Here is a 144,179-nt window from a genome sequence, read left to right on the forward strand (position 1 = left end):
CTCTGTGCCCTTCCATAAGTTATTAAAGATGTTTTGGACATCTATATTGATACCTCTCCACCTTATAAGTGATTATAAGAATTGCATGTGATATTGGGGCTTTGTACGTTGGGCACCAATGCTAGGTAGGAATCTTCTGCCTGCTAGTTACATCTAGTGTGCCCTGACTCTGTCAGTGAGAGCTGTAGGAAGGAGATCAATGGTTGGATTGTGGTGCTGCAAAGTCTCCATATCAGAGAGGAACAAAAATCCAGTAGGACCCAGAATACAGCATTCCCCCAAGATTACTATTAACACCCCCTCTTCTGGCAACTACAGCTACTTGTCTTTGGGAAAAAGATGTGTCTCCCAGAAGAAAGGCCAGCTATTTGCTAATATGTGTTTGATCTGACAGTTCTTTTCCACATACACTTAATTCCTTGGCAGTTTGAATTTTTGGTTCATGGATAAGAGGGGATTTTATCCCAGAAAGGTCAGGGACAATGCTGGGCAGGAGGCAGATGCGAAAAGTGTCCCCCTGGCATTGCTCTAGAGTTTGTTCTCTCTGAGTCTGCAGCTGCTGCTCTGTCCAGATGGCTTCCCTTAGCTGAAGGATTGTGCCAAGACAATACTCAAAGTGCTCTCATTTATCTTCTCAGATTGAACCCAACTTGCCCAACATCTCACAGCTCTTGAACAGCTCTTTGAACCTCAAGCCTCTTGGGTCCCAAATGGCTGCTAGATTCCAAGTTCCTTCTGTCTTCTTGCTGCCACATCCTCAATCAGCCTTTCCCAGTGGAATTTTCTTGAGAGAATTAAGCTTTAATGCTGTAAGGCCTCCATTGTGGTAATCAATTATTTTTTCTCCTATGCATCTAGAATAGTATAGCTTTGCACTATCCTTGGAATAATGGAGATAAGAGTTACTTAAATCATTTTCAGGAGGGCTTAATTGTCTTACAGGAACCCCAGCTGAGAAAGGCTGCTAAAGTATAGTTCTCACCCCATGGTTGAAATTGGACCCCACCTCCATATCCCCACATTCCAATATATGAGATGGGAGGCAGAAGAAGTGGGAGCTGGGAGATTCTTTAAACAATATGATCTAGGAGATGCATGAATTACTTCTGTTCACACCTAATTGGCCAAAACATAATTTCATAGACAAACCTTGTCACAAAGAATACAGGGAAAAGCTATTTCTAGCTTGGCAGCCACATGCACAGCTAAAACTTTCAGGTATTCTATTACCAACAGGAAGAAGAATGGAATAAACAGGAAGATAATTATCAGTCTGTCACATTTGACTATTATTCACTAGACAGTAAGTTTTATAATAGAGGAACTATGTCTCATTCTCTAAGCACAAATAAGTTGAATATATTTTTTGGCATAGTATTTATCACATTGACAACCAACGTTTAATAACTTTGAATTCCATTTACTTATATCACATTAAGGTAATCCAGAAGAGTGTCTTAAATTAGAATTTTCAAAAGACCCAGTAACTAAATACTTCAATGAGTATGTATGTAACATATTCTCTTGTTCCTCTTTCTTTCCTCTTCATCCTCCTCCTCCTTCTTCTACGGTAACCTTAATTTGTTCTGAGCTAAGCTTCTCTTAGTTAGTTTTAATTATTGATTACTTTGACTCTTCAAATCTTCAAAACCAATTTGTTGACTTTCATAAACCTGCAAAAGAAAACCCGTCTTCTCAACTGGGACACAAAGGGCACTGTTAGGGCACAAATATTATGTAGAAAAAAAGAAGTCAGTATTTGTAAAAAATAAAGTGAATGCTATACAAGTGTCATAGATGATGGAAAATGATTGGATAGATGGATAGATAGGTATAGATGCATGGATGGGATGAAGGGATGAAAGAAGGAAGGAAAGAAGGAAGGAAAAGAGAGAGAGAGGGTTGGGGGGAGGAAAGAAGGAAGGAAATGCAATGAGAGACAAGCTGACATTTCCCCCGCTTATTCATGAGTAGTTTATAACATTTTCTCCAGAGGCAGAAACAGTCGGTGGGCCTCTATGGCAGGAGCCATCTCACCAGAGACCTGAAGATTCATTTCTTTGCCTGGTTGAGCCTGGATGCACTTTGCCTGCTACATGTGCTGCAGTCACGCTAACTGCTCACTGGTCTCTTAGGGGATACTAAAATGACAAGCAAAAGTGAGTCAGAGTGGACATTGGCGGAGCAGGTAGTGATAGGGCCTGACTTAGGAGGCCAACACCATAGCAAAAAACTCCAGGACATCTTATAGAGTCCTCAGACCTAGTCTTTTAGGGTCATTCTCCTGGTGTTAGGGTTGATCTAGCACACAGAATAACTCAGGACAGGAGATGTCCTGGGCATGAAAAAATGTGTTCACTCCCTGGGTTGAGTATAGGTGTCTATATGGATGGATGGTTTTGCTCACCATAAATTTATTCTCCCTTTTTCTGATAACAGCACTTCGCTGCCTTTCTGAGGATCTTCTGCTCTCCCTTTTCTGATTCTGATACAGTTCCTCACCATCCCCCACACTCCCCAGATCCAGAATGACCACTGAGTGTATGCTATCTTCATGACCATGTGATTGGTTTCAAATGGGTATATGACCCAAACTGGGCCAGAATCTTCCTTAAAATTTAATACAGACACTAAAAGAGAGGGGGTGGATTCTTCTGGACAGGGAAAGAAAAGTGGAAGTTGTTCTGTTTGCAAACATCTTTCCCAGGCCCAGAAAAGTTGTATGTGGTGAAAAAAATGTAGCTAAACCAAGGGAGGAGGTAGAGTTAAGCAGATAGCAGATGAAAAGTGTTTATATTATCCGAACCCCAAGATCCAGCTATGCCTGAATCTAGCTAGATTTCCTCCTTTTCAGCTACCTATGCCAATAAATTCCCTTTTTTATTTAGACTTATTTGAGTTAGCATTTCTGTCATTTTCTTTCAAAAGAGTCTTGATTTGTAGAGTGCCTGAATTGGTTTGGTTGCCCTAACAACTCCCTCATCACCCATGGCTAAAACTGCTGAGGCCCTACAAACAACTCCTATAGTTCTGTCCCAGTGGGTCAAAGAATTGCTCCAGGTTCCACTTTGTATGCTCTATGCTAAAGCCTCTAACTGTGGTTCCTTTATCTCTACTTCTGTCTTGTGGCCTGGTACCTGGATATCTTTGGATTGACACTTTGAGGTGTATTGAGTCTGGCCTTCTATTTCAGTCTCATCCTGAATGTAGTCTCTCCAAAAAGCCTGGGCTGCTCCCTTTCTATTCCACTGGACAGAGTCTCTGACCTCTGCACCCAGCCCAGGACCCCTGAGTCAGACATCTCTCCATAAGCAAGAACAAGTGAATGATTTTGTCTCCTCAAGTTGGTCCTGTAGTGAACCTTCCATGTCCCCTTAATAAACATTCACTTTCTTTTAATGTCATTTCCCTTAGTTTTAATTTATGTGATTCAGGAAAACCAAAGGTCAAAACCTCCTATATGGCCTACTAAACTATTCAGTACTTTCCCCAGGTTTGGTAATAGGAACTTTTGCTAGAAATGAGTAAGAAAGAATGAGATTTTATAGGGAGGTTAGTCATTCAAACAAGGAAATACTAAAAATCTACATTGCATAAGGCACTCTCACCATACAAAGAAGAAGGTAAGACGTTTTTGTCCTCTGGGAGTATGTCCCTCTTCCAGGCTGAACTGTGTCCCCTGTACAAATTCACATGTTGCTATCCTAACCCCCGTTACCTCAGAATGTGACTGTATTCGGAGATAGTCTTTCAGGAGGTAATTAAGTTAAATTGAGGTCATTAGTGTAGGTCCTAATCCAATACGACTGCTGTCTTTATTGGAAGAGGAGATTAGGACACAGACACACGCGGAAGAAAGACCATGTGAAGACACAGGGAGAAGGTGGCCATCTGCAAGCCACGGAGAGAGGCCTCAGGAGAAACCAGCCTTGCCAACCCCTTGATCTCAGACTTCTATCCTCCAGAACTGTGAGAAATAAACTTCTACTTTTAAGCCACCCAGTCTAAAGTACTTTGTTATGGCATCCCTAGCAAACTAATAATGTCCCTCACTAATTATTAGCAAACTGGTATCTCTCCATACCAAATCTTTTGGGAAAGAATAATAGAAATCTCTTCCTGGCTCCCTCCCTTCTTCCCCTAAAACTACCCATAGAAATAAAACCCATGGTATCTGTGGAATTATCACTGAACACTGTCTTATTCAACCAGTAACTAAGGAACAGATTTGGTGTTTCAGTCATTGGCAGGAGAGGAGGCTAGAGGTAAAGTGCCAGTATCCTCTTCTTCAAGAGGCAAAAATTGCCTTCCTTACCCCTCTTTTTTCCCTTTCTCTCTTCTTCCTGAACAATTTGTGCAAAGTCATTAGATGGAGCTGAGCAAGCAAGGTCTGTGTGTGTGTGTGTGTGTGTGTGTGTGTGTGTGTGTGTTGGGGGTATAGTAGGCCATGGTGGCCCAGAGCGCAGCGTCCAAAACAGGGAGTGGCTGGGCACAAGGTAGCCTAGTCCAAAAACGGGGAATGGGGCATTTATGTTGATAGGCTGCCTCTTGTGAGGTGTTGAAGGCTGAATGGGGTGAGGCAAGTCTCTGTGTGGGAGGGTGGCCCCACGTTGGGTGTCAGAGCCAGAGCAGGGTGAGGAGGGTGTCCCTTCCCCGAGGGGTGCAGCCCAGTGTGGTACGTTGAAGCCCGAGCAGAGTGAGAAGGGTATCCGCACAGCAAGCAGAGTGGCTGAGCATGGAGTTTCAGAGGTCAAGAGGGGTGAGGAAAGCATCCACATTGGGGTGGGGTGGGGCTGGTGTTGGAGCCTGAATTGCTGGGTGAAAAGGTTGTCCCTACAGACAGGGCTATCTGGTGTGAGATAGCAGGACTTGAGCATAGTGAATAGGGTATCCACATGGTAGGTTGGCCCAGTGTGGGGTCTGAGAGCCCAGGTGATGTAAGGACGGCAGATAGGAGATTGGTTGCATACAGGTGGATTGATTAAATAAGTAAATATATTAAGGACAATGAGAGCTGGATGACTCATTGTTGGAAAGGGAGTTACAAATATGAAAAGAGGAACACTAGAATGAACCCTGTGGGGTTGGATTAGAGTTGGAGATGATGGGAATGCATAGATTTTAAGATATGGATAGATGATAAATAGATAATAGATTAAAAATAAATGTTAAAGTGTACACACAGAGACATATACACACTCCCTAGCTGGGTACACTAAGGGAGTCTGAGAACAGTGACACCCCAATAGCAATGAGCAGACTGAGTGTCTGGATTTTGGTTTCTATATACCATTCTCCACTAAAAGACATCAGAGATCCTTAGATAAATGGCTGATTCCAAAACTGGGCTAGGAAATGTACAAGATAAGCCTGAAACTTTTTGTACCAGAAAGTAAAAACGTGCTCAAAAAATTTAGAGACATATTACATCAAAAGGACACAGAAGCTAGTGTGAAGGGACTACCACTGTTTGGATATGGAATAATATAAGCATGAAAATAAATAATGATAGTAATGGATTATGACCCATTAAATAAAATAGAAATCCATGAGTCCATACTGATAAAATAAATAACAAACTTAAGGTATGATAAGAAGCAGGTTATGGACATAGGCTCAAGTGCCTTCCTACAAGATACTAACTATAAAAGGCAAAATGTCTGGCAGATGCCACCTTATAATCAATGATCAATGTTAACATCATCAGCGATGGGACAGATCTAAATCCTGTGTCACTCAATGGGATGCAATGAGAAAACAGCGTCAATTCTGTGATATTTCTGCCAAAGAGCCATAGCCTGAATCTAGTCATGAAGATACATCAGACAAATATAAATTGAGGGGCATTCTAAAAAATGACTAGCCTTTTATCTCCAAAAGTGTCAGGATCATCAAGGTCAAGGAAAGATTGAAGAATGTTCCATGTTGAAGGAGAAAAAGAGACAAGATAATGATACTCAACACCTTTTTTGAGACTGGATTCTTCCCCTAAAGGACATTATTGGGGCAACTAGAGAAACTTGCATGGAGTCTAAGCATTAGATGATAGTGATGGATCAATGTCAATTTCCTGATTTGATGCTTGTATTGTGGTTATATTGGAGAATGTCCTTCTTTATAGGAAATACACACTTAAATATCTGGGAATAATGGGCATCATGTCAGCAAGTTACAGCCTTCAGAAAAGAAAAAAAATATTATTACTGCAACTTTTCTGTAAATTTGGGATTGTTTCCAAATTAAAAAAAAAACGAAAGTCAAAGATGAAGGAAAAGTGGCCCAGTCTCTCCAACAAATCTGTCATGTAAAAAGGAATAGATTAAAAGAGGCTTATGGGATATAATAAGCAGATGCAAACGTGGTCCTGGATGGGATTCAAATTTGCATAAACTGGTGATAAAGCACATTTTGGAGACAACTGGGAAATATATATATGGTTTATTATTAGATGAGATAAAATGTATTGAAATGGAAAAGCAGAGCTCATTGACTCCAAAAAAGCAGGTAATAGAACAGTAGTATGCATTATCAAGTGCTCTCATTTTATGGAAAATAGAAACACAAATAATGCTCTGGGAGGATAAATAGTAACCTTAGCACTGGTACTCACTGGGTGGTGGGAATACTTTTTTATTCTCTTATTTTTGCTTGTTTTCATTTTCTAATATATAATAAAATATAAAACCTATTTCTGGTTTAGTAAAAAATAATTTTTAAAGTAAACTTTAAATCACAGAATTAGGGAAAAAGTTAATAGGGCCAGTATTCACAACCTTCAATAATTTACATTTTTATCAAGTGGGACACATAGATGTATAATAACTGAAGACATTCAGGCAAAGTCTGAAGCATCTCCTTGCCTCTTGCATAGGGTTACTGACTCTGCTACACGTACCTGTTTGAGAGGTGCCTTAGGGGTTTGTATGGCTGTATCAATAAATTTTAATACTGTGTAGAAATGCCTCAGTTATCTCACCTGTAAAAATGAGGATTAATTTCCTGCCTCAGAAGGTAATTGGGAGGATTAAATAAGTTAATATATCTATAAAGTATTGAATAAATGATTAATAGATACCAATAGCACATCACTTACACAAATACAAAATTTGTGATCATCTTTGTTTTTGTTTCATGAAGAAGATGAAGAATACAGAAAGAGCCTCCCGGTTCAGAGTAGAGCCTGGTAGTTCTTTTAATCCACAAATTCTTATGTTGCACCTTTTGTATGCCAGACACTATTCTAAGTTTTTTACAAACAATATATTTTTAGTCATCATAATAATCCTATGAGGAGGGTAATCCTATTAACTTCCCTATTTTATAAATGATAGAAGTAAGCTACAGAGAGGTTAGTTAACTTGCCTAAAATCACACAGCCAGTTAAGAGGCAGGGCTAGGATTAGAACCAAACAGTCTATGCTCTCATCATCAACTTCTGCTGCCATTCTCACCATCACATAACCAAGTACAAGTGAACCACAATTTATGTACCAGTTGCTTTTCAAAAGCTCCCTTGTTCCAAATGCATTTCCACCTCCCAAAAAGTATTGCAGATCAGGTTTGGGTCCTTAGGCCAACCTATTTAAATAGGCCAAACCTATTTAACTCACAACATGGCTGATTCAGAACGACTATGACCTCAAGACCAGCATCCCTCTAGGCAGAGGATGGTGGATAGATTTAATTTCCCACCCCAATTCCAACTGATTTCTTATGGTTGCATGGAGCCCTGTCTGGAGAAGAATTGTGAGGTTGGCCTTAGCAGGAGAACGTACTAGGATCAGTTAATGATGTCTTCCACGGATAGAGAAGTTGGAAAAGAGGCCTGAAAAACAGGTATTTGCCATCTCTGCTCCAGATGCTTTTAAACTCTACTACTAAGCTGTGATGTAAGGCTGGAGACCTAGACTCAGAGTACTTCTCAATCTTGAGCCCTGAGGAGTCCAGGGAGTCGGGGAAGGGGACAGGGCAGGAAATCAGAGAGCAGAGAGGGAGGGAGCCACTGAGTGAGTCCTCAGTGGCAGTGTGGGAGGGCCTGATGAACTCAATGTCTGGGGCAGCTCTGATGCAGGAATAACAGCTGTTCAGAAGTGTGGGTAATTTATAAGTCAAGCATTCCCATGTCAGCAATGCCTGCCAAACCCTTCTTCTCACATCACGAACATCACCCCAATGATCTATGCACTCACTAGCAAGCATAAGGGAGGTAAGGCATCCACATCTTCTATTCCATTGGCATTTCAAGAAGTTGGCCTCAGAATGGTTAAATGACTCATTCCAGCTCACCTAGTGAGGCCCAGAACATCAGTCATGAGTTATATATAAAAGCAATGTCAGAGTAAAATGAAAATGAGCACACATAACCCAGCAAGATTGTCCCACAAACCACCAGCTTACGTGTAGGATTGTTAAACGGAGGTTTGGGATGGGTGGATCCTCACTCGTACTGCTGAGGTTTTCCGAAGGGACATTAGGATGCAAAATAGACTTTGCATGTGGTTTGCTAAGGACTCATTTCTTGACATAAACCAGAAAAAAAATTATTTGAAGCTAAAAGTGAGTCCCAAGCTAGGTTGCATTTAAGAGAGTACTGTAGCCCAGCAGGCCGCCAAAATGTCATGTCAGCTTTCGAAGGCATTTCACAGTTGCTGCAACAGCACTGTTGGAACAAAGCCAAGCAGCTTTAGAAGAAGCCCAGTCCCTTAGACATAGATGACACTGCCAAGAGCGAAATAAAAAAGAGCCGTTGCCTAGCTTGGCATCTGGGTCCTGCAGCTGCCAAATCATATCCATTAACCATGCCAAAGTAATCCGTGGAGAAATTCCCAATGAGAGGCCCAGTGGCCCAGCAAGTTAGAAAATTGCCTCTGATCTAGGCAAGCAGTGGGTTCTAGTTCGCCAGTGTCTGCTGAGATTGCCAGACAACTTTAAGCAAATCAGCAGAAAGATTTCAATTCCTGTCTCTTGTTCATAAAATGGGTATTGTGTGTGTGTGTGTGTGTGTGTGTGTGTGGTGTGTGTGTGAGAGAGAGAGACAGACAGACAGACAGAGCAGGGAGAGAGAGAAGGAACTAGGAAGGGGGAAGAGAAAAAAGCCATTTCCTAATCTCTCTCCTAGTGTGATGAGAACCTGAGATACGGGGATGGAAATCTCATCCTGAAGGAAGTAAAGTCAAACCTATTGTGCTAGGGAGCTGGAACAAAGCAAAGTAAAAACTCACAAAAGTTGGCCAAACCAGGCAGAAGCTCCTCTCTCCCACCTGCACATCTGCCTTGGGCTTTTCTTCTTTTCAGATTGTTGCAAGAAAACAGATGGCTGCAGAAGCCTGAATTTTAAATTTATGAATGGAAATTTAAACAGATGTTAGCAATCAAGATGGCATACGAGAATTTTTTTCATACCGTGTTTACAGCCCAGCCTCCTTCACATAAATGGGAGAGGGGGTCATAAAAAGGGTAGTTTTTGATCTCAGGGACAGCCTGGATCCAGCATGGTGATTATGTGGCACAATGACGGAAATATTGAAAGAACAAAGGAAGAAAACACTAATCAGCTCCCTGTATAAATGCTAAATATTTATCTGCAAAATGCTAAAATGTATTTGCAAGAAAACCATCAATGTATCAGAGTACTTTCTGTGCTTTATGTGGGTGAAGTGCCCGAGGTTTTAACTAGTATCTGTGGACACCTAGTTACTTGGATTCTGTTTAGACTTTTGACACAACATAGATTGTTTCTTTTGTTTTGCTTGGCTGAAGGTCTCAGACATATGGGGTCCTATCAGGTTTCACAGAGGAACCGAGCAGAAGGCTAGTAACAGAGATCTGATGATGCATGCATTGCTAGGAACTGGGCTAAGGTACTAAGGAAGGGATGGCAAAATGAATCAAACCTGATCTAGGTCCTCAATACTCTTAGAACTAAAGGCAAAAGCAAGTACATATATCACAAGGCCAGAACAAAGTGTACGTTCAAGGTTATAGGAATGAAGAGAAAGGAATGAGGTTGATTGGGAGACCGGATAATGACAGTGGTTCCTATTATCCTGAGAAGAGGGGAGGATTCCAGAGCTTGTAGCCATCTGGAAGAAGCAGAGAGTATCACCCAGGATTTGTTAGCAAATCCTTTTGGTTATACCTTCAAAAAATAGGGTGGCCATAAAGTCTGGAAATATGGATCATATGCTATCAGGTATTGTAATGTAATGTCAACAAACCATTTATATTCTGTATTCACCTCGGTTTCCAGGTTTTGAGGCCACCCTGGCTCTCCAGAATCTGATCACTTTCACCCACCATGATTGTCTCTCTCCTTGAGTACTGCAATAGCTTCATTAGTTTCCCTGTTTGTGTTTTTGCCACCCTCTGCCACCCCCAACCAGCCTATTCTCAAGAAAGAGACAGAGAGGGAGAGAGAGAACCATCAAAAAAAACCCAGTTCATATTTTGTTACTAATGACCAGGTATTGTTAAAAGTAGATACTTTATTTTTATTTTATTTTTTTTTGAGCCAGAGTCTCACTCTGTTGCCCGGGCTAGAGTGCCGTGGCGTCAGCCTAGCTCACAGCAACCTCAAACTCCTGGGCCCAAGCAATCCTCCTGCCTCAGCCTCCCAAGTAGCTGGGACTACAGGCACGCGCCACCATGCCCAGCTAATTTTTTCTATATATTTTTAGCTGTCCAATTAATTTCTTTCTATTTTTGGTAGAGACGGGGTCTCGCTCTTGCTCAGGCTGGTCTCGAACTTCTGAGCTCAAACGATTCGCCCGCCTCGGCCTCCCAGAGTGCTAGGATTACAGGCGTGAGCCACCACGCCCGGCCAAAAGTCGATACTTTAAACTACTTAATAATTTGCTCAAAAATGTGATCTCTGTGATGCTTTATGAGGATTTTCCTCCCTTGTAATGAAAGATCGTGTTCTCTGCTAAGTATCTACCAACATGGCAAACCAGTGCTAAAGAGTGGATCTGGTAATGATTCATCTAAAAGGATAGTCAGACTTTGCTGGAAGGCAGACCCAGGGCCATCCTCTGTCTCTATCTAGTTTCCTCTTACCCACAGTTTCACTTTCCACAATTCAGTTACCCTCAGCCAACTACCATCCAAAAATATCAAATGAGAAATTCTAGAAATAAACAATTTGTACATCTTAAATTGTGCACCATTCTGAGTAGAGTGATGAAATTTCACACTGTCCTGTTCCATCCCAAGTGGGATGTGAATCCTTCCTTTGTCTGGCGTCTTCAGGCTGTAGATACCACCTGTCCTTAGTCACTTAGTAGCCACATCGGTTATCAGATTGACCCTGCGGTATCGCAGTGCCTGTGTTCAGATAACCCTTATTTTACTTTATATTGGCCCCAAAGTGCAAGAGTAATGATGCTGGTAATTCACATATGCCAAAGAGAAGCCATAAAGTGGTTCCTTTAAGTGAAAAAGGGAAAATTCTCGATTTAATAAAGAAAAAAAAATCATATGCTGTGATTGCCAAGATCTATAGTAAGAATGAATCTTCATCTGTGAAATTGAAATTGTGAACAGTATATTGTTATAATTTTTTTTAAATTATTGTTAATTTTAACAGTGCCCAATTTATAAATTAAACTTTATCATACGTATGTATGTGTAGGAGAAAAACATAGTATATACAGTTGTCAAAGTCAAATAAAACGTAGAGATGAATCTCTAAACTTAAAACATTTGAGAAGCAAGAACTGCAACTCAGGGCATATACACAGACTGAGTGGTCATTGATATGCCCAAAGAACAAAGAGAAGGTTGGAAGTTTTATAAAAAGGGAGAATGTTACGTATTGTTTCAAATTAAAGTTCATTGGCCTAGGAAAGTTTTGGGTGAGCTGGTAAGCTCTAATTGGTGAGTGACAGTGGTGAGTAAAACTAGTCTTACAATCACAGCAAGCTGTTTCCGTAGCTATTAGATAAAACTAGTTTCAAGTTACAGCAGGCAGTTTCAGGAGAAAGTCTTGCAGTAAATTACATTCTTGTAGCAATTTTATGTGCTCTGAGTGCTTTTTCTCCCTGGCCCCTCAACTCTGACTTAGTTGTATATGCCAAGAATGCCCCAACTTGTATGATCAACTGTATGGGTTCAATATTCTCTTCAGTTTCAGGCACCCATTGGGGGTCCTGGAATATATGTCCCACAGATAAGGGGGGCTACTATACTTACCTCTGCAAATAACCTCATCTAGTCCCATGGCTTTTAATACCATCTACATGCTGTTCACTCCCCTGTCATCAGCTGGGGTCCAGGAAGGAAAATAGAACACATGTCAGGTAGTGCAATAGAGAGAATTTAATACTGGGGCCAGTCGCCAAGATGTTGGAAAGCTGTAAGAGCAAACTGGGAATGGTGAGATAACCCAGAGAATAGCAACATCTGGGAGTTGCCACCCTCCCTAGGGCTAGAGAGACAAAGCGGGACAGCGGTATTATGAGAGTTTAGGAACAGTGGGAGCTGAGACCATGGAGGAGGGCCTTAGTGGGAATGCAAACACAGAAGAGGTGCATTAATGCAAGAGATGTTTCCCACAGCAAAGAGAGGGGAAGGTACTCCGGCTTTTCCCCTCCTCCTGACTGCAGTCTTTTGTCAGTGCTTTCCATTGACCAAATTCTCCCAGAGGCCAGTTGGCAAGGAAGCTTGGGAAATGTAGTTTGCACAGGTCAACCTTGCACACCCCACTCTCCCTGGTTCCACCCACCCCCAAGCCATACGGAGCAGAGCAGGGAAGAGCAGGAAATGAATAAGAGTGTCAACAGGCAAAGGATGGACACAAACACTACTCCTAAATTAATATCTCCAACTCAGACCTCTTCTCTGAGCTCCTGATTCTTATATTCAACTGTTTACCTGACACCTTCACTTGGGTGTCTAATGGTCCTAACTTAAAATGGCCCAAAAGGGACTCTTGATTTATCAGCCACCTCCCCTTGGTATTCCCCTTCTCAGAACATGATTCAGCCACTGCTTAGCCAAAAATGTGGACGCCATCTTTGATTCCTTTCTTTCCTTACTCCCTACTCCTCCCAACCTTTCAGCAAGACCTGTTGATTCTCCCACCCAAACAGTTCCTCTCCATCTCCACTATGACCACCTTAAGCAAAGCCACCACTATTTCTCCCCTACGTGACTATAATGACCTCCTAACTGGCCATGCAACTTCTTACTGTGTCCCTGTATAATGCATTGTTCAGGGGGCAGTTCTTGTAGACATTGAGGGCAAGGAAGGGTAAGAAGCAGGGGCTATTCTAAGTGCTATGGGAGCCGGTGAAGGGAAGGACATAAACTTTTTTTTTTTTTTTTTAAGACAGAGTCTTGCTCTTGTTTCCTGGGCTACAGTGCAGTGGCATCATCATAGCTCACTGCAACCTCAAACTCCTGAGCTCAAGCCATCCTCCTGCCTCAGCCTCCCAAGTAGCTGGGACTGCAGGTGCGCACCACCACACTCGGCCAATTTTTCAATTTTTTGTAGAGATGGGGTCTCACTCTTGCTCAGGCTGGTCTCCAGCTCCTGACCTCAAGTGATCCTTCCACCTCAGTCTCTCAAAGTGCTAGGATTACAGGCGTGAGCTATCGCACCTGGCCTAATTTATATCTTGATTAAATCAGTGTAGCTTCCTTGTGGGATGTAAAATATAAGGGCAATAAAGTGGAAGACCAGTTAGGAGGGGATTACATGTCTTAGCCCTCTTCTTCCACCTCTTCTACCCAAGTCCCCTCAATTACCAGCTATTGGTCTTCTCCCTGTTTCTCCAATATGCCAGGCTTATTCCCTCTTTAGGGTCTTCCCACAGGAACGCTTGTCCTGATTTTAGCACAACTGGCTCCACATCATTCAGGCCTTACCCTCTGAGATGTTTCCTGACCAGGCCGTAGAAGTCATCACTGTTCACAAATATCCCATCTCTTTCCATCTGGGCACAAAGTAAAGTGCACTTCTCTGTGCTGTGGATGTATGACCGTATGACTTGCTTTGGCCAGTGAAACGTGGGTGGACGCTCTAGGAGCCCCTCATCCTTCCACCACAGTGACTGGCAGTGTTCCAGATAATGGCTACTCCATCAGCCTGAGCCCTGGAGTGAGGATGACAATTATCCAGAGCACAATTCTTCACACCAACCCATGGTACGTAGCAGGAACATGAAAGAAATCTTTGGTGTTTTAAGGCTGCTGAGACTTTGAGATCGTAACTACAGCATATCTAGCCTATCTGAACTGCTACAGCCCTCAGTCCCTCACATCAGGCTGTATTGTGTCCACTGTGGAAATTACCACCAACTGATAATTTCCACGTGTTAGTTTCATTTATTTTGTTTCCACTGTGCATCCCCCAAGGTCACGAAAGCACCATGTGAACATGGTCTTGGTCCTATGTAATTCACTACTATACCTCCAGCTTCTTGAAGTTCATGTCTAGTGGGTAGTCAGTAGGCAAATATTTGTTAATTGAACTTCTGATGGCTTGCACATATAAGCATTTCTTTCTTGAATGCCATTTTGCCAAAACTGGAATAAATGCATCTTACACTCAGCATATCTGAACCACCAAAGCCTAAAGCTTCACTGTCATTTGTGGGTTGGATCCACAGCTTGGGTTACACCCTTCCAGCTAATTCACAGGAAACGCAGTTGCTTCCAAAGCTGCCACGATTCCATGGTCAGAAAAGGCCCTGCTAAAGACCATACAGAGCAGATAAACAAAAAGAAATGAAACCTTACAACCATAAATCATGAGTGAAGTCACCCAGAGTTAGGAGACAGTGGGATAGAATTCATTTTTATACCACTTTTACCACTAAAAGTCGTTTTACCCTTTTTAAAGTTTCCTATGCTGGCTAAATCTAATTCCCTGAAATGGCCGAGTCTCAAATTTTGTCATAAAATATTAGAACTGGAAAGAACCTTTGGGATCACTCAAGTCAGACTACTCCATTTATTGTATGGTTTGATTAATTTTAATTAGAAACCTCTTAGGGTCTCACTGTCATCTGCCAGAGGCTTACAACTTAGAAACTCACATTAGAGATTGTGTTGCTAAAGTCATTATCTTTTTTGGTACCACCAAATATTTTTAAAAGTATATGTATTTTCAACCACCCCATTGTATAACTGTAATAAACCTATAGAGAAGATCCCACTTATAAATTAATCCCAGAATATTTTTCGGTTTTATATTTTTGTCCCTTAAAAATTTTCCTAGAGATTTCAAAATGTCTCAAATATTGAAGAAATAAGCCCTATAAAACTATGAAGTTATTACTGTGCCCATTCTTGTAGGAACAAGAACCCTTTGTGGGACATATTAATTAGTTCCTTTAGGGCCACCCAAGTAAGGTAATTATGTTATTTAGCTTATGCTTCCAGACTCTAAACAGACTACATTCCCGACAAGCAAGGGCACTTTGTCTAATTTACAGAAACTGCATTAACAATATCAACTCACTAAACATTTCATGTGAAACTATCAACTTTTAACATTAAGAGATGGCAATTTCTACAATCTCGTTCAACCTAAATTTAATTTATTAACCAAGTCCTAATCCTGAAATTCAGGTACTATGCACCTGCAGCTGAAACTCAAAAAAACAAAAAACCGAGCTCATCCCATTTCCCCCTATATGCTGAAAATGGGACAGTTTGAACATTGCCAAGTCTCTCAAACACAAAGCCACATTCACACACGGGAAATCATTTACATGTGGTTAAGAAAACAGCAAATTTTCACGTTGGCTTTAATATTTATATTTTACCAAAATTTCCCTGAACTCAGTACTCATTACTAACACTTTTTATAGTATTTACTGCATCTGAAAAATAAAATAAGCAGAAAATATACAGTTGAAGAAAACTGGATGCCAATCTATACAATGATTTACTTTCGGCATGACAGACTTTATTTTGGCACTTTAACAAATATTTTGCTTTACAGCAGTGACAAAATATTTGCCAGAAATTTTCTTTTCCTGGCACGGATATTCCAAGCAGTTGTTATTCTATGAATTGAATTTCACTCTGCTCTGCACAGTTAGAGGTATACCCACTACATCTTTAACCTCTGTAATTGAGGGACATTGTGTGGCTTTAAAAGGTGCTATCACTTCTTTGTAATCACTGTAAAGTGGATTGATTCTGTAAGTGATGGGGTAGGAATTTGAGAATTAAGGCCATTAAGGATTTAAGTAAACACTGTTCAGTGTTGCTTAAAAAAATATTTTTTAAAATGAATTCTGTGGCAATTCCAGGGAATGTTCTCTAAATGAAGTATTCACACTTTATTAAAAGTAAATTATATGTTGGAAAAGTTGCTGTTCTTGCTGTCTTCTTCCTACTTTGGCGGCTCACCGTTTAAAACAAAACTAATGGATAAAACAGAAAACGGAAACGTTCAGTACAGTAAGTACCAGCCAGGTACCCTCATGCCTCCACCTCCTCCTCCTCAGGTTATCACTCTTTCCAATCATTTCAGGCGCAAGCAGTGAGGCCCTCATTTTAACACACAGAGCCTCCCTGCCTCTTCCTCCTTCCCCTAATGTGAGCTATGGTAGTCCATCTATTAGTTCTTCGGTTAAGCTTGAGGAGAGATTTGGAGCACAATTTCAAAAGTAAATCAATCTATAGGCCTAAGCCTTGGATACTGACTATAGGAAAGCCCCCTTCAGATCTTCGGAATTTATAGTCTTAAAAGTTATTTGTAAAAGCAGGCATCTGTCTCAATATTACCATCAGCTATATTACCATCAGCTATTCTATAAAGGTTGCAAACTTCGAAATTCCCTGGCAGCCTTCCAATATGTGTACCCAGACACACACAGGACGATACATTCAGATTTCCTCTGGCCTAGTCAGAAGTGAGTCTGTAATAAACAGCCTCATCAACTTGCTCTTTGGTCTTGATTTACAGACACTGTGGAACACTTAGAAATCAAACCCATGTCATCCTTGAGAGCAGACGGTCGTTAGCAAAGGGGAGATGTACATTTGATCGAAAATGTACAAAATTTATAACAGTGACATTTTCAATATTAGGCCACATGATTTATTCAGTAGTTTTTATGTTCCCAAATTACAATTTATGTCTATTCGTAAGACTACAAAAGTTACCATTAGAATTGTCTGTGCTTATAAAATACCAACTTTTTTTAAACTGTTATATATACTCATTAACACCAGTCTGCGACGAGATACATAGAATCATAGGCACTTCAAAGGCTTAAAAAGACGTTTACAACTTAAATGCATTTTTTAAGAACAAAAACTGATTTTTCTTTAAACCCCTATTCGTACCTTCAAATTGCAAGAAATTAACAAATACAGTGGCCAAAGGAATCTGCAGCAACTTCTTAAAATACTGTTAGCATCTTTGGGTTTGCTGAGGCTTGTCAATAACTCACATCAAATCTTCCCAAAAGAAGATCTGATTAGATAGATATGACTAAACAGTTTTGTAGTAATAATCCAATTTTACACATTAATTTGCTGTTGCAAATCTTCCCAAAGCTACAGGAAATGAAAAATAAAGCAAGTGTAAAATGGATAGCCTGACACTTAAAAATTTATACAAAGTGGAGGTTAAAGTTTACATATTTGAAAATCACATATACACTAAATTACCATTATCTGAATTATTCCAAAGACAAATTGCACCATGACAGCTACAAAAGGCAGAGGATTTGGTTTTGTTTTTAAGGGCACGAGAGGGGAGGGCAGAGGCGAAGAGGGAGACAACAGATAAATTAACAAAGTAAGACCAACTTGGTAAGGTCAATCTGAGACATGCTGACACAAATGAAACAGCTTTCATCTTCGAACCATAGGAGAAAAACAATCATTTCGTATTTGCGCATAAAAGTTTAAACCAATTCCATGAACATCGAAGGTTTTCATAACATAATATTTTGCCACTGCTATTCACAGAACACTGCAGATGTTAAATTTTAATTTTATGTTGTTCTAAAGAAATACATGAAGTTTTAAATACAATGGTATTTTTATCATTAAAGTGCCAGAATGGCTCTTTAATGAAAAAAAAACACAAAAAACAAAGATCTTCATTATTCTACGCAAAAGCTTTATTTTGAAAAGTTCAGTGATCTCATAAATAGAGACACTAAGTCGGAGTTTTACGCATAAAACTCCTTAGTAGGTGCCTTCTGATAAGCAGCACTGGATGGTTTGCGTTCTCCAAGGTCATAGCTTCCTTCATCCTTCTTCCTCATACGATACACCAACAGCAGGATAAGGAAAATTGCAAAGAGAAAGCCGATAACTCCACCAGCAATGACAGCTGAAACACACCGAAAGGAAGATTACTAGAGATTCAAGGGTTGCAGAAATTAGCTTTGTCAAGCCCAACCTATTTACACTTTTATAAAAGGCTTAATTTGAAAATGTCAATTTAAAAAAACTGGATTCAATGAAATAACCAGGTAATTATGCAAATCTGACATTCCTCAGGAAGGTACGAAACTTTCTTTGATTATATTAATAATATCACCCAAAAAACTCAGTAAGAAAAATCTGGCTGCAACCTCAACTAATTCCATACTTTAAAACCACTTTGTCTTTGCAGTACTCAAATCTCATATTCTAATCTTCTAATTGCTTTTTCAATAAAAACATAAAACATAATATAATTGACTTAAACTTTTTAAGAGTAAATATAAAAAAAGCACATAAATTTCTTTCCAATCTTGGATTTGAGATTATCTTTCAAAGATTAGGTGTTCAAAGATCTTGCAAATCTTCCCATTTAAAATCAAATGTTAGCACTTCAGATAAGTTAAAATAAAGACAACATTCTTAAAGCCTTGGGCAATACTCCAAAGAACTTTTCCTTCCCTTAAGTTTAATTTGAAATCAGGGATTACTTGGAGCAAGACTGATTGATCTTCACACCCCACCATCTCCCTATGCCCAGTTGTTCTGGACCAATTCAGATCTCAACTTTCCTCTTCTAAGCTACCAATGGCTGGCCAAGGGGTAAACTGAAAGAACTGGCAGAAAATAAAGACAACATCTGCCTAATCTCTTGCTTTTCATTGTGGAATGAAGGATCCTGAAGACTGTTTCAGTAGAAAGGTGACAGCAAGCTTTGCTATACCTCTGACTATCACTTGGACAAACAGAGGCCTATATAAACATCCTCCCACCTGACCCCTACCTGGCTACTCACCTGCTAGGACTTCTGTTCGTTTAAACAGATTGTCTGAGTGTTTCTCAGTATACACATTTGTATCCTCTTCAGCTGGGTCTATTTTCCTATCCGAGTCAGAGAGGTGAACTTTGTCTTTATCAAATTCTTCAGGTGACTGTTACGGGGAAAAGGGAAAGATTATATTGATTTTTTAAAAATGTGCTGGAAGAAGAAATAATACATTAGTATATTTGAAAGTTCCTTTATTTCAAAGAATGAGTTTAGGAAGTAATTGGAATAATCACTTTGTGTGAAATTTATACCAACAGGTGAGTTCCATGACGGACCCACGTAGTTCGTGGTTTTGTGTAACACGCATCACATGAGCAGGCAAGATGGATAGTTAGTGAGTTTATAATAACACTAATGACATGCTGGGTTGTTTCATTGACATTTCATAAGATCTCTACTTCCTCACCACTCTTCTGACTTCAGGTCACTGTCTCCATATGGATGCTCCAACCCAATAGCATTGCCCCAATTCTTCCCATTCCTTCATCTCTTACGCTGCACAGGGCACTGTGATGACAGCTCCCTTTCAGGCATTCTCTCATGTCCAGCTGGGCTCTTCCTGCTCCCACTCTGTGGGGAGCAGCCCCCCAGCTTACTCTGTAATGCTTCTCTCCACTTAATCTTGCATCTGCAGTGAACCCTGGACTAGGACGTTAGGTTCCTCCCTTGGGTTTTCATATCCACAGCTTTGCTCAGGTTGTTAGCATATCACACCCAAGTTGCTGCATCAATCTCAGAAATGCACGCCTTGGGCAGTTTCCAGTCCACCACTTACTCTCCAGTGACAACCCTGTGAGGCCACCTCCATGGCCTCTTCATCACCAAAACTGATTCTTAACATCTGTGCCTTGGTTCATGCAGTTCTTGTATCCCCAGTCCAAATTTTTCACTTCTTCCACTGTCTATTTCTCCTTAATGAGCCCTCTCTGATCTTTCACCTCACTGTAACCCCAGAACTCTTTACAGTCTACCACACCAACACAGAAATTATCCGTTGCCTAACACTCGGCATCATCACTGGCCATTTTGTGTCAATCACATAAGGTTACACTGAAACCTGAAAATCTGCATCACCTGAAAGACATTAAAAAAAAGCTCTATGCTCACTTTGGCAGCACATACACTGAAACTGGAATGATAAAGATCAGCATGGCCCCTGCACAAGGATGACACGCAAATTTGTGAAGCGTTCCATATTCTTTAGCAGCACAATTCACAAATGCAAAGATGTGGAAACAACCCAAGTGCCCATCAATACATGAGTGGATTAATAAAATGTGGTACTATGTACATTACAGAGTATTACGCAGCCATAAAAAATGGTGAACAAATACCTTTTGTAACAACCTGGATGAAACTGGAGACCATCCTTCTAAGTGAAGTATAGCAAGAATGGAAAAACACACACCACATGTACTATTAAATTGGAACTAAATCATCAACACTCATGTGCACATACGGCAGTAAAATTCAACATAGATCAATCGGGTGGGAAGGGGGAGGAGGGAATGGGTATTCACACCTGACAGGTACAATGCACAATACCTGGGTGATGGACACACTTACAACTATGACTCAAACTGTACAAAAGTAATTCATAACCAAAACGTTTGTACCCCCATAATATTCCGGAAAAAAGAAAAAGGCCCTATGCCTAGAGATTCTATTTAAACTGATCTGGGCGAGGAAACTGACACTGACATTTACTGCTGTTTATTTAGAGTTTTCCTGACAATTAATGGCTTAAGGATCAATGGGCTAGAGAAGTTCAGTTCAAATGAGTGGTCCTTTATCAGGCTGACATTCTTATTGGCCAACACTATTGATGAAAAACACTATCGACTCCACTGGGCTATAAAGACTGTAGACAACAATCCCTACTTTCTACAGCTCTTCCTAAGAGCATCCAACCATTTTCATTAGGACTCCATAAGAGTCTAATGTGCCATGGCCCAGGAAAGCAACTGACTGTTTTCTGAAGGCTGGGGTTCATCCACAATGGCAGCCTGCTACTTAAGTTTAGAGGGTTAAAGGACAAACGAGGACCTCACCTCCTTGGGTTGCCTTAAAGTCACCCTCATTTCTAGGAAGGACCACAAGCTAGACCAGGTGGATCCATCTGAATTCCAGGGTATGTGAAATTAATAGGTCCTTCTCTCTGACTGGGCATCCACTGAAGATGGCATTTAATAAATTACAATAAAGTGTGACTATCTTTCCCACCCCACAAGAAAGCCTGTACGGCCTAAACCTCAACTGTCATGATTTACAAAAAGCAGAAGCCATAGAGAAATGATCCTTTCCCTGTTGCAACAGATGCACCCAAAATTTCACTTTTCTCTATATTACTGTGATAGAAGAAAATATGAAGTCTTCCCAGGCCTTCATGCTCCAAAGTAAAGCAGAAGAGAGAAGCTCACTGGCAGCATTCTGCCTGAGTTTTCTCCATGCTTCTCATGGAATGCCCATCCTTAATTGGCTGCCTGTAGAAGGACAGACAACTCAACAGTTAGAGAATGGATTATCTGGGTTATAATCTAGGAACCTTTCCACTGCTCATTAGCACTGCTTTGCTATGAGGTTAGGAAGCGGAAGAAAAATCTCAAATAGGTGAATACTCAGGTTTGTAATTAGGAAGAGAAGTAAACAAGTTCTGGTGGGACATGAGCTGGACATAAGTAGCTACTGTAATATTAGAGACCGAGTTGAACTTAGATCATCTTTGCTCCACTATTATTACTAATCACACCGTTTCACCTGGGAGTTCCTGAGTCCCTAAAGTCTTTTAAGAAAGTTGACCTCTTCAGTTCCATCTGACTCAGCTTCTTGTCCAGCAGGCAGACATAAGTGTGCATTCCAGGATCTGAGAGCGTGGGGACAGAAGGTCTCCATAGACCTGGAGCCACCCTGCACTAAGAGGTGCACAGGCCTTAAGCTGCTCTGGAGGGAACATTCATTTTTTTAAATCAAAAAGTTTTATTATTTGGAAGCAGAGGCTTAACTAAGAAGAAACCAATCTACATTACAGAACTAATCTGAAATACCTTAACTGTTGTATATACGTGCAAAATGAATTTACAAAAAGGTAGCATGAATGATTAAATGAGGCCCATTTAAGATCTGTCACGTCAAGGTCTGTCTGGCTGTTTGGATGCCATGGAAATGGAATGGAAGATTATGAGTGATGCTCTGCTTAAACAAATAACTCTGTCTTTTATTTATTTTTTAGTCATAAATTTACAACAAACTAGATAGAATATCTATAACAGTGACATTAATGCCACTGTGAGATCCATTTAAAAGCAAAATCTACACTAATGCCATCCTAAAGGCAATGTTTAATTCAGCTGTACCATGTAACTACAAAATGGAAAATTTAATTGCTATTATTATAAATATTATCATTATCAGTGCCTATGACAATGTTCGACACATAATGAATACACTCAATAAATCTCCCATGAATGGATGAACTTTTTACTATTACAACATTGGACACAAATGATAGTAGGAATATGTTTTGGGGATCCTTAATTTCTAAACTTATCTGCCAAACATTTATTTTTTTAAAGTCTTGATCTGATGCAATTACTTCCTCCTTAAAGCCAATTTAAAAAAACTTAAATCAATTTTCAATCCATTGTTGTCAACAAACCAGAACTCTACATCAAATTAGGTTTTTACTTAGGCTACAACTCTTTATCACTAAAAGCCAAAACTCACCCAGAAGAGTTTCTTGCTTCAAGCTAGTGAATCCTAATGGTTGCTGACTACAGGAGATACAGTCATGAGAAGTGGTCAAATAAAAATGTGGTAAAAGTAAAATGCATCTTTCCACGACCATGCTAGATAATTGTGCTGCACACACTGAGGTGTTCAGCCATCCTACCGTCAATTGCACCTGGTACTTTTCATGTCTCCCCTTCTCCCTCCTTCTGTTCATTCAACTTATCCATGGATGGATGGAGCTGCTTCCACACATGGAGCCAGCACATTCTAGGCATGTCTGCCTCAGTCCTCATGGTACTTCTCCTGGCCTTCCTACGACCTGGCTTGTGAAGCTAATTTGCCACCAACAGTTGGGGACCCTTCTTAGTTTTACAGACAGCACTCCAATCTGGAAAGGGCTTGAACTGGCTGCTCCACACCTGCAGAAACCCACCCAACTGTGTCACTCACCATTCTGGCCATGTGCACTGGGAGGATGGAGGAAAAGGAGGAAGAACAAAGGCACTCTGATAAGGGTAGGAAAAGCCCACCTGCATGCCCACCTGCAGAAGGGGTGCTTCCTACTCCAGAGAAGGCCTGTCACTACCTCATGAAACAGTCTTCCATATCGTGTCTGCTGCGAAAGCCCGGCAGCATTATATTTCCAAACAGAAGAGTGAGCTTAAGCAGCATGCTACCCCTGAACTGTCTGCCAAGTCTACCACTGCAGTTATGACTCGTCCTCATTGGTGAATTGACTTGGTCTCTTCTGCTCCACCACATTCAATTAATGTTTATAGACTGCTTACTAGGTCTCAGGTGCCGTGCTACAGGCACTTACATTTAATCATAAGGACCCACAAGAAATGGGCTCAGAAGCTAAGAAACTTGATTGAATTCAAGATTTGAAACTTAGGCCTTCTCCAGCCTTTAACATGCATTTTCCAACTTAAAGGTTTACCTATTAGTGGACTGTCAGCTAATTGCAATATTAACAAGGCCAAAATCATGAGCTCATAGTTTTAATTAGCTAGGAGCTTTGCTCTGTACTAAGGCCAAAGACCTTATTCTTAATAAGTCGGCTCTCAAAACGAAGACATACAGATATACTCAGGTTCATCATTACCACTGAAAGAGGTCAAAGTTCATGTATTACTGACAGTGGGTCTAAGGAGACTTTGAGAAATGACTCATTGAGACTACTACCATCAAGATATGACCCGGAGTCTCCTTATGCCATAACGTTTCAGAATATGTAAAGTTCACAATGGTTTAAACTCAGAACATTTTCTATAAAGTGAAAAAAATGTTCTTGGTTTAAGCCAAATAAACAAGACTTTGTTTCTTAAGAAATTCCTTAAGAAGGGAGCCATATAAAAAATATTCATACATAAGGTAGGCCTGGGGGATAAGTAGGTAAATCCCAAAATGATCACAAAGAGTAAGGAAGAGACACTCAACAACATAATGAAAAGACCATTTATCTTTACACAGTTTTAACTGGGGCATCTTAAAAAGACTGTTGTATACAATCAGAAGAGAAAAGCATTTATGTAACGCAAAACACACCTTTGTCTGAGCAGGTATCTTGTTCTGTATATTCAGTGTTACGGTTTCCACTTTTGGAGCAGCACTAGTGAACGGTATCTTTGGAATTGGTCGAGATGTTGTCAGCTCTGGACTCTCTACGTCCTCATCAGCTCCTGGAAAAATAAGCAAAGATGAGCTGGTTTTTGTGAATCACGACACGGATTTCTCCATTAGCAGGCAATATTGTCTAATGTTGACACTGACAGAGCCACCTTTGGTGCAAACCTTCCTGTGGTCTTCACTGCAATGAAGAAGTGATTTCAAAGGGGATCTCTGGGTAGCCTGGCAATTTTTTCTATAGTATTATCTAAATACTCTCTAGTAGGCTGCTTTTCACTTACATGTTCAATCTCTTCTGCTTGACAAGACTTCTTCCTGCTTACACAGAAACATGCTCCATTTCCATTTTGGGGACGTAACAAACAAAATACAAAAAAGGAAAACTCTCCCATAGCCAAGTCCTCATCTCATGCGAGCACCACCTCTCTCCCCTTTATAGGCACATTTTTCCAGTGCGGGTGGATGCTCACTAGCTCCTGTCCTCACCATCTTCTCCACTCTGTGCTCGACTTCCTTCCAGGTGCGTTTTCTCTGTCATCACACTATTGACACTGTTCTGTTAAGGTCACCAATGTCCTCCACGTCACCATACCCAATGGCATTTTTCAGAGTCATCTTCCTTTAACGGAACTTCCTAGCACCACTGGATGCTATCAACTGCCATCTCCTTCCTGGTATATCCTCTTTCTCTGGGCTTCAATTAACCACCTACATACAGAAGATACCTAAAACTTAAATGTTAGCTTTCACCAGCCCACTCTAAGTAAGGCCCGCATACCCAACGGCCTGACATTTTCAGTAGCATGACTCAGAGGTACGACACACCTCTAACTTGTCCAACAGAGCTCACAAGCCCTCCCTGTCCCTCCACAAACCTGGTCTTCTCCCATGTTACCTCACAGGGACCAGACACTTTTGTTTCTGTATGGCAGAACTCTCACTCCCTCTTCCTTACCTCCACGTTGAGTCCATCACCCAGTCCTGTCAATTTTACCCTCTAAAGCTCTCTCCACTCTAACACCTTCCTACAGCTCCAGGGCTACCACCATAATGCAAGCCACCGTGACCATTCCATGAACCACTGTACCTGCCTTCTTCCTAACAGACCCCTTTCCATCCAGTCCACTGCCCACAAATCGTCTATGACCTCGTCATCCCTGTTTAAAACTCTAACAATGGCCCCCACTGCTCTTGGGATAAATATAAATACCTCAACCCAGTCTGTGTGGTCGGCCTGGCCCAACTTCACAGCTCCCTCGAGCATATCATTGTCGTCTGCTGTGCTCCAGCCATGGTCACGATCCTCCCGCAGAAGTCCTCACCTAGCTAATTCCTAATCCCCATTTCCCCTATCTTGGGGAATTCCTCCCCTCCGTATTACATCAGAGTCCTCTGTTACATGATTTTTATGGTTTCCATCTAATTTTATTTTTTAAAGAGACAGAGTCTCACTCTGTTGCCCAGGCTGGAGTGCAGTGGCTATTCACATATGCGATGTTAGCATACCACAGCCTCGAACTCTTGGACTCAAGCAATCCTCCTGCTTCAGCCTCCTAACTAGCTGTTAAATGGTTTTTAGTACCACCCTTCTTATACTAATTGCATGTATCATAAATTTGTATTGTGAATTTGTGCAAACTGGAAACTCCATAAGGCTAAGAGATTGCATCTGTTTTCCTCTCAGAGTGACTGATATAGTATCTAAGACATAACAGGCTCTGGTCTGGTATCTGTTCAATAAGTAACTTTCTACCTGGGCAATTTTTTTTTTTTTGGCCTTTTCACCAGAATAGCATTTGAGAATTTCTGACATTCAAATACAACATTCTTTTTAAGTTGATCATTTGTCAAATTTGTAACAACTCAAACAAACTCAAACTCTGTAACTCAAACTAACCTGCTTCCTCAGATAAGAATGAATACCCATAAATTCCTCAAACAAAAGAAAATAGATAAGTTCAGGAAGTAAGAGGTAACATGCTGGAAACAAGGCAATGGCTATGGCTCATTTAATATGTCAACTGCCTCCTTTAACTCTAGAACATATATACTCACTATTATGGAGAAGAAATGGCAGGGCATATCGGAATAAATACAGGTTTGGCAACCAACCAACCTACTACTGGTTCTGGCATTTATTAGCTTTGTAATCTTGGGAAAGTGACATTTGAGTCTTTGTATATTCATCTTTAAAATGGGGACAATAATAACCAACCCACAGAGGCGCATGTATGTCACATATATATGTGTGTGTATATTTCTCACAGAGAAGATATATATTTGAAAGCATTCTAAATACATAAAATGTTAATATAAATATGGGTCATTACTAATGATTATTCCAGAAGCATAGTGTTCTTTTCTATCAGGCTACCTTGATTATGCATCAATTTTTACACATAACATGCTTTATTTTATTTGTTCCTACAGTGAATCATTTTCTTACAAAGAATAAAACTTCAATGAGAAATGAAAAATTTCAATTAAGGGCTTTCAAGACCCCCTTGTTTCACAGGAGTTACAAATATGAGTGAGTCATCAAACTAGGCATGGGGAGAATCAGAGAGGAGGTGGTTTATAAGGTAGAAAAGCCCCTCCAGCTAGCATTTTTTAAGTTAGAGACAGATGAGTAATCTGCCTCAGGTGGCTGTGCTGTTTTCATTATCTTTATTAAAAAGATTAACCCTCTTGCCCAGACCAGAAGCCTGATTACCTCTCCCCTCATCCCTGACTTTCAGCTCCCACTGTTCTGTCTGTCTGAAATACACCACCCAAAGCCTGTTTCCACCCGGGGTACTCCTACTTGTACTACCACCTCCAGCGTCAGTGCCTGAAGCCTTCCTTGATCTATCCCGGAACTGTTTCTATTTCTCTGTTATCACTGCTCATTGTATCTTCTTTTTTTTAAAAAAATAACATTTTCTTCTACTTATGATATGGTGTGAATGTTGGCATCCAGCAAAAAACCGTATGTCAAAACCTAATCCGTAATGCAATAGTATTAAGAAGGGCCTTTAGGAGGTGATTAAGTCATGAGGGCGGAACACTCGTGAATGGACTTAGTGTCCTTGTAAAAGAGGCTTGAGAGAGCCTGTCTGCCCCTTCCCACTATCTGAGGACGCGGCAAGAAAGCACCATGTATGAGGCAGAGGGCAAGCCCTCACCAGACCCCGAATCTGCTGGTGCCTTGATCTTTGACTTCCCAGGCTCCAAAACTGAAACCAATAAATTTATGCTGTTTATAAATTACCCAGTCTAAAGTATTTTGTTATAGTAGGCTGAATGGATTAAAACAACTTATTAAAAAAAACATGTTTTATAAAAAAAAAAAAAAAAGAATACATTTTTATGAATGACATTTGGAAACACAGAAAATACATAAAGGAATAAATAGAATTATCCCACCACCAGAGAAAATACTGTTAGATTTTATTTACTGAAGTGTTCCTAGAAAGGTGCCTGTTCCCCCATGTAGTGAGTGGTTAATAAATACTTGTTCAATGAACAAATAAATATCCTCTGTATCTTCTCATCTTCTAATGAGTTTTTCACTTTTGTCAGGATAATTCTACTCTTCAAGAACTCTTTTGTGCTCTCAGAATGTTCCTGTTTTATAGTATCCTGTTCTTGTTCCACTGTTAAAGCATCTTCTTTTCTCTCCAAATTTAGTAAGTTTTTCTATAAATTCTCTTCTTTCTGTTTCTGTCCTCTCCCAATTTTTGATTTGGGGAAGGTCTCTCTCTTTGATTTACAAGTTTTTCCTCAATGTCTGGGGGGGTCTTGGTTGTCTTTTCACATTTAAGATGGAAACACTGAAAAGCTGACTAGAAGCTCTGAGCACACAGGAGAGGTTTGCCAGAGGTGGGCATCATCGGTTAAGATAGAGCTGTGTGTTTTACTGCAGAGCTCCCAATGCCACTATCTTTGCATTGTTTATATTGAGTTGGTCCAATGCCGCAGCAGAGAGCCTCCCAGCCCCCTACAGAGGGGAAAGGACAGATGGCCTATGTTCTAGGAGCTGACTGAGAGAAACTGGGGATAGCTCAGCATCAAATAACGCTTAATCTAAGAACTTATCCCTCCCATCCGTTGCCGAAATACCCCAGTCCAAAGGCCCTGTGTTTTGTCCTCTCCAGATAATAAACCTCCAGTTTTCCACTGAGGTCAGGGAACATGAGTCTCTTTGCTGTGTGATGGAGGAAAGGAATCAGAAGAAGATCTATGTGCTTCTTAAATGGACTTCCAACCAATTATCCTGAGTCTAGAACCACTTCCACCCTCTCCTTGGTGCCACCAATTCCTGGGCCCCCACAGATTCTGCTGTGTTAACTGAACTGCTTGCTAACTGTCCCCACTGCTGGCTAACTCGGCCTTCTCAAGTTGGTCAAGCCTGTTACTATTAATGCTAGTTCATCTGCTTCCCAGCTTTCAAAATGCTGTGGCTTTTGTCTCCTTTACTGCTTTGTTTGCCCTTGTGAGTTTATGCCCCAATCCTTTTATTGTCAGTTTAGTCAGGTATTGGAAGGTAGTTGTGCTCAATCTGCCATCTTTACCAAAGGCGTATATTTAACTCTTAAATTTTTGTTGTACAGCACTTTCCCATGTTATGATACATGGTGTTATAATCATTATTGCTCATTTCTACATTTTTCTCATTAGACTCTTGGCCACCTAAGGATAGGGACCAAAGTCTTTCCCATCTCTGTGTCCCAAGAGCACAGCATAGTGTGTGTAAATGCCTATGGAGGTTTTCATGCGCTAAGGCCCATACTCGAGCCCACATGTGTAACATGGCCTCACTCCTCGAAGACCCATCTAGGCCTTTAGCCATTCTCCTCCAGTCCATTTGCTTTTCTACTGGATGGCTTGATAGGATTTGGGACAGATGGTACATTGGCCAAAAACCTGAGGTGTCTCTAGCTGGGACTGGGCATCAGCTAGGCAAGGCCTCGATTCTAGAATGGGGTTTTATGACACAAGGAGGCAGCACAGCAAAGGCCTGAAGAGAACCAACTCCCTGGTCCCTATCCCAGCTCCAGTACTTTCTAACAGTGTGACCTGAAGCAAGTTACTTAATCTCTCTGTGCCTCAGGTTTTCTCATGTGAAAAATGGAAATAATAATATCTATCCTTACAAGGCTGTTATAAGGATTGGCACAGTGCCTGACACATAGTAAGTGCTTCGCAAAGTTTACTCACAAGTACTGCTACCCTTAAGTGGAAAAACAACATCCTCATCTCAGCACAAGGTGGTTTCCAAAGTTAAGAATGATGCTATTCTACTTTTTCACAGAAGTGATCTGCCTATGGCTAGAACCACAGCAGAAGCAACAGGGCCGAGTTTAAGCCTCAGTGTTATCTATTTGATTAGTGGGTTCAGGATTTGAGATGACTCACTCCAATTCTCTTTCACCTGGATGGAAAGAAAAACGCAGGGGAGGACCGTGTACCTGTTTTAAATTAAACTGAGGGGCGATCTTGGCAGAAGTCAACAAAATGACTTGGACAACTTCTACAGATCCCTAACAACTTTTGGATGCTAAGATCTGTGAAATGGGGACAAAAAAAGCACCCATATTTATTACTTCCTGGGACATTTTGAAGATGATGGTTACAAAGCAGTTTTGAGGTGCTAAAAAGAAAAAAGAGGTGCCATGAGTGAAAGATATTTATAGAGTTGTGGGCTACGGAGAACAACTCTTTTCACACTCATTCTGCGTGTGTGATATATATCACTCTCCCAAGAATAACTAGAGTTATTTTTACAGAAGGATTGCATTGTAAGCTCATCGTTACTAGGTCAGCCAGCACCTCTTGTCTTTGTCAGACTTACTGTTTTCCAACTTAAAACATTCACTTTTATATGACTAGATCTAGCTGATTTTAATTTGTTTTGGGTCATTCTGAAGCCCAGGCAAATCTGATTGTCAGAAAATCTACATTCAGCGTAACTTTTACCATCTGTTGAATCTACAAAAACCCTAAGTAAGAAAGGTCTGAATAAGACTTCCCTAGCATGCTGTTAGCCACAAATTCCTGACTTGCCCATATATGTGGACAAGCTCTTCCTTTTTCTCAGCTTCTTCAGGGCTGTTTCTAGCACAGGTAGATTGCAAATGTGGCTAGAATCCTTTATTCCTCCTTGTGTCCACATTCGCCGCCATGTGACTTTATAGCGCCTTCCATTAAGAGGTGGAGTCCATTCTGGCCCTCTGACTTGCTTTGACCAGTGAAATCTGGTAGAAGTGATGCTGCGCCAAGTTCTAAACCTTGGCCGCAAGAGCCTTTGCACACTTTTGCTGGCTATTTTGGGATCTGTGCCTCCTACCTGTGAACAAACGGCTGGCCTACTGGACCATGAGAGACCATGCAGACCAGAGCCAAGCCTGCTCAGCTGTCCCAGAGATATGAGAGCCCAAAAGCTGCCTACCCAACTTGAAGCTGACCGCTGACATGTGAGGGAGCCCAGAGAGCCCAGCCTAAACTGCCAACCTACAGAATAATGAGTTAAATGAATGACTGTTGCTTTACGCCACTAAGTTTTGGGGTGGTATGTTATACAGCATTACAGAGGTAATAGATAACTAATATACCAGGGCCACTGAGGATGTCACTATGCAATCGTTTTAGTTGGCTGGCTGCTACATTTTCCATCCTACTTTTGAGCAACACACTAGGAATCAAAAAGTATAACTTCTTGTTCTCATCTATAATCTTTAACATAGGGTAGGTGGTTTTATGAAACCACTATTTGAGGGATTTCTTTAAGGGTGGTGTCCATGACATCTCTCTGAAAGTCTTAATAATAAAACTGACACATCACTCTAAGAGCTTTAGATGTGACAACTCCTTTGAATCCTCACAACAAATCTGTGTGGTAAGGACGAGTATTACTTTCCATCTTATAAACTAGGAAACTGAGGCTCAACAAAGTCAAATTCCCAAGATCTCACAGGTTAAGTGGTAGAGAGCCAGAATTTGCACCCAGGCACTCTGACTCCAAAGATCACACTCTCAGCCACTGTGCATCCTGCCTGTTTCCTTGAAGTAAGCACAGCAAAACACGTGTGTATACACACGCGTGGAGAATGAAGTCCAGTGTTTAGAAGCAGCTGGCCTCACCTGAGCCAGACGCAGAAGCATAGTCGTCATCGTCAATAGGATACACTCCCGAAGCGTCTTCAATGGAGCTGTTGTCAAGGTACATGTCTTTATCAGACGTCAGCTCTGCTCTCTGAGAGAGGAAAAAACAAGGGATTCAGGATGGTAAGAGATTAACAAGCATGCTTATTTATCTTACTGTTCAGGTTTATACCGCGGTGACTAGAATTGACCACAGTTATCCTCAGGACACCTTGATGACCTGCATTAAATCAAGGGCTGACCACAGAATAATGCCACCGAGGGAAGCCTATGCAGCTTAAACCAGCAGAATGAAGACAGCTTGGAGATCTAAGAACCCATCTTGGGCTTATTTCGTTACATTCCACTAAACTCGTTTCAGCTGTCCCAATGCTGTTATAAGCCATCGCAGGTATTCTCTTTGTCACAAGGTCACTCTCTTACTGGAAAGGCCACAAAACACTTAAGACTTTCTTGGGGATACATACAAAGATATTACTGCGCTTAGGTTAAAAAATCACCCAGGGATCCATCCAGGCCCACTGAATGCTTGCAGGCCTGGCTGGGCTCAGAGCTTTATTGCTACAGACAGTGCTGCCTGGTGCCCCAGCCATGCAGAGCTCTGTGCTACAGCCCAGGTTCGTGCTGATGCCAGACCCGGCGCCCCATGGAGAGTAGCGCCCACGAGGCTCACCCGACGTGGGTGAAAGCCATGGCGTGCCTGCTTCCAGGGCTCATCGGCTTACAGAGCCTTAATGACAAATACAGATAAACCCACATGAGCACATTCTTTTTATATTACTGGCACTTGGTAACAGCAAATCACACGCTTAATATGTAGAGGGATCAGTCACTAAGTAGACCAGTTCCACAGCTTCTTAGCTCTTCAATAAGAATTTAGTATTAAAATTCAACCTAATCCTGCCAAAAGAGGAACTTGCATGAACTGGAGACAGAGTATAGGTATAAGTTTTGAAAAAATGCTTTGAAGTAAATTGATATTTTACCACCACTATCTCCCAAAAGCCCAGAAACAAATAAAGCAGACGGGCAGCTTCTAAACGATGCTTGTGTTTGGAAACAGGCAACACTCATTATTGTCCTATTTTAAAAATCAAATTGAATGTTTGTTCCTAACAGAAATTATAAAACACGTTTCCCTTACTTTGTTGGCTTTCATTAAATTTCCTTCTAAAATAAAACTTTCTGTTCCAGCAGTCACTGTGATTGGAACCTTCCTCAGAGGACAGACAGGTCCCACCTCCATAACAGTACCACTTTATTTTCTCAAGTTTCAGCCCACATTCTCCACCAGGCCCCCGTGCCAACTGACAGAAAAGTATGGGAATCTATTTCGTTTGAGCTATCACACCAGCAGATTCTGAGGACTGAAACCTTAGGGACTCGTGTTCCAGTGGCCTGGCTTACCGGCATCAGGTGACCACCCTAAGCCCAGAGTGTGCTGGAACTTTTCTGCTAGAATGGTCAGAGCTTAACTCTGCAATCTGAGGCCATCCTGCATTACACTGGTTTTACCATTCCAGACTGTAATTGACACGGTCAAGCTTGCAGACCGTGTCAGGAGCCCCTCGCTCCACAGCTCTGTCATCATCTGACCCCTATTAGACTCTCAGATCCTCGGAGAGTGAAGCCTCTCTCTCCTAATCACAATGCCTGGCACATAGTAGGTGCTCAGTAAACACCACTTGGATTGAACCACTGCTTGTGCTCCTACGTAAAAGCCATTCTTAGTCCTGCTTGTATTAAAGTTTATCCTGTTAACTTCATCTGGAGGACCCTCTGGTTTCCTCTCTCAAATCCTGTCTACTATGCAACAGGCTCTGACTTCTCCAGCTCATGTGTCCCCTAGATATAAACTGTACTATTTTAGGATTCTGTAGGATAGGAACAGTTGAAAACAAACTCTCATGGAAAATTGTTCCATGTATTAATATATTTGTCTTGCCCCTCTGCAGAGTACAACTCATTGAAGGCAGGTCTCAAATGACCCATGTGTGCTCTCTGCCCTCTCAAAGTTCACGGGTACTCAATAAATATTTGTTGACTAAGATTACTTAAACCAAATTGGCCTTGGACTCCGGTTTCACAGTTAACACATGTGACAAGGCCTCCAGGATTCCTATAGTTAAAATCTCACAATTGTAAGCCTGAGAGATCATCTGCCCCAAACCTCTCATCCCTTGAGCTATATCTACTTAAGCAACCTAGAGTCTTGAGAGTAAGCAATAGATTCCCTTTACATATTAGAAACTTGTCTCCCTTTTCTTAAGATTGAATGACATTCATTTTCCTCTTGGCTCTGTCAAAGAAGTTTTTTTTTTTTTTTTGAGACAGAGTCTCGCTTTGTTGCCTGGGCTAGAGTGAGCGCCATGGCGTCAGCCTAGCTCACAGCAACCTCAAACTCCTGGGCTCAAGCAGTCCTTCTGCTTCAGCCTCCCGAGTAGCTGGGACCACAGGCATGAGCCACCATGCCCGGCTAATTTTTTTTTTTCTATATATATATATTTTTAGTTGTCCAGATCATTTCTTTCTATTTTTTTTTAGTAGAGACGGGGTCTCGCTCTTGCTCAGGCTGGTCTCGAACTCCTGACCTTGAGCGATCCACCCGCCTCAGCCTCCCAGAGTGCTAGGATTACAGGCGTGAGCCACCGCGCCGGCCCCTGTCAAAGAAGTTTGATGTGGCAAGGGTAATACTGAGATATTTAATCCCCATGTGTAAACTGAACTTCTAACTCATTAGATAATACAGTTGTCTGAACTGACACATCTGTCACACAAACAGGCAGAGGGGCCAAAAATGTCTCCCAGAGAACTGTAGCCACCTCACTGTTCAGCCACACTGGGCAGCCTGAGAAGCCAACGGACTTCCCTGGGACAACCGGCTCCTCAGGACAATCGTCAGGCATATTACTACAAGACCTGGGGCGGAGGTCGGGGCGTGTCTAGAGAAGCCAGCTTACCCTCGGCCACTCGTGGTTTGAGGGCTCCAGGATGGTCCTGGGGCAGACTGGATGTTCCGTGTGTTTGAAGGCAGCTAAAAGTCTTTGTTTCTCTGTCAGCCAGTGTGCTGAAAATAATTTTGACATCATACTAAAAGTTTTCTCCCACTCTGATTTCAGGGGTACCAAGAACATAAGAGAAACCACCAAAATCCTTTCTTCCAATTTAATAATAAGCCAGGCCCTTTTCACTCTGTAGCACAGAATGCTCAAAAAATATCTCCATTGTCTTTCCCTGGAAAAAAAAACACCTTTTCAAACATGACAAATTCCTTTTATGAAGATTCCACACTCTGTGCTGAAAGTACTTTTGCAGTTAACGTGTGTGGAGAGGAAAATGGATTATGCACCAACGTTCCCTCGGAAACAAGAAGATGTGGTTCTCTTCACGGCCATCAAAAGGGGTGACTCAAAACTATTGATTTTATACCTGGCCAAATGTGACTCACTTAGCAGAAAACCCTGGGACACACTCTGCACACTCACTTGCTCAATGGGCCAGAGCCACTGGACGAAAGTAAACTGGAAGGAAACGCAGAAGCACACAGCAGAGGTCCAAAGCCGCAGCCTGAGTGCAGGGTTTCATAACGAGGGTGTTTGGTTTGGGAATGACCACCGCTATGAGGCAGTGCCAATACTGTTAGCTAACATGGTCCATAGTACGAGCTGGAAGAAAAACAAAGCTGGTCTTTCAGACCTTTCCCTCTGGCTGATGCAAGACGTGAATGCAGGAGAGCAAAGGGAAGCTGTGGAAAGCAACAAGGTACAATGAAGAGGAAAATCTGCCACAGACAGAGATAGAAGGTTCCACTCAAGGCCATGTTCAGCCAGGGAAACTGAAGCACTACTTTGCCTCCACAGACTAAATTTTCAGAGGAGAATGCACTTCTGGCTCAGTCTTCTATACCCACGATACCTAGAAGGCAGGCAAGATACATACTTGTCTCTAACTCTGTCCCTCCTTCTCTAGGCCCCCTATGTCAACAACCTCATCGTATTGGGCCTGGACCATTACTAAGGCCTCTGGACTTGGTCCCTGCCCAAGTCTTTGTCTTTGAAGCCATTCTCTGCAAAGGGATCATTGTGAAACACAATCATATCACTACCCTGCTAAAAACCTTTTACTGGCGCCTTGTCACCTATAGGATGACATAAAAATTCCTCTGCTTGGAAGGAAGTTCTTTTACCATATGGCCTCACCTGCAGCTCCAGTGTCAGCTGCTGCTACTTGCTCCACCCAAGCCCTAGGCTCCAAGACAAAAAGCATCGCAAAGAGCCATGATGACACCAATTTCCGTCATATAAAACTCCTAAGGGGAAATAAACTCCTTTAAGGATGGAAAACTGAGGAAAGCACTGGTGATCAGGGTCTTCCGTACTTGATGATAGAAACTAGATTTTGATAAAAGGATTCAGCCCGAACTTATGATATTTATAATAAAAATGACAAGAGAAAATGTTGATTTGATGCATAAAGGATCAAGTGTACCAGTCTTGGTTTTAGGGAGAAACATCGCCAATCTGTCCATTTTCTTGGCAAAGACAATTTGTGTGACAGCAACTGGACAAATCGACTTTGTTGATTTTTCTTGGGGAGGTAAAGCCTACATTGAACAAATACCATGTTTCAAACCGCCAGTGCAGAAATCTGTTATTTAGAAATCCAAGGTCTTCCTGGAAACATACAGCCTTACCTACTGAGTGAATGTCCTCCAAATGCTGTAAACTAGTGCAACTGACACAGTGATCATCGAAGTAATTAAAGCTCAAAGCAATAGGTGTTTAAACTTTATGGTTTAAACTTGGGTAAACAAAATCGGAAAGGACAAAACCTAACCATTTATGGATACCCCAACTCCCAGACCCAACTTTCAGAACATTAGCCTTTGAACACAAAAATAAAGTATCCATGTGGCCTAATAATACATCTCTGTATCACATCAGAAACAAGTACCTAGATGATAGCTCATAGTTTTAGGATAAAGGCACATCCAGCCCTAATTTAGACTCAAATGCATATTAACTTTTATGGTGATTACAAAGCGCCAAACAGGCTGTAACTTTAGCTTATCTTTCCATAGGTGACTTAGTAAACTATTTTATTACTAGCTAACACACACTGTAAGGGAAATAATAATTAGCTAAAAATCTCTCTCACCCACACAATCATTCAGGGATGACATACCTGTGGGTAAGCTGAACTTGCCAATTCTGGCTTAGGTATGGCCCAAAGGAATATATAATTTTAGAGCTTGACTGGACACTATAGGCACCAAGATCATCTATTTATTTCAAAAATGAAGAAACAGACCACTATCGCAGCAAAGTAGCTCAAAATCATCTGGTTCAGCTGGTGGCCAAACTGGAACCCATACCTCTTGACACCCAATTCTGGGCTCTTTCTGATGCACCGTAATGCCCCACAACATGACTGACATCAGACCATTCAGCCTCGGGTTCAAAAGGATTAGCTGTAGCTAACTGTTAAGTGTTTATTATGTACCAGGCATTTTGTGCTAAGCATTTTATAAGCATTGGCTCATCTAATCATCTTGACAATCTCCAGTACAGACCAAAGAACTGACGCTTGCTTGGAGTCAGACAGCTCAGAAGTGTTGAGTCTGGACTTCGAAGTGTGTACCACTGAGAATGTTCAACATGCTGTGTCTGTCTCCTCCCCTCTCTGTTCCTGTGATTCACACATAATCATAACAAAGGCCCTGAGAAGAACTGCAATAAAGAACCATGTTGAACTGTGCTTAATCCAGTGGTTTCAAACTTTGACCATGGAAATTCTTCCCCCAGAATATCTACTTAACATCATTCAGACCTAACATTCTTGGCATCACAGATGGGGAAAAAAAAAATCGCATCAACAGTTCAGAGTTCTGGTTTAACCGTTTCTTCTCTGTATAATGTCCTACAAATTTCCTACATGGAGGATACCTGGAACCATGTACACTAATTGCGATTCATTAATTTTTAGTAACACCTTCATCTCCAGCAAGCAGGTGCCCCATCCAAACTAAAAATGTAACAGAAAGAAAGAAGCCTATGTTTATTGTTAGAAAAAGATACGGCTGTCCTTAAACACATTAGACATGGCTGAGTTATAAGCATATACTGTTGTCTTTACAAACATGTTTTTTTTTTTTTTATTCTTTCTATAGAGTTTGACAACATATACAAGCACTTGTCTTAAGGGTACGTTTATAGAGAACTATCTGGTACCTAATAACTTCCCAGGCTTGTCTTACTATCCTGTATATACTACATACAAATCATCCATGGAAAAAAGCTAAGGTCAAAAGTGAGGTCACACATGAAAGAAAATTCTTAAATATCCCTCCTTAAGAAATTCTTAAGCAAGGTCTTTAGTTCAGAACTGCCGCAAACATCTATTATAGTCCTTAATTAGTTATATAGAAAGTTAATGTCTTTTAAGAAATACTTCAACATATATTCCACAAAGTGGGGAATAAATTTAAATGATTTACCCATGATATTAGGAAAATAAACCCACTTCTGAAAAATAAAAATCGGGTTATACAGGTAGAATCACATTAGGATATGAAGTGTGAACCACAAGGATGACTAGGCTGGTCATAAGAATGTCAAATTATAAGGCAACTTTGGAGAAATTTCACAAGCTCCATGAAGCTTTTGAAATGACCCAGGGCCTGGGAGATGACAGAATTCCTACTGTATTTATTTACAGTCCTTCGGGTCTGAACTGCTCATTTGGAACTGACCACTGATGCTGCGTTTTCCTGCTGGATGCCTCCTACAGTGAGGCGTCTTATCTCACCATTTAGAAGGTGTGTTCCTTGAAGAGGTTCAAGAACCAGGACCAGGCCTAGTACTGTCTGCATCCTCTCCTTTGCCTACCATTGTTCTCTTGGAACCAGTAAATGGCAAAGGCTCAACAAAGAGTGGAAGAAGTCAAATTTTTCTGATGGGCTGAATCCCAGCTTTAAGCCATCTGGTGAAAGGAAATAACCATGCCTTTTAAAGAAGTTACCTGGTTACCCCAATGTCTGGGAGAAATAGATCAACAATCTCTTACCTGATTTTTTTTAAAAAGGACACGCTAGAATTTGGCCTTATTCTGTGAGGAGGACTGCCAGGAAAGGTGTGACCTTGGAAGAAACTTCTGGCTCATTAAGAATGCTCCAAGGAGCCAGGCACAGCACTAGTCTTTGCAGAACATTTAAATGGCACAAAAGTGTTTTAAAAAGTGACACTGAGTTAGTATATTTAACTGTAGAAATTCTCCTCTTTGTTTTAAAACAAAAAAACTAAATCAGGTTCAAAGCAGTTAGATTTCCCAAGGCAACAGAGCTCAAAAAAAAAATCTTTGTTTAATAAAATGCTCAGCGCAATAATTAGCATTGACTCTCCTCACCCCAAAAAATCTTTCCATAGGATTGTTTGGATCATCTAAACTTGTATTTATGATTTAATATAATCAATATTTTCAGAAAAAATGCCTCACTGTATGTAGGTTGGTGCATGTGGTACTACAAAATGATTTTTCTTCCGAAGGTGTTTATTGATTCTACAGAAGAATACCTGGCTAAGTGGTTTGTTGGGTAAATTTAAAACAGCATCTTGGATATGATCCAGAAAGATGTTGGTTGCTTATTTAACTGAATGATGTACCCTTCCTCTGCTCCCAAGCATTACTACACACAAAACAGGATGCAAGTCCCCCAATCTCATTTCTCTTTAATCTAGAACTTGGTACCAGTGAGCAGCCTGATCACACGCACTCATTGAGATAATGCTCATCTACCAATCATCCCATCACAAGCATATCATTCTACAAACCCCCGTGATCCAAATCCCTTGGTGGTTACTGCCACCATCTCATGATGAAGAGCTCTTAACCCAATAAAATCAGCTGAAAGAAATCTAAACCCCTGCACCCAAATTCTTGACACATTTCGTACTTTGTAACCTAGAACAATTACAGAGATAACTAATTAAAAGCAAAATATCCCACCTGGAGAGAATTTTCACTCTATGCCCTTTTGTAACGTTTGAATTTCGAAACATTTGCATTACAAAATTCAATCAATATGTTTTTTAAAAAAATACCCTTGCTGAAACTGGTTTATTGCTCACATTAAACAAAAAAGTCTTCCTCCTCAGCAACAAGGAAAAAGGCAACCAGGAGGAAAAAAAACAAAAACCAAGAGCAGAACACACTGACAGTTCTTACTTCTGTTTGTAGTAATGGGTTCAGATTCCTGATCCATAGAGAGAAAGGAAACAACCTTTGCCTTGAATTAAATTTTTTGGCAACAAAAACAAGGATTTACAAAGCAATGTATACTAAAACAACGCCTGGGACTTTGAGTGGGATTATGTTGAATATGCATGACACACAAAAGGAAAATGTTCATTACTTACAGATGTGCTCCACATCGTGCTTTCTTCCTTTTTTGTAGTATCAAACAGAGGGAAGCAAGAGGTTTGCAGCCATGTTATTATAAGCACGGCTGCCTCTCCCCCTCCCACACTACAATATTCCAATATTTATTTTGTTATCCATATGACCACAGTTTAGACTAGAGTAAAAATAGAAGCCGTGTGAGCCTAACCTGAAAAGTTCCAAGTGCTGGAGAGGGTCAGTATTAATAAATTCTAACTGAAGTAATGAGATTCTGTTTCCTGGTGGAGTTTGGCAGGAGAAGTGGGGAAAAAGATATTTGGAATTTATTTCTTATTCAGAAATGTTTTGTAAAAACTACCATAATGGAACAGACTCCAAGTCAAGCACAGGAAGCCAACCGGCTCTTGTTTAGATTTAATAATTCGCTTTAAGAGTTTTTCAACTGCTACAATTCTAGGCCTCAAGGCATAACCACATATATTCTCCACCCTACACAGGGGCTGACGGAATGCTACAGGAAGCTTATGGGACAGGAAAATGGGAAAGACCTTGGATCCAAAGGGCAGACCACACCTTCCAGGCTCCGGCTGATGTCGGAGAAAGAACCTGAGTGCTGACGCTTGCCATAGTCAGTGGCTGGACTTTCCAACTAAACCTGCAGTTCAGAGGGCTAAGCTAGTTCTGAGTTTCAATGTTGATACGGGACGCTACTTCTGGTCTGTAAAGAGAAGCTTTGACCATTTAAAAGATGCCAACTAAAAGAAATCGGCATAGAACCTTTGGAAACCGCATTGCCTATGTGCTTTAAGAAGTTATGAAATCTTTTATGTGATTTGACAAGTTATTTATTCTTCTAGGAATTATGCTAAGGAAAGATTCTAAAAACAAGTCAAGTTGGGATGTTTACTAGTGCATTAAAGCAAAATCACTGAGACAACCTAAATACCAACTATGGTTTGGTGTCTATGTCTGATACATTATTACACCCAATACACTGTTTTCTCAACAAAGCATTAAAAATCATATACCAACAGCAATAAGGAAAGATGTTTATGACAGCACATTAAATTTAAAAAAGAATATACTTTTAAAATGTTTTCTAATATTATAACCATTTATTAACATTTCATATACATTTGGCCATGCACTGAAAGGGGAATGGAAAATGAACAAAGGTAACTGGTTAGTGTGGTGAGTTTGTGGGTGATTTCTTTCGTAACTGGTATATTACTATTACATTTTTACAATGTATATGTGTTGCCAAAAGCATTGAAGGCACAAGACCAAAGAGTCATGGGCACAAATGACCAGGGACCAGCTTTTATACATCAACAGTGCAAATGAACTTCTGAAAACAAACTTATTAACAGTTAATACATGTAAACATAGACATGTGCATATATGTATAAAGACTCTAAAGGAAGCATCATGGAAATAAATAGGTGTATAAGTGATAAGTAGAAAAAGAAGAAAAAAATCATACTTCAGGAAAGTGTCACTGAATCACAGAACAGTGCTTGGGCCACTCCTGACCCATTTCATCTGAGGTCACAAAGGCAAAAGGGTCTAATAAAATCGGTATTTAATTGCAAGACCCCAGGTTCTAAAAAGTCCTGGGTCTAGTTACCCATCTCATTAGCTACCCCTTGCTCCTGGGTTATTTCAAGCAGAAGAAGCCACTCCAAGTTGAGGGAAGGCTACTCAGTTTCCGGTGTGTAAACTCCCTTCCAGTTTAGCTCCAGCCAGTGGGGGTCAGGCCTGCTCAAGCCCTGTGCCCCGACACCCCTGCAGGGCTGACCTGACAGTGAGCTGGGCAGATGTTCCACATTGCTCTGGTTTCAGCATCTCTTCTGCTACACTTACCTCCTCTGTTTGTAATGGGAGCCTCTGCTTCTGCTAATTACAGGAAAGAATTTGACTTGACACAGTGACTACCTGATCTAGAAGGATTATTTTAAATTTAATTTTATGTTTTTTGAGACAGAGTCTTACTCTGGTGCCCAGGTTAGAATGCAGTGGTATCGTCACAGATCACTGCAACTTCTAACTCCTGGGCTCCAGCGATCCTCCTGCCCCAGCTTCCCAGGTAGCTGGGACTACAGGCACGTGCCACCACACTCAGCTGGATTTTTCTACTTTTTATGGAGACTGGGTCTTGCTATGTTGCTCAGTCTGGTCTAAACTCCTGGCCTCAAGCGATCCTCTTACCTCAGCCTCCCAAAGTGCTAGGATTACAGGTGTGAGCCACCGTGCCCAGCCTTGGAGAGCTTTTTAAATGAAGACGATGACATCTGCAGCTGGTTCCTTATAATAGAGACTGAAAAGGTGTCAGCACTTTTTAAAAAAAATCTTAAAAAAACGTAAAAATCTAAACAAAAGCAACAAAGCTAGAAAAGAGGGGATAAATCAAAGGTGATAACACCACTGATTTCAAAGCCAGAGTTAAAAAAAAATCTGTTCCAAACGGCGGGCTTTCAATACCTTAGTGTCAAGTGACCGTGGCAGGCTGCGCTGTGTGCCCAAATGATTATTCACATTCCTGGTATCTAGTGGAAAAGCATCTGATTCTGCCCAAGAATCACAGCCCCAGGCCCTGTATTTCTTTTTGTTATATAAAGGAAATATTCTTGACCGAACTTTTTAACCAAGTAAAATAAACAACGATAGCCAACCAGCTTTTAAAGAAACGGTTTCCTTAAAAGAACCGGGAAAAGAGTTAAAAGGTATTAGAGTCTATTGTGAAATTCATCAAAGACACTGCATGAAATTTCCCAGGGAACGAACCCCATCCCCTCCGCCCACTCACCACAGCACCGGGGCAGGAGCATGAGCTCCAGGCAAATGCACGTCCTTCACAGAGCGCACTGATGGCCACAGGACCTGTGCCATCAAAGCAAACGCATTTGAGAAAGCACTTCCACTGTTGTGCTAAAGTGTCCTATACAAGCACTTTATCTGAAGGTAACATTTAGGGTCTTGCTAAATGAGGGAGAAAAGAAAGCTGTGGACAGTAATAATTTCTTCACCAATTTTATATAATCCCTTCATTAGCTGTACAAACTGCCATATGGCCAAAGCCCTCAAAAATCCAAAAGGTCACCTAATACATCCCAGTGCTACCTTTCTGTCTTTCTGATCCACCTCATCAGAATCTATATATGAAGACAATCTGACCTTCTGCTGACGGAACCGTTTAGTAGACTCTTAACCTTACGAGGGTCATGGAGGATGAGAGGAAAGAGAGAACTTGCAAGATGGTAAAATTATATGCTCAATTAAAAAATAATATTTAAAAAGCATTTTTGAGAATATGTAAAAAAAAAAAAAAAAAGCATATATCATTTTTTTTGCCCTCAGAGGAAGCTGATTTATAGTAATTCACTAGTGGTAATTAAAAGGCTCAGCTGGAACACTAGAGTAAGCACCATTTCTAAGAGATGTAACATTTAGTTTTCTAAAAATATGGGAGATAAAGAAAAGCAAATAGTTTTGAGTCAAAAATATATCAGATCATCTCAGGAATTGTCTTTTTCCCAACTCAGTCCAGTAATAAAAGAGGCTCATCAGCTGATTCCACCAGCGCTGTGGCAAGCCATACTGCAGGCCTCCGTGGTGATTCAGCGCCCAAGCGTGCTAAATAAAAAGTGATGATGCGAAACTCTAAACTATTTCTAAAAATCCCCGCACTCTCCGGGATCTTCAATCCTCACATTAACAGGCCACCCCATTCCTGCAAATGCCCTCTGTAAAGCAGCCAATGGCAAGGTCAATATGAATCCCCACCCCCTGTCCCCCACCTTTTTTAGAATGAAAGCCACCTGGACCACCTGTCACGTCTCAATTTTCTAGAGCGTGCAAAATCTTACTAAAATTAAACTCTGGAGCCAAGTCAACATTAATGGTCTCTTGCTTGGGCTCTGTCACGTGCCTTGTGGGGATGGGACCAGTTTCTAATGGATTTAACCGCTTCCAAACAGTGCCTCTACCACAGAGCAGAGTTTATTTAACTGGTATGAGACCAGCATGCTGCCTAAGAAGAACATGGTCACGGTGCTCACATGTAAGGTGCCAAATGAAGACATGTCCACTCCTCACTGGTCTCAAGACAACAGCTGAAGACATGGAAGCTTGGGAGCTATCACCTTCTATTATCCCTAACTGTGACAGGACACACCTGGCCTTGGCCAATGCTCTGGAACAAAGACATCCTTCTGACATTCCCTTCCTGCTGCTTAACCTTACACACTGCCTGTAGAAAAATGACATGTGTCTCGCCCCTCCTGCCTGGGAGGCTGAAGAATGTGCTGAATGATTGCAGCTGCCAAGGTAACCTCTTTGGCATGCATGCCAGCAACTCCTCACCTAAGAGCCTTCCCCTGCCGAGCTGCCCGGGCCCACCGGCGATGGCCACAATCCCTTCAAGTGGTCGCATTGCAGGGCAGCCCCCATGGAAACCCATTTGGAACTGTTCAAGCTCATACCAAAGAATGATGTTTTTAATACAGATTGTTCTTTTTAAAATCCTTTACAAAAGCAGCTGTAATCAATCGTGCTGGGGTGCTCTGTAAAAAGCTGCCATTCAGAAAGCCCTAATATTGATTCTTCCCCCTTTCACGGCTTTTAAGAAAACAATCCCACGCTAAGAAACCATAATCAATTTTTCTAGACTTTGCTAACATGAAACAGTAACTAAATTAAAATGTATATATTTTTTGAATTACACAAAAACCATAGCAGATATAAGAAACCCATCTATTATCCGGCTGTTCACTTAAGGGACAACATGTTTGTTTTTTTTAAAAAAGCAAATGTCAGTTGAACAAATTCAGTAATTATTAAATGTTGATTAAAACTCAGTAACTCTTGTAAGGTAAAATCTGACAAGACTGGGGGGAATCTCTTCATCTGAGATCTGGCATTTCCAATTTTTAATGTATAAAATATACTATTTTCTCTATGCCTATTCTTAGAGAAAACTATCAATTCTAAGCCTGTGTTTTAGGACAGTCGTGAGTCCAAGTGGTCACATCCTGACTGAACTTCCAAATACCAGAATATTTTAAGTCTTTCCACAGGAATTATGGTAGATAAATTATTCTGTCAAATTCACCTTTTCACACTAGGCCTCTTAGAAATTCGAGCATTTCAAAAGGCAAAAAGTCAGTATTTAAAGCTATACCGTGCAGACAGAGCAATTTGCCACTTTCACTTAAAAAGTATATTAAAAACCCTCACCAGCAACAACAGCCAATTTCCAGATTAGACATTAAGGAAAAGTACAATTTAATGTAATGTCTGTTATCTGTACTTCTGTTTAGAAGAATTAAGACTTTATTAAAATGCCATACATAAAATTTCACAATACAGAACTGAAATTTAAATAGATTGACAGCCTGTAATACTTTGTGTTAGCATGGCACCTACCACGTGATTCAAATTAGATCTGATCAAATCCAAAGAGCTGGCAAAAAAACCAAAACACTGTGATTTTCTTTGCTCCCAAATAAAAGTAATCTCAATTCCAAGGGAGTGAGCTACACTTTCTGTAGCAAATATCTGATACTCATTCAGGTTTCACATTCCTGGCATCCAACAACCACAGGAGTTTACTGAGGGGATGGGTATACAACTTGCAAATTTATTAGTTGAGAAGTTTAGCTCCCTTTCCATAGCCACCCATCCTCTCAAATTAGAGAAGGCCTTTGCTTTTTTTTTTTTTTTAAATCAAACTATTAATAAATAAGCAAGAGCCGAGAGCTCCTGTAAAACTCCTTAACACTAACTAATCGAGGGCCTAAAATGTGGTCAAGCCACACTGCCTGGGGCTGTCCCACGGGTGCCTGTCACAGTTTCAGCTTCACTGGCCTGAGCCGCCTTTCTATCCCTAGTAAGTCACCTTAAAGCAACTGTTCTCCAGTAAACAGATCTTTGGGCTTCATCTCTTCCACTGTAAAATTGTTGTGGCACAAAAGAGCTAAGCATTAAAGAGAAACCAGAATCAGCCTGGTCAACTGATTTCAATCCCGTCCTTCCATTTGAATGCTTCTATTTGAATCAGGGCTAGCCAATAAAATTTTCTGTGATGACAGAAATATTCCACGTCTGCATTCTCCAAAATAATAGCCACTAGCCACATACAGCTAACCAGTGGTTGAAATGTGGTTAGTACAACTGAGGCACTGAATTTTTTATTTTATTGACTTTCAGTCAAGTTCGAATAGCTACCTGTGGCTGGCTAGTGGCTACAGCACCACACAATGCAGTTTTAAAGAGAATTCTTAAACTGTTGTTGGAAGCCTGGATACATCAAAATCATCTACTTCTGCTGGGCTAAGCCGTTCTCTAAGGGTTAAATGCTCTCTCCATAAACAATAACTGCACATTAGCAGAAGTCCGTGCCTAACAACATAATTGCCTTTTCCATCACAGCTCTCCCTTGACACTATATACCTGGCAGAAAAATTAAGGAGTCTATCTAACTGGGTCATTTAATGACTATTTATCAGACAACTGCTACGTGCTGAAATGTTCTATCATTTGTTTAAAAGTAAAACAGCAAGCCTTGTGAATAGACCAACTGCGGTACAGCCGTATGATGGAATATTATTCGGCAATAAAAAGATACGAGCTATCAAGCCTCCAAAAGACATGGAGGAACTTTAAATGCATATTGCTAAGTGAAAGAAGCCAATCTAAAAAGGCTCCATTCTGGATGATTCCAATTATGTGACATTTTGGAAAAGGCAAAACCAGACAGTAAAAAGATTTTATTCTCAGGGGTTTAGGGGAAAAGAGGGAAGGATAAATAGGTAGAGCAAAGGGGATTTTAGGGCAGCGAAAAAATTCTGTATGTTACTATAATAGTGGATACGTGCCATTATGCATTGTTGAAACCCACAGAACTGTACAAAGTGTGAACCCTACTGTAAACCATGAACTACAGTTAATAATGATATATCAGTATTGGTTCATTAATTGCAACAAATGTACTACACTAATACAAGATGTGTTAGTACTTGATAATGCGGGAAGTGGTGGGTTGGAGTGGGTATATGGAACATTATGTGCTATCTCCTCAATTATTTTGTAAAGCTAAGACTATACCAAAAAAAGTATTAATTTTCACCAAGTCCAAATTCCTGGCGAACTCCCGAGGTCTGCCCATATATTCTGCCCTGAGCGATGGTCCCTTCTACAAGTGACAACAGGTTTTTGACAAACCAGCACACAAGAGATGATTCCTGATCGCTAACAATGTGTGCACCCAACCACCTCACCTCCGTGGCATCACGCTCAATTAGCTTCACCAAATAAATGACACATTCTGAACCTGTATAAGTTATAAGATGCCCATTTACAGTTGTGATGGGTGTTATTCATTCATTCTTGCCTACACTGCTACATCAAGTAAGAAAGGAAACCGCCAACAACAGATAGGGAAGGGCAGTTTTCTCTTAAAAATGGCTCATTTGCCAACAACTTTTAAATGAGAGGTTGCACCACTGTTCTATCCATGCAGCCGGTGCAACTGCTGGGATATTCCCCAATGCATTAATAAACTATAGGGGATAAAAACTCTAGTACATCTTAAGACATTCTTGAGACAACTGACAAATCTAAATATGGACTGAATATTAGAAAATACTAAGGAATCATCATTAACTTTCTTAGGTGAGACTGTATTTTGTCATTACCCATAGGGATGAAGGCTGAGGTCTTTAGTGGTGAAGTATCTTGATTACCAAAATTTACTATCAATGGCACAAATATATATATGAGAGAATAAAGCAAATAACTGGTAAAACATTACCAATTATCAAATTTGGGTGTAGGATATTGTCCTCTTTCAGCTTTTCTGTATATTTGAAAATCCATAATTTAAAAGTTGGAGGGGGTAGGGAGAACTCTAGTTGAAAAAATTTCAGGTGACAACAAAGCTGATTATAAGGCAAAGAGTTCATCACTAATGGGACCACAAGGTGCTGTCTTCATACCAGGTGGAAGAGTGAACTGAACTTCACTAAAAATTATACTGGCCCGTGGTTAGTTGGCTTAAACAAACTGGGCCCACAAAAGACTGCATGATGGTGATGGTGGATGATCAGATAGTCTTCCAGGAGAAAAGGTAGCTATGGACTTGACAGATAAGCTAGGGCCGAAAGGGGAAGGAGGAAGACACAAAGGGGAGGAAGACACAATCTTCATAAGGGGAGAAAACAAATCCAGTCAAGGACTCGTTTCCTTATCAGAACTACACATGGAGCAAACTCTTTGGTGCCCTTTCACCGTAACAAGTATCCGACACAGAAGAACAATAATTTATATGTGAACAATTTAATGAAATTCATGTATGAATTCAAAAGGCTAAAGAAATAGAATTGGAGGTAAAAATTACAGGATGTGAGTGGCTCAGATATTACCACCAGGAAAACAAAACATTGCCTCCTTGACCAAGGAAGGGGGAAATTATTAAACAGCTGTGCCAAGAGAATGACATTCAGAACTTCACTATCTCTATCCTCTTAATTTAATTAAACAAGAAATTGGTGGTAGCATCAATATCTAAATTATTCACGTATTATATATTAACATATTAAAAGGACAACTTGAAAATTCAAGCTGTACGCTTATAATTTGTGTACTTTTCTGACTGTGTTATATTTCAGTGAAAAGTGGACTAAAACAAACAAAAAACATAAAGAGAGTCTTAGAAAGTCCAAGGCTTGGAAAACAAACACTTGTTCCCTTGTCATGGCATGTTCTTTGACACACTGACTGCCACACAAAAAATCCAGAAACTTTTCCTTGGGGCCAGTGTTTTATTATGAAAATAGAATAAAAACTTCAAGTGTAATCTGAAGGTAAACATAAATAGAAAGATGAAATTTGTAGACTTCTATTCATTTAATTCATGTTTTTAGAATTAAATTGTCAATATGAATTATAACAATAAGAACATCAACAAGTAAGATTTTATTAATATATATGCTTCATGCAGCCCTGGGGTCAAAATTAGAGTGAGTTAAATATTAATACAACTCTCATGGCAGTAGATGTGTTAATATAGGTTTTCAATTACATACATTTCCAAGTCACACAGCAGGTGGATCTTGTGGTTCTTTTTCAGGCACACCTATGTATCTGAGCACTAAAGTCAAAGAGATGTCGATACTCATTCAGGAATATATTTAGAAGGCTTTGCATCTTTTATAAGCAAAGCAAATCCTCACGGTTTTCATGAACGACAAAGGTTTGATTTCTAGTAGTCGAGAACATACACATAATACAATAAATTTTCCATGGTTCTTGGGTTTTCCAAAGAAGTAAAGCACAAAATAAAGATGAGAGGTTCTAAAAGTCTTTCTCACAGAACAACAGTAAGACCAGACTAGAGCCTCAAAGTCTTTACTAGAAAGCTGTCAGGTAACTATGGACAGGTGTGACTCCTCTCACACAGAATAAGGTCCTACAGACTGTGGGGATAGCAGGCCTGGCTGTGTTATTTTTCAGCTGATGGAGGTTTTGTGCCTGGTAGCCACAGATAACCAGGCTTACCTGGTTGTTGCTTGGGGGAAGGATAGTTGCTTTTGCAAAGAATATTTAGGAGGAAATTATGGTTTAAATTCTGAATAGCCAAATGGCAGCTTTAGGTAAGTTCCTGATGGGACAAATGCTGCTACAGAGAGTTGAACTCACATAAACCACAGGCAGGCTTTCTTGCTGCTAGTAAGCAGAAGACTGGTGGTGACAGTGATCTCATTTCTCTTCACTTCAGGCTTCCAGGCACAGACTCCAGGTCTTCTGGTGGCTCTGCTACCAACCCCGGGTCTCCCTCTGAAGATCTGGTCTGTGTCCAGCCTTTCCAACCCTCCAGAAAGGCTAGAGACTTGAGAGACCTCCTAGGCTAAAGATGCTAGCCACTCTGTATCTATTTAAGTCAAGAGTTAACTTGTTGATTCACTGAGCACCTAATACGTGCAGGGTGCGTGCAAGGTGCTAAGATCACAAAGCCCAAGACGAGTTGATGCTAGCTATGAAGAGAGGAGGAAGTGTGGAGGGCAGAGGGAAAATAGGGGGAAACAAAGCACAGGGAATGCAGGCATTTGGGAGGCCAAGATAGGATGAAGGATTCAGAGGAGTCCTAGTTCTGCATGGTGGAGGGTAGGGTGTGTTCAGGAATGATGGTGTGAGATCAGGCTGATCATGAAGGACCTTTGGTGAAAAGCTGGGGAATTTATTTTTATCCTGTAAGCAAATGAGAGACTTCAAGGAGAAGGTCAAACTTGCGTGTTTGGAAAGATTAGGCTGAGAGGGGCTTGTCTGGAGGTGGGGTGATGTCAAATTATGGCAGGAACTGGGTAAGAAGTGCTAAATCAGAAGGACTGGAATGGCCAGGACAGAGTCAGTGGTATCGACGCAGGTAAAATCTACAGGTCCTGCCAACCAACTGAATGAGGAATGAGTAGGAAGAAATGTGTTTTGTTTTTTTGTTTTTTTAAAAACGAGATCTGTCGCTGCTGTCCTTACAGAGCATTTGTGTGTCGGGAACAGTTAGCACTTTACATGGATGAGACCCCCCCACCCCCAAATCCTCCAACAATGCAGGTCTCAGCTCCATGCTACAGCTGTGGAACCTGAGCCTTAGTGATCACATGTTTGCCCATCATTACCCACACATGAAGTCTGACCACAGCACCCAGGTTTCAATTTGGGCTCCTAGCTGAGGGACAGAGTCCTTCATAAGTTGAGTTTTAGACATAATGAGTTCGAAGTATGAGAAAGCAGGACCTACCGGTGGGAGTTACTAAAGTGAAAAACAGAAATGACACCTGATAGAGGACCATTTTCTCCACTTATGTTGAATGACTGGAGTCTTGCAGTCCTTTCGGCCACTTGCCAGAAGGTTAAAAGTTGGGAGATGGAGAGAAGAGAATCCAACCTGAAGTCAAAACACCTGGGACTGAAACTCTGAGGTTGAGTTCATCAATAAAATGAGAAAATAATAATGTCAATCTCCTGAATTCCACATGAAGATTAAAGAGATAAAATGTGTGACAGTTAATGTAAACCCTGAAAAAATACAATTATTTATGTTTGTATAGATGTATTTGCCCTATTAGGCAGGTAAGGGGAAATGTTAAAAAAAAAGTGACAGTTCCTCAAACTCAAGCCACCTCTGGGGAGGTCACACAGCTTTCTTAGTCTGTTATAACTAAGCCAGGTGGTCACAATGATCTGGCCAATCTTGACGTGAACAAAAACAAATTAAGCTAATCAGGACTGAAAAAATAAATGAAGAAAGGATCTGTAGCTAATTCCAAACCTGGCCCCATATAAATCTACTGCAATAAGGAGTTCCTTTAAGTTAGAAAGTGCTCAATTAACGTAGTTAATGACATACTAGCTGGCTATTTGACAGTAAACACAAATAACAGTGATCCTACAGAAGTAGAACACAGTATGTATAGAGCTGAGAAATCTCCTAGAAATTGTGGGATGGTTTCTGGGCACAGATTTCTGGTTTGTGGCACAGATACCAATTACATAACACGGGGCAGAACAAGCCTTTTTTGTTTTTAGCCAATTAGCTTACACAGCACCTAGGCTATGAGGAAATATCTAGTTATCCCCTGAGAGCACAAAGTATCCAGTCAACTTTTAAACTCAACACAGCCTGAGGAAACCACATGCAGTCACCTTTCCATTTTATACCCCTGAGACACCAGTAGAACCGTTTGATTGGGGAGTTCAAATGTGACACAGAACACCTTCACAAAAGACCAGCATGCAAGGCAGTAGCATTATCGCTGGCTGGACTCACTAGTCCCCAGCAGGCGTCCAGAGATGTTTCAAATCCCAGAAAATATTTCCATGAAATGAAAGGTTTTGGGTATTAACCGCCTTCCCCTTTAATATGAACAAACATTTTCCACCAGCGGCTCAAGAGTCAAAAATCATTAAGAAAAAGATTCATTCTGCAGTACCTCCTCTGGGGTTGCCTCTCATTGTCCCAGACCTCCTGCTCCAGGAAAAGCAGTAATAACACACAATGAGGCCACCAGGGTGGACTTGGGGAAGAACAAGATTGCAGCTGCTGCCACGAGACTGCCTGAGCCAGCACCGATGGCCTTCAAAAGAAGGATAAACAAACTCCAATTTACCTTCCTAACAACCCTCCCCTGCCAAGAAAGCCAACCCTTCAATTTACTTGTCCTGAGCCAAGACCTTTCCAGAAAGAAAAGTCTACCTGCGCAATAATAATAAATGCCCCCAGTGACTTTATAGAGCCAAGCTCCAAAGGTGCTAATGATACTATTATCTCTCCCTCTGGGTTCCAAAAGCCACCAAACTGACAAAGACAGAGGTTTACGAAATAGGAAATGTCTGAGGTACTGCCTTCGGGATTTTTTTATCACTTGTGACAGTTTTAGTTTGTGAACAGCTAGGTTTCCTTCCATTTCAACACAGATTTGTTTTTGGGTGTTGTGTTATGCAAGCCAGCAGGAGGGACTGCTGTCCTCTGAGGTACCCAGCAATAAACAAATAATTAGAAAGCAATGCAGTGTGTTCTGCAAGCAGACCAGGCGTATCACTGGGGAAATGATCAGATCCCCAAACTACAAACACAATTATTAGGTTGAATCGTAAGAAAATGCCATTTTATAGGTCAGAAATATCAGCAATTTCATATGGTTTAATCTATATGGGAACTGGAGTTTTTTATTGCTTTGTTTCTAGTCTCAAGTTAAATGCAGAGCAACAGTATCCAAAGTGTCTACTCTGACCCATAAAACTCTGCATGATCTGGGCCCCAGCCCCTTCCATGCGTACCTCCTCCCACCTCCCCAAACATACAAACTTGTATCCACTCCCCAAGGCCTTTGCACAGCTCTTCCTCTGCCTGAAACTCTTCCCTCAAGCCTCTTGTGTGGTTAGTTCCTTCTCATGTCATAGGACACAAATGTGACCCCCTGAAAAGAGGTCTGTCCTGACCATCTTAGCCACTACTTTCTAGCCCAGCACAGCCCAACAGGAATGCAATGTGAACCACATATGTAATTTTTTATTTTCTAGTAGTCACATTTTTTAAAAGTGAAATCTTTCTTTTTTGGCTTTTTAAAGTTGTGGTAAAATACACCTAAAATTTGTCATTTTAACTAGTTTTAAGTGTACAGTGCAGTGGCATTAAGTACATTCACATGTTGTGCAGCACCAACACCACCCACCTCCAGACCTCTTCATCATCCCAAACCAACACTCTGTACTCATGAAACAATAACTCCCTATTCTCCCTCCCCTCAGTTCCTGGTAACCACCACCCCACATCTCCGTGAATTTGACTATCCCAGGTACCTCATAAGCGAAATAATATAGTACTTGTTCTTTCGTGTCTAGCTTATTTGACTTAGCATTCATTTTAATAATATAGTCTATTTAATGGAATATATAAAAATTTATTTTAAGATGTAATCGATGAGATTATTTTATGTTTTTCATACTAAGTTCGAGTCCCCGTATATATTTTGCACTTTACATTTCTCAATTTGGACCGACTACATTTCAAGTGTTCAATGAATACGTGTGGCTTAGTGGCTATCCCAGTGGACAGCACAGGTCTGTTTCACTAGTTTGTTTTGTTTTCTTCATTTGCCTTTCTCCATCTGAAATGGCTTTTTTCTTTATAAGTCTACACACCGCTCTATCTCCCCTCAGCCAAATACAAGTTCCCCAAGGGCAGAACTTGTGGGTGTCTTTTCCCCTCCTCCAAGCCAAGCATGTATTAAATATAATAAAATCATATAAATATTTCTAGATAAATGTCTTTAAAGCCAATGCTTTTGGAAATGGCTCTCTCTCCAAAATATCCCTGTGATCCTGTACTATCCTGAACAGAAGCATCACTGGAGACTATTAGTAATCATTCCCTTTGTACGGGAAGACTAAGCAGCGGCTTGGGACAGGAGCCGAAAGCTTGGCACCAGACCTGCCTGGTTCTGCCACTTATCAGCTGTGGGATCTCTCTGAACCTCAGGTTCCTCATCTATAAATTGGGGATGATGGCAATAGTGCCTACCTCCCAGGGCTGCCAAGAGCATTAAATCAGTTAATATTTATAAAATACTTTGATCAGTAACTAGCACTTAGTAAGTGCCCTGAGTGTTCGTCAGATCAATAAATCACACTAATGTTTCCCTGTTGCCATTTCAAGGGTGACTTTGTACTGCTCTGGGCAACTCTCCTCCCTTGTGTACAAGTCCCTCTACACAACAGCGTCAGGATTCCTTTCCCAGAGAGCACACGTGCTCACCCCGAGCCCACCCTCGATAGCATTAGCAGCCCTACTGCCTCCAGGACCCAGTCTGAACTCCCCAGCAGGGCAGCCAGAGGCAGGGAGCAAAGTGAAGGACCTGTGAGAAGACACGCAACCTCCCATGCCTCAGGTTCTTCATCTACACAACAGAGTAATAACAGTACCTATTTCACGAGTTGTTGAAAAATTCAGTTAATATTTGCCAAGTACCTTCACGTTGGCTAACACACAGTGAGCACTCAATAAATCCCATCCAGTATTATCAAAGGGCCCTCCACAACTGGACTCCAACTTTTATAGCTACACCTAAATTCATCTAGCAAATATTTAAGCGCCTACTATGTACTAAGCACTGTGTCCGTGTGGTTCTTGCTCTTACAGGAGCTTACAGTCAGGTGGGCGAGATAAGAGCCAGTAATAAGCCAGGGGGGAGATGCTCTGCTAAGGGTGGTACATCGTACCCCAGGACCCCACAGCAAGGGAGCATAATCCAGTGCTGGGGTGGTGCTCAGGGAAGGTGTTTCACAGAGGAAAGCCTGTCTAGACTGAGAGTATAAGAAGAAGGAAGAAGGCAGAGTGAGCATGAAAGAACATTCTACCACTCTTATCCAAGTACCAGCCATATGAAACTTTCCTTCCCTGACACCCAGTGACTTTTCACTACTCTTCACACCTTACTTGCATTGCCCTGACTTATGTGGGCCTACCCTGAACAGACAGTTCCCCATTTGCCTATTTCCCTACCATGAAGCAGTAAGTGTTCACTGAATGAATTTACTCTTCCCCTAGTTTCTCTCAGGACTAAAGACTCACATATCCGAAACAGTGGCCTGAGCTACGGGACCAGGACTGTGCTAACCAGCTCCCAGGTTCAGCAGGCCACACTCAGTTTACAGTATCTGACCAGTTCACATTGTCCCAACTTGCAGACAGAAGAACGGATGGCACTAACTTTGTCTCTGTGGTATTTATTTCTACCTATGAATCAAGAACTCCAAGCAAGGCTGGAGTGGTGGCTCATGTCTTTAATCCCAGCCCTTTGGGAGGCCAAGGTGGGAGGATCCCTTGAGGCCAGGAGTTTGAGACCAGCCTAGGCAACACAGCAAGACCTCATCTCCACAAAAAGTTAAAAAATTAGCCAGGTGTGGTGGCACACATCCAAAGTCCCAGCTACTCAGGAGGCTGAGGTGGGAGGGTTGCTTGAGCCCAAGAGTTTGAGGTACAGGCAAGTTACCGCACCTCTCTGACTCACATACACCACCCCGCCAACTACCTTGCCTCTCTAGCTAATTCAGATGGAGCTTTGGGACTCCGTCACCAAGCCCTAATGCAATCATTTTAGCAATCAAACAGTTGTTTAGTGTCTCTCACAGGTTTTGGTTATGTTTTAAAGGAATCTTATCAAAACAAGATTCGTTCAAGCTATTCCTCCTTTTGGTTTAAACTGAACAATTTTGGGTTGGCCAACAATTTTATTCATTATAGTTAACATTTCATCTTCCACCCCCACAAGATGTATTCTTTCACCACAAGAGGTGCCTCAGGTAATTTTTTAAAAGAACTTCTGAGGAAGAGAGGAAAAATCCACAGGCTTTATTGGAGACAGAGCATTTACCTGGCTCAAATCTTGCATAACTTTGTAATACAAGACAAACAAAATTGAGGCAATTCTTTAAGTTTACTGATGCTAAAACACAACAATAAGCTTTACTGCCATGCACTAGGTGAAGAGCCAGTAACTGTTTAATATAAGGAAACACAGGGGAAAATATGGACCTTCTAGTGTGCACCAGACCTGGGTTTGAACAACAGCAACACTTTATAGGAGTTTCCTCTTCTACAAGGTGTAGATAATACCACTACCTTCCACGGTGTTATGGTAACCACCTGCGCAGTAAGCAGCCAGCAGTGCCTGGCACACAACGGGTGCTCAACAGACGGGATTTCCACTTCGCTTCTCAGATAATGGGTGGGTAATGAAGCTTTTATGGTAAAAATAAATTTAGGAAAAAAATATCTATGACAACTAAATTATTCTTGTGAATTCTTAATCAGATTAAAGGTGGCAGAACATGCCAAAACTTAAGACTCTTATAATAAGATGCCACTTTTTCTCTTCAAACTGCCATTGAGAAATGAGAATCAAATCTTTCTGCTACCAAAATTCTCGAAGTTTGGCTTTGATTACATTTTGAATAGAAAATGTTATAGCCATGAAAGCTTACTAATAAACTATCACTTGTGTAAACTTTAGAAAATGGAGATATACTTGAACATACACATAAACACAACCCTCCCTAAATATAAATGCTAACAATGGGATTGAAGTATGAAAACAGGGCTCGTCCTTCTCAAATTACAAGGTCAGAGTGATTAAAAAAAAAAAAAAAAGAACAATCTTAGGGAAACTAAGAACTATCAGCAAAAATATTTTTGGTATGTATACATGCTTGCCAGTTGTATCTCACATAAAACTGGCGAGTACAATAGTTATCATAAAGGCTCCTTTAGACATGGAAATATGCCCAAATAAAATCAGTTATTGTTAACATTTCAGTATTTGCCCAGATATGTTGTACATAGAATGCTTGAAAATTCTTGCACAATATTCCATATCATTCTAATGAATTAGCTGTAGTGTTTGCTTCCAGAGATATCACACATTAATGGTCTTATAACTCCACAGCACTGTAACAATTAAACACTCTTAAATAATTAAAAAATATTTAAAGGCCATGAGAGAGTTTAAGTGTTTAAATTCATGAATTTCCCAAGGTCAACTCCAATGTTCTTACATGACATGCATTTTCAATTTAAAATTCCACTTTTCTTTAAGAGAAGCATCTAAGAAGCCCTCGATAAAGTCAGCCAACAAGGACAATAACCATGATAAACCACCAGACCTTTCAGTTTGCTGCTTTACATCCAGGACATGCTCTTGTATCATCTTACTTGGCAGACCAGGCAGCAGTGATCATCAACATTTTACAGGAGGGAAAAGGACTTCGAGTCTAAGGTCCTGCCCAAGACCATATAGCTAGTAAGTGGTGTACAGGGCAGAAAGGAGGAGGACTCAAACCCAGGTCTTCAGAGTGGCATGTCCACTAACAGTATGAATCTTCTGTGGGGTTAACAACTCAGCTATGCCATCTGGTTGCAAAACTCTTAACACCACAACTCCCTGATCATTGATCACTCAACTGCCTATCCCTGGACCCTTCAACTCCCATCCCCAGGAGTAAGGCCACTGCATCCACATTATATCCAATTTCTTCACTGCAGTTATCTATGCAGCCTTTCCAATCAGATAAGCAAGCCTTACAAAGGGAATGCAGTCCTTCTCAATCCACGTGTAACGTAGGTATGACTAGCGGCAGGGGAAACTGAGAAACAGACACAAAGGTAACATGGTCAATACTGTAGCTACTGAAGCAATTGTGGTTGGGGTCCCAGATTTTCAATTCTCTGTTCCCCCATGCAATACTTCCCACCATGTCTCTACCCTAATACAAGATCACAGATACATATAGGGTTGATGTATGTTAAACTATTTATCCAAAACCCTATTAAGACTCAAACTAAATTCATTTCTTCGGCATAAAGAAAGAAGATTCTTTTCAGTACAATGATCCTGTAAGACCCTGAGATATCTTCTGAATCAAAGATTAAGTCATATTTAAGATGGTCTCAGCATGATTTATCAGAACCTCATTGTACTCCACCTATACAATGAGATTGGACTTAAATACCTCTAATAAAGTTTTCACCTTAGAAAAAAATTGAACTTTTAAAAATTGATTAATTCACAAACAACAATTACAGACTCACCTAACGAGGCTAATACTAAACAGATATCCCATTCCTACAACAAACTTCAGAAATAAGAGCTGAATGTATTCATGCGTATTCTCATTTGAGGGTAATAAACTGTAACTAAAATACATGTTTCATGCCTTTAAAGCACAAGCTTAACACACTGTAATTTTCCTAAATATTACTTTCCTCAATGTATAATTTTTAAAGAATAAATAAGTATGCCTGGGCCAAAAGGGATACCCCATTGCTAACTCATCAAAATTTATGAAGCAAAGTAAAGACTGTACAGAGATTGACTAAAATGCAACAGTCGACAATTAAGCTAGTTTTCTAAATGATCACGAAGTTTAACTCCCGAAACAATGAGTAAGGTGCTTTCCAACCAAGGCACTGGCAGGACAGACTTCATTACTTACCTACAGGAAGGAATAACACTTTTAAGATGAACTGCAGAAAAAATCTGGAATCTCAAGCATTTCCTTGGAAAGTTTTATTTCAAGTCAGATATAAAAAGTTCAGAGGTATGTAGGAAAACATTTTCGGTGCAGTCACCAATCAGAGAGCACTCTACACACTTTCACTTCTGAATCCTTCACAAGAGAAGTTCCATTAAATTGGAGGTCCCTTACCCCTCCTCTATGTGAGGCTAATCCACATGCAACCAACACAGCTCTATGCTCAAGGGACCACAGCCTAGACTAGCAAAATGTAATCACCACGAGAAGTGAAAAATCTATTAGGTAATCATTATCTTCTTAAAAAATTCCAAATGCCCTACTCAAATCACATTCACCCTTGGACATTCCATTCCCTTGCAAAGTTAAAAGTACTAAAGTGCCTCTAATAGGCTACAGGCCTGGGCAGAAGCCATGGCCACAATGACTTCCCACTCCTCCTTCCCTACCACCACTGATGATGGTACAGGTGGCTGACACTTTCATTTTGAATGAGATGAGGGAATGACCTCTACACTGAACAGTAAGATGAAAGTGTAAAACTTTTCACCAGTACAACTGGGGACACCCGAGTCTTTAAAAGGGTGCAATTACCAAGCCATCAAGTTACAAGACTATGTCTAGATCTGGTAAACAGCAGAACCACCAAGATGCTGGCATACCTTGGCTCAATCTGCCTTTGGAATACAGGCCTGTAGTTTGGTAATTGGCAGTTGACAGGCTGTAGGGCCTGTTGGTCTGTAATAACAGTGCAGCCATCAGAGGCTCATAGCTAAATATGGTAAGTGTCCTCATCCAACATGTGGAGAGGAAACAGAAGTTTAACCCTCAATTCAACAGTAGTTTTATAAACAAAGGGCCTGTCAGCTGAAACAAAATAGGAGCTCAAAATGTATTTGTGGGCTGGGGGCGGTGGCTCACGCCTGTAATCCTAGCACTCTGGGAGGCCAAGGCAGGAGGATGGTTTGAGCTCAGGAGTTCAAGACCAGCCTGAGCAAAAGCAAGACCTTGTCTCTACAAAATATAGAAAAATTAGCCTGGCATGGTGGTGTGTGCCTTATAGTCCCAGCTATTCAGGAGGCTGAGGCAGGAGGATGGCTTGAGCCCAGGACTTTGAGGTTTCAGTGAACTATGATGTCACCACTGTACTCTAGCCAGGGTGACAAAGCAAGACTCTTGTCTCAAAAAAACAAAAATATATTTAATGTTCAAAACAATTTTAGCACTGTTGTACATAAATCCAATGCACAGGTCTGAATAACCAACGGCCTCCTTATGAATTACATGTGTCTTTTAAGCAAGATGCATCAGAATAGGACTGCTTAGATGAATGGTTCTCAAGATGGGGTTCCGGGGGCCAGTAGCAGCAGCAGCATCACCTGCACACTTGGTAGGAATATAAATTCTCAGGCCCCACCCCAGACCAAATGAATCAGAAATGCTGAGAGTTGGGCCCAGTGACATACATGGTAACAAGCATTTCAGGTGGAGTGTGATACATATTTTTAAGTTTGAGGACCGCTAGCTTAGAAGTCTGAGAACAAAGACACACAAGTGGAGAGGTACAAGATATTTATAGGAAACGAGGAATGGAGAGCACTCAGCTTAGTTAGGTAACAAAGAGCATAAGAGGATGTACTAGAAATAAAGATGACAGGCAGGTAAGAGCCAGGAAATTCAAGACGTTAAGTGCTAGCCTAGGAAGCCCAAACTCTAAGTGAAAATTGGAAGCTCTTGAAAAGAGGCAGGAAGTGAAATTGTCCGAATGGCGAGTTAGGAAGAGCTGGGAAGATCAGGTGGAATAAAGCTGATCTGAGCAGGCTGCGTACACCCAAGGCAGGGATGCGCAGGGTTCTCGAACTGGAACCTTCACCAGGACCTGGCGACACAGACATCTCGCTGGAGTGTGTGAGGAACCAGCAACGTGTGTCAAAGGAAAAGGTCCATCAGGTGGCTGGAGTAACGGGACAGCAACTAGAGAGAGAAGAGCACAGAGCCAGAAAAACAAATTAAGGGTGAAGTGTGTGAAAATGATAGTCTAAAGCCAGGAAGTCAGGTGACACTCCCAGGAGGGAAGGAATGTAAAAGAAAAAAAGGAACAGAATTCTACTGTGAACATATCTCCTCTCTCAGTCACTACCCTGTCCCTACATTAACCGTGGCCTCCACAGGAGAATCATCCACATCCCCAAATGGGAAATCAGGAATGTAGGTTAGCCTGGAGTTATGGAAGGGAAATGGTTAATTTAAGCACAAAAGCTTTGCTTGAAACAACACTGATTTTTAGTTTTCACTAGAATTAAGAATTGAAGGTGGGGATTACCAATTATAATTGTTTCAATGGAATCGCTGGTTCTAGCAGTTACACAAAACATTGCTTTACCTTGTCAGAATGAGCGTGTTGGAAATGAGGAGGCTGCAGAAGAGGAGAAAATGAGAAAAGTGCTCACTCCCACAGCGATCGAGACCCACGGGAGAGCCCTCCGTGCCAGCCCCCTGCCAGCCAGTCTTCCCCAGGTGGACCATGGCCTCCGGAAGACCTGCCATAGGCAAGCGAGGGAGGCAGCTACAGTAAAAAAGGCCACCTCCGTGCAACCTTAAGTCACAAAAAGTTTGTGGACCAAAGAAAGACAACGGATCTTTGATAAAGGAGCAAAGGCCGTTCAAGAGAGAAAAGATAGTCTTTTCAACAAATGGTGCTGTAACAACCGGGCATCCACATACAAAAAGGAAATGAATCTAGATTCGAACTTTACACCCTTCACAAAAATTAACTCAAAATGGATCACGGACCTACGTGTAAAAGGCAGAACTATAAAACTCCTAGGAGATTAACATAGGAGAAAATATAAATGACCTGGGTATGGCAGTGACTTTTGAGATACGACCCCAAAAGCATGATCCATGGATGAAATAATTGATAAACTAGACTTCATTGAAATTAAAAGCTTCTCTTCAAAAGACAGTGCCAAGAAAATGAGAAGAGAAGTCACAGACTGCAATACCAGAAGTATTTGCAAAAAACGTATCTGACAAAGGACTGTTATCCAAAGGATAGCAAGTGGTCCGCCCTCTCACTTGATGGGGCCACCTGGCCACTCTTAACTAGTATTTATTTGGCTTTCGCTTCATCTTTCCTCCCTTTCCCAGCCCCCTGAGCTTTGTTCTTAGCAGGATCCTTTCACCACTGGCACTCAAATATTTCCCACAACAATGCATCTCAAATAAAGGAAAACAACTGGGAAAACAGATTTGGTAAGGAAGAAATTTGCTTTTTAGACACGGTTAGAACATTTTTGTTAAATCTATTAAGGGATGCTGCACTGTCGGGCCATTTAACAACCATGAAATAAACAACAGTGGTATCGAGTGGCCTGTGAACAACAGCTATCTGGAGAATAAACTCAATCAAGGCCAGCCCGCACACCCTGTACAGTGAGGCTGCTGAGAATCCCCACTCGTCCACGTCCTTGGGGAACCCAGTGCTTGTTTATACGAGGGTTCTGCAATGCGCAGGCCCCGGGGGTATCGCCACAGTAAGAAAGGTACTCTGGTTATGTGTTCCTCCTCTCACCAGCTCTACCTTGAAGGGGTACCAGTCTTCATGTCTTCTGCATGTTAGATGTACATATAATTTCATATCTAGAAGAAAATCACCTTTGCTTGGGTAAGCACATACTGGGTACACTTTTACATGGACAACATGACATACTGGAAAATTAAAGAGTAAACAAACACACCTCAGGCTGACTGGCTGTATTTTCCTGCCTATGTGTGGAACTGCTTGGCCCAGTTTTGGAGAGCTATTTTCCTATTTTCTCTTTTTAGATCAAGGGGCTCTTAACCTAGTATAGGGACTGTATGGATAGTTTTAAGGGATCCACGAACCTCCTGATTTTTTTTGTAAAATCAAGTGTATGTGTATATCTTTCCTCAGATTCTCAAAGGGGTTTATGATCCATAAACAGCAATAAGTACAACTAAAGTAAGTTCCACAGGGAAGTCCTGAAAAACTCCTTCCATCTTAAAAGTCAAACCATAAAAATCACATACATAATAAAACTATGGTCTTAAAAACATAAAATCTGCCCTTTCCTATCCAAACATTTATTATGCATTTTATTATGTTCCACTATGAGACCATTTAATAAAATAATTCAGACACACACCTTCTATGGAACAATTAAGTCATAGCACTTAACAAAACACTTTTCAATAAATATCGTTTAATCTTCACAATAAGCTGTATCATTCATGTTGTACAAACACGGAGACAGACTCTACACAGTTAAGAAATTTTCTGAAGGTCACAGTACCAGCACACTGAGGTTTGAACCATCTTCTGATGCCAAAATCCATGATAACATTCTGTAAAATACTAGTTTCGAAAGACCCCAATTGGACTACAGAGAAAAATTAGATCAGTGGTGGCCTAGGGCTGGGAGGGGTGACTGCTAACGGACACAGTTTTTCAGGGAGGTGATGAAAAAGTTCTAACATTACATTGTGGTGATGGTTTCACAACTCTGCATATACTAAAAACTACTGAAATGTACCCTTTTTAAATGGATGAATTATATGGTGTGTAAATTACATCTGAATAAAGGTATTTTAAAAAATCAGTTGAAAATTGAGGGGGAAAATAAATTCTCGATGTTTTATCATCTTTAAAAGTAGTAATATCAACTCAAATATTGGGCCTAGGTGTTTTGTTTCCCCAAGTGTTTACAATGCATTTCCCATTAGGAAGTTCGGTACTACCTGGGAGAGAAGAGCTGCCTTACCATCCCTGGAATGACTCCAACTTGGTGAGAATTCTGTTGAAGAACTCGAGTTTCATCTATCCCTTTCTGCAGAATGGGGATCACAATACGTGCTTGCACTCTATAATTCACAGAGGTATAAAAGTCAAGACAAAACTTAATACTTAAGAAGGTTTAATCACTAAATCATCACTGGCCGTCTACTAACAAGGCAGGAAGAACAAGGCCTATTGGAGGCACCATTTGGTCTATGGCTATGTAAACAGAAAATTATACCAATGTCATGAGACATACTCATGAACATAGCAAATCAAGCTTCTTCAAACTGCAGCTTCATTGTTCTCTTCAGAAATCTTCAATGGCTTCCTATTACTACTTATTCTATTAGATCCGAAGTACCGTGCCAGCCCCACAACCCCATGTCATTTCCCACCCTTTACCAACAGACTCCCTCCCCAAAGTGGGTCACCCTCTTCACACTATCTCCCACTCAGCTCCAGGTTAGTGGAGATTCTCCAGCAGCCCCTTCTTTTCTCTCTGTCCAAATTCTAAATCTTTCAAGCCCTTCCTCGAGTTTCACCAGCTCGGACACTCAGCCCTGACTATCCTCTCTCATGTCATCAAATCCCACACAGTCCCCACTGGCCCTCACATCAAATATGGCAACTTTGTTTCCATCATTAATCCTTGGGGAGATCCCACATAGCAAGCACCCAGCCCAGAAGTGAGCAGAAAGTAGACTGAGTCATTAAATTACTGTAAATTTATTCTCCAATTACACTATGCAAAAACAGTCCAAAATAAGCCAGTTCTTCCACTAGCAATCCATGAATAATCTGGAAATTATCTTCATTTGTGACTTTTAAGATAATGTTTGCATTAAGAGATTTTCACTCAGGTACTTAACTAATGTGTACCACTTAGTTTACTATTACACAGTCTGGTTCACTAAAGCTTGATTTATTGGAAAAAAAAAAAAAGTTTTTTTTCTAAGAGATAGGGTCTCACTTTGCCACCCAGGCTGGAATGCAGTGGTGTGATCATAGCTCACTGTAACCTCCTGAACTCCTAGGCCCAAGAGATCCTCCTGCTTCAGCCTCCCAAGTAGCTGGGACTAAAGGCACATACTACCATACCTGGCTAATTTTTTTTATTTTTGTAGAGATAGGGTCTCACTATGTTGTCCAGGCTGGTCTCCAACTCCTGGCCTCAAGCAATCCTCCTGCCTCGGGCTCCCAAAGTGCTGCGATTACTGTCATGAGCCGCCACACCCAGCCACCAAAGCTTTGATTTATTAAAATGCTTCAAAAATGGATCTTGATTTATAGGGACTTAATCCATTTAAAAGTCACATTCATTTATTCATTCAATAACTATTTCTTAGCACTTACTACGTATCAGGAACTTCGTCATAAAACCCTGAGCCTATCTTAGGAGGTGAAATTCAGAAGTTCTTTGTTGTAGGTTTACCTTAAGAAGATTTTCTCCATATATGCTAACTGAAAACACCCACATAGGCAGCATACATATCAATGAAGGCCTGCTTGCCTCAAAACCATCATTAGCCACCTCCTTTGTTTAAACATTGCTCCTGGTTACCCAAATCTTGAGCCAGAATCACAAATCCCCTCTTCTTTCCCAAGAACCAGGGTAAATCCAGCTCCTTTCCTTTCACCCCATCTCCACCCACCAGAAAAATAGCATGTCTGAACTCTAGCAAACGGTTTCTGAATGACACACAGCTCCACCCTACACTTATAATCTTCTCAACCGCCAAGAACGGAATGGATCCTTCTCTCAGACGGGTTTCATGCAATTAGAACTGCTCTAACTACTCATGCGTACCAATTATGGGCTTTATTTACAAAGTATCCTGAATGTAGACATGGTTTAGACACACCCTAACATCTATCCTCAGGATGAGTTTAATGTACTTGTGTTCCTGCTGTATACATCTATCTTTCTCTAAAAAAAATCCTCAGCCTGGCATTCTAGGACCTTCCGACTACACAACAGTGTGTTCTTGGTTTAGGGCAAGTCATCAAAGAGATAAAAATACTGGTCACTAAGAAATGGCACCATTCTTATACAAAGGCACCAACTGACCAGACATGTGGCAAAATGTTTAATTGATAAAATCCTAAAACTGGTTAAAGTGATTGGGGGGTTAAGGAGGAATAATTTCTATGTTTAGTTTCTTTTCTTTTAAACATAATAAAATTTCTAACTAAAGCTAATACGTAGTTAACTTCTCAAAGTATCAGCCCTGAAGAAGGGAACATAAGGGTGGGAAATAGGAAAAAACATGAAAAATAATCTGAACCATAAACTTTCCAGTAAGTTTGACTTTCAAATATGTCATTTCATCACATTTACAAGTGTGTTACATTTACATATGTGACATTTTGAGAATTTACTCCAAACAAGCCATATTTTAGCAACCAAACCTTAAGAAGAAGTTGAAAGGTATAACTTTCACTAAGTTTACCAATTTATTATTCTTCAGGCTAGAAACAGACTGTTCTTAGACTAAGAGAAAATTTACACAATCTCAAACCTTCCCTGCAGCAGGCAAAGAAGTTAAATCTGTGGATTCATATGGGTGCCTCAGTTTGCACCCATCCTGCATCCAGGGTCAATAAAGGGAGTTTGAAGATGAACAAAGCAAAGGGTGAAGAAAATGCCGTTCCATTTGAAGAGTAAGTTTTATCTGGAACAACTGAGAAGTGGCTCCATTTTCTGAAAACTTTCAAAACCGTGAAGCATTACACAAAGGGACAAACTATAAATCTAGTCTAGTTTATTAAATTCTACCGATGACATAGAGTTTGTGTTAAATACTTGTGTAGCTCCCCTTGTACTGATATTCTCTGCGCACTTTGACCTGGTGGCTTCTAGCAGCTACTTGAATCATTCTTACTGCTCTATAAACATGAAAGATAGAGAAATAAAGACAACAGAGCTACAGCACTTCACGCCTTGCCTTGTGCTCAATAAATATTGGTTAATTGATTAGAGCTGGAACTAAACAAAACAAAGGATTCCTAATTTGTTCAAATCTAGCCCAGTGCTATACCAGCTACTCTTAATGGATGCTAACTGAATTCCAAGGGATCCCCAGGATTCTAATGTCTAAGAAAGGAGACAAAACTAAGTCTGTATAACTGAAGAATCTGCATCATTCCTTCATTCACTCATCATTCACTCTTCAAATATGTGGGTACCTCTTATATGTCAGGCCTCACACTGGGGGCAGAGAATACAATGGGTGAAAAACTGGTCAAAGACCTCATTCTTCCAGAGAATGGTCTAGTGAGGGAGACCATCAAGTGCCACAAAAATAAATCGTGGAAAAAAGTGCTTCCAAGGAGAGGGAAGCAGAGTCATGGGAGTGTGCAGTGTGGGCAGCTGGAGGATGGATCATGAAGACTTTTGCTTTGACCTGAGGGTAATTAGGCTTAAGTTGGGAAGAAGGAGAGGAAGGAAGAGGGTTAAGAGGAGGGAAGAGAGTTGATGCAGAAATAGCAGCCTATGCAAAAGCCCCTGGAGGGAGGAAGCTGGGCCCATGGGCAAAGCCACAAAGCAGTCTGTGCTGCAGAAGGCAGGAGGTCAGGGAACACGGGGTGAGAGGACAGAGCAGGAGCAGATATGGGCAGCGGCCAGACTTGCAGCCTCAGTTAAAGGAGTTGTCTTTATCTTACCATAAAAAAGAAGGGGGGAAAAAAAAAACCAAAAAGCTTGCTGTGGCCTAGGACAAAGTGGACTGGATCCCCAATCAGAAAACCTGAGCCTGAGTACCAAGTGCCAGTTCAACCACTGAAGCCATCCCTGGGCCCAATCTCCATCCCAGCAGAGTGTCAACTGAAGACAGTAACACCTTGCTCAGAGCATGGCTGTGAGGAATTAACTGGATAAAAAGTATGTGAAATTGCTTTGTAAAGATAAAGTGTTCAGCAAATTAACAGCATTATAAGATTACAGATTTTTTTTTTTTAACTAAATGCTGGAACATAAACCATGACCTGCTTAAAACCTGTTTTCCTTTTAAAATTAAAGATAAATTAAAAAAACATGTGACCAAAGCAGTAACAGTTTTAAAAGAGTACCCTAATACTTGAGCTTCACTGCAGGGAATGATATTCACAAAACTTAAGACTTTATTAAAATTTAGAAGTCAACCTGCATTATTACTTTACAGATGGCAGGCTTCTCAGATGCTTATATATTTCAATATACCAGAATCTTGTATTTTAAGTAATTACCATGTAAACTTCCCGAGAAAAAAACTATCCTTGGCATTAATCTAGAATTGTATCTCATCTATTATACAGAGCTTAGAGCTATACTAAACAGATTAAGAATCTTTATATAAAATTAAACATAAGTTCAAGTACAAGTGGCTCTGACAGTCTCAAGGCAGTATTCTGAAACTGAATAATAAAGCATAAAGAAAAGAATAACACTTGTGGTTCTTTAAGATATATAAATTGTTGTATTATTTACTCGATTATTGGTGCATGTAGTTCTTATTGCCAAAAAATAGGAAGAAAAAAAAAAAAGAGCCAGAAAGGTGCTCTAAAACCTATGTTAGTGCAAGTTTAGCTTATTTCCACAACTTCCCATTACCCTTATCTCTTCCTAAAAGGAAGATATTAAAGCAATCAAACTTAGTAGACCAAAACCCACAAAATTCTTTTAATTTATTTAAAAAAGTATAAATTCTGGGTCATTTATAGTTAAAATATGCTGTAGGAATCTTCAAAAATTATTTTAAAAATAAAAATATTAAAATTTATTCTCATTAAAATAAAAATGCATTTTCATATACAACCTGCATGGATAAAATATATGTTTATACATCAGCTATCAAAATCAAATGCCTGTTATTAATATTTTCTGAAATTAGTACCAACAGAAATATTGGTTTACAGGGGTTGCGTCTATTTTAAAAGTTATGCCTCACAAACACATTTCTATTTCAAATATTTATCAGATGAAATTTTATGTCTTTCAGCAATTTCTCCCTCAATGTAAAGAGGGACTTCGTAAAATAAGTGTCAGATTTTTGCATCATTTTTAAAATTTGAAACTTGTATTACATATGATCTCATGCCTAAAACTGCTTTCTTTTCATCAGTCTCATTATAAAACAGCTATTCAGGAATTCCTGAAATACCTACAATTCTTTTTCATTCAATACCAGAAAACTCTTAGAAGCTTAATGAATTGGAGAAACATTACTCTCACAAGATGCTTCAAGACACTAGAGGAATTTCATCATTCAGTCTCCTAACTTGGAGAGGGAGTGGTGGTGGATACCACTCTATATGAAAAGATGAATACACTAAAGGATTGTAAAAAATTCCTTCTAATAATATAACTAAGAAAAAAATTGAGTCTTCGAAACAGTATAAAACTACTTTAATTATATGCTATAAATCAGTGACAAAAATCTAAAAACTCCTTTGTCCCCTTCAGTCCTGAATACAGAGGAAGATAGCCTGAAAGTGGATCTATTTAAAAATTTTGTTGAAGTAAAATTTAGGACTCTACAATGATACTGAATCAGAGTAAACTCACATTACACATCAAATGTACTGAATGGATCAATTTTTTTGAAAGGCAAAGTGTAAATTGATTTTATGTTAAAAGACTGCGGCTTGCATCCTGATATAATTCCTTTCCTTTAGAGGTTGAACAGAATTCAGCAAAATACACAGTAACAACACGGCACCATTTACTTCTCTCTCAATTTTGAAGCCCACAATTGCCAAGATCAATAATACGGGATATAATTCAAGAACTCTAATATATCAAAACAAAGGAGGGAAAGAAGTCCCTCAGGGTCTCTGGATAGAATATAGTTCCAAGATAGAGCTCAGAGCAAAAATAAGATATGGTTTTATATTGAATACTAGAATCTGTATTTCATTCCTTATTTCACCTGGAGGCTGAGATGTTAACTCAAACAAGACCTGGGTAAAGCAGGGGTTTGGGCCAAGCCTAGAGAGAGAACAGACGTGAGACAAATGCACACCAACATGTTGCTACTTCTGTTGTAGAATGATGTAATTTGTTTGCCCAAATCTGGAGATGTTCAAGTTCAAGCCATCCAGGGAGGCAGTGTGAACTGGTACCTCACCTGCCAATCAAGTCCCTGACTCTCGGGTACACGTATCCTGCCCCAGAAATAAACAGGCTGGTCTTAACACACTCACTGCCATGTAAGTTGTATTTAACTCATGCTAGTTTTGACCCCGGGGGCCTCACAAAGCAAAACCCTGCAGTTGGTTCATGAAAATCTTACTTGTTGATGTTCTTATTATTACAATTAATACTGACAGTTTAATTCTAAAAACGCAGATTGCACTGCATATAACTCATGCACAGAAAACAATAAAAAATAACAAATTAGAAAAGATCGCTTTGTTTTAATAAAACACTGTGGCCCCAGAGGAAAAAAAATTTTTTTCTAGCATGACAGTCAATGTGTTAAGGAAAAGGAAGGAGGAAGAGAAGGAAAGATTGGGAGAAAGATGTAGAGTATCTGAGAAAATCTGTTCCAAGAAAAAGGACATGGGCACAAGAGGATTTGGCACCCACTCGAGTTCACAGAGGAAGCAGAGGAAGTCTCAGAATACTGAGGCCTGCCGAACGCACTGAGCTAGTAAGGTCTCCTTCTTGGTATATGTCCTCCACAGATTTAGAAAACGACCTGCCTGCTCTCATAAATGATTAAATCCATTCACCAGAAAAGCGCATGCGAACCCAACATTAACCACTTGGAACCAGCACACATTCGGTGAGGAGAGGCGTGAGAGCTCAGGAGCAGGCTGTGGAGCAAGATGGGCTATTCATGGCTCCACAGGCCGGTGACCTGGGCAAGTCACTGAACCTCTCCGTGTCTCTGGCTGTCTGGCCTGTAAAGCAAGGCTAACGTAGTATACCTGCCTCAGGAGCCTGCCACGAGGACTCACTGGCTTATAAGACACAGAGTGCTTAGAGTAGGTGCGTGGCGCTTAGCAGAAGCAGTAGACAGTGTTAGTCACTAGTCATTATTCACTGAGGAAGTGGTCTGTTTTAAACCATCCTATTGAAGAAGAGGTGGGTTTTGATCAGGAAAATTATAACCATGGGCAGATTTTCTCTCAATCCCATTCAGTGGGTGACAAGTGAACTTCTTGGGGCTTGTAGTAGGAATGTGATGCAACCCACTGCAAGGGCATGACGGGTATCTCTGCACCTACGCCAACCTGCCCAGGCCAGGTGTGGGCCAAAGAAATCCTCCCCACGGTAACGGTGCTTGAACCAGGTGGAGCTTCCCAGGGATAGCCACCTACTAACCTGGCAGCTGTGCCTGCCAGTGGGGACTTGTGTGAACACACTAATTTCTGGCTGAGCAGGAGGCAAGCTTCAGGTCTTCCTCAACAGCAACTTGGGAGCTGGGGGCATCTGGAGACCTTGTAAGAGAGATGATCACAGAGACTGCAAGAAGGAAGCAAGAGCTGATAATACCAAACCTCGAAAAAAAGATCAGGACACCCCTCAGCAGGGTGCGATTTGACTTGTCACCCCATGGGCGAAGATCTACACAGGAGGCCCCTGGGGCTCCAGATGCTGATGACAGTCACAGAAGGGCACTGGACTGTCAGGATTTATCAGTGAATCTAAGAATCACTGCAGGAAACTTTAAATGGGCACCATTTAAAGTGATTTGTTTGCCCAAATCCGGAGACCTCAATTCCACTTTAGACAACTTCATAGAGCATCCTATGCTACGAACATTTTTTTATTTTTTAATAAAATATCCCTAGAGAACAGAAGTCAGGCATCTTATTTTGGGCTGCCCTGCTGTCATTTCCCCAGCATTTTGGGGATCTGCGTACTGGGTGGGAACAAGCTAAAGTCAATGGACTCAATGGAGAGTATCAGAACTCCTTGATTCACGAGCACCTAGGACAATAGTGTTGAGTCAGCAATGATAATACTGTCAGTCATTAAACTTTCCAGTGGAATTTGTCTACCTTTGGGAATGACTGTCAGCATTCTCTGTCAGCATTGGATTATACAGGTTGAGTATCCCTTACCCAAAATGCTTGGGACCAGAAGTGTTTTGGATTTCAGAATGTTTTTATTATTCTTACTGGTTAAGCATCCCAAATTCAAAAATCCAAGATCCAAAATGCTCCAATGAGCATTTCCTTTGAGTGTCACGCTGGCACTCAAAATTTCAAATTTTAGGGAATTTTGGATTTCAGATTTTAGGATTCGGGATGCCCAACTGTAACTGTACTCTACTCAAAATTCTAGAGAAAGACGGGAGCAACCATCCTGTTTTTCATTTTGATTTTAATTTTTACATTTTACATTATACTTACTCATTTGTAAATGAGACCTTCGAAAAACTTTTGAGTTCCCATTTTCAGAAAGAGGTCCCAGCCTACCTACATTGTCTGTATTTGGAAGTACTATATACTACCAGGGAGACCCCAAAATTCCAAGATTAAAATTCTAAACCTAGAAGAGACAGCAATCTCAAAGGTGAGCAGGATTTCAGGTTCACCACTCAAAACTGATGAATTAAAAAGGTTATTCTAACTATTCTTTCAGCTAAAAGAAGAGCATATGTCACTACATTGTAACTGTTTCTAGGGTCTGGTTCAAAATAAGGAAGGGACAGGCACTATGGCTCATGCCCGTAATCCCAATGCTTTGGGAGGCTGAGGCCAGGGGATAGCTTGAGGTAAGGAGTTTGAGACCAGCCTGTGCAACATAGAGACACCCCATCTCTACAAAAAATTTCTTTTTAAAATAAGGAAATAATTTTTGCTTTAAACATGTTCACTCAATTAAAAAACCAAATTCAATAGTAAATACTTACTGACTCCCTAAACAAAGGCATTTGAAGGTATGCAAACATATGAGTTATTACTCCTACCCTCAGAAAAGAAATTGATATAAAGTCTTTTAAAACCACATTTTCCTTGATGGGGGGTATCACGGTAACATAGCTGGATTAAGTTACTCAAAACAAAGAAACACACCAAGGCCAATTAACAAATATCACCCAAATTATTGGCTCAATTAGCGTCCTAGGTGAAGGACAACTGGTTCTATCAGCTGCATCAGTGCTTCATGGTGTTCGTTTTGCTAGGACCAAACCTTCCCCTTTCCCGGCAGCTCAGAGGCCACTCATTTCCAGTAACGCAGCTCAGTTCACAACAGTCACTGGACAGTCCTCAAAGACAAAGACTGTAGTCCCATTTGCAGGGTCATCAACATGCTAAGGTTTTTGTTATTTACCCTCTACCTATCCCATACCTTGCAGGGGAGCCTCAAAGCCACCAGGCTGCTCAGGGGGGCTGTATTCAAGAGTAGGAAACATAAGCAACAAAGGTTTTGTTTGTTTATTTTCTCCAAGTCAAGGCCTCTGGGGGGGTGTGGGATGTGAAGGAGGAAAAATGGAAAAGTTTAGAAATACCCAAAACTGTTTTTCAATAACATAATAACACGCCTTCCTAAGTCTGAGGAACTAAGTTTCTCAATTTCAGTACAAGAGTGTTCTGTTAAACATTCAGTTTTTAGATTCCTATACTTTGACTTCCCAGGAAATGTTTCTGACAGAAACAATTTGCTATATGAGAGATAGAGAGTACACGGGCACAGTGGAGTTCCAGTTACCGGAACACAGTGGTAAGAGGGAATGTCACACCACGCTATTACGCTGCATTAAATATGGCGTCTCCTCCACGTGCACACTGTTTCCTGGGATGCCCCGGGAAGTTCTGTCGCACGCAGAATTGGGGTCAAATCTTTTCCACTGCCGTGGTCCTACTTACCACCAAGTCAGTGAAGTGCACAGCCCTCAAGGCTGCCAATTCCTTGTTTCACATTCACTGCAAAACAGATTCTCGATGTCAAAATTGGGAGTTTAAACAGAAGGTTCAGACCAGGAATTTCATGGGTCCATTTTTGGTCATAGCTATTTCTAGAAGCTCGTCACCTTTCACTAACATTTGTGACACCTCAAGAAGAGAAAAAGGAAGTACTGAAGTGATGGAGTTAAAAACAAGTTAAAAGGGTGGCCTCTAGCTCTCTCCCGCCTGAAGATTGCCTGAAAATGAGAAGAATCGCTCTGTCAGTATAAATCACATCACATAACTGCAGTAAAAAGCATTTATGATTCTTAGAACTTTCTTTCCTCTTGATCCTTCATGTTTGGGGAAACACCTAGCAAATAGTAGTTATTTCAACTACCGTTATTATTTACCATTATTATTATTGTTGAAAGTAAGAAACATCTACAAAAGCTGCATTAAGGGGTTAAAAAAAGTCAAACCAGGACCCATATCAAGTCAGCCCAGATATTACGACAAAAAAAAAATCCTTTAAACCCAGACCCCCAGACTTTTGCATAAGAGCCACCCTGATATCCTATATCAACAGGCAAAAACATATACTCCCCGGGTACACCCAGACACAGTGTATTACCATCTGTAACTCTTATGCAGAGCCCAGACTAGCTTCAAGATTAAATACTGTGATGAGGCAAATGAATACGGACCCTGTCGGCCAGGCACACAGAGCCACCTACCAATTTCTGGTGACTTACTCCACAAATAGCCTGGTGGAGAGCATTGGTGGGGAGGTGGTCCCCAAGTTTACGGGTGAGCTTGCATCATAATTAGGCCTTCTAGATCCATATTTACGGACTGTGACTCACACTAAGTGGAGCTGTACAAGTCTTTTATAGTGTAAGCTAATGAACCAGATTTCTACATGTATAGCCAAGGCATAAGATGCAAGTAGACCTTTCAACAGGAGGTAAACACTACCACCAAAACATTGCCAACTCAAACCTCTAAAACACAATAATAATAAATTTACAACAGCCTGCATTTTCTCCCTCAACTCAGATATGAGACCATCGATCTGACACAAAAAGATTTTGGAAATCAATTGGCCATTTAGAAATGGCCCACCTTCATTCTAGCACTGTGGCTTTTTAAAAATTGTCATACCCAATATAGCAGCTTACAGACTACATGGAAAGTGCCAGTTCGGAAAAGCTTTGCTTATTGTGATGGTCACCATCAGCAGACTGAACTCACAGCAGGATGCTCTACTGGGGCCATTAATCAATAGATGGAAATCCAAACAAAAGGCTTGTTTAGCCCCTCTTTCCAAAAGCATTTTTAATTCCACAAAGGAATCAGAAGCCAGAGACTGCAGCACGGTTAGAGGGCTAACTATTCTGAAGAAGCTTTAATGAAACACTTGAGAAATCCATTCACACGTTGTCCTGCATCACTCATGGGCTTTTCCCCTCAGCTCCAAACTTGGTAACAATAACTAGTAATTCACCCCTTTGCCGTTAAAATAGCCCTCTCTGTGTACTTCAGCAGAGATCACTGAAATTGCTCCACAAGGAACAGAAAAATTCATCACACATTCTACAAAAAGCTTCCTGATCCCTTTTTCCCCCAGTTTATTATTACACTTGATCTTAGCCAAAAGGCCAAGAAGTGATCCCCTAGTTTATTACTGATGGCACACCCACCATGCAAAAACAAATGGAGGGTCCTCTGCAGGAAAACCCAGGGCTCTTCTACTATTCCATCTTATGGATCTTATGGGCCTTATGGGCCTTATTTGTACTTTCAACTATTTTGTTTCCCACTAAAAAGAATTTGTTCTGGATTTTTTAAAAGAGGAGAAAGCAAGCCAGCCAATCACCCAACTACTAAATCATGTCATCCTAAATAGCATTAAGAGCACCTTTGAGGATATGGTCAAGACTATGGACCTTCTCTCCAGAACACGTGTCCACAGAAACTCTACAGTTTCAGGGAGCTGGTTCACTAGCCCCCAAATCCGTCCAGGGTCATGGATCCCAAGTCAAATCCTCCAACTAGACCGATCTCTGATCTTAGGCTATTTTGGATGTCTATAAGGGACCACTGTCAGGCCTTTAGAGGGGTGGATTAAAAAGGTTACCTTTCTTAAAAATGTCAGTGGATTACAAATGGGAAATTTCTTTGCAATTTCTTAGCAGTCTACAGAAGAGTAAATAAACTCCTTTTTCAGCTGTCCATACCTTCTTCTGAGGACAAGTTCTATCCTTTATTTCCTGATAGCTGTCCCCTTGCTGCACGCATCATCTCACCAGAATTACTCAGCAGCTGTGGAACTGATCTCCCAGCTAGAGCTCTACTCTCCCATCTTAAATCCAAAAACCTCATCCAAATCTAAGGACTGCCAAGATGTAATCCCTGACGCCTTGTCATAGTATCCATAAAGCAGGGATTCCATCACTCCAAGTTCAACTGCATATGTTAGAAATGCAGATGCCCAGGCCATACCCCAAACCGATAGAACACCCCAAACTGAAAGAATTTCAGGGTGGGGTAGAATGCAGGAATGTGGATGTTTAACAAGCTCAATGGACACTTCTACTGCACCCACAGTTTGAGAACATTGCTCTAAATTAATCTTCCACTGAAACCTGGTTAGGATCCTCCTTGCCAGCCTTCCCTCCTAATGTTACATGTTCGTTCTCACCTTTGACTTTTCTATTTCTTACCTCTACAAAGAAATAGTCTCTTCTCCATCTGCCTAAATCTTGTTCATTTTAAAAGGCCAATCGCAAAATCCTACATTCCCCCACTGATCTATTCTGGTGTCTTGTGACATGAATTTTTCTGTGGTCCCCTGACATCAGAAGTATCTTGTTGGAGGTGGGGGGTGGCAGAAAGGTTAATAAAAATGCCAGCTCCTAGGCCAGTCTGAGATTCACAGAATTGAAGAAAATGCAGTGAAATGTAAACATGTAAACATTAAAAAAAAAAAAAACAACAACAAAGAAAACTCTCAAAACCACCAATGTCTTGTCTGTTGAATTTCTACTTTTCAAAAACCCTCTAAAACATTTCTGAAATCCAGGCTAGGCAGAGAAGAGTTAAAATCCTAAAACCTATTTTCTCAGCTAATGCAAGGCAGCAAGAGCTACAGGAAAGCCAGTCAGGTGGGGACAGCTGTGCTGCGGCTTAGCCTAACAGGATATAGAGACAGCACAAGGAGCCCACTCGCTGAGCTTCTGAAAAGATCTCCGCTCTGCACTTCTTCACAGCAGCCTTCTCAAGAGCACCTATGCAATTTAGTTAGACGGTAGGCCCATAAAAAATTGTACAGACTTAAAACAGGACATGATAACCCACTGCATAAAAATATACAATTGTGTTTTCTAATTATGCACAAACCAGGTGATAATTATACCAATACAAAGTTTCCAGTAACATCCACGTGCCTTAAAAATCTATAATCACCTCGTATCTTATGAGTGGGTCTAACCATTTCTAAACCCATTCATCTATTCAAAAAAATGAACTGCAAAATTTCCTAGGGATACGGCACTGTGCTAAATGCTGTGGGGACCCAAGACAGATGAGAAATGGTCATTGCCCTTAAGGAGCTCACCACAATCTTGTAGGTAGGAATATAATAAAGACAAATAGCTCTGCTATAAAGTGGAGTGTGATAAGGGCCGTAAGAGAAATTCGAGGTACTACAGGAACTCAGGGGAAAAAAGGGCAATTACTAGAATAAATAGAGAAAACATCACTGGGGCGGCAGCATTGCAGCTGGTTCTTGAGGGATGAGCCTAAGTCTTTCAAGTGGAGGTTAGAATAGAGAAGCCAGGAAGGCCAAGAGCTAAAGAACACAGAAAAATTCTTACGCTGCAAATGTAATGAGATGGCAACTGGGGTAGAGTTGTCAAAAGGATGTTTGAACTGAGACTCCCTTGTCCTCTCTTGGGTACACCTGTAAGATGGTGATAATTCAGCATCAGTAAGCAATGCTTTGCAAACGGGTAAACCATGTCCAATTAACCCAAAGGCACCCAGATTCTTTCTTTCCTAACAAGGGAATAGTGTGGCACCACCACAAATCAAGCCTAAATGGAAAGGAATTTGGGAAAAAAAATTCTGAAATATACTGACAAGAAGAAATTTGAGAGGCAACATCATGGTAAGAGCAATGAACACCAAGTCAGAAGATCTGGGCTTGCGTTCAAGTTCATCCTGCTGGTATAACACCTCAAGTCACTCACTCACACTTCTATTCCTTCACATGCAAAATACAAATGACAGTTTCTCCACCCTGTAAAACTATTTGCTGATCCAGTGAGATAAAACAGTCCTTTCTAAAACTGTAAAGCTCTTTCAAAATGTGAAGCAATAGCACTGGATAACTTTTGAAAATATTTTTTAAATATATTTTTAAGAGTACCAGTGATACACAACACACATCGTGACAACAAACTCAAATGTGACGGCTCTCCACGGCAAGGAGGGCAGCAGGCTCGGGTTGAAGCAGATACCAGGGGTGCCAGAGCAGAGAAATACAAAGAGGTAGGATGGGGTTGGGATTGTTGGGCTGCTGGATGGACCAACCCTAAAAGCATCCTACATCTAGACTTTCCGTTTATTGAAACTGACACATCCCCCCTTCACAGAAAACCAGCTCAAACCGCTTTATATGGAAACTTTGAACATACAAATTCCTAAATGATACTTGATTATAAAACACTTATTTTGTTCAGATTATATGATGTTCCCTTAAAAAATATGAAGTTAATATGGTCCTACCAAATTTCCTTCATTACAAGTGTGACTTTTCCTAATAGCTAAGGTTAATCAATATTGAATGTCCATCATACAATTATCTAAGTACATACACGTATAAAACAGAATTCTAACACACCGAATTCATTTTTGTAAACAAATGCAAGATACATACACACATTTGTACCTTACAGTGAACTCTTTTGCCATTAGCCATAAAAACATTTGAAGCTCTAAGTAAATATATTAACCTGTTAACCTGTGCTAAAAGATCCTATACTAATTAAAATAAATCTTCCTTTGATACTATGCAGCCCTCAAGACTTTCAAATCCTAACATATCAGACTGGGATGCTAATAGTTTAAAAGCCAAAAAATTTTTTTCATCCAGAGAATCTCCAACATGCCAGACTCCACAGCTATTTACGAAATTCCTTACTTCCTCAATCTCTAGTAGCCTGTTTCCCTTTCACTTTCTCTCCACTTTCCCCTTATAACTGGTTATCTCTACTTGTTCCTTCTTATAACCGGGGTAACAATAAAATTTACCATCCAAGCCAGGGCGCTTTTGAGATTAAAAAGGGAGCTATTGATAATTAATCCAGGCAAACAGGTATTAAAAACTGGGAAGCATGGTCACCCTACTTACAACTATTACTCTGGGAAGGGGGAAAAGTCTACTCACTGAGGAAGAGAAGGAAAATCTCCTGTTTAATAAGCTGAACTAGTACTTAAATAGTCTGCCTTACCCCATCCCTGAATTCCCACCTTGGAACCATGCATAGGAGGAGACCCTTGCCTTCTCAAGGGAAGCCACCCCACTGCTCCAGCTGTCGCTCTCATTCTGTCTGGGATGTCGAGTCCAGGTCAGTGTGTCCTGTGGCAATTCCCGACTCGGAATTCTTCGGGACCACTGGAAAAAGCTTGAGGGCTTGTTCGTTCTCTGATGTAAACAGAAGACTATCTTTCACTGCTACAGAGGCATTAATAACCTTCAATTAAATAGGCATTAGCATGTCAGCTTCCAACTTCAGAGCCTCATCCTCGTCCAAAACGTTCATTAAGTATGATTTATTGTGCTGGGTGCTGCAAAGGTCAAAGTGCATAGCCCACGTCCCCTCTAAATTTATAGTTCAAGATGGAAAATGACGTGGTCTATAAAATGGGAGCTGTACACAGATCAAATAAGGGATTTAAAAGGGCAGGCCAAGGAGGACGAGCAGAGCCGGATTTGGGAAGAGAGCAGAAGACACACCAGTTAAAGGAGAAGCTGGTTAAATGCTCCCAAGGCACTGGCTTTGGGATGCAGCAGTGAGGCGGCACTACAAACTGTGATGGGGAAGCTGGGCAGAAGTGAGAATTACAAAGAGAATCATTTCTGGTCCTTTTGCATGGCCAACTGTGGGTTCGCCTGCACCAAGAACCAAAGCGTCCTTCACCATGACTTGACCTTGTGTTCCCCATTCCAGCAGCATCACACTCTCACCTCTTATTGACCTGTAAGTTCCCTCCCTGGGGCCTTTTGTTTCAGTCACTGGACTCCAGCTGTAACCAAAAAACGGTGCTCAATAAACACCTTTTTAAAAGATTATGGTAAAATACATGTACCATGAATTTACCACCTTAACTGTTTTTAAGTCTACAGCTCAGCAGCATGAAGTACATTCACACTGTTGTACAACCACCACCACATCCATCTCCAGAACTCTTTTTACCTGACAAAACTGAAACCCTGTACCCATTAAACAATAACTCCCCACTACCCCATCCCCAGCCCCTGGTAGCCACTACTTTATCTATTGTCTCTGAATTTGACTATTCTAGATACTGTATACAAACAAAATCATACAGTATTTGTCTTTTTGTGCCTGGCTTCTTTCACTCAGCATAGTGTCTTCAAGGTTCACCCAGGTTGTAGCATATGTCAGAATTTTCTTTTGTAAGGCTGAATAATATTCCATGGTATGCATCCATAATAAATATCCACACATATCCATTATACCTTTTTGTTTATTCATAATAAGTACCTTATGAATCAATGAAGTAACTATACTTCAGAGACTGAAAACAGTCTCCTTAATTTGACAGAATTTCAAATCTTTCTTGGATTGGAATATCTGAAATCTTAAAGAAACACAGGGAACTGGCAATTCAAAAAAAAAAAAAAAAAATCAAGTAAGAAAATGCTTCCACACAAGGCTCTCTTCTATTTCCTACCACTCGAGGAGAATGTGTAACTCAATAACCCATTTGGCCTGTGTGAACTGAAATTTTTATGGTAAACTATTAATACTTTGCTTTTTATCAGCTTATATTTTAATACTTCTGTTTCAATGCTGTAGTAAAACCTACTTCATAAAGGCCAAGAGGATAGCCTCTTCATCTGGAAAGAGAAAAACACTACATAATAAAAAAACATTGCTAAATCTTTTTTAGTTCTGGCTTCCATAACCCCAGAAGTCTGGGGACAAAAAGTGTGCGGAAGGCGGGAGACCTGTGGGCAGCCACTGTCTCCACAAAAGTGACTTTCCAAAGTTGGACAGGTGAGCACAGGCAGGCCCCAGCTGAAAGTTACTATATAATTCTGATAGTCAAGGCTATACCTATAATAGCTTTCTTTTCCTTCCTCCCCTAATCTTGAGATTTTGAACAGACATCAGAAAGGCATAATCACATATGATTTTCATAAGGAACACTACACTTTTTCCTCCTGTTCCTTGGAATTTTCTTGGAGTCTTGATTTGTTTCTTCTATCAATATGACCCCATTTTCCAAACCAAGTTAACTAGCCAGAACTGCTTGTGTTAACTGCTATCATAAGGTGTTCTAAGGATAGGACAGGGTTAAATTATACCTTCCCCAGAAATGACCTTTAGAAAATCAGAAAACCTGGGTAGGGGATCAACAAAGATGACAAATACCAGAAATGTTATCTAACAAAGAAAACAGAATGAATGAAAAAAACGTGAGTAGACTGTATCATAGTGAAAACCAATCAAACGCACGTCATATTGCTTTTTAACCATGAGTAAGTGGTCAGGAAATAAGGCAACTTAAAGATGCAGGGATCATTTTCTACATTTCCTTCTGATCCCTGTGGTATAGTGCTAGGCAAGTATCTACTGTACTTGATAATGTGTGTTGATTTATAGATTGATGTTCACTCATTAGGAATAATGCAAGATTGCTGTTTCTCTTCCTTTCTCAACATAATAAGATTTTTAAAAACACAAATCCAACCAGAAAATGAGTTAAGAATGGACATATTACAAATCCACAAATACTTAAGTACTTTACTATGTATGCAACCCTACAAAGCACAAAATCTAGTTGGGAAGATCAGTAGGAAAAAATAAGTATCCAAAAATGTTTGAAGAAAATGCTTTCATATCATCTCATTCACACTTAGATGTGTTTCATCTTTGAAAATACGGGATATAAAAGATTTTCCTTTAATGTCATTTCTGCAGGAACTCCTACAGTTCATGTGGGCATAGAGAGACATAAAAGTCTACGGTCAGTACTGGTTATTGCAAGATAATGTCGGGTCCTGCTCTGTCCCCTTATTTAAAAAGAAAGCCAGGAAACGATTACAGAATAAATTTGGTTTTTTAGCCAAAATTTGTATTTTGCTTACTTTCTTGAGACACACCAACAAATCATTTCCAAACACATATATATTAAAGGAATATACTCTAATGATGTTCAGGCATCAGACCCAGCCCCAAAAAGCTCAACTTCTGACTGCCTCTCTCAAGATTTTCACAGGGATGACTCAAATCAGATGACTATCAGACCAACTAAGGACTATGTCCAAAGGTAATGCCTTGGTTAGTGGACTCGCAAGGCTGACTCAGTTGAGGACAGTATAGATCCAGCTAGCTGTTTGCTCCAATTGTGCTTAGGGCAAATGAATTTCTTTAGCAATTGCTCTTCACATTCTGAAGACTTGATTGAATCCTTAGTATTGCATTCACAGCTCAGCAAAGATCCTTCTGAAATATCAGAGCATGGGTTGCTGAAGCAGTTGCCATGGAAACTGCCCCTCCTTCAACTTTCAGAAATTAAGAAACTTAGCGGTATTTCTACACTTTTATACTCAATAGAATTTGAAGCAGATAACCCTATTTAACACAATTTGAAGGTCCTCGAAACACTAGAAAAAATACCTTTATATGCATTAGGAAGATTTAACAATGGACTCTTACAAGTTTCAGTTAATTCAGCCTAGCAGAAAAAAATTCCCCAAAAGTAACATTTGCAGTAAAACCTTTTTATCTTTAGTATCTTTGGTTTGAAGTATCTAATGAATATTTGCATTAAAAAGTGCATTTGGGCTAAGCGCGGTGGCTCACACCTGTAATCCTAGCACTTTGGGAGGCCAAGGTGGTAGGATCACTTGAGGCCAGGAGTTCAAGACCAGCCTGGGCAATAGTGAGACTTCACCTCTATAAAAATAAAAATAAAAATTAGCTGCGCATGGTGGCGTGCACCTGTAGTTCCAGCCACTTAAGAGGCTGAGGCAAGAGGATCACTTGGGTCCAAGAGTTTGAGGATGCAGTGAGCTATGATGAAAACGCTGCACTCTAGCCTGGGCAACAGAGTAAAATCCTGTCTCAAAAATAAAAGTGCATTTGTATTTTTCATACATTTTCATATCAACTTTGTTATTTTTATATTATAAAACATACTTCCAGGAATAGAAGCCCAATATATAACACAAGCTTTATATATAACACAACCTACAGGAAATAAGAGTTTGTGTTACAGCCATGCCTCAAGAATAAATTCTCAGGAGCCAATTAGGCTTGATGTCAGGGGATGCCTGTAAATAAAAAGATTTTAAAGACAAAGCTGACATATATTTTTAAGTGTATTTATTAGCCCTTAAAGAATAGAAGAATGAATTTTTTTCTAAGTTATCCTTAAAATTCATGGTCCTACCACAAAATAATGTCCTCATTAAAACAGTATTTGAAATCAGTAAAAAAAACAAAAATAACCAAAATATCCCAAAGCAAAAACCTTGAAGGAAACTTATTCATTTCTTTTAACTTCTCTGAACACCTAAAGCCACTGATTGTTACGCAGTCTTTTTGACATAACACCTCATTAATGTCTGAGTTGCTATTTCTCCCAAAAGAGAACACTGCTACCCCTAAAGAATACTCCACTGAATGCATTTGTTCCTTAAATATATTGTTTTAGGAATTTTCTGAGAACTTTATGACTGCTCTCAAATACCTGGACGCTATGACATCCCATAAACTTCAGGCTGGAGATCCCAAGCAACTCAAGAAGCTTTTACAACACAGGCAAGAGTTCAAATTCTAAGAGGTTTTAGAATCAGAGCGTTTTCCTTACTTAAAAAAAAAAAAAAGCAGAATTGCCAAAACCACCAGTCTTCTCTCTTTTTCTACACCGTTTATTAATACAAATTCTTTTGGAAGGGAGGAAAAACCTTACTGTCATAGTACATTCTTTTTACCTCCCTAAAACTGATCAAAATATCATTAGGATCAATCAAGTTCTACTAGTTTTCTAACAGCTCCCCCAAAGCTACAGACAGTGCACCGGTATTAGGAGACATTCTATCTGACGGGAGATGGAGCACGCCTTCATGACTTATAAAGACAGGTACATATTGAAGCTTGCATTGTCAGCTTGGACTGGCTACTGAAGATTCTGATATAAAACTCGATGGAGAACCTGAGGTCTGATAAGCTTTTCAAATAACAATGCACAGTCATCTGCCAAGTATCCAGTATTCTGGCCAACAGCAGACTGTGTCTCTAATCACACAGGGGGAAACGGCACAGGTAATCAACCCTAAGTAAGCTCCTAGAGGCCAGAATTCCCTTCCTACCTGCTTTATCTTTGTGTTTCTCAAAGTACCCACAATGACAATGCACAAGCTACACAGAGCCAGGCCCATGTCATTCACTGCTGCATCCTCAGCACCTAACACCATGCCAGGCACACACGAGGCACTCAGTTATGATGATTACCCACTCTAGACGGTGCTCAAAAACTACTACTGAATCCGCAGTGCAGCCTGCCCTGGGGTATCTGCATCGTTGCCAACCTTCACTTGACTATTCCTATCTACAGCTGTGGCACACCTATTTCTTTCACAGGGGAAAATTTTAAAAAGAAACAAAAGGAAGGAAAAGAAAAGCTGGGATAAGTCATTCTATTTTCAAATTTCTCCCTCATAAATGAATTCCTTGAGGCACAAGTCCATGTCACATCTGATTACTTCGGTATTCCCCACGGATATTTCCATAAATGTTAGTGGGTTGACAAACACAAATCATTCCTCTTTGGGTTTTCCCCTTCAACATCATGCCTTTGAGCTGCATGAAAAAGCCATTTCTACGTTCCATAAAACTGCCTGATGTTATACTTAACTGGTATGACCATCTTTTGATGTTGTGTCTCAAGTCTCCATCCCGAAAACTCATTCAAACATACTTCAGGGCAGACTTTTTTGTTCTGTTCAGTTAATGCTTGATCATTAGGATTGTGAATTATGCATGGAAGATTTTTCTAAGTTTTGAATTGACATGGAATGGATATAAAACTGTTAACTGTCACCTACTTGCAGAGTTGACAATTCGGCCTAAAATACAGACACCTCACATTTACCAGGTGATCTCCCAAATCAAAGTCGACATACATCTCATACCCTGAAATCACAGAAATCCCTCTCGGTTGTCAGAATCTTCTACTAACCTGCAGGCACTGTCTCCTTAAGTTAGTCAAAACAGGACCTTAGGAAGTACCTGGGAAGCCTCTCTTATTCCTCTTGGCCAAAACGTGCTGCTGTGGAGGTAAAAGTTTTAACAGTATAACTGGTATAGATATTTAGAGGGTTGTCAGACTTAAAAATACAGAATACCCAGTTAAATCTGAATTTCAGATAACAACAAATAATTTTACTGTAAGTATATCCCAAATAGTGTATGGGCCATACTTATGCTAAAAAATATTTGGTGTTTATCTGAAATCCCATTTTAACTGGCATCCTGTATTTTATCAGGCAACGCTGTTGGTGGCGGGAGAAAAAAGGCTAATGCATCAGTGAGAGGGCAAGCACAGCAAGGCTTTGGACTGTGATGGGGTGGGGAGAAAGACTTGGGTGACAAAACTAAAGGAGCTGAAATAAAGTGATGCTAAAATGTTCTTGAAGGAGGGAAGAAAGGGTCAAGCTTGGGAACCATCAATCGAAAGTGAAAAGGCCACTGGCATGAAACAGCCTCAAATGGGCCACAAGAAACTGCCCAAAGTATGCGCTTAAAAAAATCCCTTTAGCAAAGATGAACTTGGAAAAGGAAGGGCACATTTACACCATAGCCCAGGTTCCAGACACCTCACTCGTCTCTTATACCAGATCCCTGGCAGCCGCAGCACCCCTGGAAGCTGGCTCCAACCTAGAAAAATGATCAGAGAAGGTGAAGGCACAGCCCAGGATGCACTCAGCCATTGAGCGCAGCACAGGCGCCAAACCCAGCTTGTCTGGCTGCATTCACAGCTCCTGCTATTTCCTTTGCACTGTGGTTGGTTTGGGGGCCTTTGGGGTGGGAGGGGATGTTACTGAGTAAGCACCATGCTCTCTGGGTATTCATCACATGCAATCTTAGTTTGAAGTCCAAACTTCAAACTTTATCTTTATCCCTCCCTTCTGTTTCACAACATTTCTGCAAAAGAATGATTAGAATTTAATGTTAACTAAGGGAAAATATAATGTTTTATGCATGGTCCAGGAGGCAGGCTTTCTTTTTTTCCCCCAAAGAAGTAGTCCAATAAAAAGCCCCTTCCATAGGCAGAGACTCAAGGACATCTGGCAGTAGTCGTAAGTCCATGGTACCCCAAGAACTCAGGTGACTGTTTTTATTAAAGGTCTAAGTCTGAGACTGGCAAAGTAGGATTGGTATTGGCTATACTTGGAAACCCCCTTACTGCTCCATACCCAGTGACAACCCAAGGTGGCTATTAATAACAATGATGATGAAAATGGCTCACATTCATTATAGGTATTGTTTTACTTCTTTGTACCAGATGTTATTCTTAAGGCATTGCATTTATTATTAATGTATTTAATCCACGCAAAAACCTCAGCAGATGGGCACTCTTACCCTCCAATTCACAGATGAGAAAACAGAGGTAAAGAGAGAGATTATGGAACTTCTCCAAGGTCACACAGCTGTTAATGGTAGATGATGCTAGTCTAGACCTACCTACCTTAAGGTAATGGTTGAACAAGTCAATCTGATGTCGCAACCCTAGCACACTATAATTGTCCTGAACTGGCACATAAATTTGTGGTTCAGACAAAAAACTAAAGATGAGATACCATGTTTCCACGTACATCTTGATCTTGGTGGCGCGCACATGTAAGGCTGAAGCAAGCTACAATTATACTAGAATCAGTGAATCATCATGGGAGTGAAGGAGAATTTAGAACTCAGCAGAACTGAATTATAAAACTGTGCCAAATGACAAGTTTCCTAGTATTCTTAAAGGGTTTAAATAGTTGATGGCTAGGAAATCTAAGAATGGGCGTAGTGATGGTTCATTAAGATGTTTAAAATTTTAATCTCCTTTTCCATCTTACTTTTACCTCTTGAATTTTTAAAAGCAAGGCAACTCCCAATTATACAGGTTTTTCAGATTAAGTACATTCTTCATTTGTGTAAATAAAATATTTTAAAATAGTTTCACTTTTTTTTTTTTTTTTACATACACTAGACTATTTTTAGCTTTGTAATCTTAAATTTTAACTTAAATTTTGGTTTTTTTAAAACAGCCTTTTATTCCTTCAGGTAGTCCAAAAGACATATATCCATAATTTATTACTATTAATCACACACTTCTCCATATAAAATATGGCAAAGAGAAACTTTTTGTGAAAGCATGCCCCATAAAAGGGTTTTATAGTCATTAATGTCCTAGAAAAACAATATAATGAGGCATCATAGAAAACAGAAGTCATATTAAACTCCAGTTTCTGAAATGCTCAAATTCTATTTACTATAGCATCACTAATTCACTGTGTGACTTAAACAAGCCACTTTACCTCTCTGGGTCTTGATGTATACATACAGATGTGCCTCATCTGTAAAATGAGAGGATTGGATTAGATCTCAGTTCCCCAACCAGAATGCCCTAGCACAGCTGTGCCAAGATTCTAATACATCTCAGCCCTCAAGGCAGCTAGATAGAGCCCACAATGGAGGCCTCAGATCCATCACCTCCAGCCAAGAGGGACCATTTGTTTCCTCTCAGTGTGCTACGCAACTTTTCAATGTGTGCCTTGATGTGAAAATGGTTGAGAAGCCCTGGATTAGGTGACCCTGAGGTCCATACTAGCTCTGACGTTTTGTCACTTTATGACTGTGAGTCTTTCTGAGATATTGCCCATGGCCAACTACTATGTGGTTCCATCATCTGCATTGTAGAGCATGGTGCTTTATAAATATAAGGCACTCAAAAATTCATTAGGATGGCCCCAATTGCAATGGCATCGCTAAGCAATCAACATTACTTTAAAAAAATTAAACATATAATTACAATGTTATTGACTAATACTCTACCAATTGGAAATTTCTATTACTTATTATCTTCATTTATTACTTACGCTCGGAATGTTAATGTACACTGTAAGATCCTGAAGTGTTACACAAAAGAAAGTAATCTATATTTAGCACAGTTTTAATACTAACAATATTGTAGTGTTACTCTGATTTTTATAGGTAATTACTATATGACATGTTAACCTAGCTATAAATAATTCTATGATTTTGCTGAAGAATTATAATAGCACTTCTAATTCTCCACATGTCCTCCACTCCCACCATTTAGGCAAAACAATCGCATTTCAGAGAATTAAAATGTTAGGAGTCAATGAAAGGTAATTCCTTAAGAAGTCAGAGGAAATGGGGTTTAAACACCTTTAACGTATATAGCATTTATCTCAAAGTAAAATAAAACCCACAACGGGCAGAAAAGGTCCACCTTCTTCTCTAAATCTGGTTTCAACTAATAGGTTGGAAAGTTCTAGGCATCTTGCTAGCACGAAGATGTAAATAAGCAGGAGGGAGCTGGGAGAGGGGAAAAAAAAAAAAACCAGTAATGACTAAGGAACCAGACAGGCTGGCATATGAGGGGCAAGTTAAAAACAGAATCTCCCCTGCTTAGCTAAGTGGGCACCAGGGACACATCTAACTATGTACACACAGGGGATTGAGAAGAACAAAGAAAGAAAAGAGTTATTCAGCAATTCCAGAGATCACGAGGAAGGAAAGAGGGAAGAAAGCATTTAGGGAGGGAGATGGGGACGATGACGACTTTGGGGATAAGCTCCCCCAAGAAAGAAGGCGACTGACTCTACAGACAGGCCTTCCGCTCAAAGGCTGTTCCTCACTCCTCAACCAGCCCTGAAATAAGTACTGAAAGAGAAACCTCCAGGGAAGTGACCCAGGTTATCTCCCTGAGGAGAATCGGGCCCACGTTTGCTGTTTTATTGTTGTTAGACAGCCACAGCACTTGTACTCCAGAGTTCTGGAATACAAGGATGGCTACAAGGGAGGATTTGTTTTTAATAACTTTCCTTTTTTAAACCTAATACATTCTTAACACCGTAAATCTGAAAGATACAGATTATAAATAAGAAAATAAAAATGACCCATAAGCCAATCACCAGAGATAATTACTGACAACGTTTTGACGTATTTTCTTCTACTCATTTGTCAACAGGGTTACTGAATACTGAGTGGGATTTCAAATCATCTCTCCCACCTAGCTTTTACCTCTGGAATTTAAGAGTAAAACAAGTCGATGCACACAAGTGCACTGAACGTGATCTGTGGTAGTATTTTCAGATTCTTGGGGAAAACAAATGGCTGCTCTTGGCTGGAAGTGACTGACCTGGGGCCTCCACCCTGGGCTCTCTCCAGGAGTCCCGAGGGCCATGGGGCATCAGAATTTTGGCATGGCTGTGTCAAGACATCCGAGCTGGGAAACTGTTCTAACTCAACCCATTTCACAGATGTGGACACTGGGACCCAGAGAGGTAAAGTAGCTTCTTCAAAGCCACATCACGAATTATAATTTGAGTATTTCAGAAACTGGAGTCTAATATGACTTTTCTTTTACATAGGATGCCTCATTATAGTCTTCCCAGATATTAAAGATAATAAATCCCCTTCATAGAACCTATTTTCCCAGTTTATCTCTGTCATTTTTTATATAGAGAACTGTGTGATTAAGAGAAGCAAATTATAGATATGTAATCTATAATTCTGTACAGCCCAAAGACTAAAAGTTTGTTTAAAAAAAGAAAGATTAAAGACCAAGATTATAAACTAAAATTAAAGAGATTATTTTCATTTTAGAATAATTTAGTCTTTAAACAGTTAAGTTTTCCTACTATTTGATATGTATTTTAACTCACATTTCTTTTTAGTGTCTAACCATATCCTTATAAGCACTGAGTATTTGCATTTTCTAAATCTTTCCTGATTTGATGATAGGACAATAAATATTTGAGGGTTTTTTTTTCTTTTTCATTTTTTTTTTGATTCTAGTGATGATTAGCTGTTTGTAATTCTTCAGTAAAATGAGTATTGTTATGTACTAAAGTTGAACAATCACTTATAATTTCTTGCTTTCAGGTTTTAAAAAAAAAATCCTCTTTTGGAAATCAAATATCCTCCACTTTTTTTTCTTACATTTAGGGCTTTAAATATATGTATTTAAATCCAATCCACATGAACGATATTTTGGTATATGACCTGAGAGAAGCATCTAAATAAATTTTTTTAAATATCCATTTTCACAACGCCCTTTGTCAAATAATCTGCTCCTTACCCAATGACTTATCATATAATTATTCTATACATTAGAAAATTTGAGAAGTGCTGTTTTATTGGATTGTTTGCTTATTTTTTTATACCTACATCATCTTCTTTTATTATCATAGCTTTATAATATGTTTTCATCTCTGGTAGTACAAGTTTCTGCCTCATTCTTCTTCTTTTCTAAATTAATACATACCATTCATAGGTGAGGATATGATGTATGTGCTATATACCTCATATATTCTTCCAAATGAACTACAGAGTCAGTTGAAAAACAGACTTTATTAAATTTATCTTTTGAAAACTATATGCAAAGATCCCTTAATACCTCAATTATCTCTGGTTATTTAACATGAATTATTGCACACTTACTCTAAACATTCAGTGCCTTTTTAAAATATACCCTGCAGATCTGTACCAAATATGTTGATTCCCAGCTCATTTGGAGACCCAATTCAAAGTAGCCTGGTTTTAAAACCCAACAAATCTAACTCCGTCTGGTAGGTTAAGATGCCCCACTTGAACAACCTGGACAATGAGGCCCTCGGACTTGCTGCTGCAGAGGCAGGTGGGGCCAGATCATGGAGGGTTCTGTGAGCCACCGCAGTACAGAGTATGGATTTTACCAGAGGCAATGGGGAGCCACTGAAAGGCATGTAAACAGGAGTGTGAACAATCAGATTTCTGTTTTAGAAAGACAGAGCCATGAGACAAGAAGGCTAGGTCAGTGTCCAAGCACCCACCAGAGGCAGGGAGAACATGAGGAGTCTCCTGTAGTGTCTGCCCTACAAGAGCAGTGACAAGGCAGTGATGATGAAGAACAAAAAATGATTCAAGCGGAATTTATCATGTTGCAGCACTGCCCCTACTGCAACAGAGGGTGGATTCACCCTCCCAAGGCAGAAATAATGAAGCTCTCCAACCTGTCCCTAAGCATGGTCTCTTGCCCCACCATGCTGATAGGTGGAACAGCCTGCCCTTTTCCCCCGGGGAATGCATTCACTCAACCAGTATTTACTGAGCACCTACTATGGCCAGGTGCCATGCTAGCTGCTGATATAAATCCTGGATGAGTCAATGCCAAAAATCAGCAGGAGTCACAAAGAATGAAGAATATGACTCTGACATCCAAAAATGGAGCCAAGTAATAGGAAAGAGAGTCACCCAGACATCAGGAATAGATTGTTGCATGGGGCTATCACCTCTACAGAGGGCACTTGCTTCACCCCTCCAGGCCAGGAGCCAGTCCCACCTCCCCTGCAGGTCCGAGCCCCACACCAGACAGTAGCATCAATTGTCCTGGTTTCTCAGAGGGATCACTGGAGACAGAGGGAAATCAGGAGCCCTGGCCTCGTCTACATGGGGGTCAATACAGAATCCCATTTTTGGTTCCTGACTTGACCCTTCAGCACTTGGTCTCTGTTTAGGTAAACCAAGTACCTATGAAGACCCTTAAAAATTCTCAAAAAGAAAAGGGAAAGGCCTTTTTCACTTTTCACTCACTTAATTCTAAGGGTTTCCACAGCTCTCTTGGCACAACCTATGTTGGCACTCCTGCAATCCAGAAAGACCTTCCTGTGTCTGATCCACCTTTTTAAACTTCAATAAAGAAAGAAAAGAAATTTCTGTAGCTATAAAATATTGGGTCATGTCATTTACTGACAATATGCTACATAACAAGCAATGATCTTATATAATAACTGAGTAATTTTTGCAGCTGTTTTAAGGAGATCAGCTCTATATATCAAGCATGTAAACTTCTAATTATTTTCTTTTGCCTACGTAAAATTATTTTTGTTGCTTCTTTTACTATAAAACTTAAAGTCTGTGTTACCTTTAAAGACGCCTATGTTTAAATCCAGAATCACAAATAATTAGTACATATTCACAGAATTCTAACCTCCCTAAACCTGTAACAAAAATACATACAAATCCATGTTGAGGAGGTCTATAGGACCAAAATATCAGGAAAGAACCACAAGGCAAAAACATGTCTGACAGTCATATCCAAAAGCCATGACTACCTCTTTCATTTGACACTAAACAAACTTCAAACTGAATGCTTCGTTTTGATTAAGGCCCCCTTCAACCCCTCTGGGACTTACTTTGATCATCTGTGAAACAGGTCAATGATGCCTGCCCTACAGGCCTACTGTGCAGACCAACCCTGACAACGTGTGGAAAGGGCTGTGAAAATGTCATCCCAGATCCTTTCCTTCGGAAGCTCTCATCATCTCAGTTTTCTTCCTGGGACTGTCCCCTTCAATTACATGACTTAGTGGTCTTACTCTTATTTTACATGTAGAGAAACTGAGGCCCAAGCAGTGCTTTTTCCAGGACCAAAAAAATCCAACCAATCAAGGGAAAGCCCTTAGAAATCAATAGACTTGGCAATGTATTAACAGTTTACCAGTAAGGTACATCTCACACAAGTCCTCTAACCCTTCCAAGCACCAGTCTGAGTTCAGCTAACCTGCCTGGAGGGTAGACCAGCTGAGGAAGGTTTTGTCACCAGAAAGCTCTATAGGAGAAGACCAACACTGGAGGAACTGGGCCTGACTTCTAGTCCCCAGAGCAAGAACCTTCTCCAAGCCCCCTGGCAGCTCACAAACAATGGCAGCCCAAGGAGAGGTGGGCTGGGGTGCAGCCTCATTCCCATGGGAAGGGGCTGTGATAAGGAATGTGTCCAGTGACACACATAGCACGCCAGTGCAACAGGAAGCAAGACCTGCAAGTTCAAGTGACCACAGGAGGGAGGGGGGCTGTTGGAAGAGGAGCAGAGGACACTGCAGCAGCACCAAGGGGGGTGGCTCTCCAAGATTAGGTACAGAAGCTTCTCCAGGATGATCAGGATCAAGGCAGTGCCATCTCACACTGACCAAAAGCCTCGCCACTTCCTCACCTCCAGAACAGCAAAAGATGTGCTAGAGAATGCCATGGGAAGGGTGACTGGGCAGCCATGAACATTCAGGAACACGTGGGCAGTGGCTGAAATCATGATCGGTTTGCATGCAGAAGGGAGGGAGAGCAGGGATTCCAATTATTCCTCTGGAATGAGCTGAAGGGCAGAGTACAATTTTATATTATTGTGACCCAATTCCTCCACTATCCTCATAGCTCATATGGAAATCCAGGTTATCTATTAAATAATGACCAAAGTCTTGTCTGTCTCAAATTCTGGTTCCATAAAAGACTGTAACTAGAAAGTCCTCAAATCCCACATCTTTCTAAGATTGAGCAGTAAACCACACAAAAAAATAGGAACCACCTACTGAAGTGCACAAATGACACTGCATTAGGTCCCATTAAATAGCTCAATGAAGCCTGCAGTATTTATTAGGTGTAACCACAGCAGTGCTCTGACTTTTCTTGGAAAGAGGAAAAAAGGAGGAAGAATGGTTTTTAAATATTACTTGAGCATGCTGAAAACAAGCTTTGCAGCACTAGTTCATTATTCCCAGCCATCCTATAATCATTAACCCAGGGCAGCAGTTGGGGGAGGTAAGACAAAGAAACCCAGCGCCCTGCCCAAGGAGATTTCCTGATGCTGCCTTCAACAAACAAGGACTTTTAGGAAGCCATAACCTCCACCTCTGAATCCAGACTAGCTGATATCCTAAACTGGAATATCTAACTGAAATTAGTTCTGAATGGTTTTCATTAAATCTTTTTAGCCAGTTGTCAGTGTGCTTCAGAGGAAAAAAATATATATGTGTGTATGTGTGTGTGTGTATATATCTCACATGTTCAACAGATGTGAGTGGGAATCAAAGCTGAGCTGATCAGAGCTACACAGACAGCGAGCAGCAGTTCTCCCAAACAAAAGGTCAGCCATTTATAATGACATCCCCAGAGTGATATATGTGCACATTAGAAAGTTAAATCTCATGAAAAGAATGTCCAATAAAGCCATCAATTTTATTTTGGGTTCATCTGGCTGCAATTTCTGCCTACAGTCATTTCACTGCAAGAAAAGTTAGCACCGTGCAGGCACCTGGATTCACTTCAGGGTCTCTGGTCCATGAACTATGACATTCCACACATAGTTTCCCAATGCAAGTACTGAAATGCCTGTGCCCTACTTCTTAGCTTACTGTCTGTAAAACATTCCCTGCCCTTTGATGTGAAAGAAAAATACTCCACTTTACAATGATACCCTGGACTGAGCTTCTTTTTTGAAAGAAGCTAAAACAACACCACCGTTGTGGCCACCCTGAGTGTCTGTACCAACAACCTTAAAAGAAACTAACTTAAGGTTACAAACTCACTGAGTGTTTACATCCACCTAAATCCTGTTCTCACATATAATATTTTAAGAGAAAAGAAATAACTAGCAGAATTTCCCAAAAACAAAAACAAAAAAAAACCTGCCTCTTTTTTGGATGGATTCTTGTACCAAACAGTTAGGAATTCCTCTGTTTTTAAAGTGCCAGGGTAATTTGTTATTAAATGCATGTTTACATCAACTTTTATAATGTTGCTACTATTTATTTTCAATGAGTCTCCTCCCCTTCCTACCAGGCATTTAGGACTGTAATAGCAGTCTCACAGTCACCTCCTACTGAATAATTATAATAGCAGGCCAATTAAAGTAATCACCTTTCCACATATTTTTATCCCGCTTACAGATGTAAATCTCCGCCAGAATGCAGAGAATGAAAGGCTCCTCTCCAATAGCACCTAGGACTCCAAGAGCTACCACTGGACAAAGCCCAATCCATCAGGGGCAAGCTTAACTTCCAACCGAAATTAATAAGTAACACTTTCAAATACTCGAAATTCACATATATTCACCATACATTCTTCTTTCTTCTTCAAAGAAATCTGAAAGATCCCCTATTATTATTCACGAGCTACTTCTACACTACAAAAGTCTAAACTTCATATTAACATGGTTTTAGCTTAAGCAGCAAAACAACACCAAATCCTCTAAAAAGCGATTACAAAGAATGACAGTGCTAAACAGTGTGAGATTTTAGATGCTCAGCAATACATTGTATGTGTTTTTTGCTGGAAGAAAAAGATTAAAAAAAAAAAAAAAGGATGTCAAATCCAGAGGTTTATCACTGCAGTAGGAGCCATTTACTATGGAGCAAGTGAATTAATAACTCCTTAGAGGAATTTTTCTTGATGAATCACACAGAAACTTCTGGCTATGAAAGGGAGGACACATTTCCATCCAAACACCAAGTAACAAGCAGTGAAAAGGAAAAATTTCAACCCCAACCCCAGGCAAAAGCAGCAGGTGGGAAATACACTTCATTTGTGTAAAGCTAATCCAGAAATAGACATATCCCCTTTCTAGATAAAGCCACCACCTGAGGAATGTTACTTCTAGTTGAGGTGGCAATTTGAAAGCAGCTCATGTACGGGACTTATCTTATACTTTACATCCTGAGCCTGCTCATTTTACACTCTAAAAATCCAATTACATACCTTAATACCTATTTCAAATATAGATCATAGATTCTTAAGCTATTTTCCTTATCTTAGTAGTCCAAACAGTGATTTTCTCCAAAAGCTTTATAATACACCACAGAAACGGGAATAATTGCCTACAGAGAAAATCACTCGAGTTCCCTCCTCTGATGTCATTGCAGCACAGTGACAGCATTAAGAAGGTGCTTCTCGGTGGGGTGAAGAGACACCACCACCAATTAAGGAAAAAAAGGAGAAAGGGATTAACAACCTTTTCAGACCTTCTTTCAAAAGTACCCAAGACTCCGTTTTTAGTTAAGAACTATAAAAATAATGCAAAGCTTTCCCTCTGCCCTAACTTTTCTACACAGACAAAAATCAGGTAACCACTTGAAAAATCACTTTCAGGCAACAGGTACTTCAAAAGCTCATCAGTCAATAAACAGGCACACGCATGTCTTGATTAGGCTACTTAAAAAAAAAAAACAAAAAAAAAAACAAACTACTTCCCAAGGCATAGCTCTAAGAGAAGACTCTTATCCTACCTGGGACCTCTCATCCTACTGTGGGCTCAAAGCCCCCTTTTCCCTTTTATTTACAGCTATAGATATAATCAAAATCTTAGAAAAAGAATAAATGCAACCAAAGAAAGACATTCCTCTGTATCTCAATAGAGCATCCTAAATAAAGCACTTTTTTTTTTTTTTAAGTTTTATAGAAAGGATGGTGGGACCACAGAAAAAGATACAGACTCAGCTTACACTCAACCTTTAAAAATGAATAAAGCAATTAAAAATCCCACATTAGAAAGTATAAAATTAGAGTCCAAATTTACTTGGAATTTTAGTGAATAAAACCATCCTGATTTTTCTCTCCCGGTTAGTCAAAACCCTTCAGGTCAACAATGTTCAACATTCATTATATCAAACAAAACCCTAACAGCTCAATCCTTTAATTGGGCAAAAAAGAGAAAGCACACGTGTTTTGGTGATATCCTTGGATTTAATGTGTTATTTCCTACAAGAAATCAGCTTCCCAACCTTTAAAAGGAAGAAAGCTGGGGATCTTATTACAACCACAAAGCAAGGAAAATTCTCAATGCCCAACACAGATGTGAAATAAACAGCAACATATTACTCTCAAAGAACCCTAGATAGACAAATTATTTGACAAAGCCTTTTGTTACCTGGACAGCCTTAGGCTCAAAGACCCCCCACACATTCTTCAACACAGTTAACATGAGCCCACCTACCTTCTCCAGATTGGAAGCCATAAATCCTCCAAGGTTGCCCTGATCCAGACACCACCATGGTTGAACAAAAGAGTTCATTCCATAAACATCCTTCCTTGTTTTCAGAGCAGTGTTCCTAGATTCAAGCTTTCCCTCCCAACACCTTTCCAGTATGCCTGTTCCGCCTTTAAAAATCATACAGAGAATGTACTGGAATGATCTATTTACTGGTCACTTGTTAAGATTTACACACTGATAAAATGCTACTTGAATGAAAAATCTGAATATGCCTGGACAGTCTATAAAAAGTTAACGGATAATTCCAAAATGCTTTTTTAAAGTTTCTTCCCTCTTGGCTTGATTTTCAAAAACACACAACATACTATTAATATTTATAGTGATATAAAAATCATGTCATTAGGGATGTGGTACCATATAAAACAGCTCCAAGCTCGGAATGAGGAGACCTGGATTTGAATTCTGCTGGTTCTCTCTGGGCAAGTCGCTTAACTTCTCTGATCCTCTGCTTTCTGATCCATAAAATTAAAGGGTCTTAAAAGGCACTTGCAATTCAGAAATTGTGCAATCTGTTTCCTTCCTAGATTGTTCCCTTAAATCCAGTCTTCAAGAGCTCCACCTTCTTTTAACCTCCACACAGTTTTGGCTTTTGCCCCTGGGTGTCCAGGGGAAGAGTCTTTTGTTTAAAAGACAGCCCTGAAGTTCCCCAGGGGCCCGAGGGTTAATGCAGGTCTCCTAGAGCAGGATGTGCATAATCAAACTCAGACAGCAGCTGCTGAGTTGGAGATAATCCTTAGAGGACTGCTTTAGACCTCCTCTTTCTCTCCAAGTGAAATTGCCTGGCACCAGGCCTGTTCCGGCTGTTTGGACCTTATGTTTTCGGCACATTGCAAACAACATCTTCTGTGGATTCAACTCTCAAAATGCCAATGGGTTTTTCTGTTTTGCTTTTTCAAGCTGGCTCTCCAGAAGCAAATGCTTAAAACATAAGCACTCCCGGTGTCCACATGCTGAACGTCACACATACACGGCCTGGGATGGGAAAAGAGGCTCTTTGAGGGGCAGGGATGTAAGACTCCCTAGTAACAGAATTATTACTGCTTCTCTGTTCACCCTGACAAGCAGTACTTCAGGAAACGGTAAGTGAAGCACCAAAAATCACTTTTAGAAACTGCCAAATTTACAGATCTCACAGTAATTTCTAATACTGATCTGGTGTTTGCATGAACCTCTGTCTACTTCAATCCCATGGCCCTCTAAAGTGAAGGGAATTATGTCATGTTTTCTTGGAAATACAATGTGACAGCCTACCCTTAGTAAAATGGGTTCTATCTGCAGATTTAAGAAAGCTCTTTACATTATATACTTTTAAAAGTAAAAAGGTTGTCACTGCAAAGTTTTCTTGGCTAGGTTACTGTATCAACTATACCTGGCAAAAGTAATCTTGTTCCAAGTCCTGTGAGAAAGTCGAAGAGGATACTGAGGAATTGTTTAGTTCCAGGTAACAACTGTTTAATAAATTAGTCAAATTAGTGGCTAGCGTAAGTTATGAGAAGCTATCAACTTGTTAATATAATTAACTTTATACTACTACTTCTACAAAATAAAGTTAATTGAGATTTAAATTTTCTTTCACCTAAAGTGTAAATTTAGGATTTTTTTCCTCCCTAGGTTATCTAAGGGAAAAGAGGTATCTTTTAATAATTTGATATAAATACATGTTCTCATATCACATCTATTTTGTTGTTGTTGCTAAAGTTTCCCAGAATACAACCTCCATTCAAATCACTCTCCAAGACAGTGATGACACTATCTTTTTTTATACTTGTTCTCTAATAAATATTTATTACTGTGAAGCATTTTGAAATTGTGGAGCATTAAGAAACCATGGTACATAAACTCCACCAAAAAAATTGTATTAATACTTTGAAATTTGAGAACTTTACAAAAAACAGTGGGGGAGGGGAGATAAATAACTTTGTAAATCAGCTTTATGATTTCCATGACTACAATCTGGGGAATTTCAGTGAGCACCACACTCTTGTTCGACCTCCATTCACAACGGACTTACAGCAAACACCCTCTCGCCCCTAACAAGGCTCCCCCTGCAGAAGGCCAGCCAGAGGCTGCAAGCTCCCTAAAAGGCTGGATGCAGGCTTATAGTTGTTTCTGTTCAAGGGCTCTGCAGTGAGGATGTTCAGTGGATTGAGTGTAGGTGGGCTGAGCGTAGGCTGGTTTTCCGTGTCTGTGTTTAGGTGGAAGACATTAGAATCAAACCATCGAAATCATTCTAATAAATTAACAGGACAAGACAGACTCATATACTTCCTGATTGAAAACTAGGATGGACCTCCTCCAAATGGTTTCACTTGAAGACTTTGCCAGACTTCAGATCAAAACAATTTAGTGGATTAAAACTAACAGCTTAAGAGGTGAACCATGTTATTCCTAATTATTATTACCACTCTATTCATGCACCAGCTGTGAACAATTAAAAGCCTATATTTCTAAATTCCCACGGATCCAAGAACAAAATTAAGGCATTTTTGCGAGAAGTTTCTGCTTTTTATCAGTAGTTAAAGGCACTCAAGGTACGGCAGCCTCTCCAACTATGCTTACAGGCAGATGCACACAGTGTCATAGCCAAGTCTTGCATTTTTCTATGTCATGCATTTTTTATTATTAAAAATTAAAATAACCAAGAAACATTACAAAGATGAAGACTAGGCTTTTTATACCATGAAACTAAGTAACTTAAGAGAATTGGCCACGTAAAGGTGGAGGACATTCAGAACTCATTAAGTAACTTAGCCAAGTCTTTACTAGCAGGGCAGGCCAAGGACCAGAGACATCACAAATGTGCTCCACTCCAAAAGATTCCGTAATGCATTCCATTTCAGGGAGGAAAAGAAAAAGAACAAAACCTAAGAGCAAACCAACCACTGCTTTACTCTTTGTATCCCTGACAAGTAGGTTCAATGGAGGTAGGAGGGACCTCATGGACACGTCTCCTGATGTGGTCTTAAATTCCTACCTTTTAACTTGTCCTATTTCCCTAACCACCTAAACTAAAGCCAAAGGAAAAATACCAATCACCAAGTTTGTTTTTAAGATTTCATATATATACACACACACACAAATATGTACACATAGTACTGCATATAAATCATACAGATAAATGAAATAGAATTGAAAGTCCAGAAATAAACCCTTACATTTATGGTCAACTGATTTTCAACAACGGTGCCAACACAATTCAATGATTCAATAGGTAAGAATAGACTTTTTAAGAAAAGGCATTGGGACAACTGGATACCACAAGCAAAAATAAATAAAAAATAAGTGAAATTGCACCCCTACCACACAATACATACAAAAAAATTAATTAAAAATGGATTATACAACTAAATATAAGAGCTCAAACCATAAAACTCCTAGAAGAAAACAGAAAAAACCTTCGGTTAGGCAGTGTTTCTTACATATGACACCAAAAACACAAGCAACAGAAAAAAAAAAAAACAGATAAACTGGACTTCATAAAAATTTAAAAGGACACCATTCAGAGTACACTATCAAGAAAATGAAAAGACAACCCACAGAATGAGAGAAATTTTAACAATTCATGTATTTGATAAGGGACTTTTATCCAGAATATATAAAGAATTTTTAAAATTTAATTAACAACACAAATAACCCAATTTAAAAATGGGCAAGGGACTTGAATAGCTGTTTCTTCAAAGAAGAAATAGAAATGGCTGATAAAAACACAGACATCTTGCTCAACATCATTAGTAGGTAAATGAAAACTCAAACCACAAGGAGATACCACTTCACACCCAACAGAATGGCTATAATCAAAAGGACAGATGGTAACAAGTACTGATGAGGATGTGGAAAAACTGCAATCCTTGTGCACGGATGCTAGAAATGGAAAATGGCACAGCTACCTTGGAAAACAGTGTGGCAGTCTCTCAAAGTGTTACACGGAGTTATTCCACCATATGACCCAGAAATTTCACTCCTGGGTATATACCCAAGAAAGATGAAAACATATGAACACACATCCCATCCCCGCAAAACTTGCACATGAATGCTTATGGCAGCAGCATTATTTATAATAGATAAAAAGTTGAAACAACTCAAATTTCCATCAACTAACAAATGGATAAACAAAGGGGGTATATATCCATACAATGAAATATTATTCAGCAATAAAGAGAAATGAAGTACTGATACTACAACAGAGATGAACCCTGAAAACATGCTAAGTGAAAGAAGTCAATCACAAAGGACCATATACTGTGTGACTCCACTTACACGAAATGTCCAGAATAAGCAAATCTATAGAGATAGAAGGTAGATTAGTGGTTGCCTAGGACTTGGTGGGGGGTGGAATGGGAAGTGATTGCTAATAGTACAGGCTTTTTTGGGGGGTGGGGAGGGGTGATAAAAGTATTCTAAAATTGGATTGTGATGACTGTTTCACACTCTGAATACACTAAAAACCACTGAACTGTACACTTTAGTGAATTTTTATAGTAGGTGAATTATATCTCAAAGCTATTAAATATTATATACATGTATGTACATCAACTGTAAGTACCATAAAATATTATTTAACAGTTATCCTATTGCATGGCTAAATAAACCACTTTATTTCTTACAGGAAGAAATAACTCCCAGATAATTCTAGGTATGTTTTGATCCTTAGCTCAGCGTCAAGTTTTGCACTTTATAGAGGACCTTAAACCTAGAACTAAAAACCCAGAGAAGGTTAGCAGAGAGGTGGGATCCACAGAAAGTCATTCCAAGCTTTCTAGTTTTTCACCCTAAAGTAGTGATTCTGTAACTTCAGTATGTTTAGGCTATATTAAAATGCAGGGTCTACAGCGGGAATGTAGACCCTGGTTCAATGGAGGTAGGAGGGACCTACCTCCTTGGTAGGACCTACCTACCAAGAATGTACGTTTTTAAAAAAACCAGCCTGCCCCAAGATGATCCTAATACAGGAGTGTGAGGACAGCTCTTGGGGCAAGGAGACCCATCAATTGGCTTGGAAGGAGCTGGGCTCTGCCCAGAGCTGAGTTCTGCATGGGCCCCTAAGCTGGTGAGAGTGTCATGATCACAGTTGGGCAGCATTTTTCACCTGCCTCTAATAATTCTTGCCATCGATCTCATAGGCATTTGGTAGATTTTCAAATTTAAAAGTTTCTGGGTAGATCATGCTGGGTGGAAGGTTAGCCTTTGAAGGAGGATATTCATCAACTCCTAAGACTCCCAGAATACAGTATTTATGGCCTCATGACCTTTTTGGAGTACATTCACTTGCCCAGTTTTTAAGAGAACTATTAGATTCTGGAACAAGACAATATATCCGATATATAATATTCAGAGCCTAAAATGCAGAAAAAAATCTGCTGGGAATTTTCATCCATACAACAGGGACAGCTGGCTTCACACCCCAGTTGTTTCCTGTCTCTAACAGGTGGACGACATTTTCCCCCTACACTGAGAACTTTACCTCCTTCTCCTACTTCTATTTCCCATTATCAAAAGCAAGCTCCATTCTCCTATCTAGGAGGAAGAAATCTGAGCTATGGCAGCTAGATGAAGTGGCATCCTTGAGGGAGGAAATGGTTAGTCATGAAAGATTACTGCATTCTAAACGACAACTGTAACCAACTTACTTGGCTGGCAAAGGAGAAGAGAGGAGAACAGTGTACAGTGTTAAAGTCTGGACTGGAATTTTAAAATTTTTATTCCCAGGCAGTAGGCAGAAAGTAGGAAAAAATAGTTATTTCCTTAAAAAAAGAAAAAGTAGGGCGGGTGCAGTAGCTCACGCCTAATATCCTAGCACTTTGGGAAGTCAGGCAGGAGGACTGCTTGAGGCTAAGAGTTTGAGGTTACAGTTACACTGAGCTATGATCATACCACTGTACCCCAGCCTGGACAACAAAAAAAAGAAAAATTGCATGACTTCAGACACCAGTTGGTTTTACAAATAGGGAAACTGAGGCAAGAGAGATTGAGTGATTCGTCAGAGGTCATAGCTGGCTAGTGGCAGAGAAAGGCCAGCTTATACGGACCCAAGTCTTCTCATTACCTCTCCACCCTTCTTTTGCCTCACCCAGAATAAAGAAGGAAACATGGAAGTGAGTGCTACTAGGGAAACAATAAAGAGGCGGGGGAAAGGTTTATAACCTCGAATCCTTCTGCCCATCATTGTTTCGGTGGTGCTTTTCACACCGGTCACTTGAGCCTCATGAGGAAAGCTCTGCACAATGACCCATGGGTCATGGGTGATCAAGGCATGGCAACACCGTCCCTGCCCAGTCTAAGAAGGGTTACCTAGTCCATGCAGCAAAGCATGGATAAGTGAACGCTTGGGAAACTAAGAGTGCCTCCCAAACCCTTGACAGGTTGGGACAGTGGCCCCTGTCCCTTTACACTCTTCACGCCACCTCTCCTCCTCTGAAGGCTCTCTTCCTGCCCCCTCAAGGCCACTCCCAGAGTCTTGACTTTGCCTCCTTCTTCCAGGTATACAACCTCTCTGGCTCACACCAGGTAGTCAGGTTGGCTACTCTACCTGATTAAGTACCTGTCAGGGTCCCTTAAAGTTTGAGGCAATGGTTACATAGTCCCCTAAATTTTGACAAATGTAGGTTTTGCCAATATTTAACAGGAAATTGGTCCTAGAATGCCATACTCCTTCAACTAAAGGCAACAAAAGATTTCTAGTCTCAGTTAAATCAAGTTATAAGAAAATAAAATATATTTTAAGATGCTCAGCACTCCAAAATATTGTTAAGACAGACTCTTCTAAGGTTAGAAGAAAGCTGTAAAGGTCACCTAATCTCCCCAGCTAGGTGATGGTTTCAATCTCCTCTAAAGATCCCCCAAAACACAGCCATCCAAACACATGCCTGTCTACCTCTAGGCAAAGGTTCTCTCTACCACTGGAGTGGCCTGTTCCATCTCTGACTGCCTTTCAGGTAGGTCTTCCCTTTATTCAATCAAGATCAATCTCCAGCCCTCTCCAACCCATCCCACCCACTCCCCTTCTGACTGTCCAAAAGAATATAAGATCCAGGAAGACAAAGGATCAAATACAAGTAATTATCTTCCTGGTGCTTGTCAGATGACGATACTTCCAGCAGATGTTTTTATTGTTTTTTAAATTTTCAGTAAAATAAGAACTGAACCCCTTGTACATGTAGAATACTAAAAGAAAATAGTTTTATATTAAATAAACTAACAGGTCCTATTAAATGAATACTAAACACATCTGTAAACAGTTTATAGCATGAAATTTGTTTGAATCTTCTGGGTTTTCTGTCTCTATTTATACCTCAAGGCACAAAACAACAAAAGCAGCCTAGTAAAGACTCACAGGAGTAGTTAATGCTCAAAGAAGAGAAACAGCAAATGCCAGGAGGCATATCACAAATGCTCTCTTAATATTTATTAAGCCAACAATAGTGTTTTGGGTAAATCTTATTAACGGAATACACAAAGTTCTGGGCAAATGAAATTTTAATACATTTATATCAGATGTGTCTACAATCCACATTTTTATTAAAAGGACAATAGGCATTCAGTTGAGAGGCTTGGAAACAGCATGTTGTTTTGAATATTACATATTATTTTTCTATCATGTAAGACTTTCAAAACTTTTTTTAAATGGCATTACCTAGTATGCTTTTAGAATACTCTGGTTGCATGAGTACAATTCCATCATTTACATCATTTCTTCTAAAGTTTGTGGAAAAGGTCTTCAGTCTTGGAAATCACCTCAAATCCTTTGTACGATGAGGAAGATATAAAAAACGTAATAAAGGAAACAAAATCTTGAAAAGGAGATGGTAAACACACATTCGATAAATTTCTCTAACACTCATCATTGTTGGATGCACTACAGGCATTTAGACAATCTTTAGTACTTAAAGATTCAAACCATTTAATTTAGAACATTTTTAAAAAGCATTTACCAATCAAAGATAAACAAATTTATCTTTTCCTTTATGCATATTTACCAACCATTAAAGTAAGATCAGAAGATCAAAAGTACATTTCTACAGTCCGTTTATTAAACTCTACAAATAAATTTGTTCCTAAATGCCTTTTACCTAATGTACCAATATTTTCAAATATTCTCTACTCGGTTAAGTCGAAAGACAGTAAATACCCCCCAAAACCCTCACCCCTGGCTTTAGCACCCCCACGTTCTCCACTTCCCTTTCTTGTGTAGGTCCAAATGCCAATTAACAAAAGAGTGAGGTTACGCCCTCTCGGTACTATGCCTGCTATTTAATGTGACACCAACCAAACAGTTCTCTCTGGGGAACCAATCCATTCCTATTAATTGGTCCATGGGATTCAGGTGACGCTTCTTCCGCCCACCTGTAGTTCCTAGGAATTGAGAAGCTATTCTGAAACTCTTACTGGAATAGTTGGAAAAGAAAAGCTCTTTCTACTGAAACTGCTGAGAAGACAGGCTGTTAACCTGGAGTTGCCAGACTCCATCTCGCCACCACCAGGGTAGAGGTCTCTCCTGGTTGTCATCGATATCTACAATCTTCCCTTTTTAGTAAACATAACCTCCCCAGATTTTAGCTGGGCATATCCCACCCATGTAGAGACATTTCCCAGCCTGCATGGCACCTTGTGTGACCACAGGACTATGTTCTGCCCAGTGGGATGTACCTGAGAGTGATGTGTTACACTTGGGGGTTATGGCCTTCAAGGGAGTGGATATGTTCTCCCACTGTCTCTTTCTCCTGGCTGGACGACAGTAAGGGTGGACAAGCCACCACGGACTGACAGGTAAGAGCTGCATGTGAGCACGTCAGTGCTATCCCCCCAGTCCTGGCTTGGGACTGTTACGTCTAAGAAAAATCTGTTGTAAGCCACTAGGTTGGGGGATCTCCTTTTAATAACAACTGTTACCTTCATTCTATAAGGCCTGGAAGTGAATCTAACAAAGAAAGGTTGAGCTGAGAGTTATATAAGACCTGAGGCCTGATAAAAAAAAAAAAAAAAAAAATCACATAAGCCCTTTGATGCAGCCAGACCTGAAGACAGATCTATTCCTGAACTTCTCCACTATCTGAGCCAAAAAGTTTCTCTTTATTGCTTAAGCCAATTTCAGTTGGGATTTTTGTTACTTGTACCTAGAAGTGTCTCAACTGCCATCACTCACTCGATGATGGCCTATGGGGCTGTTGTTATGCCAAATGATCTTGGGTCCTTCTAAGCCTTAGCTATTGGAGCCACCCCTTTTCCCCCAAAGGCTGTTTCCCTGAGTCACCACCAGGCAGAAGCCAAATCAGCTTTTCACAAAACTTTTAAATTAAGGGCATTCTAGGGACTGACTTCCAGGAAGTCAGGAAACTCACTATTTCTATAAATCGGTGCTTCACAAACTTTAATGTGCTTACGAGTCACATCTTGGTAAAATGCAAATTATGATTCAGTAAGTCTTAGGTGGGGCCTGAGATGCTGGATTTCTAATGAGCTGCCAGGTGATGTCCATGCTGCCGGTCTGGGGCCCACATTTTGAGTAGCAACGTCCTAGAGCAGCCGCCTCCAAGCCTGACTGCATGTGAGAATCACCAAAGCAGCTTAAAAAATAAAAATACTGACATCTGGGCCCCACAACCAGAGACTCCAATTTAATAGTGCCTGTGCTGTCAGAGATGAGAAAGATGGCTTAGTGGTTCTCAAACTCCAGCCCTGGAGGGCTTTTTAAAACTCAAGATTGCAGAGCCCCACTTGCGGAATTTTTGAATGGTTGGTCTGGATTGAGCCCCCAAATCTCCATTTCTAACAAGTTTCTAGGTGATGCAGAAGACGCTGATCAGGCTACACTTTGAGAACCACTGGCCTGATGCTAGAATTAATGACACCTTGTAATAGACCTCAATTTCTTCTATCTACTAATTGTGTTGTATCAATACTCTGGAATATTTATCTACCAAGGGTACACTCCCGACAGGGAGTGGAGGGGAGAGGTTTCACATTTCTATTCCCTTAATTTCTAAGATTAGCCTATGTGTGTGCTTAATACTTTGTAAAGACACATTTAACCCTATCATCACCAAAATAATAAATAATGATGTTGAATTTTATTCCAGATATTACAGATCTGGAGGGTTTAAAAGCCTATAAATCATAGTAAATGGTTCATTTTAACAGTTTTCTCAGAATAATCCCTCTTCCGACTCTATCATAGGACAGATACATGTTGAGTGGCAGTTTCTAAAGGGTCAGCATTTTAATGTTATTCTGCAGAGCAATTTTTAAAAGCTTTGGGAAATCCAGATTTCTTAAACAAGGCTTTGTTCCCCGAGTCAATTAAAGATAGCCTCCTTTATTCAACAGATGGAAAATCATGTGTTTTAGAGTTGAGTGAAGGCAAACATGCTCCCGAATTAGATATCTGAACAAAGTAAACTATGAATAGATTAGACAATGGGCTGAAGCTTTTTTGTTTAAGCATGAACTAAAGACAACTCGGACTTCTCGTTCACAGGACAGCTTAAAGCGCTCTCTCTTCCTACTTCAACCGGAAACAATATAGCTTCATGGAATTAATGCCACTTGAACCAGGTCCAAATTGTCGAATTTAAGTGCAGATATGACAAGAGAGCCATCATTAAGACACATGTGTATGACCTATACATGATCAGTAAATTCAGACAAGTCCTAGAATACATTTCCAATCAGTAAAATGCAATTTCTCTGTTCAAAGCATGAACTCAGGCAAATCTAATAAGCTGACCAAACATGTTTTTCTGCAACCAGACCAAGAGGACAAGTATCCTTTGTTCCACTAAAGGAAGTCTTCCTTCGGAAAAGGATATGTTTCCATGTTTTTTTTAAGACATACTCAGATAAACTTATAGAATATAGTCTTTTGTCTGAAGAGCTCTCAAATGTATCATAATCCACTAAAATAATTATCCAAAAAGTATGAGCCAGCAGAGAAGAGGTTGGAGAGTAGGGTAAAAATGAAGAAGCCGGAAAGGAGAAAACAATTCCCAATTCTACACAGCTGAGACTGTGACAGGCAGCAAATGAGTCGTGTAAAGGCAACTCATTCCATGGGGCTTGGCCACAAGCAGCAGAGAGATGCTTTAGGAATACAAAATCTTACCTGCTAGACAGCTCTCTAAGCTGGACAAGACCAGGAAGTCATCTTAGAGCAGTGGTTCTCAAACCTTCTGGAAGGCAGAATCACTTGGGAAGCTTTCACAGCCAGCTGAACCCCCAACCCCTCAGAGATTCTGATTTAATAGCCTGAGGTGGGGCCAGGCCAAAGCAGCAATAGCTTTTTAAAAGCTCCCAGGTGACTATAATCTGCAGCAAGGGTTGAGAACCACTGATCTAGAACATGCCCCTCACTTTACAGATGAGAAAGCCAGAGAGGCTGAAACACTTCCTCCTTTTACCAAAACGCAACAGCCACAAAAAGAAAAGAAAAAAAGAACAGAAAAATTCAGCCTCTCTTTCTGACTTTCCTATCTGGTCAGTGGCGCCATCACCCTTCTTTCTTTCTCAAGTTCAAAATCTCGAAAGACTACCCTGTCTTCTTCGATCAGCACATCTAATTAGCCATCCATTCCAATCACTGTCAACACTGAGACTGAGCTGCAGGCTCTATACTGGGCACTCTTCTAAGTGCTGACACCTGTTAACTCATTAACACAGCATCTCCATGAGGTGGCTACTAGGACTAATCTCCTTCTTGCAGATGTGAAAATTGAGGCATAGAGAGATTACGTATTAATAACCTGCCCAAGTCATACAGTCTGAAACTGGGAGAGCTGGGATTTAAAAAGGTTACCATTAATTCTACCCCTTAGTTCTCCCATTACCAGACTGAAGCTTGTAGAGGGAAGCCATCAAAGCAATATGCTAAATGTTGGTAAAGAAATCAGAATATGAGTAACCTGGAGTATTACACCCAACCAATGCAAAGAAAGAGTGTGACCTTCATTATTTGGGGCTGCACCCATTAGACTACATTAAACACTTTCACTGCTCTCTTGAAAGATTATAGTATCATGGAAGGACTATTTAAAGCTAGAAAAGCTGAGGATCTAACTTGTGCTGGGCTACATAAAATGCAGCCTTGGCAAGTAATACCGTCTAGCAGTTGTGAGACAATTATAGATAATGAATGGAAAATGCCTATCATAGTTCTAACTACAAAGTAGGAGAAGCAGGGTAGTAATTTCTAATATTATTGCCTTTTAATAAAATTTTTTTCTTAAAAATTTCATCCCACAGACCTGTTTTTCTGAAAAAGCTTGACACAAATATATTTGTTATGCTAAGATTTATAAAAGCAGTATTCAAGAGGAAACTTTTGGGAGAAAAGATTAACCTACATCCAACACTGGCAAAAGAACTGGACAAAAAAGCACTTCTACCTGAGCCACAAGTGCCCCAGACTCTCCTTCTGGAAGGCACTGACATATTTTTAGTATAAAAATCCAAAGAATGCTCTTTTTCCCTCAGTCTACAATAGCAGCCTTTCTCCTCCCAGAAAATGCAGTATTAATTTGTGAGAATTTTGCTTCTAGTCCTGATTCTTATCTCCAGAAAGCTTTTTATCTCCTCGTCTGCCTACAAGTCTCCACAATCTTCCTAAGATTTACAAACCAACTTTATTTCAGTTCCTGATCTCTCTGGGTCTCCCAAATCCCAGCCATCTCAGCTCTCCTCCTGCAATTAGCCAGAGGGTTCGTGAACAAGTAAAGGAATTAGCTGGAGCATAGTTTTGCTGGAAATTGAGAAATGATCTCAACATTACCTTAAATTATTCATTTTTGTGCTAAACACATGAACCATATCGATGCTAGTGTGTAACACATATTGGTATGCTCCATCTGGTATTTCATTTATTCATCAAATGTGTCAGAAATGAGTGTATTAGGTGCTAATCATTAATGTGGGGAATGAGGGAGAAGAAGGACGCAGAAAAGGAATGTTTTATGGTCAGAAAATATACTAATAAATCAGATAGCCTAAACTCAACTTATAACTCTGCCAGTAATTAGCTATGTGATTTTGGACAAATCACTTAACTTCTCTGGATGTGTTTCCTTTTAAAAGTCAATTCTAGCGTGTCCATCCCCCAGACGGTGCGAACCTAACCTAAACATTTGTAACCCCATAATGTGCCGAAATAAAAAAAAAAAATTTTAAAGTCAATTCTAGCTCTAAAATCCATTGTTAGGAGGCCTGAGAAAGCTGAATCCAAAAGAATACGAGAATTGTCCCAACACTTTTACACTTCTTTCATTCCTCCGCTAAGACTATTTGATCTCAACTGAACACGTGAGATCTGGTTCTCACCTTTAAGAGCCCAAAGCTTACACACAATATGGAGAATCAGACTAGAGATGTAAGGTTTCTTTCTCCCCTGATATAAACATCAATACATTATTCAGTTACAAAACGATTACTTGCTCTTTGTACCTTTTGTACATTTTACTATTCGGAAGTCTTTCCTTTTGGGAAGCAGAGGGAGAAAAAGAGAAAAATATGAAAATGGAATGTTTTCAAGTCATCCATAGAGTTCTGATTTTTCTCTAACACACTGTGCCACTTCCAGGAAGATTTTGTCTTTGTTTTTCCAGGAAAGTAGTGACTTCTCTTCTACAAGGGGCTCTTCTTATCCTCCTTGGTAGTAGTTTTTTTGGGCAGTTTTGATTGCAGATATGAACAACTAGATTCAGGCAAAAACCAACACATACTTTATATATAATGCATATGTCAAATATGGGCTCAAAGCATCTTCAATTACCCTAAATAATCAAAAGATTGATAATAGTTGCTTGAAGGTAGGTGCCATGCCATAATTTTTTTAACATGGGAAAACAGCAAAGAGCTTTGTACTTTGTAGGCATATAGTAATGTGTGTCAACTGTTAACTGACTTACCAAACATAAAACTTAATTCAATAACTAATCAGGATAACTACAAAATCTAATCAAATTTAATATAATCAAATCAAAACACCACTCTTACCTAAATGAGTTCAGAAGTGTGACATACCTAAAGTTAAGCTTTGAATTCATTAGTAAATTTAGATTAGCATTCACCATTTAAGGTTCCAATGTTGACATTCTTTAAGCATTTTACAATTACAATCCCAAGTACTACCATAGATTTTCCAGTCTTACCTAAATTTCCAACTTGTATGCAAGTTTTAGCTAAGTGCAACCCAGGAAATACGGGTGATGCAGGAAAGAAAAAGTATAATTCAGCATCACATCCTGCCTGGTTAAAAAATAAACTGGTCCTAAAATACATGTCCCTTGCTGTGAAGGGTCAGACTGCAAGTGACCAACACAAAACATATTGCATACGTATTTTTATATATACACACACACACACACACACACACACACACACGTACAAATAATAGATTCCAGAATCACAAAGCTTAAAGCTAGAAGAAAAGAGAAACAAATGTGTTTAAAACACCTACTATAGGTCAGGCTTTGTGTGAGATGTTTTTAGTCATTATTGAGGCTAATCTTTAACATAACCAAAAAGCAAAATATTATAATTCCCAGGTTTAAAGAAACAAGTGTAGAAATGACAATAAAATTCCCCAAGGTCACGTGCCTTTTGAGTGGTAACACCAGAAACTGAACCCCAATTTACTTAATTCTGAAATATTGAAGACCATCTCCTGCATTATCTTAATTTGCAAGAGCACAAAACTAAACCTTGGCAACACTAGAACTACAACTCCATGTGAATTGGAATCTATATATGTTATGATCCACACTTTATTGGGCTGTCACACACCTGTCACCCACGCAACTAGAGACTGTTGCCTAACAACTCGGTAAACAGTGGCCTTCTGGTTCCTAAACATGTCAAGTGAATTGAGTCACCAGCACAGATGTACTAACCCTAATATAGTAAAACTTGAGTTAACCAGAATTTAGGGACCTTTATATTAACACTTTCATATACTTTTATCAGATGCTTTTCCTGCATCTTTTGAGATAATCATATTATTATCTCCCTTAACCTGTTACTAATTGTATTTCTTTTCTGACGTGAAAGCATTCCTTGGATAAATCCTACTTGGACTCATTATTATTCTATTAATAAGCTATTGTATTCAATTTGATAATACTCTATATTTAATATTTTGACATCTATGATACATGAAACTATCCTGTAGATTTGGTTTTTGTTCTCTTTTTGTCTGGTTTTGACATAGAGTAATGCTAACCTCATGAAATGAAAAGGAACAGCCTTCTATCATTCTCTAAGTTCTGGAACAACAATTACCTCCTCCTTGATGGATCAGCAGAACTTATTTATAAAGCCATCTAGCTCAGGTGCCATTTTTTAATTGAAATTTTAATAGAGGTAATTGTAGATTGATATATAGTTGTAAGAAATGATACAGAGAGATCTCTTGTGCCCTTTACCTAATTTCTCCCAATGGTAACATTTTATAAAACTATAGCAAATATCACAACCAGGATAGTGGCATTGATACACTCCAACAATCTGATTCTTATGTTTTCCCAGTTTTACCTGTATTCATGTGTGTGTGTTTGTGTATTTAGTTCTACACAATTCTATCACAGGTGCAGGTTTGTATATACGTATTACCTTTATTTTTATATTTATATATACATATATACATAAACTTTTTCAATATAACCAAGGTCTTACTATAGTTTTATATACAACTTTTTGTCTACTATAAAGTATTTTCAAGTTATAAATATCCTTCAAATACATTTTAATAGCTATATGATATTTAATGTATGAATTAGAAGCTTTTATTTAACCATTATTCTATTCTTGTACACTCGGGTTGTTTCCCTTTTTTTAACTATTATTAAGTTAGGCTTCAATAAATACCTTTATAAACACTGTTCATCTGGCTATGATTATTTCCTTTGGACAGATTTGTAGAGGTAAAATTACTGGAAAAGATGAGCTTTTCACATCTTAACACTTACAGATTCGTCCTGTCCCTATAAGGAACCTTTCATCAGCCAGAAATAATAAATGGCGTATTTTCTCACGTCACCCACTTTCTGAGAAAAGCTGACGACAAACATATGTCCAATATCTGAACAGAGAGCTAGTCTACCTCAAAGCAGGGAAGAAAGCTCCAGATATGACTAAACAGGCTCTATCATACATATCCTAAACCACCCTCGGGGCTGGAGCTCATCAGATTATTGTGTGTGCCAAGCCCCTACTCTTTTAGGGGGCTTCTGCTTCTCTTAGGGGAGCAGAAAGCCAGGAATTATAACTAACATGGGACACAGAGCAGGGATATGCCATTGTGCTCAAAACCCCTAGCCATTTTGTCTTATGTAATCCTACCTAAGAACTTATTTTAGGATATTCCATTTTACACATGAGACAACTGAGCCCAGAAAGGTTAAGAAACAAACTTGCCCAAGATTACACAGTAAGTTCAAACCTAGACAACATTACCATAGTCCCTGCTGATTTAGACACTATCTTGTGGGCTGCACAGCTCTCAGACCAGGCTCCAGTGCTCTGGAGAGGAACGAAATGGAAGGCACCAGTTAAAACCTCCACTCTGGAAATAGAGGTGCAGGCCAGAAACCAAATGAGGAGCCTAAGACGCTTTATGAGACTGATGCCTTAAAAAGCCCCCTCCCAATGACATCAACAAGTCATGCTGTCTTCTCTCTACAGTGAAAGTGAATTGTACCACATCAACTGTTCTTGAAGCTACAGTGGCTTATATCCGAAAATATATGGGAAAACACTAGACATTAGATCATGAATATTCAGAACAATGTATATAATCCTAGTACACGATGAATACCCAGTTCAGGGAAACAAGTTACCATCAGCATTTAGAAATAATTTGCCATTCTGTAATGCGAATGAATTTCTTGCTTCAATAATAAAATCAGAAGTATTTGACAAAGGCTTAATAATTACTTACTGATTAGGTTAATCTTAACATTTCTCCAACCATACTCTGAAGCACAGAAAAAGTAAATATTAAAGACAGAAAGTTCCTCTAGTTCAACTCCATCATTTTAGAGATGGGGAAACTGAGGTCCCAAAAGGGTTAAGATAGTTAATTATATGTGTAAAATCACACTTTTGCCTTGACTTATAATGTTGTACATTTATTCTACTGTATTTACATTTAATAATAAATTACATAAAAATACATATTTAACTTTTCCTTTTTTAGAGCTTGAAAAAACAATTTTCCTTTAATGATTGTATATCTTGTTTCATGTGTCATTCTTACCATGAGACTAAATTCTATTAATTGCACATACTCCTTAAATATCAGTACTGCTTGTATTTAACATACCTGTATAATCATAAGGAAAGAAAAATAAACATCAAAATGCTTTGTAGGGCCAGGTACAGGTGGCTCATGTCTATAATCCTAGCACTTTAAGAGGCCAAGGTGGGAGGATCACTTGAGGCCAGGGGTTTGAGACCAGCCTGGACAACATGGCGAAACCTCGTCTCTACAAAAAATAAAAAAAATTAGGTGGGCATGGTGGTGCCTGCCTGTACTCCCAACTACTCGGAAGGCTGAGGTGGGAAGATTGCTCGCATCCAGAAGTTCAAGGCTACAGTGAGCTATGATCACGCCACTGCACTCCAGCCTGGGCAACAGCGTGAGACCCTGTCTCAAAAATAAAAAGCTTCACAAAAGAGCATGTTTACTGCATCTTTGTGATATTTTTCATGAAATAGATTCAATGGTAGAGGAAAAAATGTGAAAACGTATCTTGTCTTTAATAACACATTTCTATAGCTGGGAGTCCAAGACCATGGATTGGCTATCACATCACTGTGTGCTAGATGGCCTCACTCTGCTCATGTGGAATTCAAATGGGAAATCTCCAAAGAATTAAAGGCTTCTCTCAGTCCCACCAATTCTTTGAGATACTCAAGAAAAACGGACATTCGCAATTCTATTTCAACAGTGTTCTTTCCTATTCAGAGGCAGAATCACCCCTCTAGCCTTGTTGCTAAAGCTAATGCTGCCCTAGAAACAGACTTACCAAAATGCAATTGAGATTTTTAAGAGTAAGACCTGAAGCTCAAATGACTGAAAGGAGAAATTTCATGCATTTCTGCCTTAAAAAACACGAATACTCCCTTTCTCTGCCCCCAGTGCCCCAACATTCACTCACCACCCCTGTCACCCGTTCCAGATGACCAGCGGCACTCCAGCATGCGACACAGACCTAACTCTGTCCTTCCAATGGGATGGAATCTCAACCCAGCTGCAGGAAACAGGAGAAAGCAAGAATGTGCACTGCTGATGTGCTGGGACTTTATATCAACGTCTTGTTTATTTTTCACACCAACCCTGCAATGTTGACGAGACTGCGTTCCAGAGGTGTCAAAACTGGCAAACTAGCCCAGGTTCACTGGGGGTTGGTGTATTCTGTGGACTCTAGAACGTACATACTGCCTTCGGTGGTCTTCAACACAAAACTGAGCTTCCGCAGGAGTGCCGACCCACCCTGGACTGCCCCAGTCCACGGGCACCTGCCTCCACAGGTGTTCACCCAGCTCCCGACATGAGCTCAGCACTGCACAGCGGCCAGGGGCGTGCAAACACAGTCCCTTCCCTCAGTGTCAATCTTGATCCAGAGAAAACTGACCTCTCTAGAATGTCAGGGGGTAAGAGGCCTTAAAGAACATCTTATACAGCTCCCTCATTTCATTACCAAAAAACACAGGCCAAGAGGGGAAAAGAAGAAAAAAAACATTTAGTACTTCTCTGTCTCAAACACCATTCATATGCTCCCTCAATTAATCTCACAACAGTCATGTTATAAAGGCATTCCCGGTCCAACACACACACACATATTTTTTAAGTGACTCAGAGCTTTAGTATCTTGTCCAAGTTCTGACACATTATGTGGCAAATTACCAGCATTTGAACCCAGATTTGTCTACCTCCCAAGCCCAAGTTCTTTGTGCTCTCAGCCTAGCTACTGCTGAGGCCCTAGCAGTAATACACAATAGCACAATAACACTATGATCTAGACCAGCGATTCCCAAATGTGGCTGATTCGTTAGAATCATCCTAGATGCTTTATAAAAATGCAGATTCCCCCACACTCCCACCGCCATTCAGGCTTCAGATTGCGCAGGTCTGCAATGAGGCTCGAAATCTGTATTTTTACATACTTCCAGTGACTCTGATCATTGGTCTGCCTATTTATGGAAGGATTAAAAAAACAGGGCTGGATCAGCAATGAAAAGCTATTTGGAGCTTGGATTTAATCAACAGAATTCAAAAGGAGAAACAATGAAGAGGCGGCTATGACCAGGAGTGTTCATGACAATGACACCAGTCAGCCAGGGCTGGGAGACATGATGGAGAGTGACCAAAGAGGTAACTGGGAAGGAGCACTATTAAGGAGAAGCTTATAAATCTGGCAGAGGCATACAGACAACACACCATGATAACAAGGACACACAGTGCTTTCTGGACCATGGGCAACGTGACCAAAGTAGGAGAGGGCAAACCAAACAGCAGGCAAGCATCTGGGCCAGGAATGACAGCTACAAGGCTATTGACATAGAGGCACAAGCTGGCAAGTCCCCAAGAAAGAAAAAACTGAAGAGAAAGCGATCTAGATCACCAGAATGCAAGCCTAGGAGGGCAGGGGGGGATTTGCCTGCTTTGATCACTGCTTTATCCCAAGCACCTAGTAGGTGCTAAATAAATATTTGTGGAATGAACGCACAGGTGGATTTAGAGGATGGATGTGGAAGTCAACAAAGACGAATGAGTCAAGGATTTCTCCAAGATTCAAATCCAAAGGACCAGAATTAAAACAACAGTACTGTCTCATGACAAATTTAAAAATAAAATAAAATAATAAAACAAAACAACAGTACTGGCATAGCTGACTAAAAAAATTAGATAAGAGTGGCTTGTTTTCAGCAAAGGTTCTTCTTCATTACTTCTGGCTTTTCTCTAAGACTATTTTGGCTTCTAGTTGATGAAATAATTAGGTGATTTTGAAATATTGGAATATTGTTGACAGTGGCATGAATGGCAGGTCTTCTGACTTGGGAAGAAGAAAAGGATGGGCGAGATCTCTTAGTTTGATATTTGGCAATGGAGGAAGGACAATCTAGTGAGAATCTAAACTCATACGACATTTCTCACAGGCCCCACTGGATCACTGCCAGCAGACATGCCAATGGCACAGTGGCTTCACTAGACTCCCTATAAACCTTAATGACAGAACTGTTCAGGCTCTGGGTGGCTGGGTCACCTAAGGAGACTCCAAACCACCTCTAGTTGGCCAATCAGGTCTCTGGAGACTTGAAAACTACTTCTGCCTAAAGAAAAACTAGCTCACCTTTTGAAATCCTTTCCGAACTAGTGATTATCCAAGATGCCATTTGAAAGATCATGTTATACAGTCCCCAACAGCCTGCCCTTTGAATGGTGGATGCCATCAGAACCAGGTAATACCAGGTCCCAGAAGCAGGAGTTGAAAGGCATGTTCAAATTCCTTCTTGGACACTCATGTTCTGCAAGCCTGATCTTATAAAATCTTTCCTTCTTAAATGATATCTGCGTATTGCTAATATCCAACTAAGAGAGAGCCCCTGTTCCTATAAAATTCCCTACCAAAAGTAATTTCATTACTAGAAACACCAAACTATATATATAAATTTTTTTTTTTTTTTTTGAGATAGGATCTCACTCTGTCGTCCAGGCTAGAGTGCAGTGGCGTCATCATATCTCACTGCAACCTCAAATTCCTGGGCTCAAGCGAGCCTCCGGACTTAGCCACCCAAGTAGCTGGGACTACGGGTATGCACCACCACACCTGGCTAATTTTTCTATTTTTCGTAGTGAGGAGGTCTCGCTATATTGCTCAGACTGGTCTTGAACTACTGGCCTCAAGCAATCCTCCTGCCTGGGCCTCCCAAAGAGCTAGGATTATAGGCATGAGCCACTGGTCCCGGCTTCCAAACTATATTCTATTAAAAACCGCAAAAGGTTATATGATTTCAGTTTTACTACCCCTTCTAATGCAAACTTTCCAGAGCTGCCTTTCATAACATACCAAGAGATGATGCATGGGTTCAAATGACTTGACAGTTTTCTTTTAATTCACAGACATCTAAGTATGTTTATAAAATTCCTCTAGTTCAAAACACTTCCTTTTCTTAAACATATTTCCAGTTCAAATTATGTGTTTACAGCAGTCTGCAATATATTATTTCTAAAGATAAACAGTCATGTAAAAAATGGATAGGAAACCAGCAACATATCACTGCTGCCACACTCAGTCGGTCTTTCCCCTTGCCCAGCGCTCCCGCAGTGAAAGTCCTAACCTGCCAGTGGAAAGTATGAATGGATCACTAGGAACAGGCTTTCCCTGCTGTCTACAGCATCCATAAAAAAAGGGCTACCAGTTCCTTTTCACAGGCAGCTTTGAGCCTCAGTCCCTGAGAACCTCTTTTTTTCCCCAGAGCTAAGTATAAAACTCAAGAATTCACTAACTGCAGGCATTTTTCCTTTCTTCCTTTTAAAGAGAGGCTTTAAACACAGATCACTACACTTCTAACCCCAGGAAACAGTTGCCATCTTCAAATTAAAATGCAAAGTACTGGAAATAATATTCTATAAGGGCTAAATTTGTTAAATATTAAGCCTTTCAACTTCATGTATATTTATGCTGCTATACATGAAACAAATAGAAACTGAAAAGCAATTTAAATGGGCTGTTGGCCATCCTGGGCCTTAAAACAGTTCTACCGAGAAAGACTGACTTACTGCCTACCAAAGGCTCTCTTGCAAGAGTCTCCAAGTTGACATTTTCAAAATATCTAATCACCCTTTTGAATAATATTCCAATTTCCAAAAACAGGGTCTACCACAATGAAGCAGTTCACTCGGAAAGCATCCAATTCTGGTTTGAAGTGAGAAATATTAGAAGCCCAAAGATACACATTTCACCGGAAAGATGTCACCAGGGAGGACAGGTATAGTTCAGCCAAAAAACTTCCTTAAGAAGCACTGTCAGATTTATGCAAAAACCCAGAGGGGCAGAAGATAGAATCTTTCTCCAGAATACCCACAGCAAGACTGGGGGGCCGGGGGGGTGGGGACGTCCTCTTTAACCCTACACATTTTTTAGGCAAGCTTCTCTTGAAATTTATTAGATAAAAGTTGTCCCTTTGCCCTGTTTTGCAACAAGATGAGTAATTATGTTTTTCTGAAATAAACACAGAATCGCTGCCTTTCTGTGTCCAACAAGCCAAAGGTCATAACTGGCTGGCAGATTACTAATCCCAACGGATTAAACCATCATTTGCCAAAAAGAAATACTGATAAGCTGGGAGGTCTATTTTACAGGCTGAGCATCCAAATACTCACCTAATCTGCAGTTTCCAGTTCTACGTGCTTGCCAACCTCAAGCAACGTATCGGACCTGCTAGCACACACAGAGACTCCCACGCTGACTAAAAATGCCCATCTGCTGCTCATTGCCAAAGAGGTTTCCCAATCCTAAATTTGCCTCAATTTAAAAAGAGGGGGAGGGACTCACAAAACCACCTAAAGATAATATAATTTGTCTTGGAAGAGACAGTTCAGTTCATTAGAAATGGACACGTTATTAGATGGCAGAGGGAGGGACATGGGGAACCAAAAGGGGCAGAAACAGCCGTACTCGCTAACCCAGACCCCAGAGGGCACAGAGGCTGCAGACGGAATCCGGGGTGCTGGGGCTTCCACCTGGCCGGACAGAGCTCCCGGCGACCAGGTAGCGGCAGCCGCGGACGAGAGGAGGCCCAGGAGGCAGTTCCCTTTAGAGGGCGCTCATTGGGCGACGTAGGGAAACAAGCTCTGGCCCCAGAAACGCGACCCAAAGGAAAAATCAAGTTCTCACTGCCAGGGCGGGGGAGGGAAGCTCGGTGCCCGCAGCCGGCCCCGCCCGGGGAGAGACTCCTCCGGGCCAAGGAGCGCCTCGCCAGGGCCCGAGAGGACGAACGTGGCGGGAGGGAAGCCTCCATCCTCTATGGGCTCCGCGGCCCGAGGCCGAGCGCAGTGTCACACGCACCCGCCTGGCCCTGCCCGCCGCACTCCAGTGCAGCCCGTACTAAAATGTCCTCCTGCCCCCAAGGCCCCGCGGGCTGCCCTCTGCCCCTCATCCAGGAGGGGCAGCCGCAAGACCGGGATTGCGGCGGCCGGCGCCAGAAGCATTTTCGGGCACCTTCCGTGCACCCCCCGCGCGCCCTTAGGGACCGCGGACTGCGTTTCCACGCAGTGTCGGCTACCTCGCCCCAGCCACAGGGAGCATCAAACAAAAGAACTTTTGCAAACTTTTCTCTCCGGACACTCGCGAGTCTCTCAAATCTGGGCCCCATTTCCCCAGAATGTACATTCAGTCGACTAGGAAAGCTGACGTGGAAGGATGGTGTGCGGAGGAAGGGTCCCCAAAGTTTCCAGGTCATCCCTGGGTCTCAGAGAGCGCGCAGAGCGGAGCTATTCCCTCGGGGGCCCCAAACGGGCTCCCTCTCCGGCCACCCTTTCCCCTCCATCCTTCCCGGAGCACGCTGCAAGACCCCCCACCCCGAGGGCGAAGAAGTTGAGAGTGACTTCAAAGGTCTCTGCGGTTTAGACAAAACTGAGATTCTCGTGCCCCCCATCCCTGGAGACTGCGGGGCAATTCCAGCGAGCAACAATTTTCTGCGGAAGGGAAGGGGGAAAACGGTGGAAGACTGAGCGCATTTGTCCCGGCGGATCCCCAGGGCCTGAGTGCCGTGGAAAGGGGTCCCCCAGGTGGCGCTCCTCGGTCCCCCGCGGGCGCCACGGGCTCCTCTCGTGGCTTCGAGCACCCTTAACAGCGTGCACGTCCCCCGCCTGGCCCACTCACCGACTCCGCCGACACGCAGGCCACCAAGCCCAAGGTGAGCAGGATCCACGCGCGCCGCATATTCCCCAGGGACCGGCTGCTCCCAGCCGCCGCTTGCTTGCAACGAGGGCAAAACGAAGCCTCCTGCTTAGCGCTCGGCGCGGCACGCGCAGAAGAATCCCGAGCAGGGTAACCGCAGCGACTGCGGCTTCGGCTCGGGGGCTCGGGCTGGGGGATCTGGGGCGCTCGCTTCCTCCTCCTGCGCCTGCTCCCGCCGCCCGCGGCTGCGCCCGGGGAACGCAGCGCCTTCTCACTTGTTGGTTTCTGCACTCCGACACGGAGTTGGGGCTCCGGGAGGCTGCTCTCTGGAGCTCTTCTTGCTCTGCTGTGGTTTACTCCTCCACGGACTCCTTCCCCGTGTGGCGGTTCAGTTTCTGATTTTAAGGAATAAATTCGATGGCTTGAAATGGAGCTGCAGCAGAAGTTTGGGGGCAGAGCGGTGGGGGCGCGCGATCCGCGCGGCTGGAGCTCCGGGAGTATCTGGAGAGAAGCGCGTCCGAGCGGGGCTAGTGGCTCCCCGGCTGCGCCCCTCCTCCTCCCGCGCCGTCGCCTCCCTCCCCGGGTCCTCCTCCTCCTCCTCCTCTTTTCCTCCGGCGGCTCCCTCCCTCCTCCCACCCGAGCCTGCTACTCCGGGCTCCGCCGGGCGACTAGGGGAGAGGAGGCGGCAGTGTGACTCCCAGATAAACCCGGGAGAAATTCCTACAGGATTACACCCCGGATTGGCAGCGCCGAGGACCAGTGGGCGCCGGCGGCTCCGTGCTGTGGCTGCTCTCCGTCTGCTCATCGGCAAACCAGTGCGCCTTCATTTTCCTGCTCTCTTTTTCCCTTCTCTTCCCCCTTTTCTTCTATCTTTCTCCACGCCCTTTTCTTCCCTATTTTCTTTTCTCTTTCTCTTTTTCTTCATTTTCACGTTTCTGGAGAAAAGAGGTGAAGAAACGAGAGGCATATTTAGTCTTTCTGCCTTCCAGAATTAGACCAGTAGAAAGAAACCGCTTTGTGAGTTCAGGAAAAAAAAAGTTTATACATGCCTTCAAGCAACGTGAAGTGTTCAGTGTTCATAAACCGCCAGTTGATGAAAATTGCATTTTAAAAGAGAAGACAACAAATGTAGCAAATGTGTGGTAAGAATATTTTCCACCCTTCTGAATCCGCCCACCCCTCAAAATAAAGGGAAGTGGAGGAAGGCTCCTATAAACCCAAGTACAGCAGTTTCAAAGCTCATAATTTCAATCAGGGCTTAAATACCATTTTTACCTCACACGTGGTTTATACCCCAAAGGCATTTAATAGGCTCCATTTCAGCATAGAAGTGTTAACGTTTGGAAGCTACGAATAGGGTAATTTGATGAGAAATTGGATAGAGACCCCTAATAATAACAGATTTAAGAAAACTTAAAAGAAAAGAGGGATAAAGTAATTTCTAGTTTGAAGAAAATAATGAACGTGTATTTCCTGAATGAAAATCACTGATCTGAAATATTTTGCTAGGAAGTTACTTGTTTGCTTTCAATTCACTGTCTATGGCATACTATAGAACATGGCAAATCCATATTCCCTTCCGGTTTCTACCACCATTTTTTTCCTCTGACTTATGGAATGAATTATGGAGCCTTTCTACTCCTAGAATGCACATCACAGGAGACCAGGGACCTTTCTATTTTGTTCACCGCTGTATTCTCATTCCTGGTACCTAAAGACACACAATAAATATATCTTGAATAAATTATTCTCTGAGGCTCAATCTGTACCAAATAGGAGTAGTGAGCCTTTAATACGCAAATCTAGATATATAGCAATGAGGCCATGGTAATTTTTGAACTCAGTATTAGAATAAAATACAGTTGCACCCTAAGTGAGAATTACAATGTCTTAGTAACCTGTTACTGTAATAAATCTCAAAGAAAGAAATTTAACTAGAGAATTACAATTCAAAGTTGGAGATATCCAGCTCTTTGGTTTTGTGTGCTAACTTACGAGCTACAAGTGCCCATGGGCAAATCTACAAGTGTCACTGGCAACCAAAAAGGTAAAACAGAGAAATAGAAGGGTGGGCACAGGGGAAAGAAACCAAGAAAAGAGCAGGAGGCTGGAGCTGTAACATCAAGTGGATGTTCCTCATTCCACAGACACTGAGCTGGCACCTGTGCTAATGTGAGTTCAGATTGGTTTTTGAAAGAATGAACTATGGCCATCTTTTTAAGATGGATTTTTTGGCGGGTTGAAGCATTTCATGAGATGGGGAGAGTTGTGAAAGAAGCTTCCAAAGGAAAATGAACAATGTGGGAGAAATGCGAAGAACCGTAAAATATGCCCTCTGTCCCCGTAGGGGACCTGGTCTTCTCACCGGGCTTCAGACAAGTTCACACACACTTCCATAGTCCCCAGCAGTAAAGAATTCACCAAATAAATTAGAATTCTAGTAAAACAGGAAAATGCACTCATTTGCTGGCTCTCACAGTTACTGCTGTTTATTGGGGCATCCACCTAATAAGCATGGTGATTCTCTCTGATTCAGCTTGGGCAGACAGTGATAAAAATGAACAAGTAGATACAAGTGTCGAAGGGATGCATCCGTGTGCTGCCCTCAAGGCATACCCCTAGGCTCTTGGCGTGCATGAGTCTCTCAGTGACTCGTTTCCTTAAAGATGATAATGCAGCATTGAGAGTATATGTAATAAGGGAATTGGTACCATTTCGAAAGTCACATAATATCAAGTATATGAAAACAAATAAATATTCAAGGTCTAATGTTCAAACATATTAACAGGTGTGGCGAGAAGGATAATCTGTTAGTGTAAAAAGCACTTACACAAGAGCTGGCTGCAAATAGGTCACCTTTGCTGGGGGCGGTGACGGGGGTGGAGGGCAGCGGATGTCCGCTGGTGTTGGTCAGGAATATGTCTACATTTGAAACCGAAAAAATCCTGTTTGTGTGTTTTGCTAATTGGAAAATTTTTTAAAAACTGATAGGGACCAAAATTTGGTAGAATTTTGTAGAGTGTATCTGACACACTAAGTACAGCTTGTGCCTAGAACCAAAGGTTCTTTGCTAATATGTTTTCACGTCCTCCAGTTTGAGGGCTGTGCTTCCAGCGGCACAGCTTAACCAATCACTTCTTGAATAGCTTCACTGATTGCTAAAAGAATAAACACCCTACTTCAAGACTCCAAGAAGAAAATATAAAAAATGAACAGAATATAGAGACTAAGATGCAGAAATGTAAAAAAATTAAATTAAAGAAAACCAGACACATAAAAAAATAGAAATGAAAGCTGCTGAAGACGGAGTTTTTAACCTAAGCGGACATACTGGACTCTGTCATTATGGTATCTAATTATATCACATTATAACCATGGACAAGCAGGTGCTTTGTCCCAAGGTGAGCTGTCAGAGTAGGGGAAATGGCAAAAGGAAAAAGATGCCACTTTGCTGTTCTCGGTTGTTGTTCCACTCACTGCTTTCTGGAATGTTACCATGGGTCTAGGCTAGAAATCAATTTGGTAGGATCAGCCCTGACTAAATTCACTTGAAAGATGATAAAACCTGAGAGTAAGAGGAAATCCAGCCACCCAACTATTAATGACCCATTGCTAATAACGGCAAGTGAGCTGAAGCCATGACGAAAATCTACAGGCACTCCAAAAACACTTTTTTAGACTCAGACTTGCCAACGTTCTCATTATTCCCCTCCATCAAGTGTTTGCCAGGGAAGTTGGCCAATTTGAGTTTTATAAATTGACATGGTGCTAATGTTGAACAAAATTGTCACATTTTGGACAGCAGGACACAGACAGGAAAGTCAAGGAACTATATAATCCATAAATTATCACCTGAATAAGACAAGAGACAAAACATTAGCATCAGTTTCCCTAACATAACCATATAACCAGGTGATACGGTTCTTAAAAGGCTGACAAAACTTGACATTAATTCAATCAGCAAACATGTATGAATCACCTGTTGCGTGACAGGTACTCTCACTGGGTAGGCATATGAATTTTCTTGAACATGGTAGAGTTAATACATTTTTAAACTGAGTTGTTCTAAAATCATAAGTCTTTGACTAAAGTACATGATGAATTTCATCCTAAAATCAGATATATTTTAAAGAGAAACATTATAGAATAACATTGTTCTTGGGCATCAAACATATGGATATATAAATTTAGGAAGGTACCACAAAGGTATCTTCAAGTTATTTGCATTTCATTTGTATACTTCCAATTAAACAAAAAAATCTAATCTTGATTGATTTTATGTAAAATGGTACTTTTTAAAATTGACAATTGAAAATTGTATATATTTTTGGTATATAACATGCTGTTTAAAAATATGTATACATTGTATGTAGAATGGCTAAATCAACTAATTAACATGTGCACTACCTCACAGACTCAATATTTTTTTGTGAGAACACTTTTAGGTGAGAACACTTAAAATCTATTCTCTTAGCAATTTTCCAGGATACAATATATTGTTATTAACTATAATCACTATGATGTACAATAGATTTCTTAAACTTACTCATCTTGTCTAACTGAAATTTTATATCCTTTCACCAACATCTCCCCAATCCCCACCCCCAGACCCTCTGAATCTATGAGTTCAACTTTTTCAGATTGCACATGTAAGTGGGATCATGTGTTATTCATCTTTCTGTGCGTGGCTAATATCACCTAGCATAAGGTCCTCCAGGTTCACCCATGTCATCATAAATGACTAGATTTCCTTCTTTTTTAAGGATAAATGGTATTCCTTGTGTATATACATACCACATTTTCTTTATCCATTCATCTCTTGATGAACAGTACTACTCTTATTACTATCGTCTGTAGACTATTGCTTTAATGGCTGCTAGCCATAACCTCATTCACTGTTCTTAGCGATCGATCCTCTCCAAGGCCCTGGAGGGGAGCCCTGCATGCTACATGCTAAATGGTTTCATACCTCCTGTTCACAGTTATGTATACCAGGGATGGAAGTGGGGGAGGCAATTTATGAGTGGGCCTGTGGCCAATCAGATTCATCTTTCAGATCATTTGAACCAAGGAACTCAGAGTCTTAACTCAATTATGTGTTGACCTGGGAGTCATCCAAAACTGGGAGGGGTCCTTGTGTGCTGAAATCGAAAAGATTGATCTGCAGTGGGAAGAATAAAGCATATGAACAGAGAGAAACAGCAACAGAGGACATGTGGCTCCAGAATAATATAGGGTTCTGATTTTTTTTTTTCAGTTCCTTTTCTAGCCTCTTTTGAGACCCAGATCAACTTTCTTCTTTTAGGATCTACAAGATATTCTGGTATCCTTAAGGTAAATTCCTCATTTTTCTTTAGCTAGTTTAAGAGGGCTTCTCCTCCTGGTAAACAAATGATCCCAGACAAAGACAGAGATGAAAATGAAGGAAAGAGTTATGACTACCTTGTCTTTACTCTGGGTAGAATGGAAAGCTTGTCATTTAGTACTTTATAGGCATGTATTGGTAAAGAAGAGTATTAATGAAATAAAATTCTATTAAAATTACTTAGATTTTCAGGGAAAAAACTTTTAAAGAAAAAGATGTATTAATTATTGAATTACCTTTGGAGCAATGTTTTCCATGTAAAGTTAGGTATCTTAAAAATTCTAAAAGCAGAATAGAATACATAGATACTTCTCTGAATAAAATAGTGTAAATAGCATACTTAGGATACTCCGTGATGTTAAGAATATCCTGAACAAAATAGTATTGATAGTATTAATAACACCTACAAGCTAATGCCAGGAATTGCTTCATTGAACATTTTTCCAAAAGATCTAAAAGGCAAAGTACGCAAATGACCAAGTGTGAAAATGTTACTAAATTCTTCTAGCTAGTGAAATGAGAAACAGGTAGGATGATCATGCCTGGGTGAGTTGTTAAGTAACCCAATATGTTAGGGAGCCATAATGTAGGCTCTTAGACCTGCTGTTGGGGCAGGCTGTGCCCTACAGTGGTTAAAACCGTAGGCTTTGGCAACAGACAGACTGGGGTTTGAATCCCAGTTCTGTGTCTTACTGTGTTCTTAGAGGCCTTGACACCTGAGCAGGCCACTAAGTCCAAGCCTCAGTTTCCTCATCTGTAGATTGGAGATAATAGCGTTAACATGCGGAGTCTATGAGCTAATAATACGTGTAAAGTATTTAGCAAGTTACTTTGCACACGGTGAATTTTTATTAATCATAAATGCTAGTTGTTATAAATGCCAGTTGTCATGATTAGTATTTCCTCTTAATAAATCCCAGTTGTTATAAATGTCAGTTATGTTTAGTATTTTCTCTGCCTGGAATAACCTATGTGTTCTCTCAACTCTCTTTCCCTGCCTAACTTCTACTTGTCCCTTAAATGGCAGTTTAAGTGTCCTCATTAGCAAATATCTGAACGTCTACTATGTGTTGCGCACCTCCTCCAGGAAGCCTCCCCTGATCCTCCTAGACTGGACAACAGACCTTTAAGACAATTGATTCTCACCTATTAATTATAACCTAGAATAGAATATTTCAGTCATTGTAAAACTGGCTCTTAGAAACACACTCTGTTATGGCTAAAACTATAAACAAAAAACTGAATAGTATTAGGAAGGGCATAGGAAACAAGAATACACACCATTCCATCTTTTTAAAAAATGCCCCATAACACGTTTAAACACAAATGAAAGCCCAGAAAAGAGTATAAAATTCCAAGATGGCAAATTCTGAAGTAGCAGTAGAGAGTACTGAACTGTTAAAACAAAAAAACACACCTTTGAGTTCAGATAGAAAGGGGGAAAATGCTTCTGAGAAGGAAGGAAAAATACAATCTATCATGAAATCAGAACTCAAAATGTCTACTTTTTGCTCTATTTCTTGTAGCTATTAGTAACAGAAACGACAAAGGACAGGAGTTCTCTGCACTCTTTACTCCAGTGTCCCGTTATAAAAGCAGGTCTCTCCCACACTTCCCAATCCCTGTCCACCGCAGGCACACCCCACGCCCCAAAGTGACCTATGGGAATAGCCTAGTATGAGTTGACCCTTTTCCCTGTCTGCTCTGTAAGCCTGTGTGTATACACTCACACCTACACGACACACTTGAGCTTTTATGCTCGCTTTGTTCTTACTTGTTTTACAAAAATGAGATCCCCTTAAACACATTTTCTTCATCTTGTAGAGGTTCCTCCAACTCACCTGACAGAACTTCATTCATGTTTTTAATGGCCACCTTAAAATACCCTGTGGAATGGGTATTTCGTACTCCATCCAGACATTTCCCTGTAATGAGCATCCCTTCTGTTTCCAGTGGAGATTTTCCACCCCTACTACAAACAGTATTACAGGAAATACCTTTTACATATTTCCTTAATTGCTGGTGATTTTCTTTCTGTGGGCTAGATTCCCAAGAGTGGGACTGTTGGGTTGAAAGGTATAAATATTTTTAATTTTATGAGATGTTGCTTGACAGTTTTACAACAACAACAAAAAGTTCTCACACTCACACCAGTCATGTTGAGAATATCCTTTTCCTTTCTCCACATTCCAACCAGCGATAGGTGTTAGCTTTCTTGTCAGCCAGTTGGGTAAGTATGAAGTAACAGCTCATTGCTCGTGTTATGTACATTTTCCCGACTACTAGTACTTTAGAGCATATTTTCACGTGTTTGTTATATTTGGAGCAGATCTTCTGTGAATTGTCTGTTCATATCCTTTCCTGATCTTTCTACATGGGAATATGACTTTTTTTTTTTTAGAAGAGCTCTTATATGATTGGTATTAATATTATTGTGCTATTAATCCATCTTATATTCTTATATATACCGCAGTCATTTCCAATTCTCTATTCTATCCACTGATCTATTTCTATATCGTAGAGTATTTATTTCATTACCACACTCTATAGTACCCTCTGATATTCCCAAAACCAACCTCCCTGCTCTGCCTAACCACACACTGGTTATTGTTTTCTTCCCATGCCTTTCTTGGATATTTTGGGGCATTTTTTCATCCATATAAATTCTAAGGATATTTTAGACAATTAAAATAAACTATTTTAGGATTCAGTTTGGAATTAAACTAAGTTTATGTATTGGTTTGGGGACAAGTCACATTTTTTATGATATTAAGTCATCTGAAACCAAAAAAATGTTATATTCAACTTTGTTCAGATCTTTTTTTGAAATGTCTGTTCATAAGATTTTATAGTCTTCCTATAGATCCTGTGAACTTCTTATTAAATATATTCCCATTATTTGTATATACTGTGTCACTATTATAAACAGAATTTTCCACATTTTCATTTAGGAACTTACAGCTAGAGAAAAACTGCCTATCTTATAATATGTATTTCATATACCACCATCTTACCAAATCTTTTAATGAATCGGGTACATTTTTTTACTAGAGTCTCACAGATTTCTAGGTATACATTACATCATCAGCAAAAAATGTGGTTATATTATCTTTTCTAATGTCTATGCCAGTTACTTAATAATAGAAGTTGTAATAACAAGTTCCTGGTTTTAATGGAAATGGTTTAGTGTATTGTGTTTTATAATTTGGAATGACAGTTATGATTGGTTTGGGAATAGTCTTTAGTAGATTAAAAAGTTTCATTGTTTATTTTGAGTTAGAACTGGTTGTTGAATTTTATCAAAGCCCTTTCAGAATCTAGCGGTATATAATCCTATGGATTTTATCGGTTAGTTTGTTGATGTAATAGATTGTGTTGATGTTAACCGAGAGTGATTTTCTGACAGCAAGTCACTCCCACATTCCTTGAATAAAGCTTGCTTGATCTTAATGCACCGGTTTTTGAGAACTTTGAGGCCTATCTGCTAATATTTTGTTTAGAATTTTTTGCATCCTATTTGAAACTGACATAGGTCTAAAATTGTTTTCATTCTGTTTTCTACTAGATCAGGTTGTGACATTAAAGTCATGCTGACTATATCAAATGAGTTGAGAAGTTTTCTATATTTCGTCTCTGTCCTGGACTAATTTGAATAGCATTGAAATGATTGGTTCTTCAGAGAGCACCCAGCCTAGAGACCCATTTGGTCTTGGTGCCTGTTTAAATGGTAGCTCTTTTACTTCTCTTTCTTCTGTCGTAATTGCTCTATTCGAGTTTATTATTTCTTCTTGGGTCAATTTTAGCCATTGGTATTTTGCCAGAAAATCATCATTATCCTCTAGGCTTTAAAATTTGTTGTCATACATTTGCTTTTAGAGAGATAAATATTCCTTTATTTTTTTTTTTATTTTATTCTGCATATTTTCGTCACTCCTTACCTTGTTCCTTTGGCTCTCTTTCTCTTCTTTCTCATCAAGCTCCTGAGGGATTTGTTTCTTCTATTATTAGTCTATTTTAAAAGAAGCTTTCACATTTACTTATCTTTACTCTTTTTGTGTTTGTTTGCTTTCTCTTTTATCTTTGTTAATTCTTATTCCTTTTGTCTATTTTTAAGATTGATCTCTTTATAATTCTTAAATGAAATTGCAAGTTCTTTTAATTTTGTCTTTCTTTAATAATAAAAGCATTTGAAGCTATGCATTTTTCCCTGTAGATAATGTGTGCTTTCTGCTTAGGGACTTATAATATTTTCCAATTATTCTTAGAATTTGGGAGTTGTACTATGATATGACTATGTATTTGTTAGTTTACAGACTCAGCTCTCCCTTCAAGTAAAACGTTTCTTGTTTGTTTGTTTAATATTTTTAAATTGTTTTCTCTCTTTCAATATATTTTTCTCTTTCTGGAACTCCTATTATTTGTATGTTAAATGTCATGAATAGATATCCTCCAAATCTCTTTTCTGTCATGATTTCCAACTTCTCTATTATTCGTTGATCCTATTCATAAATTTCCCCACTACTAATCCAGATCTTAACAGCACTGGCCATTCTCTCTTTTAATTAACCTTCTGAAATTTTTTAATGGGAAATCATGGGTTTTCATTATTAATGAATTAATTTTATTTCTTTATTTTGTAGATGCACTTGAGCTTTTTAAGTGCTTATATTTATTTATTTATATTTTAGAGACAAGGTCTTGCTTTGCTACCAGGGATAGATTGCAGTGGCTCAATCATAGCTCACTGTAACCTCAAACTTCTGAGCTCAAGCAATCCTCTGGCCACAGCCTCCCAAGTAGCTAGGATTACAGGCACATGCCACCATGTCCAGCTAATTTTTTAAAAATTTTGTGTAGGCTAATTTAAAAAAAAATTTTTTTTTGTAGAGACAGGGTCTCACTGTGTTGTCCAGATTGGTCCCAAATTCCTGGCCTCAAGGGATCATCCCTCTGGGGCCTCCCAAAGCACTAGGATTATAGGTGTGAGCCACTGCACCTGGCTTTGTATTTTTTTCTTTAAACTTGTGTTTTCATTTGTCTCCTCTAGCAGTTTTATTTCCTTGAGTGTGTGTTCTAATTGTTCTCTCTGTTTTTTCTGTCTCTACTGGGTACTGTCTGATGAGATGTCATATTTCTTTGTTGACTGATTTGGTCTCAGATCTGGTTGATGGAGTATCCCTGCAATGGGATGCACAGGTGGTGGAAGGCAAAGGGGGTCTGCCTAGGAGTCTCTGCCCCAATAGGCAGGTCTGCTGCCAGTTCTCTTGTCTCCCTGCCAGTTACCTGGAGAAAGCCTCTGGTCCTCAGCCTCAAGGGCAGGGAAGATTTGCCCCTCCTTGGGCTTTGCAGAGGGGATCAGGAAGACTTAGCATATGCACATGGGACAGACAGTGTCTCCTACCTCATAGACACTGCATGGCTCATTTTTCTTCTGGATCTTTTTTGGGGACATCAAGGGTATACATGAGGGGAAATGGGGGTGTGTTCAGGACTACCACTACTGTGGACCCCTCTAAGCTATCTTTTATTTTATATTTTTAAAAAGGAAATACACTAACAAAATGATGACAGCGTGAATAGAAAGGGCTGTGGAGTCAGACAAACAGATCTGGGCTTGAAGCCCATTTAGTGAGAACAGAGATAGTGTAAATAGCAAGAATCTTTTTAAGGTGAGTACTTCAGGGAAAACTTCATGCAAACCAAAGAATGTCTGTATTTAATGCACTAGAAACTATGGCTCAGGGAGTTGCCTAAATTGACCCAACCAGTAAGGTTTAGAGTCAAGATTCCCAGACAATGTATCTGAAGCTTTAAAAGTTTTCTGAAATCTCTTCCATAAATTCTTCTTTGTCAGGAATTGGAGACATTAGCTACCTGTTAGCTTTTAAAAGGCTCAAGCAAAATTCATAAATATTTCACCGAGGGTGTTTCCAGTTTTGTTTCATAATGTGATTTTTACTTTCTCCATTTGTAGATTTTTAAATTCTATCTTTTTATTATCACATGGTAAATGACTTGTATTGCCATCAGAGAACATAATTTGGATATTTCTATCTGACATCACTGTGTGTTTTGAGCAAAAGAGGATCTTAAACTGTAAACTCAGCATATCTTTACTATGTGATGTTTCTTTTCTTCTTGGATGTATCTATGATGGATCCTCACCTGGAGCACCAGATGCAGCTGGGGTTGCTGTGCTTCAGAAAGAGGCATAAAGGAAGTTTGAAGGTCCTACAGAAAAGCAGCAAAAATAAGCACAGGGTTCGCTCTTGGTATTGTACATTCTATGGATTTGGACAAATTTATAGTGACATGTGTCTGCCATTATAGTATCATACAGAATATTTTCAGTGCCCTAAAAATCCTGTGTACTCTGCCTATTCATCCTTCCCTCCCCCCAAGCCCTGGAAACCACTAATCTTTTTACTGTCTCCATAGTTATGGCTTTTCCAGAATGTCACACAGTTGGAATCATACACAGTATGTACCCTTTTTAGATTAGCTTCTTTCATTTAGTAATATGCATTTAAGTTTCTTTCACCTGTTTTCATGCTTGATAGCTCTTTGCTTTTTAGCGCTAAATCATATTTCATTGTCTGGATCCCTCACATGCGCAGTTTACAGTAGGGTTTGTGTTCCTATGAGAATCTGATGTCACCGCTGATCTGACAAGAGGTGGAGCTCAGGCAGTGATGCAAGTGATGGGGAGCGGCTATAGATTCAGATGAAGCTTTGCTAGCTCTCCCTGCTGCTCACCTCCTGTTGTGCAGCCTGGATCCTTAATAGGCCACAGACTGGCACCAGGGCTTGGGGACCATAGACCTAGATTTTCTCCAATGTTATTGTCTAAAAGTTTTATAATTTTGTATTTTACATTTAGTTTTGTGATACATTTTTGTATCACAATTCTTATGAAAGGTGTAAGGCCTGAATCTTACACGTGATTCATTTCTTTTTGCATGTGGATATCCAGTTGTTCTAGCACCAATTGTTGAAAAAACTATCTTTTCTCCATTTTATTTCCTTTGCTCCTTAGCTGAAGATAAGTTGACTATATTTATGTGTGTCTATTTCTGGGCTTTTTATTCCATTTTTTTTTTTTTTTATCTATTTGTCTATTCTTTTGCCAGTATCACACTGTCTTGATTACCGTAGCTTAAATACTTTATCATAGGTATTAAAGTCAGGTAATGCCAGTCCTCCAACTTTGTTCCTTTCCTTCAATATTATGTTGGCTATTCTGAGTATTTTGCCTCTTCATATAAACTTTAGAATTATTAATAGTTTGTCAGTATCCACAAAATGAATTGCTAGGATTTTTACTGGGATTTCAATGAATCTATAGATCAAGTTGGGAAGAATGATATCTTGACAATATTGAGTCTTCTGTCCATGAAGATGGAATATATCTCTTTCCTTATTTGGTTCTTTGATTTCTTTCATCAGAGTTTCATGTAGATATTATACATATTTTGCTAAATTTATACATAAATATTTGATTTTAGGGTGCTAATGTAAGTGGTATTATATTTTTAATTTCAAATTCTGCTTATTCATTGCTGGGATATAGGAAAGTGATTGACTTTTATATATTAACCTTGTATCCTGCAACCTTGCTATGATCACTTATTAGTTCAGGAGGTTTTTGTCAAACTTTTTGGATTTTTTCCATAGATGATTGTGTCATCTGCAAACAGAGACAATTTTATTTCTTCCTTCCCAATCAGTACACCTTATATTTCCTTTTATTGTCTTCTTATATTAGCGAGGACTTACAGTATGATGTTGCAAAGCAGTGGTGAGAGGGGACATCTTACCTTATTCCTGATCTTAGTGGGAACATAATTTTTTTTAAAGAAACTTTTTTCTTCTCTTAATTTTTAAAAAAGACACCTGATTACTTAAATAAAAAGTAATTACATTTTTAGTTTGGAGTTTATAATGTATGTGTTAGTAAAATCAATGGTATCAATAGCAAAAAGAATGAAGGGAGGGGCAAATGGAATTACAGTAAGCTTCTTACATTTTATATGCAGTTGTACAATATTAATTTGAATTAGATTTTTATAAGGTAAGGATGCATATTGTGATCTGAGGGAGACCAACTATGATGGTTTTCCTGGGACCAATGTTTTTCCCAGAATGGTTGGTTGCCCCATCTCACATTTAAGGCAAATGAAATAAAATTGGCAAGATGGTAGAATTAAACCTCATTATAGCAATATTTACATTAAGTACAAATGGACTACTCATACCAATTAAAAACAGAAAGTGTCAGTCTGGATAAAAAAATAAGACTGACCTATATGCAGTTTAAAGAAATTACTTTTATATATAAAGACTCAAATAGGTTGAAAATAAAAGAATTTTTTTTAAAAAGCCTCATAAACAGCCAAAAAAAACTTTGTATCACTATATTAATATAATACAAAGTAGACTTCAAGACAAAAAGTATTACACAAGATAAAAAGAGGAATTGTGTAAGTTAAAATGTCAATTCATCAAGAATATATAATAATTCTAAATATATATGCACCTAATAACAGAGCTTCAAAAGATATGAAGCAAATACTGACAGGACTAATGGAAGACAATATTTGGACACCTTTTTCTGATTAATCAATAGAATAAATAGATTTTAAAAATCAGTATGGATATAGAAAATATAAACAAAACTACTGATCAACTTAACTTTATTGACATTTACAGAACTCTGCACCCAACAACTGCAGAAGACATATTCTTTTGAAGTACACATGGAATAGTCACAAAAATATACTATAAGCTAGGTCATAAAATAAGCCTCCATAAATTTTAGAAGATTTAAATCTTACAGAATATGTTCTCTGGTCACAGAAGAAACTAATTAAAAACTAATAATAAATTAGAAGGTAATAACAGTATGATACTTAGAAAAGGCCCAAATATTTAGAGATTAAACAACATAATTTTAAATAATCAATGGATCAAGAGGAAATCATAAAGTGTATTGAAAGTCTTTTGAACTGAATGAAAATGAAAATACTATATTAAAGTTTATAAAACTTTAAATGCTTATGTTAGAAACAAAGAAATCAACTCCCTAAATTTCCAACTTAAAAAGTTTAAATAAATGAAACTCAAATAGGTAGAAGGAAAGAAATAATAAAGTCAAGATTAGTAACACAGAAAGTAGACAACAGTAGAGAAAACTAACAAGCAAAAAAATCAGTTCTTTGACAAGATAAGTAAAAATATTAACCCTCTACCAAAATTGATTAAGAAAAAAAGAGAAAAAAACACACAAATGGCCCAAAAATAAGGGACCCCACAGATTCTATAGATATTAAAAGGACAAGAAAATATGAACAATTTTATGTCAGTAAATTCATTTATTTAGAAAAAAATGAGAAAATTCTTTGAAAAACATAACTAAGATAGACTCAAGAAGAAACAGAAAATTTGAGTAGGCCTATATTTATTAAAGAAATTGAATTATTACAAAATTAAAAAAAACTTCCCCAGAAAGAAAATTCAGGCCTAGATGGTTTGACTGGTAAATTTTATCAAACCTTTAAATAATTCATATCTATCTTACAGAAACTCAGAAAATTTCAGTCTTATTAAAAAAAATAAAAGAAAGAAAGAAAATAGAAGGAATGATTTCTTGACTCATTTTATGAGGCTAGAATATTCCTGATAACAAAACCTAGCAAAGATATTACAAGGAAAGAAAACTGGAAACCAATATTGCTCATGATATCAACACAAAAATCTTTATGAAATGTTAGAAAATTAAATCCAGCAATACATTAAAAGAATAAGGAATGCAAAGATGGCTTTATATTTAAAAAAATCTATCTATGCATTTTACCATATTACAAAAAAGGAGAAAAATATTAAGTGCTTTCCTTCTAAGATTAGTGCTGTAGACTGTTTATGTCCCCTCAAAATTCACATGTTCAAATCTAATCCCCGGTGTGGTGGTATTTGGAGGTGCAGCCTTTGGGAGATGATTAGATTGTGAGGGTGGAGCCCTCATGAATGGGATTAGTGCCCTTATAAAAGGGACTCCAAAGAGGTCCCTTGCCTCTTCTACCATGTAAGGACACAGAGAGAAGACTGCTGTCCAGGAAGTGGACCCTCACCAGACACTGAATCTGCTGGCACCCTAATCTTGGATTTCCCAGCCTCCATACTGTTAAAAATAAATCTCTGTTGTTTATAAGCCACCCAGTCTGTGACATTCTGTTATAGCAGCCTGAACAGACTAAGACAACCAGGAATAAGGCAGTAAGAGGCAACTTCATTAGTCATTAGGGAAATACAAATCAAAACCACAATGAGATGTCCCTTTATACCCACCACAATGGCTATAATCAAAAAGGCAGACAATAACAAGAGTTAGTGGGGATGTGAAGAAATCGGAACCCTCACATTGCTTTTGGGAACATTGCTGATTTGGCTAAATGCTTACAGTGAATTACCTTTAATTGTTCTTTGAACACTGAGAGTTTCTTTTCCTAGGAAAAATTAAATATATGTCACAAAATGGTCCTTAACAGTGTAATATTTGGATTGAACCATTGGCATGAGCCCATATAATATTTTCTGTTTTTCTATTATTTCCTGACTAACTTGCTTCAATCAGAATCTTCCCTCCTCTTTTACTATACAATAGCCTGTGCTCAGAGGTATTTGAAGAAAATGAAAAACTAGCTGCTAATCAAGGTCTGAATTATGTTGCTAAGCATTCCTGGAAAGGAGAACTAAGACAATTTACTTAAAACATTGGGGGTTTTGTTAATATCAGCCCCAATTTTGTGCCTTGAAACTAACCTAAACTGAACTAAACTGACTCATTCTCATTTAGGATACTTTAACCCTTTTCCTTGTGATGGTCCAGGACTCTAACTTTATTTCCAACCTGAATTCTACTGGTTCCTGAGCTATTGACTTTGTCTTCCTTTTCTTTTGGTTCCATTCAGCCTTTGGATTTGGTGGCTAAACTCAGATTGCCAGTTTTGACAGTGTAAGACACTGTAAAAACTTGGATCCTACTCACCTCTTGCTCCACCTGTTCAGACTGCTGCAGGTAAAATACCTGCCTGCCTTTGGAGTCTGAGTCAGGTGCCAGACTGGGTCCCATCCCAGTTGCCCAGTGAGTAGAGGGTTGGGAGGCGGTGGATCAGCCACTAAGGTTCAAAAGATAACATTTTGCCATGTCTAGTCCCTCCAGGTCTTAGTAATGACCTCTTCAAGTCCCAGTAGCTCTTCAGTTACCAAAAGCATTCAAAGACCATTTTGATTTCTAGTGGTAAGTAAATGTTAGAGCCCGGAGGAAACAAGCTAAAATCTAAGTAGCCCCACAGGCAAAAATGAAAAACTCAAAAAAACAAAACAAAACTGTGCATGTCACTTGCTGCTATTAGGGTGAAATATGCACTGGTGAGTTATTGGGTACAGAGATAAAAGCTTAGGAAGTCATTTTTCTAGGTTCACCATTGATTTTTGAGAATAACATTCACGCATTTTCTTTTTGCCTCTTTCTCAAACCATAAGCCAAAAAGGAAAAACAGAAAAAGGGTTGGGGGAGGGGTAAAAGAACTTCAAGTAGCATAGATTTTATGAACTAAAACTTCTAAAATACTTAATAACCCATGAAATATAAAAGCACAAATAAACCAATTATAAAATCACTAGTTTTTATTTATCTCTTGGGAATTATATATAGAGGGACCTCACATATACAAAATTGGGTTAATTGTAATCAATCCTTGGTTCACAAACATCATGTTTGGTCCAGGTAAGCTATCTCTTCTTTTCATTTATTTATTTTTCTATTTGTTTTTGTTTAATTATTAAATTAAAACCTACGAACCTGCCATCCAATCTGAAATTACAACTAGCCCACAATTTAGACTTACCTATATGCTATCTTCCTGAACTACAAAAAACAACCACCATCATTAGTTTTGTGCTTATCATTTTTTGTATGTACTTAAACAATATGCTGTTTAGTTTTATTTATTTTATATCTCAAACTTGCTGTTCTTACTCAATATTATGTTACTAAAATTCATACAGGTTGTTGTGGGTGGCGATAGTTCATTCATTCTATTGGGTGGATATGCCACAGAATAATTTATCTATTCTGCTAGTGTGAAGATCAGTTTTTGGTGTTCCTAGCAATATGAATCTTCAGATAGTACACAGGTATATGTTTGGGAGTAGAATTGCCAGGTCGTGAGATATGAGAATGTTCAACTTTACATTGTTAGTTGGCAAACTGTTTTCCAAAGTGGATACAGCAATTTACAGCCCTACCTGCAATTCTGTTAATTCATATCTTTTCCAATATTTGGTATTGTTAGATTTCTTAATTTTTGTCAACTGAAAGTATATGAAATGGTATCTCACTCTGGCCTTCATTTGTATTTCCCTGTTTACTAATAAACTTGAGCATCTCTTCGAATATTTTTGTCCATGTATATTATCTGTTCGTTGACATGCCTGTTCATTCATTTCTTTTGCCTATTTTTCTTTTATGTTGTTTGTCTTTTTCTTATTAATTTAAAGGAGTTCTCTGTATACTGTAATAATATTATTGTCTATCATATTACAAATAACCTTATCTCAGCATGTAGCTTGCTTTTCACTTTTGGAAGGTGTCTCTTTTGATGAGCAGATGTTTTTTATTTTAATGGCAGTTGGATTTACCAAGCTTTTATTTTATGGCCAGCACATTTTGATATATGGTTTAAAAGATCCATGGTCAGAAAGGTATTCACCTAAAAGTTTTAAAGTTTTGTGTTTGACGTATAAATCCTTAATCCATTTAGAATTGATTTTTGTGTTTGGTATGAGGTAGGGATCCAATTTCATTTATTGTCTTTTTTTCTTTATAAATAATGTGTCTGTCTCTTTGCCTTCAAGTAGAAAGAGTGACAGAGAGCCTAAGAAGAAAACCTTTCAATATATATTTTTCTCATTAGAGTCAAAGGGGCGAAGGCCATGTCATCCATCTATGAGAACACAAATTTGATGTACCATCTAGAGATTTATCATTGAATTGTAGGAATGGGAAGAGCCTTTAGAGTTACAGAATTCATCACTCAGCCTCCAGAGAAGCTTCAACTAAATCACTCAGGACAAATAAGTATCTGACTTATTTTAAGATGTCACTGGGAAAAGATTTCTCATTCCAACCCTTGATTGTTTTTGTTAGAAAGTTTCTCCTTTGCCCAGTCATAAAATCATGTTCATTTCTTTTACATTAACCCCTATAGGGAAATAATTTATTGGAATAATAATTTGCATGTGTATCACACTCTCCTCAAAGATCATAAACTCACATTAGTTTAAATTATTTCAGATAAAGGTTTTGAACCTGACTCCATAAAAACTTTTACTGGCCTATAAAACATTTACTTCTCTTTTGGACTGTGTCATAGCTTTGATGTGCTGATAGTAGGGGTCATTAATAGCATAGAGAATATAGGTGGGTTTTTTTTTCATTGAAAAATATTAGTTTAATTTTATTTAATACAAACCCAATTTATTTTTAGTCATAATGAACCTAGACAAGACAATAAATATACTGATGGAATTAGAAACAGTAATTGTTCTAAACAATAACAATAGCAATGATAACCAAAAACTGAATTACAAATTATGAATTTAAATCGAATTCATAGGTTTTTAGATAACAGGAAAAGAAGGGGCAAAAATAATTAAACAGGTTATATTTTAACCAATTACATGCTGAAAATAGAAAAAGAAGCCCTTCTTGTAACTTAAATACAAGATCATTCTCTTGGACAGATATTTTATCTGATAAGAAATGTGATAAATGTCTTCTTATCTGTAAAGTATTAAAATAAACATAAGCTGGAAACCTACCCAAACCTGATGATTTTAAGAAAGGCCATAAATTCTTTCATCTCTTCCTACTACATATATTCTGACGTTCTTCTTCCCTGGTAAGATTTTCTTGGTACCTCTCAGTTTACTTGCCTTTAACATTCTTACTGCAGAGCCTTTGTTACAGGCTAAATGATACTTTTTTTAAAGGGTAGGGGTTGAGTTAGAGTTCTGTACCTCTTTAGTGGGCTCAAAGTAGATATCCAAGAGGTGAATCATAAAGGCGCTCATCAGTTTAGGTGGAAATTGTTGATGATGGTTTTATTGCTTTTATGTATAATAGGAAACAGTAATACACATTTAGGGGTAGGGAGAGGAAAGAGATATATAAGCATTTAATTTCTTTTTTGTTAGAGAATCTCTTTTATAGTAATGTTGCTAATGTCAATTTAAACAGAGGCTCAATCAAGGCTGGTGCTAAAACCATTCAAATGTTGAAATAGACTTTTAAACTCTAACACTGGAGGCTACATTCTCTGAGAATCAGTCAATGGACTAGAAGTTATATTTTTGTTTTCATTTTATGTTCAAACATGTGTACTCACAACTTTTCCCCCCTTAAATTAGAAGCTATGCGAGCTCTTTTGGGTTCAGATCAAAGAGTTCTTGATGTCTTTGCCTATGCCCTATGCCATGAATATGGTGAGTCTTGATTCCGTTTTTCATCTGTTTTGTTAGTACAGTAAATGGAGATTACCAACATATTTTATAAGCCTTGGTCAGAAATAAAAATAGTTTGGTATGATTAAGTACTATATGCTATGTTTACTGGTGCAATTCCTCATTTCCCTTGAAGCAATTTGTAAGGCATCTGGGGTCTGGTCTATCACCATTCTCGTTTCAGAACTGAAAAGGATAAAGCAAAGAATTATAGAAAAGACTCTGTAAATGAAAGCCCCGAAGCATATATTACTGTATATTGTAAAGAAATAAATGAGAGGAAAGAGTAAAAGTATCTCTTCTTTGTTTCGAGTTTCAACTTTATACCCTAAAAGGCAAAAGTCAAGTAATTACATCGGAGTTTTTTGTTTTTTTTTTTTTTGAGACAGGGTCTCACTCCATTGCCCTGGCTAGAGTGAGTGCCATGGCGTCAGCCTAGCTCACAGCAACCTCAAACTCCTGGGCTCAAGCGACCCTCCTGCCTCAGCCTCCTGAGTAGCTGGGACTACAGGCATGCGCCACCATGCCCGGCTAATTTTTTCTATATATTTTTAGTTGTCCAGATAATTTCTTTCTATTTTTTTTTTTAGTAGAGACGGGGTCTTGCTCTTGCTCAGGCTGGTCTCGAACTCCTGAGGTCAAACAATCCTCCCGCCTCGGCCTCCCAGAGTGCTAGGGTTACAGGACGTTGGAGATTTTTGATGTAAAGTGTGAATAAATATACCAGTGTGTTTCTAAGTTGGAAACTGACAGAAGGCAGGACTTCTCTTTCCTCCCTTCCAAGTTCCACCTTTGATGCACAAGCACCTCTGTCCTGGGGAGGACCTGCACCTCTCAGCCACCCTAACTGCAGCAGCCCCTCCAGGCAGGGCTGTCACCCCTGGTCACCCAGCAGGCCTGCGGGAGCCTCGTTCCTCCCCAGGTCAGCTCAGGACGGCTCCTACAGTTCAGTTTGGTTTGTGTTTGATTCCTGGCAACTGTTCAGAAAAGATAGGAAGGCGGTAGATAAGAAGGAAGGGAGTAAAAAGCGAATGGGTGGTGGGGAGTCACTAATTACCATTTTTCTTGCCCTCTTCAGTGGCAGATGATTGGTCACTGTCGGTAGCTCCTTTCTTCAAACACTTTTATGTCCTGGGGAGGATGCTGTCCCTTAGATTTATTATCTGGACCCCCGCTGGAATATATAGTCAGTGTCCTTTTCAGTGAATCTGTCCAATTTTTCAGTGAATCCAAGAAGTGATGTTCTTACAGCTCCCAGGGTAGTTTGCCAATGGCCATAGTTCTTTTGCTTTTGTTTTTGTTTTTTTAAAGAAAAAGGTATATAGGGGAGTGGAGGGGCAGCATTTGTATGGGTGATGTGAGAGAGAAGAGTTGAAATTGGGGCATGAGTTGAATAGTGGGGGAAGTCAGGAAGGAACATAAACTACAGAAAATGTAGACTACAGAAAATGTAATGAAGTCAAATCATAAGTACTGAGACACTATGGCAGTGAGTGCTTACATATTAAGCAGTATATCACCTAAAGGAAAAATAAAATAAAAAGATAATAGTATGAATTGCTGAGATGTCTCAAAATGTAATGGTTTATTTGATCTTTTTCTTTTTTTTCTCTCTTCAGGAAAAACTACAAATATAATTTTACTTGTCTTAGAAACTTTTTATTGGGTTTCTACGTGCACCAAAAATTTGAACTTTTAAGTTTTACTTTTAAGATCTAGGACAAAAGGAGACCTTAAGGGGTAGAAGTAATATTGCTTTATTTTTTTAAGGAAAAAAATTAACTTTGTGACAATTAAGGCTGGGTTGAAAATAGTATTACACATTCCGTGTGCACAGGACACAATGACATCTGAAGGTGGCCGAAAGAACAAAGCCTACTCTAAATGTGTGCTTTTCTGATTAGGTGTGCACACCTGTGCCGAATGTTGGCTCAGCCCATTTTGGGAGGCTTTCCCTGCTCAAATCTCTCCGTACAGCCCGAATCTCTCCTTCCTCTGCAACCCTACAGGTCCTTGTTGTCCCCTGGGCTACCTATCACGAGCCTAAACAGCTCCCACTAAGTGTCTTGACGCCTCTAAGGCCGTGTTTTAGGTCACGTTCCCTAAAAATAGATCCTCCAACAAAACTTTTTGTGCAACTGACATATCAAGGAAGCTCTCTTGGGAGACACCTGTAGGGTAGTGAGGCAGCAGGATGGGGTGGGAGGAGGGTGTAGCTTCCACCAGATTCTCCTAAGCTCTGGAGCATAAATTGTACTGCAGAGTCTGAGCTGCCTTGAGACAAGGGAGCAGGACTTTCACATCCTCCCCCAGGGGTTCCCGAACACGGATCAGGACGTCTCAACTCTGGGCAAGGTGGCTTCCATTGCCAAAAGCCATCCTCTGGCCATGGCTGCAGCGTGAGCCTTCAGCCAAAGCATCTGCAGAAGCTGGGGGGACAAACACACCAACCAACAGGTAAGAGGGTTTCCACTGGATACAGATGGGGCACCAACATCTTTTGCCTCTAGACTGCATGGGAATCAGCACCATGATTCCAGAATGGGGAAGCATTTCTGCAGCAGAATTCACTGAAATACAAACAGACCTGAGACGGCCCATGGTCTGGGGTGAGGGCACACTTGGCAGAAACCTGCATGGGATTGTGACTGAGGAACAGAGTTTGCTAGGAGGGACTAATCAAGGCCTAGGACCAGATGATAATAATAGAGTAACCATGACAATAGCTAATACTTATATAGTGCTTACTGCATGCCTGCACTGTACTAAGCCCTTTACTTAGATGAACATATTTAATCCTCACAGTAACACAATGAGGTAGGTACTGTTCTTATTCTCAATTTACAGATGAGGAACTTAACACAGAGAGAGGTCACGTAACTTCACTGAGGGTACACACCAAGCAGGTGTGTCTGAATTCAAGCGGTGTCTACTCTGAGTCCCTGCCTTCTCTGGCCTCTCTGTATCCATTTCCTCCCTGATCCAGAATCCAGCTACCATGGCCAAGAAAGTGGGGGTGGGCTGTATAATAGCTTCCTATGGCTTCTGCAACAAATTACCACAAACGTAGTGGCTTAACACAACACAGATTTATTATCTTACAATTTTGGAGGCCGCAAGTCTGAAATGGGTTCCACTGGACTAATCTCAGAGTGTCAGCAGGGCACAGTTTCTACTGGAAGCTCTAGGAGAGAATCTGTTTCCTTGCTTTTTCCAGCTTCTAGAAGCTGCCCGCAATCCTTGGCTCACGGCCCCTTCCTCCTTCTTCAAGGCCAGCAGTGTAGCATCTTCACATCTCTCTGCCTTTGACCCTCGCTTCTGTTGTCATATCTCCTCTGACTCTCCTATCTCCCCTTTTCACTTGTAAGGAGCTCTTGCACCTATATCGGGCCCACCTGGATAATCCAGGATAATCTCCTCATCTCCAAATCTTCAACGTAATCACATCGACAAAGTCCCTTTTGCCATGTAAGGTAACATATTCACAGTTTCTGGGAATTAGGATGTGGACATCTTTGGGGGGGACCATTATTCTGCCTACCATAAAGGTGGCAAGTTATCTCATATTAATTTTGGCCACCTGACCCAACAGAAGGAAAGGTCAAAATATATTTTAAGTTTAATTACAAAAGGATAAAGTTGCATTTCTTTCACATATGAGTTGGTAACTCGAGATTCACATTT

At 40.0% G+C, this 144,179-nt stretch overlaps 1 protein-coding gene across 1 annotated transcript; it reads right to left on the bottom strand.

Moving 5' to 3' along the window:
* Positions 1-15,891: 15,891 nt before the first annotated feature.
* Positions 15,892-121,255, bottom strand: SDC2 (syndecan 2). Its single transcript, XM_012643619.1, has 5 exons — positions 120,551-121,255; positions 31,706-31,817; positions 24,503-24,636; positions 19,193-19,328; positions 15,892-18,304 (listed from the first exon to the last, which is right to left on the bottom strand). The coding sequence occupies exons 1-5, from the start codon at positions 120,608-120,610 to the stop codon at positions 18,141-18,143; spliced, it is 606 nt and encodes a 201-aa protein (XP_012499073.1). The 5' UTR covers positions 120,611-121,255; the 3' UTR covers positions 15,892-18,140.
* Between the last annotated feature and the right edge of the window lie 22,924 nt (positions 121,256-144,179).

Source organism: Propithecus coquereli, unplaced genomic scaffold, assembly GCF_000956105.1.
Source record: "Propithecus coquereli isolate 6110/MARCELLA unplaced genomic scaffold, Pcoq_1.0 Scaffold2, whole genome shotgun sequence".
Taxonomy (NCBI): Eukaryota; Metazoa; Chordata; class Mammalia; order Primates; family Indriidae; genus Propithecus; species Propithecus coquereli.

What these genes read in the sequence shown, in the direction of transcription:
- SDC2 (XM_012643619.1), bottom strand. Translation starts at nt 120,610, where the DNA reads ATGCGGCGCGCGTGGATCCTGCTCACCTTGGGCTTGGTGGCCTGCGTG. An exon ending in CCTGCGTGTCGGCGGAGTCG is followed by an intron (nt 31,818 to 120,550) that starts GTGAGTGGGCCA and finishes TTCCTCTCTCAG; the next exon opens with AGAGCAGAGCTGACGTCTGA. An exon ending in AGATACCTGCTCAGACAAAG is followed by an intron (nt 19,329 to 24,502) that starts GTGTGTTTTGCG and finishes TCCCCGTAACAG; the next exon opens with TCACCTGAAGAATTTGATAA.